At 40.9% G+C, this 102,344-nt stretch overlaps 3 protein-coding genes across 3 annotated transcripts; 1 reads left to right on the top strand and 2 right to left on the bottom strand.

The window, feature by feature from the left end:
* Window positions 1-2,241: 2,241 nt before the first annotated feature.
* LOC116489778 (ovostatin) lies at window positions 2,242-33,202 on the bottom strand. The gene is made up of 35 exons (XM_032188459.1): window positions 33,123-33,202; window positions 32,402-32,585; window positions 31,879-32,035; window positions 30,354-30,406; window positions 29,413-29,433; window positions 28,218-28,386; window positions 27,595-27,679; window positions 26,681-26,792; window positions 25,588-25,702; window positions 25,274-25,383; window positions 24,497-24,655; window positions 23,728-23,955; window positions 23,175-23,232; window positions 22,487-22,632; window positions 21,205-21,354; window positions 19,533-19,703; window positions 19,135-19,267; window positions 17,151-17,247; window positions 16,420-16,648; window positions 15,037-15,160; window positions 14,579-14,697; window positions 14,069-14,120; window positions 13,201-13,284; window positions 12,403-12,579; window positions 11,811-11,892; window positions 11,186-11,342; window positions 10,687-10,761; window positions 7,600-7,765; window positions 7,095-7,315; window positions 6,228-6,443; window positions 5,704-5,828; window positions 5,261-5,351; window positions 3,678-3,746; window positions 2,662-2,767; window positions 2,242-2,306 (listed from the first exon to the last, which is right to left on the bottom strand). Exons 1-35 carry the CDS (start codon window positions 33,185-33,187, stop codon window positions 2,242-2,244), a joined length of 4,371 nt encoding a protein of 1,456 aa, XP_032044350.1. The 5' UTR covers window positions 33,188-33,202.
* Window positions 33,203-47,555: 14,353 nt separating this feature from the next.
* On the bottom strand, window positions 47,556-77,137 carry LOC116489709 (ovostatin-like). The gene is made up of 35 exons (XM_032188332.1): window positions 77,082-77,137; window positions 76,347-76,530; window positions 75,468-75,624; window positions 74,519-74,571; window positions 73,620-73,640; window positions 72,598-72,766; window positions 71,283-71,367; window positions 70,467-70,584; window positions 69,627-69,747; window positions 69,298-69,407; window positions 68,519-68,677; window positions 67,522-67,749; window positions 67,250-67,307; window positions 65,872-66,017; window positions 65,255-65,404; window positions 64,228-64,398; window positions 63,522-63,651; window positions 62,051-62,138; window positions 61,097-61,325; window positions 60,387-60,513; window positions 59,438-59,559; window positions 58,766-58,817; window positions 58,392-58,475; window positions 57,206-57,382; window positions 56,819-56,900; window positions 55,804-55,960; window positions 55,266-55,340; window positions 53,802-53,967; window positions 52,965-53,185; window positions 52,302-52,517; window positions 52,038-52,162; window positions 51,655-51,745; window positions 50,005-50,076; window positions 48,620-48,722; window positions 47,556-47,608 (listed from the first exon to the last, which is right to left on the bottom strand). Exons 1-35 carry the CDS (start codon window positions 77,135-77,137, stop codon window positions 47,556-47,558), a joined length of 4,356 nt encoding a protein of 1,451 aa, XP_032044223.1.
* A 24,640-nt stretch (window positions 77,138-101,777) lies between these two features.
* Window positions 101,778-102,287, top strand: LOC116489648 (histone H2A-beta, sperm-like). The gene has a single exon (XM_032188200.1). It carries the CDS (start codon window positions 101,778-101,780, stop codon window positions 102,285-102,287), a length of 510 nt encoding a protein of 169 aa, XP_032044091.1.
* Window positions 102,288-102,344: the final 57 nt, after the last annotated feature.

The raw sequence follows: 102,344 nt of genomic DNA, 5'->3' as shown, positions 1-102,344 counted from the left end.
GTGAGGCTGGTGTGGCGGATGGTCAGCCCCCGGCAGCACAGCCCAGTAGCAGACCCAATATGACCCTACAAAACACCACAAATAAACCAGGCGGCCGGACCTGGTTTCCAGCCAGCCTTCTAGCCCACTTCCCAACCATCCACCAGCACCGAAGGTGATTTTTATTTCCGACACTGCGGCTCCTCGCTGCCCTGCGAAACCTGCTTCTTGCTGCGCGACCCAGTGGGGCCCCGAGGCCCCCTCATCGGGGCTTCCTGAAGCGCTCGGCGCCGCCATGGCGGGCTGGGGCCCGGCGAGGAGCACGGGCGCCGCCCGGCGGGCGAGGGCGGAGAGAGGCGGCCGCTGCCTCGCTCCGGCTGTGGCCCAAGCCCGGCGGCCCCCAGGTGTATTTTGCGTTGTTGCCATCTGTGCTGTGGCTCTGTCACGGTTCAGCCCATGAGCATTTATCCAGCCCTCCCGTGCGGAAAGCACCGCGGCTCCATGTGTAGCAGAGCTGGGCAGAGCTGAGTGGGCGATGAGGAGAGGTGCAGGGTGGCAGCGGGCTTGTGGCTTGTATCAGTCCAGGGCAACATGCTCGAGGCTCTCACCATTTCTCTTGGAAAAAGTCTTGGCCAGTCCGGTGGACTGGATGGCTTGGCAGGGTGAGATTTGGGACTAGGAGGAAGTAGCACAGTCACGGTCATTATCGCATGCTGCCTGGTGCATCTACAGCATAAGGAGGTACCTGCCATGCATGCATGTCCCGTGATGTGGGACCTGAAACCTGCCCCTTTCTTCACTCACTGTTCTACTTAGCGCAGTGCCAAGACACTCCATGATGTCTGTACATAAAACCTTACTTTTAAGTCAAAGGAGCAGAGGCAGCCCCTTAGTGGGGCTGGGGAAAAGTGTCAGGCTTCTCAATAGCCACGTGGAACAGGGACTAAACTTGACATGAGAGGCTGGGAGTGTCTGAACATGCTGCATGTTGCAGTAGTTACCAGTAGTTATCAGCTGCAGCTGATAACATAGGAGGCTGAATATCACATGCGGGACAGAGATGCTTCTTTCTTGTTCCTCTCCAGCCAGCCACCATAACATGTGGATTGTCATTAAACTGACTGTTCTCTGATACCGAAAGAAAGCCAATACCCAGTGTAAAAAGGAGGTTTATTGATGAAAAAGTATACATGATTATGATACAGATCTGAAGAGATATGCCATGAAGGGAAATAAAGAAACAGCCACTAGTACAAACAATATCACAGACTCCCACTGTGCTTAGACAGGTGAAAAGGCCCTTTCTGGGACTTAATGACAGAAGAAAATAGGGTGTTTGATCAATTGTTGAACATACATCATGATCCTGTAGGGGAAAAAAGAAAATAACCTTAATAAGAAAACAAAACAAAACAAACAAACAAACAAACACAAACAAAAAAAAAATCAAACAGCAGGTACGGGATATAAAATACACTTTCAGGATACTGAATAGGCAGCCCATTCTGTGTAAAGCAGATAAGAGCTAGACCAAGGACTGACAGCAAGCTCTGCCCATGCGCCAAGAGAATTTCAGCAGATAACAGCCAGCATAACTGCTACACTGAGCAGCACACAGACCTGGACCTACCCTACAGTAAGACAGCATTGTATATCTAACTAGTCAACACACCACCTCCATGGTTGATGTCATCTCAAATATTTTCCTCAGAATATTCATTAGCTGGCCAGGATGTGGTTTCTTAAGTCCATGTGAAACATCTTGCTTGTGCCCATGAAGCACAGGCTTTGGAGGGGAGGCTTTCAAGGGAGGCTGTAGGTAGAATATAGTTTGTTAAGCACTGTCACTTTTGAGAAGACTCTGAAGGTATTTTACAGTGTCTCTGTTTTTCTGCATTTTGGCTTTCACACTACAGAGAAGCTGAGGCCTTCTCTTGAACAGCACAGAGGTACCTATTTAAACTCCACAGAGCATGTAGCATGGGAGAGGATCTGGTCACTGTCTTTGGCTGCTTTCTGGGAAGCCTGCTAGTGGTTGAAGGCTCCTTTTCTGAAAGTATAGTTATCACTCTTCTCATATGGCCAATTCCTATGTTCATGTTGTTTTATACTTCACCTTCTCACTTTTCTTTTTACTAACTGTTCTCTCTTGTTTCCTTCCCCAGTGCTTCATCCTCATTGCCACCTTTTGTTGTCATTGTTCATTAATTAATTAATTAAATTATTTATTATTTTTTCCTGGCTTTTACTTACCTTTACTAATCAGTCATCCATTTCTGCAACAGCATCTTTGCAAGGTGACATATACTGAGCAACAGCATACTCTTCTGGAAAAAGAGGGAAAGAAATGTTTCCTGGAGACCACTTCTTGTTCATTTCCCTGGTGATGTATATACCCTACATATACTTAATTTGAAGATCCTTGAAGATTCTTGAAATTTCCTTTGTTCTGGGACATACATTTTCATACCTTTCCAGTCATGCCCACTTGTCACCTTGGACATCAGCCCAAGCTCGCTAAAGTGAGATGGATCTTTCCCCTGGCATTAGCTCCAATTCCTAATACAGTTCAGAGGAGTGTTAGTTCCATGAGGGTTGGTTCTCTGTCTCTTACACATGTAGTAATTTTGCTCTCCCTGTCCCTTCCCCACACTTCATGCTGGTTAAAATAAAAAGACCTACCTGTTTCATAGTAATCATAGATCTTCACAGGAGCTGGCTTTGGATGGGTCACTACAAAGTCCTGCTCAACTGAGAAAGTGATTTCTTTCTTTTTCTTTTGCAAGATCTGGGAACCGAAGGACAGGAATCACATAAGACTTTCTATTCATATAACAGTCTTGGAGCAGACAGGGGGATCTGATCAATGATGTATTCCAATCCCAATGATGCCCCACATACAGATACACATTACCTGCCTGCCAAGCTGAAGAAATATTTTCAGAGAGTTCAAAGTGAAACTGAAGAGATGTGTTTCCTATCCTGTTCGTATTACCTTATTTTGTAAGTTAAACACATTTTATTGCCTTCAGGCCAGAGAGTCTTAAAAACTCCCAAAGGATTGAGAGCTTAATTCTCCAGGATCTCCCAAAGGTCAGGACAATCAGGTCTGGTATTCTAATTCCTCCATTTCAGGTATTATGTGTCACCAAGAAACTGTGAACCAATATACACAACTGGGAGATTTAATTTTGTTGTTAGTCCTGCAGGGCTCCAAGCAAATGTACTTTTAATATGCAAATTCTGGTCCAGAGGTTAGATTACAAGTTAGGTTTGGGAATGAACTGGCATAAGAGAAGGAATGGAAAATTTTTCAGGAGAGATCAGGGTATTGTTCTGCATCCTGTTAGAAGGACTGAGTTGTACTAGGACCCTACCAAGGGAACATACACATAAAGGAACCACGTTACTGGAGTTTATCCACTACTTACTGAAAAGAGAATGATTTTTTGATTAATTTATTTATTTATTTATTTTGATTAATTTCTTTCTAGTTTCTAGTAGCTCAGGAGTCAGTTTGAAGCTGTTTGGGGTATAACATAGTTTGAGGAGCAAGCAGCTCAGTGAATAGAGGGCAAAGCTGATGGGGAAGGGAACATAATAATGCACTTTATAGAGTGTATCCTCTCTGTAGGTGTGTATATTACACAACACTTTTATCATTTGTGTAAATAAAATAGCCAGAATTTAGAACTTACATTTTCCAGATAAAGGAGAACATGATTTTTCTTGTATTCTACTTGCATCACTGTGTGGCCATCAACAAGCTTTAAAATAAGGAAATGGAGATAAACTGACATATTAATAAATCATTAAAAAACAAGTGCTATCTTAGAACCTACCACCCTGTGGCTTTGGGATTCATTCTGCTCATAGTCTGGTGTTAATGGCTGGCAGCTGACATTTTTAGAGTCCAAATTTTCCTGAATAGATAGGGGGGACCGAGCAAAAACTGGCACTTAACTTAGCAGAGTTTATGAGCACTTCCCAAGTTGGGATGCACTGCAGTTCTTTAAGGGAAAACTGCCTGCCTACATTGTCATATAGGTTTCCAATCTAGCCTGGTAGATTTCTGACTCTTTCCCTAATAGTAGTCTTAGTACTTCCCTACTTAGTACTTCCCTACTTAGCCAGCTCTGAGTTGCAGTTGCCAGCTTGTCCGGATTTAGCTGGAACCCTTCCTAATTTTTAAAGTGTGAAGGTCTGTGTTACATGCTCACAGCTCCTTGTAGGGCATTCCTCCACACAGCAATGAAGATGGTGCAGCCATACGGACACCTCACAGGTTTTCATAGAATCACAGGATCATTTAGAGTAGAAAAGATCTTTAAGATCATCAGATCCAACCATCAACCTAGCCCTATCAAGTCCACTGTTAAACCATGTCCCTAAGCACCACATTAACACATCTCTTAAATACCTCCAGGGATGGTGACTCCACCCCTTCCTTGAGCAGCCAGTTCCAATGCCTAACTGCACTTTCCATGAATAAATTCCTCCTGAGAGCCAATCTGAACCTTCCCTTGTGCAACTTGAGGCTGTTGCCTCATGTTCTATCACTTATCTGAGAGAAAAGACCAACATCTACCTCACTATAACCTCCTTTCAGGTTGTTATAGAGAGAAATGAGGTGTCCTCTCAGCCTTTTCTTTTCTAGACTAAACTTCCCCAATTCTCCCCGCCTCTCCTCCTAACTCTTGTTTTCTAGTCCCTTCACTAGCTCTTCTTTTCACACCCTCTAGCAAATCAATATCCTTCTTGTAGTGAGAGGCCCAAAACTGAACACAGTACTAGAGGTGCAGTCTCACCAGTGCTGAGCACAGAGGGACAATCCCTTCCCTAGCCCTGCTGGCCACACTATTTCTGACAGAAGCCAGGTTGGCACTGGTCTTCCTGGCCACCTGAGCACACTGCTGGCTCATGTTCAGACTAACATCCCCAGGTCTTTTGCTGATGCGTGACTTCCCAGACACTCTTACCCTAGTTTATCCCCCTCCGTGGGGTTCTTGTGACCCAAGTGTGGGACCCAGCAATTAACCTTGTTGAATTTCATGTGATTGGATGCAGCCCATTCATCTAGCCTATCCAGATCCTTCTGCAGAGCCTTCCTACCCTCAAACAGATCAATATTCCCACCCACTTTGATGCTATCTGAAAACCTTGCACTTTGTATGTGAATTCTTCTTAACCAAGCCTATGTTTTCATGCAGCTCCTGTTGTCACAACTGGATATCTCCTCTGTCCCTGGGATGACGCATTCAATCTTGTTCCTATAGTTTACCTTATCCAGAGAAGACTTAACAGGAACAAAGCCAGAGAGCATCTTCACATCAATAATGACCATGTTGGAGCTACTGCGCTTCCCTGTGTAACTGAAACAACAGAGTGCCCTGTCAGTCTGGACTGTGTTAAGGGAAGCAAATCTCACTTTCTGTTTCTGGCCTCATACAACTGGAGTGAATCACATGCACTTACTGACTGGCTTGTACGGGAGACAATGGGGAGGCCCCTGGTATGAAGGGGTCAAGTATGTACAAGCACCATATGTGCTAATACCAGGGGTATTACAAGGTCCTTTGGGATAAATCTTATAGGCTGATATCAACAACTCTCTCCAGCACAGATCAGCTCATGGTTTATGACTTTAAGCAAAACTGAATATACACAGCAGTCTGCTTGGCACGTCTTGTCAACAGTTCAGATGGTTTGTTGATAGTACGTTACCTGCTTATGAGGACAATATCAAATTTTGCTGGTTGATCCTGTGGGCAGGAAGCATTTGATGTCTGTGCTGAGAGAGAAAATCCAAAGGCCCCCTCAGGAAGGTGAATGTTGTATCTCAGTGCTGTCTGGAGGAGGAGAAAAAGTATTTTTCAAGGAGGCCAAGGGATTTTCTGTGAATTCTAAAAAAGAACATTGGACCTCGTGAAGTTTCCTGGGGACGTTGAAGATCCTTGATTATGTCAAAGATGGACTCATCAGACTTCTGCTCTTTAACAATAAAGGTGCTTGTACCCAGTCACCACCCAGAGAGAAACCAGTTGATGATCAGAAAAGACTCTTTTTTTTGCCATTCTGTGATCCCATCATGGGAGTCAGAGTATGGGACAAGGAAATGACTGTTTGAAGAGTTTAGGAAAATCAAATCATTAGGAAAAATAAAGAGAAATCAGATGGAGAGTCATCAGAAACATGGCTGTATGGCATGCAGAATGTGGGACACAATGAAGAGAAGGGCAGACACTTACTTGCATAAGTACACACCCGGTGCCATTCACTGTTAGGTTGTATTTCCCAGGGACCTCAGGAAGGGGAGTCTGTTGCAGCAGGAGCCTGTTCTCATTGTTGACAGTAAATACCTTCTCAAAAGGCTTTTCGGAAGTGATCTTGACTACATTTTGTGTAATAGAATTGTAGGTGGCCTCACCATAAGCAGCAAGGGCTTGAAGAGCAATGACTGTGTCCTAAAATAAAAGACAATTAGCTACACAGTGTGACTGATGCAGAGGAAATCAAAGTCATGGTTCCAATACAAATCAAAGTCACTTTGTCCTGTCTAAAAAATAACCTGAACTTGTGTATAATTTAATTAAAGTATAATTTTGTGTATAATTTCCCATATAGAAGGATCCAATTCATTCTGACATGTATGTTTCAGGGTGGAAGAAAACTCTCTTCTCATAATGAAGGTCTCAGAACATAAAATATAAGCACTAGAGCACACTTCTGAAGTTTTTCAGCAGGATATTTCAAGTGGAAAAGCATGTTTCCTAGGGAACTGCAGAGCACCCCTTGGTCATATAACAAAGACGACCTGAAAACCAAAGTTTTTTTTAGCCTTATTCTTGACATGAATATCTCTATTTGTTGCTAGTCAAATCATTCCTTCATGGATTTAACCTTTGTTAACCAAGTTAAAAAGAAGATAAAAAAAAAAAAGGAAAAGAAAAGAAAAAAGAATTTGTAACCCTCCATCAGAAACGCTTGGTCTCTGCATGTATGAGACAGCAATAGCAAGAGAGAAATAAGACTAGGTAGTCATAGCTCCACTGACAAAACTGAAATAGTGTCCCAGTTCCTAGGACTGCCTGGGGAGTGGAAGGGAATTTCTTCACCTGTGTGGAAGAGAAACCTCCATAGGGATTCTGTTGCCTGATGATCCACTGCACAATTCCTGAGGCCTGTGTGAGATCCTTTTGATTCCGGTTGGGTTTGTAGAGCAATGCCAACAGAACATAACTAGTGATCTCAACTTCAGCCGATGGGGCATGGTCAGGGAAGAAGGGGGATTTTTCAGATGGGGATCTCTGCTTCTGCTCCCAGTGCTTTGAACCATCTGAAGAAACAAAGAGAGGGTAAGGAGCGATGAGAATGGATTATGGGAGTCACTGCTCTATGCTGCCTCAGAGATGTAATATGAATATGTCCTCGTCTCTTTCTCATAGCTACTTACTATGGAGCAACAGATATGCTGTAAGTTTACTCCAAAATTATTTTGGGATGTCTGGTGGAAGATTTATGTGTCTATACTCTCGATATTGTCAAGGTTAGAACATATGCCATCAGTAAGATCTATTCCATCTTCCCGCCTCTCAAAATCTTGAAATGGCTGAAACTCACCAACTTCCTTTGCTGATTTCTGTAGCTCTCTAAGGAATGATTCACATATTTCTGCCTTGCCAGCTAAGCAGAAAGCATAGGCCATGAGTGCCTGCGTGTAAATGTCACTGATATTCTTCTCAGATGCAGTCTCCAGGCAATAAAAGGCATTTCGTATTACTGTGTACTTCAAAAACAAACAAACAAAAAAGCAAAAATGTAACATGGGTCTGAATTCTGAACAGTTGTCTTCACCCGATCGAATGTGTCTTTAAACCTATTCTTTATCCTGTCATAGCAACTAGAATAGGACTTGAGTTTGTATAGTGACTTTGGGAAAGAGAATCCAAAACCCCTTAAGGAGGGATTTCAGATGGAAACACCATACAAATAGAGCAGATTTTCAGTGTGTTCTTGAAGATGTAGGCGTATAAACAAAAGACTGCTCTGCTTCTTTCACACATAATTCCTTCCGCTTACCTTTATGCTAACAATTCACACTGCACTTGTCTGTTCAAGATTCTGTTGCCTTGAACAAACCCAGCATTTTGGGGTAGTCTATTCTTAGTGACTCTGCTGTAATTTTAATTTAATTCTGTGGTGTTGCACTAGGTTTACACCAAGTGAAAGAAGTTCACCATTGGACCCCATGTCCTCACTAATGTGTTCCTTAACCAGGAAGGTCCTCAAAAAGCACATGACAAACTGGAGACAAACTCATATATTGAAGTCTAACATCCCAGCTATACTCTTTTTTTTGTACTAGTCACTTTTTTAAAATGACAAATCTGCTTTTTATTCTCATGGACCTTCCTTTCCACAGAATCACAGAATGGCTGACATTGGAAGGGATCCCTGGAGATCATCTGGACCAATTCCCCCCTGCCAAGCAGGGTTACCTAGTGCATGTTGCACAGGATTGCATCCAGGTGGTTTTTGAATAATCTCTAAAGAAGGAGATTCCACAACCCCTCTGGGTAACCTGTTTTAGTGCTCTGTCACCCTTACAGTAAAGAAACATTTCCTCATATTTAGTTTGTTTCAGTTTGTGCCCATTGCCTATTGTCCTGTCACTGGGCACCACTGGAAAGAGTCCCGCTCCATCCTCTTGACACCCTCCCTTCAGATACATTGATAAAATCCCCTCTTAGTCTTCTCTTCTGCAAGCTAAACAGGCCCAGCTCTTTCAGCCTCTCCTCATTTGGGAGATGCTCCAGCCCCCTAATCATCTTTGTTGCCCTCTGCTGGACTCAATCCAGGAGCTCTATGTCGTTCTTGTACTGGGAAGCCCGGAACTGGACACAGTACTCCAGGTGACACCTCACCAGGGCTGAGTAGAGGGGCAGGATCACCTCCCTTGACCTTTTGGCAACACTCTTCCTAATGCACCACAGAATACCGTTGGACTTCTTGGCCACAAGGGCACCTTGCTGGCTCATGGTTAGCCTGTTGTCTACCAGGACTCCCTGGTCCTTGTCTGCAAGGCTGCTTTCATCAGTTCAGCTTCCCGCCAGTACTGGTGCATAGGGTTATTTCTCCCTACGACCCTGCATTTGCCGTTGTTGAACTTCATGAGGCTCCTCACCACCCAATGCTCCAGCCTATCCAGGTCACTCTGAATGGCAGCACAACCCTCTGGTGTATCAGCCACTCCTCCCAGTTTTGTGTCATCCACAAATTTTGCTCAGGGTGCACTCTGTTCCATCATCCAGGTTACTGATGAATAGGTCGAACAGGACTGGACCCAGTATGAACCCCTTGGGGACACCACTAGCTACAGGCCTCCAACTAGACTCAGAACTATGATCAGAACCCTCTGAGCTCTGCCATTCAGTGAGTTCTTAATTCACCTCATTGTCTATTAATCCATCCCACACTTCCTGAGCTTGGATGTTATGGGAGACAGTATGGGAGAAAGCCTAGCTGAAATCAAGGTAGACCACATCCACTGCTCTTCCCTTACCCACCCAGCTAGTCATTCCATCATAGAAGGCTATCAGATTGGTCAAGCATGATTTCCCCTTTGTGAACCCATGCTGACTACTCCTGATCACCTTCTTCTCCTCCATGTCCCCGGAAAAGACCTCTAGGATGAGTGATTCCATCACTTTTCCAGGGATGGAGGTGAGGCTGATTGGCTTGTAGTTTCCTAGGTCTTCCTTCTTGCCCTGTTTGAAGCCAGGGGTGACATGGGATTTCTTCCAGTCCTTGGGAACCCTTCCTGTTCTCCATGACCTTTCAAAGATGATAGAGAGTGGGCTAATAATAACATTCACCAGGTCCCTCAGCACTTGTGGGTGCATTTCATCTGGGCCCAAGGATTTGTGGGTGTCAATTTTGCCTTAGAGATCTCTGACCCAATTCTCTTTGATCTTTTTGTCTTGTCCTCCTTTTTCCAGACTTCCTCCCTTGTCTGTAGGTTTAGAGATTCCTGAGGGCTGGTCTTAGCAGCAAAGATTGAAGCAAAGAAGGCATTCAGCAATTTTGCCTATCCTTTGTCATGAGGGCACCCACCTTATTAAGCACCAGGCCCACATTTTCCTTAGTCTTCTTTCTGTTATTGATATATTTGAAAAAGCCCTTCTTGTTGTCCTCGGCATCCCTTGCCAGATTTAGCTTCATTTGGGCCTTGGCCTTGTCTCATCACTGCATCCTCTGACCATGTCCCTGTATTCTTCCCAAGTGGCCTTTTCCCAACATAGCTTTCAGTCCCATTTGTAGACTTCATAGATTTACTTGGAATACCTTCTTGACTAAGCCATGTTTAAGCCTAAGCCATGGTGTGTGGGCTACTGCCTGGCAAGTTTTTTTATCTGGTAGCTCAAAGGTGTCATTTAATATCCTAAGCTTCTCCAACAGAGATCTAATTCCACTGAGGTGTATAGAATTCCTGCTTGAAAACTAGTGGTTGAAGTGCAGTAGAGATGGGGATTTTTTCTATCACAGCAACTAGTTTGGATACATTCAGAGCAGGGTCATGTTCCCTGGGAGCTCTCTCTCTCCCTATCTCCATCTTTACTACCTGGACAATTTGTAGCAGACACAGAATCCAAGGTAACAAATGGGGACCAATTCCAGCTGAATACCAGTAGTGGAAAGCCTCCTTACCGAGATGGAGTGCCCAGCCTCTAGCATGGCAATGGTAATGTAGGCAGAAAGTGACAGCTCATCATCTACTCCTCCCTGAAAAGGACATGGAGAGAAGAACAATCATTGAATGGAATGAGTGAGAAACACACACACATCAGGAAAAGAACTTAAACTAAGAGAAACCCATTGCTTAAAAAAAAAAAAAAATTAAAAATTAAAAAAAAAATCTCAACAACAAACAACCAACAACAGCAAAACAAAAGCCTCAAAAACCCCAAAACAGTAATTCCCTCAAGGTTGCAATCCTGTAATCCTATCTTGGTTGTGCATGAAGTATAAAAGATAGTGTGAGGAAACTGACTGAACTGGAAATATTTCAGCAACTAAACCTAAGATGTGGAGAGAGAGCTCTTTGCAGAAGACAGGCATTTGGAGGAAAGTATTGTTTTTGGCAGGAACGGGAGAACATCTTTTTAATGATAACAGTGTAAATTTGACTAAAGTAATTCTGTACCACCTTCAAGACATTGTTGACGAGTGTCCCAACGCTTCGGAAGCAGCCATCTGGCTTCTGTTTGCTTGCCAGCCACATCAGGGTTTGAGCCTGGACATGGTCATCAATATAGATGAAGCGACTAGCTTGTGCAAACGATTTGTACACAAAGGCAGTGAGCCTGCAAGGGAACCATGAAGCTGTGAGCTGAGCTAGGAACAGAAAAAGTCATCCCTTCCACTCACGTTAGGCACAAGCCTGAATAATTACAGCCAACAAATTGGCGACTTGCTTTGTCCTTGTGTGCTCCCTTAGGAGAGGGTAGCAAAAAGAATAACATCTAGCTGGGACCCAGAGAGGAAGACCAGCACACTCTGGGTCTGGTCCTGGCTACAGAGCACTGCAGTGCATTGGGTTCCACAGGAGAGAGGAAGAGTGGGAATCAGAAAGGCAGCTGAGCCTTTAGTCAGCCTTCTGTCTGCATATACTCCCTGACAGGAGGTAGAGAACCATGTCTTTTAGTACTTACAGAGTCCCAGTCCTACCCAGCTCTGTACACCTGATTTAGCTAGCAAAGATAACATTTACCTACACCACGTGATTTTAATGCAAATTCATTTCTAAGTCATTTCTGCTTCAAATCACTCACCAGGTGTTCCCTTCTTTATCTCTGATGCCAAAGATGCTGTAGGACCCATCGGGATGTTTGTATGATAGCTGCTGCTGGTAGCCTGCAAGAACATGGAAGAAGGAACTGATACCTAAGTTAAAGACAAAACCTAATTTTGTTTTCTACCAGTTTTGTATGGAATCACAGTGGGAAAGCATGGAAAGGTGATATATATCTACCAAGCAAAGAGGGAGCCCTGAGGGAGCTTAAATGTAGGCATGGAACATCCTGTCCTGTAGAAACATGGAGTCACAGAATAGGTAGCTCTGTGTCAGTTTTGTGCTCCACCTAAATTGACAGGGTTAGGATAGATGCTGTGCCTGGGTTGAAGAGAAAAAAGGGATTAAAAGACAGACCTCAAAGTAAACATGACATCTGCATTTCAGTAAAACAGGATGAGGAAAGAAAAAAAAATAAATCAAAGAAAGCAAATGTCACAGCAGTCCCCTGGGTAACTGAGCTGTGCTACAGCATCAGTGCCATACAGCTTGGATAGCCATGCTACTGCTTCTGCTCACTGGACCTCAGTGGGGATTTTGGCACACACTGTAAAGGAAGCAAAAACGCTCACCGCTCACTAAGTATCCGATGGTCTTAGATTTGATTGTTTCACTCAGCTGTCTCGTCTTGTCCAGATAGTCCAGGACATAGATGTTGGGTGCAAACAGGACCATGTTCTGTTCCCCACAGCCAAACGGCATCTGGAGGAGCTGGTGCAGGTTCTGCATGGAAGTGCCCATAATGTCACCTGGGGAAGAGGTGTGTATGGGGATTAGCACAGTTCATGGACACTGAAATAAACAATAAATTTCATTCACTAGGGAGAGTCATGGAAAAACCTGGCTGGGTTTGTAAGCCTCTATGGTACTGAAGAACTTTCCAAAAAGCCTGAAGTTCCCAGTGCTTACTGGGTGATTTGTTCTGTTCTGCTTTGCAGTCAACAAAAAAATCCCTACACTGACTCTTTTTAGGCTAAGTTGCCCATGCCAGAAATACTGCCTATTTTAGTGCCACTTCAAGCTGATGTTCTTTATTAGAATTGAAAAGAAGAACTTCCCGGAAACTTCACTTTCTAGAGAAGGAGAGGTAAACAGCCCAGAGATGTTACATTGAACCACGTATTACAGAATTAACAACTGATGCTGAAAAGGAACGTTGACTATGTAAAGGTACCATAGGCCACATCTAAATAGCTACTTCAAGGAAAGATTTCTAGAATGAGCTAAGATTATCAGTATTACAAAGCCAATATATAGTGACTACAAAGCCAATATGTAGTCATGTAACCAAGCCCAAAGTTCCCAACAAATCTTTCATTTTGTAGTTTAAAATTTTCTTTCCTTATATGTTTTATTAATTTTTTATTTACCAACAACAGAAAAGGAAGCTCTGGCTGATCCTTCCACCACATTTGTAGGTAGGTCTAAAGCAACACCTTGAGTAATGACATCATCTGTGAAGAATAATATCAAGTACATTGTGGTCACTTGTGTAAGAGCATTAGTTATAGAAATGAAATGCTCAGGAGAAATTGCACAGTTCAAAATCATGCACAAGAGACAGCAGTAGATAGAAACTCGCTATTGATACGAAGAACATCAGGAGAGAAGGTAGCACAGCTAAACTAATCTAGTGAAAAACAGCCCAAATGGTGCAGTAGTTGTCATTGTTCAACAGAAATAAATTAAACGAGATAAGGCTGCTGTTCACAGACTATTTATTGTCTGTGAACTCTGGGGATTTCTTCAGTCTGTCACTGGGGAGTGACAGGGCTGCCCTTGTGCATCTTTTAGACAGCTTCCAGGAAACTTTGGAAACCATTTGCAGTCAGCACCAAGATGGGATGGAGGGATACATTAGTATTCCCTCTTCAATTCTCACTAGAAATGGAAAACTACAAGCTACAGTTATCCTTGGAATAGAAGACAGCAGCCAAACATGAGTGCATGCAGCCCAGAATAGATTTTGCACAGAAAGGTTTTCTCCCTTTGATACCTTTATAACAGCCTTCCTTCAGTATCTGTGCACTTTTGACTCCAGCACAGATACTACCTAAGTGACATGCACCAGATCACACATTAATTTTGTAGCAGGGAACTGAACTGTTAAGCACTCACACTGGCTGCCATTAGGCACCTCATGCAAAAGCAAGGGGACAGCGCCAATGAGCAGGAAAGAGCAGAAACTCCAGCCTTCCCTTCATTTCCTTTCAGGACAGCAGTATATAGAGCACTTACCATTTGTACAGATGAGGGAGTTTTGGGTCTCTTCCCTTCTGATTCCTTCAGGCTGGATGGTGATGGGGAAAACAGACACATGCAACAGATGAGAACAAAGCATGCAGAAGTAATGCAGTGACAGAAGGGCCACACCCAGACCCAGCCTTCTGCATCATAAAACGGCAGTATTAAAGGAATAGTTTACAGGTTCATACTTGATGTGGCTGCTGCTAAAGCGAAGTACCCATCAGAGAGTCCCTCTTTTTCAGTTTCTCCTCTGGAAGAGGAGGAAGATGTGCACTGACCAACCAATATCCAGTGATCCTCATGGAAGAGGACATAAGAAGGGAACAGACTTGGTCTTATATCAAAGAGCAGGACACTGTCCTAGCAAGACGAAGGTGGAGCCAAAACCGTAAGTTCTTTACCGAACCTGAAAAACTTGTACTTCTTTTTGGTACTTTTGCTGCATTTTCCTTTCCTCATGGAAGGGAGTACAGGGAAAAAAGTAAGAGCTGTCAGCAGTACCTCAACCAACAGTGTCCTGATCTGTGTGTCCCTGTAGCCAATACTGATGTTCCTGGGTGCTTCATCTCCACAATCTCCATCATCTTCGGTCTCTGCTGTAATTCTGAATGCTACTTGACCTTAAATAGTAGCAGAAAAGAGGGAAATTTGACCTCTCTCATAAAGAATTATGACTAAAGTAAGAAATTACATTTGATAATGACTGTCTATACAGTAGTAGAGTAAGTAGTGCAGCATAATGAATGCTCAGTCAATCTAGGTGAGACAAGGAAAATGAACAGATCTCTGAAAATTGCAATGATAAACAAACTGCAGTTCTGGATAGACTTTTTGATCCTCCTGAAATAGGGGTAGGCAGATTTCTCCAAGTGAAAAAAAAGAATAGGTCTTCAGGTGAGGCATAAATTGATTATTAGTAGTCTCAGGACAGAAAACCAGATAGATTCACAGGCGCTTACCAATTTCTTTGGGGGAAATATTCCAGGCATAGGTCTTTCTTTTTCTGGCACATACACATCCATCATCATCTGTGGAGATTAGTTTGGCCTGATAATCAAGGGAATCTGACAGCAAAACATTAATCTGAGAACAGAAAGAGGAATGTGATTGGATGAAGATTTTATACCATAGGCAAATGGTGCTTTATTGTTAGAGGGTGGTCAGATAATCTCTATTTATGTCCAGAATTAACAGTGTAGAAGAGATTTAATGCCCTGGATGCTGGTGTGTAGATGAATCATCTATCATATACAACCTTGACAGTGTTCTCTTTTGCTCCTCATGACATTCTCCATTGAGATTTTAAATATCCAACAAGTACTTGTGATTCCTGATCAGAATTTTGAGCTATGTTCAGTTGACCTGGTGCTAATGGTTTTGAACTAACTTGCAAAGAAAAATGCTGTCTAATATTTATGTTTTTGTTGTTGTAGGAATATCCAAAAAATGAGGTCAAGAGATGAAATCCTCAATAACAGATCATTCCTAAGATATGTCTTGATTTTTATTCCTTTTGTGGTGGTCTCCTTGTGAGACTGGAGGGCTAACTTTCAACATTCAAACTAAGTAAAAGAAATATAAACTCTGTACCTGCCTCTCTTTTAAGGATTCCAAATACAACATAAGAAAGAAGTCAAAAAAAAAAAAAAAAAAAAAAAAAAGCTGTTTTTCTTTCTTTAAGTATGTTTTAAACTGTTTGTAAGCTCTCTCAATACAGAGGTGCTGTGCACCTGTGGTCTGGAGGCATTTTACCAGAAAAGTGCAGAGTACTGAGAGTACAAGCACCCAGCATCTGAGAGCAGTACAGTCTCTAGTTGGACACATACTCTGTAGGGCATGTACTGGGACTTTGGTACTCCCTGTTTTGGTACTCTTGATAACTTCTGTCCCAGAGAAGGAGGGTTTCTCTGCTCTCCACTTCTTGCTTTTCCCACATACTTCTGTTTGGGAGGCACAAGCACTTTACTTCATCACACTTTCACACATATCCCTAGAGAAAAGACCCCAGTAAAGACATTGATGGATTGTGTGGCTGTGAAGTGTGAATGATCCTCCACAAAACACTTTTTTCTTTCCTGTTTAGACCTCTGGAGACAGTTGTTTGCATACCCGTCCTAGACACAGTTCACACAGATCTCCCTCTGCTTTGTAGTGGCATAGAAAGACAAATCCAGTCAGGACAATTTATCATCAGATAGATCGAGCAGTACATCGATCAAGAGCAGAGACAGATCCAGTCATCTACACCAATCTTTTTAATACCTTTTTTTTTTTTCCTTCCAAATTACAAAGTCTTTCTTGGAAATGGTGTAGGGACTAATAGTGTGGGCAGAAGTACACACCTTAATGCAGTGGTTGAGGTAGTTGAAGACATTGGCTTTAAGTAGGAAATCTTCTCCCCGGATGATAGAGTATGGCAAGGTCAAATCCACAAAGAAAGGTTGGAAGGCTGTCAGGGTGGCAGGCACAGACATACCAAATCCAGCCAACTCTTCCACACAGAAGGCACTGGCTTTCCATTCAGTTATGGTGTCAGGAATGGTGTATGAGACATTGGCTTTTCCAGTAGAGCTGATGGAAATGGAAAAAGAATGAGTCTGGATGGGGGAAGTTTCATATACCTTAGTTCCCATAGAGGCTCCACGTTTTCACAGTAACACTAGCTCTATTCTGTCTGTAGAAATCCCATATCTGAGTCCCCTCAGAATTTATCACCTAAATCTTTGGACATAAGTCCATTTGAAAATTCTTCTGCTCATCATTTACCTGACTTTGGAAAGAAAACTTAGAATTCTTTGCAGACCCATTTTGCAAAACCATGTTTTAAACAGATGTGTTCCTCTTCTTACAGAGTATGAGTCATGGTACACACATTGTGGGAATAGATGTTCTGGGGACATTTTATCATGGAAGTGGGGAGGGCAGGTGATCAGGTGATGACTGAAAAAGATAGTTCTTCCAGGCCAAATTGTGAGAAGAGGTGGCAATAAATTGCAGTCATGCAGAAGAACATCAGGGTACATATTCTGTAATCATTAAAAACAGGCAAAGAGAGAGAAGAAGCAATACTCACTTTACAAGGACTATATCCCAAATCCAAGTTTCAGGGAAGAATTCCCGAATAGTCTCAAGGATGAGTCTCTTCCCACGTTCTTCTCTAGCAACTTCAGCTGTTAAGAGATAATGGAAATTTCATCGAACCATAGAATATCCCAAGTTGGAAGGGACCCATAAGGATCACACACAAAATCACACAGAGTCATGTAGGTTGGAAGAGACCTCCAAGATCACCTAGTCCAACTTCTGACCTAACACTAACAAGTCCTCCACTAAACCATATCACTAAGCTCTACATCTAAACATTTTTTAAAGACCTCTGGGGATGGTCACTTAACCACTTCCCTAGGTAGCCCATTCCAATGCATAACAACCCTTTTCAGTAAAGTTTTTTTTCTTAATATCCAACCTAAATCTCCCTTGGTGCAACTTTAGCCCATTCCCCCTCATCCTATCACCGGGAACAAGGGAGAATAAACCAATCCCTGCCTTACTACAGCCTCCTTTAAGGTGCCTATAGAGAGCGATAAGGTCACCCCTGAGCCTCCTCTTCTCCAGGCTGAACAACCCCAGCTCCCTCAGCCACTCCTCGTAAGACTTGTTCTCCAGACCCCTTACTGCCTTCATAGCCCTTCTCTGGACATGCTCCAGGGCCTCCATGTCCTTCTTGTAGCGAGGGCCCCAAAACTGAACACAGTACTCAAGGTGTGGCTTCACCAGAGCCAAGTAAAGGGGGACAATCACCTCCCTGGTCCTGCTGGCCACACTGCTTCTTACACAAGCCAGGATGCTGTTGGCCTTCTTGTCCACCTGAGCACACTGCTGGCTCATATTCAGCTGACTATCAACCAATATACCCAGGTTCTTCCCTGCCAGGCAGCTTTCCAGCCACTCACCCCGCAGCCTGTAGCTCTGCTTGGGGTTGTTGTGCCCCAAGTGTAGGACCCGGCATTTGGCTTCATTGAACTTCATACAGTTGGCCTCAGCCCATCGGTCCAGGCTATCCAGATCTTCCAAGTCCAACTCCTGTCCAACTCCAAGTCCAACAGTCAAGTCCAACTCCTGGCACCACACAGGTCTACCCAAAAATTCTGATAATATGACTAAGAGCAGAGTCCAAACTCTACTTAAACTCCCATAGGCTTGGTGCCATGACTACATTCCTGGGGAGCCTGTTCCAGTGCACGACAACCCTCTCAGTGAAGAACCTCTTCCTGATATCCAGCCTGAACCCCCCCTATTTCAGCTTGACTCCATTCCCTCAGGTACTATCACTGATCACTACAGAGAATAGATCAGGGCCTGCCACGCCACTCCCCCTTGTGAGGAAGCTGCAGAGTGTGATGAGGTCTCCTCTCAGCCTCCTCTTCTCCAGGCTGAACAGGCCTAGTGACCTCAGCCACTCCTCATAAAATTTCATCAATCCTCATTCCAGAAAAGGGCAAGCTTTAATTTATGTGGACCAGTATGAAGGATAACTAGTGTTTACTCATTTATGTTTACCTGAGACTGTTGGTATTTCCATATAAGTGTCTCTCAATTTGGTATAAACTTACATCATTAAGCAAGAAAACATTTATTTAACTGCTCTTGGTCTCCATACATGAACATTAGACCTAGGACTAGGGCTTGGGACATTTGGCTTTTAGATATGTGTCCTGGCCACACTGTTGCACTCTTTCTTCAAAAACCTCTGTTCAGAAAGGAATCATTGTCAACAGCATCTCTTTTGTCTGGCACTCTCCCAATTGCCAACACTTCCTAGCATAGAACTGGACATGAATCAGAAGTGTAGACTGAAAGGCTGAAAGGTGTTTTTTTTTTTTTTTTTGGCCATTGGCCATCATCATAAGCTATTTCATTCTGTGCCAGACCAGGATTCAAATGACGAGTTCAGAAAGTTTGAACATCGCCAAATGAGATCTGGGAGTACTGTCCGTGTCTTTTCCACAGTTCATTTAAGCAGAAATATAAAACCTCTCTCCTGTTTCCTATATTACCTGATGATTTGACATGGTGTGTAGAAGCTGTGAATCCTGCATTCAAGAAATATGGCACAGGTCTTACAGTCTCGCTAGTACATACAACTGGTTGCCGAACCTTTGAGTTGGTAAAAAATTTCATGCCCATTTCCTGTGAAAGACATATTTTGGTGTCAGCCATAACAATACAGTAGATGAGGTTTATTGCATTCCTTCCTCTTTCCCATTACTGCCTTTGAATACTGACTTGTGTTCTGTACATGACAGAAAATCAGAGTACACCACAGTCAGTTGAGAATGGATGTCCATGCAGAGCATTTGTCATGCACGTGTTCTGCTAACAAACCATTAAAGCTGTAAAGCTACATAAGTGGAAGCTCACTTTAACAGATTTAAGTAATGTACAGGACATTTACCCTGAGGAACTGATATACATCTGGGCCTAATCCAGACATTACAGGTGTGTAATACAAGCCTTTGTGAAAGATGTTGTCAGATGAGACACAGGGGTCTTGGGGATCATCTTCTAGATTGAGCCCATTGAAGATATAGCCTTGCAGGTCTTGAAGGGGATGCAGACTGTATATCTATGAAGGAAGGAAACACAAAGGTCAATCCTCATTACATGGTCATGTACTGGCCATTGCCAGAGCAGAGATGCTGTCCTGTTTGAAGCAATGTTGTTTCCTGCATTAAAAGCTGCTGAATAGCCAGGCCTAGAAGGTGGTGATCAGTGGAGTCTAGTCTGAGGCTGGTAACTAATGGTGTACCCCAGAGGTCAATACTGGATCTGACCCTGTTTAATATCTTCATTAATAATCTGGATGATGGGACACAGCATACCCTCAACAAATTTGTTGATGATGCAAAACTGGGAGGAGTAGTGGATTTATTAGTGGCTCATGCTGTAATCCAGAGGGACTTCTACAGGTTGGAGAAATGAGCTGACAGGAACCTCATGAAGCTCAAAAATAAGAATTGCAAAGTCCTGCCCCTGGAGAGGAATAACCCCATGCATCAGTATATGCCTGGGGCCTATCAGCTGGAAAGCGGTGTTGCTTCTCTGCTTCTGCTTCTACCTGGGGTCCTGGTGCACAGGAGTCAACAATGTACCCTTGCAAGAAAGAAGGCCAGTGGTTTCCAACACATTAGGAGGAGTGTAGTTAGCCACTTGAGGGAGATGATTCTTCCCCTTTACTCAGCACTGGTGAGTCCACACCTGGAGAACTGTGTCTAGTTGTGGGCTCCCCAGTACAAGAGAGACATGGGGCTCCTGGAGCAAGTCCAACAAAACACTACAAAGATAAGTATCTTACATATAAGAAAAGTCTGAAAGAGCTAGGAATGTTCAGCCTGGAGAAGAGAAGGCTCAAGGGGGATCACATCAATGTACATAAATACCTGAATGGAGGGTGAAAAGAAGATAGAACCAGGCTCTCTTCAGCAGTGCCCAGTCAAAGGACAGGAGCCCATGGGCATAAAACAAAGCACAGGAACTTCCCTCTGAACACCAGGAAGCACTTCTTTACTGTGTGGGTGACTGAGCACCGGCACTGGTTGCCCAAAGAGGTTGTGGAGTTCACCTCCTTGGAGATATTCTAAAGTCATCTGTACATGGTAGTGGGCAACCTGTTCTAGGTGTCCCTCTGGGTGATTGCTGCTGAGAATCATGGAATAAGAATAATGGGATATCTATTTGGAGAGTAATCTGGGACTTTACCTTCCTTTTTGGGTTTTTACTCTTTATCAAGTCTCTTTTCTTGTCCTTGGCCATTCTGGGTATATATAGTACCCAGGATAGCACTGTTGCCCCTGTGTGGCCTGCCTGTTGACTTGTGATCATCTACTGAAGTTTCCCATGTGAGCATATGAGTCCTAGAGTCACTGGTTAAATCAAATCCCAGGTCCTTTACAGGACTTCTGACTGCCAAGAAACAAAGGCTGTGTATTACATATTATAGATGGTTCATGGCCAGCACATGCAAAAAGTGGTAGATGTTTAACACAGTCTCCAGTAGAGAGACATGTCAATGGAGAAGAAAACAGTGCTTCAGAGAAAGAGACAGTGCATTTGTTTGGATAGCTTACCATTTCTGCAGACAGTTCTGTCTCAGTCTTCAGGAGCAGCACACTCTGATCTACTGCCCTCACAGCACAGAAGGAGTTAGGAGCAGCTTCTATAACTAAGCTGACATTGGAAGCTGATTGCATTCGTTTTTCAGAGAATTGCATCTGGACCTAAAATTTATCAAACACATATTGGTATGGATAATCCCTACTACTCAAGGCTTCTCTAGATTTCTGTGAAAGGAGGATGAGAAAAAGAGTAAAAGCTCTTTTGTTAAAGCACAGCTGATCTGACCAGAGGGTGATGTCTGGTTTCCACTGCCTCTGTTGACCAGGCCTCAACTATAACGGGGTGTTAGGCAATAAGACTCCCACGTTATGGTAACTTAAATGAAGACTACCTTAACTGATTTAAAAAGAAGTGTGATTCTGTTGCTGCTATTGTCTAACCAAATCTGATTATGACACTGACTACGTGTAATAAGCACTACAATGAGCAAATCATATTTTTACTAGGTCCATGGGCTACCTTAGGAATTGCAGTACAGATCTGGTATGAATCCTGTCATAGAGAAATCTTTTTGATACTTGTGTTACATAAGAGGGGAAAAGTGTGTGTATGTGTTAGGGGGGGAGAGGGGAAGAGACTGTATCAGGTAAATGAAAACATTATCCTTAACACTGTTTGTTTTTTTTCTTCTGTTTTGTTTCACGATAGCGATCTTTTAGCTTTCAGAAACTGAACATGAGAAAAATCTTAAAAGTGAAATCTGAATTCAAAATGGCTAATCAATACGTTTCACCGGAAAAAAAAAAAAAAAAAAGGAAAAAAAAACACACATAACCTTAGACCCCAAGATTTTTATTTTTGCTTCCTTTTCTATATGTATTTAGTTGTTGTAAACATAAACTACATTTTTTCCACAGAAAAACTATAAAAAAATAGATTACGTTGTGAAGTGGGGTAAGACTAAAGTATGTTTGCTATGTTAAAGCATAGACTGTCAAAACGAAATAAGACACTAGTTTAGTGCTGGAGAAGTGGGTACAATATGGGAGTAGTGTGTTTCCAGAAAAGTAGTTTTTAATGTTAAAGCGGATTTGCCTTTTGGCAGTAAAGCCAGGAGGTGGTGGCAGGGGAAAGATATAAGAATAAAGAGAAAAAAGGAGAATAAAGAGAGAGATGCTGAGAGAAGTAGATGGAAACGAGAAGTAAAACTGGAAATTTGTTGCGAACGTGTGCATAAAGAATATGTATTTATCTGGCAACATGTAAGACTCGCTCTGTCTCGGTGTCTCTCACCTTGTTTTTGAAGCACTTCTCAACTGGAAATCGGACACTGTCTGCCACCAGCTCCTTGTCAGGATGTAAGGTGTATACTAGCAGCCAAAGGGCTGGAGCCATTTTCTCACTGACCTCAAGTGGGATGGTGAAAGTGCCATTTTGATCTGTTATTAGAGAGGAAGAGACAAATAAAGAAACATACCCAAAGGTGGCTGTACTACTGCTGTAGTAGCCATCATAGACAGACATGCATCAGGACCTGTCAGTGGAGCAACCTGTAGTCAAACAATAAACTGAAAAATCCTGGAGTGACAGGGAGTGGCCAGGAGGTGACATGTCAGGGCTTAAACCCAGATGCCCTCAGATTTATCGTCAGTTTGAACAGGTGACCAGATTCAGACAGCCTCCCCAAGACAGACTCTCTGCATTCCCTCCACTATCCTTTGGGGACATCTTTACAGGACACTATTTCTTGAATTATATCTGAAACTAGTTTCTTGACTAAATGATTTTATAGTGATCTTACTAGTAATGCACTTGTGCATGGGCATAGAGGAATACTAACAACTCAACAGCTGCTGGGTACCTCCAAGAAGTCTTGTCTTGGTCCCCAGTTAACCCCTCTTTTTTTTTTTTTTTTTTTTTTTTTTTTTTTTTTTTTTTTTTTTTTTTTTAATTGCAGAACCATGATGGCAACTTGACTCACCAGCTTGGATATTAACTTTAATTTCCCCTGTAAGGACAATCTTGCCTTTTGCCATGCCCTGTACAGAAAACAACAATACATTTATGGGTTGGTAGAGGTTGGAGGAAGAAAATGACAATCAAGTTCAATGTACATTGATATGGCAATTGAAGCATGTGCATTGGGATGGCTTCACATGCTTAAACATCAGCCATATGGCACTGCTGATGTTACTGGCAAGGAAGCAGCATAAAAAGGAAGGGAAAGGAGTAGGGCAGAGAATACCATGAAGAGTTTCTGGTAGAGAAGGGAAATTAACCATAGCCTAAGCCAATATGAAGGGGGATACTTGCTACAAAATTAAGTAGCACAACCAGAAATTATGGGTTATTTTGCCTGAGCAGGTACTTTTGCCAAGTCAGCTCAGTACTGTTTCTGTTCATGGATCATTGTGGTGGCTGGCTATCCAGAGTCTGGAAAAGCACTACCATAATTGCTGGGGGTAAAGCTTACTGCCCAAATAGTTGCCTAGTAAAGCTCTTTCGGTGAAACTCTGTAAGAAACCCACGCTCACCACATAGTAGAAGTTCATGATGTTGATATGTTCATATCCTTCTGTGTTCAATATGTAGTGCACAGTGATCATCCTTTTCTGCCCACAGCTCAGATCTTTCCACAAAGGCTCAATCCTCACAAAGCTGCTAGTCCAGGAGTAGAAGCGTTGGACAGAGAGAGATGCATCGGGGTACGAAGGCTCTATCCAGCCTTCAGAGTGGCACTGGTCACTGGTTTTGTATGTTGCCTGATTAGGAGAGGTAATGGGGAAGAAAAGTAAAACAAACATGACTCACTACGGAAAACATTATCATGTGCTCACATCAAAATGATTAGTTCACACAATGCACTATCTAAGAACATCTTAAGACAATCTGGGAAGGAAGAAATATCACACTGGTCTTGCAGCCTTGCAGCAAGCCATTGAATTGTAACAACTCAGGTATTTTCCTCACTTCTTTTATTTTTTGGGAGTTATTTTTTGAGAGTTTATTTTTGAGAGTTCTAGAATATTAAATAATACAAAAAATGGACATTTTTATTACCAGAATTCAAACCTCATCCAATCTTTTGGAGGTTCAGTTTGAGACTAGCCTTCTCCCTCTCCCTCTCCCTCTCCCTCTCCCTCTCCCTCTCCCTCTCCCTCTCCCTCTCCCTCTCCCTCTCCCTCTCCCTCTCCCTCTCCCTCTCCCTCTCCCTCTCCCTCTCCCTCTCCCTCTCTCACATCTTCCCCCTTCCTTTCTACCCCCCCTTAACCCCCCCCCCCCCCGCCCCCATTCTGTACTCACTTTCAGACTGATCTCAGGATCAAACATTTCGGATGTGTCAATGCTAAACTCAGAGATGCCATTAACATCAGTGGTGAAATTGTCTACATTCTTGTTATTGACAAATAGCTGAATGACCTCATTGGAAAGAGGGGAGTTGTCTTTGTCTACCAGCTTGATCTATAGGAGAAGAAAATACTAGACATGTTTATCTTGTTATCTTTCTCTGTGTAGATATGCATGTTTTTCATCCTTTCCTTTCAGTGCTGCTGGTAAGATGACCTTATCCTTTCCTCACTGAAAAAGGCTGAACTGAATGTAAGACAAAGAAAGATACATTTATACCTCCGCTTTAAATCACTGACAGAGTGATGTGGGATTTGTCAACAAACATAAAATCATGAAAAGGCTTTTTGAGACAGAAACTGTTTCCTGCATATTTCCTTGTATATTTGTTTTGTTTTACTCTGTCTTCCCTCATTGCCCAGTGTTATTTTTTTTTCTCATTTGTAATGGTCAGTTCTGAAGGGGGAAGCAGTGATTTGTATCAAACTGAAAACACAAGTTAGAAAAATACTAATTAATGGATTGTTTTGATGCAAAGTATTTCTGGCAGAAACAAACTCAGAATAAGTTTATACTCTTCAGTATTCGGAATTACTGATAAGGCACTCTATATGTAAAGAAAGAAGCGTGGGGAGAAAACAATCCCCCCAAAATAGTCCCCTAGTTTTTCCCGTCTTGGCAATCTTGTGATATCAGTCACCTTCACTACAAACTATCTGTGCCTTCACTTACCTGTCCAAAGTAGGGAATTCCTCTTCTGTAGTGGCGATCCATATTCTCAAACTGCAAACTGCTCATCACTCGAGTTATGGAAATAGACTGAGTAGCTGTAAGTTGCAGGCCTGTAAGACATGCCTGGAGTCAAGAGAAAATACACTTTGTCTTGTATATAGCTACATCAGAGGTAGCATTTACCTGGAAATTATTGCCATGCTTATAAAAATAGGAAGACATCCTTGTGCTCAGCAGACAGAGGTTGAATATCCTCTACTGTATTTTTCTAACCACACCACTGTTGCTGTTTCTGACTGTCTAAAAGGGATTACCTGTTCCTTTCTCTGTGACAATGGCTTTCACATCAAGATTCCTCATATAACCAATGCGATTTAGCTCAAAGATGTTGGAACTGAAAACATGGGAGAGGCAGCCATCAGTTTCCAGCTGGAAAGGGAAGAAAAATTATGTTACCAAGGATCACAGCTTACTAAGGATATTGGCAATATACAATGCCCTTCTTTGGTAGTATCTTTAAAAATTACTGAAGTTTCAGGCAGATGCTTCCTATGACACTGCCTAACACCCATGACCCAGGACAGCATGCAATGTTCCATCAAACTCCTGTTGAAATGTCCTGAGAGGTAACTGCCAGGCAGCAATGGGAGAGGAAAGGCACTCCTGTCAGTTTCTGCATGACAGGAGAGAAAAAACTCTCACAAAGAGTTGCTGCATCTTCCTCTCCTTGTCTGGCAGATCTTGACTCTGCCTGGGAGATTACTAATGCATGTGAAACCAACTGTGGATGCATCACATGATGTCTTTTCTTTACATTTTTAATTTTGAAATTCTTGGTCTACTGTTTTGGAAATACTGTGCTGCATAGTTTTGTATGAAGACAGCTCTGCTTAACTAGATGGGTATTCAACTGGTGAGACAAGTGAAAGTAAAGTTCTTGGGTCTATATACATGTATTTCCCACATCTGGGAAATACTTCTACCTGAAGAATGCCAGGCCTTCCACAGCAGAGTGAAAATGGGGAAAAATTGGTTACTGAATTCTATCAGATAAAATGAGTTCTCAGCAGTCAAGAGAAGAATTTTCCATAGCTTTCAAAAAGGAGTCTTTTCCCATTACTTTTGAATTGATCTATATAGAACTGATGGAGATACCACTACCTACACTTTTCAGGTGGGTCATAAAGAAAGAACATGTCAGTCCTTCTTCAGGCCTGGTGGAAAACCAGGACAATTAAGTGCCCAGAGTTTCTGGCTAGTGATCTAAGTGAATAGGTGAGTTCAATGAAGTGAAACATTGAAGAAAGAAAAAAAGAAATAAAATAAAGAAATGTTGTGAGCAGAGAGAGAAGCAGGAACATGGAGGAAAAGGCAAGCACAAAGAGGAATTATAATTATGCATCATACATCTTTTGTAAATGATTGACAAACTGGGCTTTTCTTGCATCTTCCATATGAATCAAAATCCCTGCACACGCTCAGCTGGACTTTCCCCTCAACAGGCTGGCCATAGGTGTACCTAGGGGAAGAAGAAAAATGTCAGTGAGAGGATGCTTGAAAAACTGGCTTAAGGAATTTATGCAGGAATAGACCCAGCTTGAGAAGGGATCTAGCAAGCCAGACACTAGGGTGATTTCACAATTTCTTTCTAACTTTCTTTCTGTTACAGAAAGATAATACAAATTGCAAGTTGAAATACTGATGAGTTTTATTTCACCCATGAACCAGAACCATACCATAAATGTCAAAATAAATACACCTATAAGGATGATGCCCAGACGTAACTGCCAACCAAATTATGACTGTTTTCTCCATTCTTCTTCTTAGAGAGAAGTCCTAGACTCACTGAGATCAAAGCAAAACTCCTCATAATTGTAAGGGGTTCAGGATTCCAACCAATAGTTATAAGTTACAAGTTCTTTGTATTAGAGTAAACAAGGTCTTTCCAAAGGACTAAGCTTAGTGGGAAAGTTAAAGACAGCTGAAACATTAAGACCCATGTTAGAATTTAACAGTGTTAAGCTGAACAAAGGCCCCCCTCCGAGGTGATTTGCTGGGAGAAGACACATCGTACTTTAAAAGGGGACTCCGTGAAATATTTGGTTAACCAACCAAACACCATTGAGAAGAGAATACTCATACAATAAAATGAGAGGAGAATACAAGTAAATGAAAACTCCAACCATCAAGTCAGCCCTGACCAACCTCTTCTGAAGCCCTATTTATTCTAGTCTGTTCTCTAAGTCCTTTCTCTTTCCCCAGTCTTTGGGAAGTTCTTGCTCTTCAGTATGTTTACTAATCGCTCTGCACCTGGTACTTACACTCCACAGACTTTCACTGTGAACTCTGAATCCATGACTGTAAGACTTTCTGGTGCAGTGACTATAACATCAAATTTTGGCAACACTAGAACAAAGAATAAAAAGACAAAGAAACCAACACTGTCATATTGTCTCTTCTGAGATGAAATTAGATATAACTTTAGTCACAGATGGAATGAAAGCTCAGCACTGGGGTGTCAAGATAGCCAAGAAATGGCCTGATCAATGAAGGTTCGTTTAAGCATTAATTCAAAGCTTTGATGAGAATGATGAAAATGACCATTCTGAATGATGAATTCTGTGATATCTAGAACTCTTGCAAAGCTATGGCCAGAAAGTTAGTGGACCTGCCTGGGAGAAGGTTAGCTCATCACAGTGGATTTTTCTATCAATTTATTGATTTATTATGCAGATTCTTTTCCCAGATGAATCTGTGCAAATTGGTTAATTTCTGTTGTCTTTTTACTTTTCTTCCCCCTCTATTTCTTAACGACAAATAAAATAATTGAAGTTACATTTGCCAGGAAGGTGTTTGAAGTATTAGCAATCATAAGGGTTGCCTGATAAGACTTATCTTTAATAATGTTTTCTACTCTGAATTAAAACCAGCAGGTGGCATTTACCATATTCCTCCACAAGGAAAGAATAATTTGTTCTATCTCCTGATTTCTTTTCTATGATAATTTTATAGTTCCCCAGGATAGGCTCTTCAGTTAGTGGGAATTCAATCTGGACAATATTCATCTCCGATGTCACATTTTGCCACTGAAAGATCCTGTTGTTCCATGGATCCTGAAGAAAAAAAGTATATAGATTCACAGTTTGTTTGCCTCAGAAATCTTTTGCAACTAGCATACAAAACCAGAAACAAAGAAGCATAGGGCAAGTTGCTCTTAATTCATTGAAGAAGCTGTTTAATGCAAATACTCATTGAGATAAATTGTACCTTGGTACTCCAGTTATTAATGTTGCTAGATTCTCATCTGATGATCTCAGATTTGGCTATCCTTTGCAATCCTAGGTATTAGTCTCAATGATCAGAGGAAGTTGCACTACACTGTTTTCCCCTGCTTCTTAGCATGTATTTTACTAGTTTTGTGTCAAGGGGGGAAAGAAAGAAAATCCCTTCTTCATGCTTCTCCTTCACCCTAGCTTAAACAAATCTTGCCCTTAATGACCCTTCCCCCCCCCCCCTTTTTTTTTTCTGCTGCCAGAAGGAGGAAGGGAACATTTCTTCTATACTGAAATGTCTTTTGCCTCTGACTGTATTTTATGCTAGTTAGGTTACAGAATACTAACTCGTGCAATTTCCTTGAACTCTTTACAACACAGACTGAAAAAAAATGCACACAAAATTCCAAATATTTATGATTCAACACAAACTAATATCACATGATTTCGCAGTGTAAGAAAATTTTGCAGGAATATTGTCTAGATGTGTTTTGTGATTAAAAACCACTGCAAAATGCAATGGAAGTGCCAGTATAGCTACTAATTTTACTCACTGCCTATATTTGTTCACAGTTTTGAGTTATGAAAAGATATACTCCAAAACAAGTTGAACAAACTGGACGTGGTGTAAGGGAGTCAAAGACAGGCATAGGAACAGTACAACTTTTATAACTGCTGAGATGAAAGTAGATATGTTTTCCATGTTAGTAAAGATTGAACAGCATCCTGGAATTTTATGGAGTTTCTGTTAATTTCTGCCAGTGTATTCATGAGCAGGATATGGCTTAACATAAACTAATATAAGCATATGTGCTCTAGATTTTTTGTTTGTAAGTGTGGTACATTACAAAGGGAAAAATCTCCTACCTGAATAGCGATCAAGGGGTACTGAAAAAGGAAAAAGAAAAAAAAAAAATGGGAGAAGAAATTAGATGTCTGAACAAACACAAATTATTTTTCTCCAGGATTGTGAGGACTGCCTAACTAATAAGAAGTATAATTCTAGATCTCATAATCAGTTTTCATAGCAATTCTGCATCAATAAGTAGATTACAACAAGGGACCGGATGAAATGATAATGTTGGGACAGGCTCTGATCATATTGGATTTAGGGGAAATCAGAAGCAGTTGATTATGCAGAGTTACAGTGGTGCATGTAAATCATGATTTGGGCTTCTTTGATCTTACATCTTCCCTCTGTTTATATAGCACCAGGTTTTTTGGTAACACTGTGCTGTCTTCTGCTTTACAACTACATGAAAAGAGGCCAGTAAAATCCCTCCATCTCTTGTGTTATGTACCATTAGCATGAAGACAGCTTACTGGCAATGAAAAAAAGTGTCACTGATGAAATAAACAGTCATGGTAAGTCTTTTCATTTCCTCTTTTTTAAAACGAGCAAAGTACCATAGGTGGTTGACTTGCCTATTTTTGCAAGCAACAATTGCTGAATGGTAATAGCAGGAGACTGTCAAGTGGGCTTTCTAGTCAGAGCTATAAATAATGTCTGCAGCACAAAGGCAGGGGGTTTTTAAAGCCTCTTTCCCAGCAGTAGCAAGAGGTCTTGTGTCAGGAGTGCAATCTGCTACAGACTTGTCCAGTTACATGTGACTGTAAGGTAAGGGTAGAACATATCACCTGCTTAGGAAATCTTGTTTACTTTTCGCATGTAGTCTCTGCAAAAACTCTTATTTATTTATTTATTTATTATTTTTTTTTTTTTCCCACAGCAAACTGTTTACTTAAAATCTGAGGGGAGTTTGTGTCCCAGTAATTTTAAATACAGGGAAATATTTCACATCACTCACCATCTCTTGAACAGGTTTAAAATTGAAATCCAGAGCAACAACACGAAACATCACTGGAAAGACATGGAACAAGGCATTAACGGTACTGGAGCTAATTTAGCTGAGCATGAGTTTTTGCTTTTATTAGCACTTCCAGTTTCATTGGATCTTCTAACAAACCCACTTGCACAGGATGTAAGTAATAAAATGCATCTGAAGATAAAAGAATGCTATGGGGACTTTGCTGAGTGCACTTTCCCCCAGCATTGTATTCTCACTCTTTCATGAAAGTTTGCTTAACCTCAGAGAAAGGGGATGGCTGCACTGCAGTGCAGGTCAGGTAGTCTCAACTGACTGCCATAATTCTTTCTGTGGCTGTCTGCGTGATGTAAGCAAATTTGTTCCTCTTCATTACCCAGTCTCTAAAGTGAGGTTTATTGCTTTGAACATATGAAAGCTCCTAATATTACTGCAACTCAGCAAAGTGTCAGTTTTTCCTAATGCAGTACAATCCTTGTTAGTTAAGTTTGTTCTCATCTTGTACACATTTTTAATTTTTTTTTTTTTTTACAAGAGCAGAACTGAAAGAATGACAATCACTACACAATAAAAAACAGAAACAAGCATGCTTCAAAAATGTCCTTACAAACCATTATTTTTTCATTCAATTTAACCTACTGCTTCCCCCCACCTCAGTGCCAAACAATCTGTCAAATAATCAGTCTGTGTTTGTGAGACGCCTTGGTGGAACCAAATTCTGATTGGTAAGCTTTCCTTTCTGCAATCTGTTAAGACAGAACTCATCCCCAATTAAAATATAGATGATCCAGTCTAACTGCTATGTTATTTGGCTTACCTCTGGAAAGAAATATTCTTTCAGTGTTTCCCACAATGTTGTTTTAGAAACCTTAAAACCTAGCAGTGAATTAAGAAATTGATGGGAATAAATAGGGCTTTGTGTATGTGGAGTTCTGCTCTACAGCAAGATGAGAAGTATGGATAGCTAAATAGCATAAATGTCTCAACTTTGCAGGAAAAAAATAAATTATATATATATATATATATATATGTATATAAAGTCCTAAGCTATGAGAACTGAGGGCAAATAACATGATCTTTTATTTAAAAAAAAAAAAATAAAAAATTGTATTTCATTTTTAAATCATGGTCTTGGTCTTTTGTCGGTCTTTGAAGCTGACTAGTATCACAGACTGTGGGAGCATTGTTTCAGCCAGCAATATAAATAGTGATCTTATCACTTCTTTCTACTTGCTTGGCTTGTTACCAGGAATGAAATGACAGCAGTAAAAGCTCCCCTCTTCTCTTAATTGAGGAAGGGACAAATAAAATGAATAGAGACTGTCTGACGGTAGTCTTCTGCCATCCTGAGGATGACTCTCTGAACTTCACAGCAAACACCCAGCATGGTTTTAACAGAAATTCTGAAGGTGTCCAGATTGTAACTCAGCCTGAGGAATACCCTTCATAAAAATTTTATCTGAAGAAATTGCATAAGGAAAATGCCATCAACTAAACAGATATTCACCACTCTGTCCTGGTTTGTAGATGGGTTTGTCTGTCTGCACAAAGACAAAGCTCTCTGCATTCCAAATCATCACTGACCGCCGCTCTTCCAGGTTAACTGTGGTGCCTTTGGCAGAGAAGGAAATGAAAGCCAGTGGGACAGAATTGACAGGAGGAATCTGTAAGGAAACAAGAAAACAAAGGGACGACGCTAGTCTCAAAGTCATTTGCTCCAGAACCTGTTGAACACCCATGGACTACCCATGGACTAGACTCCTAAAAAGAGAAACCCATCTCACTCCCATCATCTGAAATGTCTTTCTTGAACCTTTCACATTTCTTATGTCTATTAAAAATCTCTCCTTGTCTGTCACTACGTACCTTTTCTCCACTTCCTTTTTTTTTCTTCAACGTGTCTTATTTCTACTGCTTCTTGTTCCCTTCCTGCTCTTTCTTGACCCTCCCTACATTTCCTATAAGCCTCTGGCATCAGCCGTTCCAACAAGTTAACTTTTCCATTAGGACATAGACTAAAATTAATTTACCGTGAAGTTGAAGCACTGTAGATCATTGCTTGCCATCATGGTTTTCTCAAAAATAGTGGTGTTAACAGCACCATACTCAAGGATGACTCTAACAGATATCGTTTGATTGAGGTTGAGGAACTGTAGGCAAACCTGGCCTGGAGAGTCATTTTGGAGGACAGCAGGCACCATCAGAACATACTGCCTGTGAGATCCAACAGCACAGTGATCACATCATAGAGAATCGAGAAACAGCCTCAACAGGAAGAAACAAATGCAAAGAGTTTGTATTGTTCAATACCTGCTGGTTGGTTTGGAAAAAACATAAGACACTCTTGCTGGTGCCCCCCACTTCTGCCCTACAGCTCCCGACAAGTTCAGCCTTTGTTTCCCCACACAGCTCTGCCAGTGCTCCCTACTGTTACACTTTAGCCCATCACCTTACTCCTGGAATCATCTGCTTTTCTGCTTTTAGCAAAGTATATTGTTGCTACTACTGCTATTGTCCTTTCTGAACACAAACATCAACTTCTCTGGAATTTCTTCAACAGGTGGAAGGTCTGCTTGGTTTTTAATGAGAACCATTCATTTGATGTCCACACTCCAGGTTAACTTAGCTCTCCAGATATGAAAGATGAGTCATAACAGTATTTAATATTTACAGTAAAAGTAGTGGCATCAACTAGCACTGTCTTTAAAGCCTTACAATGAATACTATTAGTAATAATATGGTAGTTCTTACGGCTCAGGTTCCTTTCCAGCTGTTACATGCAGGAGGACAATAGCCAGAAGAAACTTCAACCACATTTTTCTCACTGGGAAACAGAAGAAAGAGATAAATTCTCTTCCCAAGAAGTAATGCGTTGCTTGCTACTTTAACAGTTCTGCAACATTCCTCACCAAGAGCTCCAGATGAAACGAGTTGGCCCTTCAACTCCTCTCTGGTTCCTTCCTTAGATGCTAGTGCCTTTATAATTGCAGTAAGGGGTGGAGATCCTAGTCTATCCTAATTCCTTCAAGAACCTCCCCTAGCCCTACTGCAAACTACACCACCAACCCACTGTCTCCAGATAGCAACACTTTGCTGCATTTCTCTGAATGTCTGCACAAAGTGTCCTTAGCAGTCTTGTTTTCAGGTGAGGGGCTTTTCTTCTTATGCTGATACTTGGAACAGAAAACAATGAAATGACCTAAAACAGAAGGAGCCTGTCAAACTACATTAATATTTGAGGGCTTATCCCTTCATTCTTGTAATTTACCTCCTGGATTCCCAGTCGGGGTGAAGTAGAATAGTTTTCTATGCTTTGACACCTGATTCTGTTTAAAATAATGTGTTGGCCTCTCTTTTCTCTTCCTTCTTAGATATTTTGAATATTGGTGAGATGGACTAATCTCTGTCCATTAAGCACTTTGCAGTATTGTTGAAGTCTGTTTTATTTCAGCCTGAAATTAGCCAGTTGGTAGATCCTCAGGATAGCATTTTTGAGTTTCTCAGGGTTCTAGTTTTTACACCTCTGTGGAAGCTACTTAGTTTTTGTTTGTTTGTTTGCTTGTTTTTGTTTTGTATGTATGTGTGTAATGTATTTTTGGTTGGTTGGTTGGTTGGTTTGGTTTGTTTTTAGGGGAAAAAAATCTACTTTCAGCCAAAGAGCCAAAGAGATTTTTTTTTTTTTTTTTTTTTTTTTTTTTTTTTTTTGGGGGATGAAGAAAAATTACCTTCCCATTCATATTGTACTATGTGTATGTGTACTGGGTCTGGCTAGGATAAATTTATGAAGCCAGCTTTCTTCACAAAGCAGTTTGTATAGTGCTGTGCTTTGCATATGTGGCTAATCAGTGTTGATAAAACAGTGTTTTGGCTGTTGGTGAACAGTGCTTGCACAGTGTCAAGGTTTTCTTTCTCTCCCAGAAAAAAAAAAAAAAAAAAGTCATTAGGCTGGGGGTGTGCAAGAAAGTGGGAGGAGACACAGCCAGGACCCAACTGACCAAAGCGACTTCGTGCTCAGCAGTAAAAGCTGGGTAAAGGAGGAGGAGGGGGAACATTTGTAGTTAAGTCACTTGTCTTCACAAGAAGCTGCTATGTGTACTGAGGCCCTGCTTCCCACCTAGTGGCTGGACATATGCCTGCCAATGGAAACTAGTGAATAGATTCCTCTTTTTTCTTTACTTCTATGTGAACATTTTTGCTTTTCTTATTAACTGTCTATCTGAATCAAATATTTTTATCTTCCTTCTGTTCTTCTCTCCATTCTTCAGGAGAGGGAAGTGAGCAAAAGGCAGGGTGGGTACTTGAATGTTGGAAGTGTCAACCCCCCACTACATATTAGCAGAATGGGTAAAATTTATTAAAGAGAGATATGGTTTCAAAGGCATCTTCAAAAAAGCATACTTTTCTCTGTTTTCCTGATAAACTCTGTGACTGCCTCTTCTTGTTTACTGCTAAAATGTGATGTAGGGAGTGGTAGGGTGTGCCACCCAGGACAGCTATGAAACTTTCTCCCTTTATGTCTGTAAATTTTCACAGAGCATCAAAAAATACAAAACTGAAACAGGGCAGCAGCAAATAGTGGTCACCCAGAGCTTTGTTTGTGGCATGCTATGGTTGCTTAGACCACAGACAACATTCTGATATTCTGCTCTGAAAGACAAGTTCCTTGTCCTAACAATTAAAGGGGATTACCTGTGTTAACAATTCAGAAGCTTCACTAAGATTTTTTTTTCTTTATTTTTTTTTTTCTGTAACAAGATACCCATACCATGAGCTGTCAAAAACAAACTCACTATCAAAGACTTGAACTAGAGTTGACATTGTAAAATAAGTAATGGCTTATATTGCATGTTCTTGCTCTTCCTGAATTTCTCAGGTAATTATGGTAATAAATTATTCACTCAGGTAATAAAATATTCACTTCAGAGAGGTCCATCTGATAATTATTGCAGTCATGTATTCCTGCACAGATAATTTTCTGAGGCTAATTTTGAAAGTGTAAACAAAAGATCAGGTGGGTTAGGTGACATTCAAATGTTGTATAGGTAGGATAGATTAGCTGTGAAAGTTTTAACTTCCTGTTATAATGAAGTTTGTTTTGCCCATTTATAGGTCGGATTGTGGCTTTGTTTAGAAAGTCCATGCGTATCTTCAAGAACTGGCACTAACCACAATGTCTTCTGTGCATATATGCCTTCTGAATGGTAACCAAATGTGGGACAGAAATCATCCATGCATCCTATGTCCAAACAATTCACTATGTTAGTTTAAATTTTCCACTAATCATAATGGAGAAGGTGATTATGAAATAAGCAAACAAGAAATCATAGAATCATAGAATGGCTTGAGTTGGAAGGGACTTTAAAGATCATCTAACTCCAACCCCTCTGCCATGGCAGGGATGCCACCCACTATGTCAGGTGGACCGAGGACCTATCTAGTCTGGTCTTCCTCCTAATGTCTAATCTAATTCTATCCTCTTTTAGTTTAAGACCATTCCCCCTTCTTCTGTCATTGTCTATCTGAGTAAAGCGTCCTTCTCCATCCTTTTTATAAGACCCCTTTAAGTACTGAAAGGCTGCAATGAGGTCTTCCCAGAGCCTTATCTTCTCCAGGCTGAACATCCCCAGCTCTCTCAGCCTTTCTTTGTAGGAGAGGTGCTCCAGCCCTCTGATCATCTTTGTGGCCCTCCTTTGGTCCTTCTCTAACAGCCCCACATCCTTCTTGTGCTGGGGGCCCTAGATCTGGACACAGCACTCCTGGTGGGGCCTCATAAGGTCAGAACAGAGGAGGACAATCACCTCCCTCAACCCGCTGGCCACTTCTCTGTTGATGCAGCCCAGGATGCAGTTGGCCTTCTGGGCTGCAAGTCCACACTGCTGGATCATGTCAAGCCTTTCATCTACCAGAACCCCCAAGAGATATGGTCACAGTGACTTCTGCATCAGGGAGTGACCTGACCTCAAATTTTACTCATTATTATTGCTCAGAGCCCTATGTTTTATTTATTTATTTTTCCCTGTGGGAGTCATGAAATGGCTCTTGGAAAATTCCAGTAGTCTCTGGAGTTCTGTGTTTTTTATTTTTATTTTTATTTTGCTGTATTTGTAGCTGCTCACATTTAATTTCATTATAGTACTTCTTTCTTTTGCAGTTTATTGTCATATTCCAATAATTCTTTGTATTTGACAGAAGTAATGTAGGAAAGGAGAGTGGCAGTTCTTTGGGAGTTTGCACAGTACAGCAGAGCAATGTTAAACTGGCTAGCTGAGCACTGCAGTAGTGAGGTAGTGGCATGACTTCTGGCAAAGCCTGTTTGAGGAGTTCCATGATTGCCTTGCTAGCAGCTGGCAGTCTGAAGCTGACTTGGATATGCCTACAAAATCTGTAACTGTTATTTTTGTGGTGTAGACACTGGCACTTTTCTTGTAAATCAGTTAATTGCTGCATTCACAGGAGGATCAACACAAAGAAACTTAGTCATTACAGCTACATGAATTAATTGAAAAGCACTGAAGCAATATGTGACTTTGACTATGCTTCCTATAAAACTTTCTGTAAGCAGATTAGGTTGTAACAATTTGTTTAGGATACTAAAGGTCGAAATGCTTGGTTTGGCCCAGGTGGTTGGGGAACAATGTTGAAACACGGTAACTGCTGGTAAAGTCCTGCTTGACCAATAGGGTCTCTAGTCAAGCATGCAAGATTTCCTTCTTTGTTCTAAGATACATGGGCCCTGGAAAAGTTCCCTACCAGCAAAGCTAGCCAAAAGAACAGTGAGCTCATTATAGGAAATGAGTGTATCACTGGAGGAATTGTCACAGCTAGCAGTGATTTTGATGAGTAATAGAATTTCATTCAACAAAATGTGGTAGAGGGAGGGCTGCTGAAATTCATTTCAGTGGTCTGTGATGTTTTCACTTCCAGAAGAGGCAGTGGTTTAAAAGGTGCTATGCGATAGTCAGCCAGTTGCAAGGATTCTGTTACACTCATGACTCATATGAGTGTTGATGGATCATCTAGAACCTATTTTCAAAACTGGCACCTTTATCTTCCTGTGTGATGAGGCCTAGGTGAGCAGACATAACCATGTGTGAGCTGAAGTAGTAAGACTGTCCTTAATATGCAGTTTTACTGGCAAACATGCCTGTCAAAGTTGGGTACAGTTGGAGTCTCACTACTGTCTCTGATCCTGCAAAAACCTGAATGGATAATGGTATATTAAAGAAATTATGTTTCCTACTTATACATAGCTTACCTTGCAGAGCTTAGGCTAAGCTACAGACATTGTAGTACAGCTCGGCTATCAAGTTAGTCTGTACTTGTTCATGAGGTACTTTACTGTTTTAGTGCTTTCCTTGGAAGGATGGGATTAATTAGATACATCAAGACAGGAACTTCTGACATGGACTTCCAAAAATATAGCTAGTTAATTGATATTCTCTGGTGAGACAATGAGCTGACTGCATGCTCCCTCCTTAAACATCCCATGCTAACACTCCTCAGCTCATAGTTGGTACTGAGAGGCTTTCTTGTTTACCAAATGCTGTGACACAAGCTGCACATGATGTTGCTGTGTACTTTGCTCTCCTGGCTAGCAAGGCACCTGAAGCTAAAAGCCCTCTTTAGCACGCTGACGTGTGCCAAACACATTCTCTGACTTTTCAGCTCGTCAGGAAAATTGTGACTCCTTGTTTCTGCTTTACAGATACACATAACTCTCCTGTCTCCTGAGCCCTAAGTTTTGCCCTCTGTAAGTAGAAGCATTTGCTTTAAGTTTAAGTGACAACTACTAACAGTCCCACATAGAAAGAATTAGCTGTCTGAGGCTTTCAAATTGCCATAACTTTTCTCTGCTCGCAAGACTGGGCTTCCTTCTTCTCTGGAATTATTTGAGAGGGGAGATCTAGGAGTTTTGTTTCCCCTTGGGATGTCATCCAACAGAGTGTGAAGCCTAAAAAGGTTTTATGGACATAATTCTACCCCTAAGTTTCTTTCATGGAGTTGTGGCTGCTCTTGACACAATAGCTCTCAAACATCCCTCTGAACAGCAACTTGGGCTGTGAGGAGGGAATGGTGGAGGAGTAATGCCTTTACGTATTTTACATGTCCCCTACAATTCTGTGATTTTGCGATTCTATGATAACACCAAATGTCTGAGACTACAGTCCCTTTATGATACATAGGAGCCACTTTGAACATTTGCTGTTGACCAATACCTAGTTCCAAATTAATTTTGTTTATTGAAAACAACAAAAAACAAACAAACAAACAAACAAAACAAAACAAAACAAACAAACAAAAAAACCTTTCCACTATGATATAATAGAAATTGAGCTTGTTCCAGATACGTTATGGGAGGCATGCAATTCAGAGCCTGCAGCTTTCTCTCCCTTTATCTGTTATTATTATCTATTTGGCAGCACAACAATACTCTTGTGTTACCCAATATAATTGCACTACTTCAAGGATTTCCCCCAGGGAGAGCCTGTGTTTGTGCCTTACACCCCTGACCTTATGCCTGAGAAGTGTTCTGTACTCATTCCTCAAACAGAAAGGCTATTTCTGCTTCCTCTCCAGTGCTAATGTATTCTGCAGCTATACATTGAACTGTTTAGCACTGCACAGAACATATAGGAGGATGTTGTCTTGAAAAAGTGCTGTCATTCCTAATTATCTTCTATTATATTTCCAAGCATTTGAGGCTTCCAAGTAGGCTGAGGGGAAACAAGTCAGCTTCAGGCAAACAGTGAGTCAGAGAAAGCCCCTGCTGCTTAGTTTTCCCTTTTAAAGAGCTAGGTGTTTTTTAAGGCTACTACCTAATAAAACACTAGTGCCAGGCAAAAAACATCTGCTGGAGAGCTGGAGAGCCCTGAGTGGACATCAGCAAGTGACTGAAGAGTCACGTCCATGTGTAAAGTCATCCCTTGTTGCTAGCTTGAGGAGAGCACAGTCACTTTGCTTTCACATGAATTGTATAGAAATTCTGCCAAGTGGCAAAGGCATGGGAGTTCTCGCTTCTGAGGAAAGCTTCCAGAGTCTCTACTATCACCTTTGCTCTGGCTTTCAATAATTTCTTTTTCCTGAACTACATAGTGATAGGCTTATAGTTCTTCAACCTATTTTGTGAGCTCACCACTGACACTGGCAGCACTTTATATTTGAAGAATCATCCGCAAAAGAAATGGGAGTGTGGTTAGGACTAGTATGTTTAAATAGATCTGGAAAACATTCAGTTTTGGGCCTCAAGAGTGCTCATTCACTGTATTTTTTCCAGCATTTCTTTTACTGTTCATTTTAATTTTTATTCAAATATGTACTCTTGTTACTGGAGCTCTAATGCTTTGAAACCCATCTTCCGATCCTATAATTAAATTGCTTATTTATTAATCTCCTGTTCTAAATATCAATGTCCAGGAAGCTGCCATTGAAAAACTAATTCCTGAGTCACCCACAAATCTATTTCAGATAAGGCCAGAAGTTTCTTTTTTTATTTTTATTTTATTTTATTTTACTTTATTTTATTTTATTTTATTTTATTTTATTTTATTTTATTTTATTTTTAATTTTATTTTACTATTAATTTTGGAGCTCATTTTCAAAAAAACATGCAGTTTTTGGTAAAGCTTCAGGTATTTGCACGTTTGCCAATTTCAGCTCCAAATACATTCTTAGAACCTCAACCAAAAAAGGAGTGGACTACTGCACCGGTTCCACCTGCAGAGTAAGTAAGAGCAGAGTGATTTTTCACCTGAGCTCTCTGCAGTGAAGGTGCAAAGCCAGGCTTTGGCTTAATGAGGTATTCATTATTTACTGGGATGTACTAGAGAAGACATTCACAACTGGGAAAAGTAAGCATCAAGACTGTTTGAGTGAGTATTAAAGATGTTCCTAGTTTTTCAATAGCACAGAAAATGTTAAAAAATCTAGAACCTGAAGTGTTTCTTAGAATACCACATTTTAATATTACTCATTAGTGATACCTGTGCCAAACAATGCACTCTGCCTTTCAGTGAGTTGATTGAATGATCTATGTGACCAAAGACACTTGCTCAACAGACACCACAGAGGGAAATGATATCCCTCAAGCTTTCTCTTTATTATAATATGAGGGATGTTTGGACGTAGAAAACTCTACCTTCTGGACACTATTCAGGCATAAATTGGCCTGCTGTAGAAGTGATATTGCTAAATACAACCACAAAAAGAACAATCCTTCAGAAAAGCCTTAGAACAGTCCCTCCTGAGCACAAATAAGAGCACAAACCAAAACTCTCAGCCTTTTCTGTTGGGGGGAATCAAGATTTTTGAAGCTATCTAGGGTGGAAGTGCTTTGTTTCCAGTAAAAACATGGAAAACATGGTTCTTTTTTTTTTTTTTTTTTTTTTTTTTCATGAAATAGTAAATTGTTGACAGTTTTTCTGAAGTGAATTGCTAATTTTGAGCAATTAAGGAAAATAAAAGCTCCCCAGGCCTCAGAAAATATAAAAGAGGATTTTTTTTTCTCATAATCTTTAATATGTAGGGTCAGTCCTTTTCCTAAGTGTCTTCTGCACTTATCTTAGCTATACTTAGGCTTTAAGTTTTAAAAAAGTATAAAGAATTAAAAAATAAGCTTCAAATTGATGACTGCTAAAGATAAGCAAGCTACATTCTTCTGACACAGCTAGTTTCTGTAAGCTGTAACTCAATGACATTATCCTACAGCTATTCAAGTATAAAATGAGGATAGACTCATGAGTGTAATGAGTATAGCAGCTCCCTCCAGAATTTGATCACTAGCAAGACACTGAACCCAATGCATTTTTCCTTTGGCCTTTCAGGAGTTAAACCCTTTTGTCTGAGTTTTACATCTAACATGACTTTTTTTCATTGTTGTCTCGTGAGTTTTTTATGCTTGTTGACACTTGGTTTGGTTGAATATGAATGCTTGGAGGGGATTCAGTGACTTAGCATTGTTCTTGTTACACTCCTACTGTTTCTATATCAAACAAAGAGAGATGTCATGGACTAGCATGATCTAAGAGGTGATCCTGTAAACAGTGGTAATAGTGAAAGCATACATTCCCCTAGCTTTCCTATTTAGTCTGGGAAGACTAAGTGAAACTTAGGAAAGAGACACAGAGGACTAAAACTAAATGAAATGATTTGGCGTAATCCTTGATTATTTCTTAGATGTACATCTCCTACTTCTGATCATTTGGAAAGGTCTGGAATGAATTGTCAAAACTATTCAGAAAAGGTTCATTTCAACCATTTAAGTAACAAGGTCATCACTCTGTTCAGATGTTAGGTGCATTTCAAAAAAAGTGCTTCATGATATGTAGTCAGTCTGGGACACAAGTTACAGATAGCAGACTTGCTAAGTAATTCTGTTTAATTCTAGACTTTTCCTGGTGTGATGAGGTTAAATGGACCATTTTTTGTCTCTTCCAGGAATATTTTCTCTAGGACAAAACCAGTCCAAGCCTTACTTTGACAAGTGAAATAAAAACAAATTATGGAACAGACACATAAAAATTCTCTAGTAAAGCCATGCAAGCTGGAGATCTAAAGTTGCCATAGGATGTAAAATGGATGTACAGTTAAATGAGTAGTTCAGGCTTCTTTCCAGAAGCAAGGTCCACACAAGAAGACACTATATAAGCACATACAAAAATTTTCCTCTCCCAATAAAAACCCAGAGTACAAAGCAGATATTAGTTCAGTGGTTTTATTCAGTGGTTCCCATTGTGAAGGTAGTGAAGAGAAAGCTAATATCTTCAACAGTCAATTGTTCCACTGACACCAGAGGAAAGAGAAAAAAGTCTGTGGATTTGGTCTAAAATTAAATAACAGCCTGGTGTTATTCAAAGAAGATACAGCAATACTGAAGGCTGTGAAGGCTACCTAGAAGGAACACACAGATCTTCCTTTGAAATACTGAAGAAGAGTTATCTGTCCCTTCTTCATTCTTGTTTCCCTCCCTAGTTCTCTGGCCAATTAGCCTCTGATCAGGGACTCCTTGCTGATATAATTCAGCTGGCTTTCTCAAATAAAGGCAGAGAGAATGTGACAAGAAGGAAGCAATAAGTTAAAGGAAAGAAAAAATTACAGCTTAATTGTTGGAGACGCCTCTCAATGTGAAACACTGCTAGTAATGTTGCATATGTTTGTTCTGAGTGACAATAGGCAGGGCTAATATATTGACCATGAGCTCAGCAAAGTCTCCAGCACTGATCAAAACTTTATAGAAGGTGACTGAGCTGAAGGATTCACCTGAATAGTTACTGAGTCAGAGACATAAAGTCAGATTTCCTCTGTATTTGCTCTGTATCTTTTTCTGTTCTTTCAAGTAATATTTTTGTAAGTTCTGTCTACAGGAAAGCATTCTGCTTTAGTAAGGAGATACCAGGAGCTAGGTGGCTTAGCCATGTGAGAAGATATGGAACTCATATGGAAAAATATTTTAGTGGACAACTGACTAACTGCAAGATGACATGCTTGTTACTGTCATAGTTTTCTATGCAGCATCTAATTTTTTGCATTATTTAAGAATCAAGACTTTATTACGGAGCTCATAAATCAATTTAAAATTAAATTTCTTAGGTAGTGAAATATGGGGAGAAAGAACCAAACAACATAACATAGAGACAGACAAGTTTCCCAAATTTTCTGTGTGAGCTAGGGGATTGTATAGATATATCAGTGAGTCAGGTGAAACAGCCCCAACGCACTATTTTTTACTTCATGACAAACAAATAAAATTAAAATTTCAAATAATTGAGACAGTGGGATATAGTTTAACTTGTCAGACTTATATTACATTTGAGTGAACTCCCAAGTTCCTTCATCAGCAACTTCACATGATGCAAGCTCCGTGAGAAACAGTCTTTAGGTCGCTAGATGTACTGGAGGTAAAACAGGAAAGTTATAGATGTAAAAGGTTATAAAATGCAGATTTTGCTAGATACCATTGACATTGTCACAGCCACTCCCTCTCAGCCTAGTGTTTTGGTAATTTGTAACAAAATTTAAATGCTGTGCTTTAGAAATAAGCTGCATTTCATATCAGTTTCCATCTGACCAGTCTTGCAGTTGACCATTCATTGGAATGGCATTAAACAAAGGCCTTTGTTTTACAGCAGATTGAGTGTACACAGCTGAAGAAAGTGGTTTGAACTAGCCTGATTTACCACTCTTTAAGCTCACACAATCTCTGCTGACAGGGATGGGAGAGTGAGGAGGAGCCTGGGGTCACTAAAAAGGCAACTTGGCACCATAATGTCCTCAGAGTCATAGCTGATTCCTTAGCAAGTGGCCATCTGTAACAAATACAAAAACATTGTTTTGTGTGACTTTTTAGGTCAGATATTGTGCTCAGGGGGAAGTTTCTTATGGGGATAGAAATACCGGGGACAGGACTTTTGGGTTTTGAGCAGAACTAGAAGAAGTTAAAGCCAACCACCTCACAAAATCTTTTTCTCAAAAGGTTATTCATTTTTTTCAAAATGTGTAGAAGCTCTCGACATTCACATTGCATGGCATTCATTTGGAATTGCCAGAGAACTATTTATTCCTGTCCTTCAATAAAGCAGCACCTAAATTCAACCCAAAGGAATGATCCCCATCCCCTTTTCTGTCTTTTCTCAGGAGAGTATCCAAAAATATGACATGACGTGCTTGTAAATATTCTTCGTTACAAGGGCCCCTTCAGACTTATCTGTATGCACTGTGTTTCCACATGAAAAGCTGCCAAATTCTGGGCACTTTCAAATGTCAGGAGGTATATTTGGAAAGTTGAAAATAAAGTCAGAGCATGGATTCAGGTTTTTGTGGATGTCAAGGCACTTATCCCACATCAGCCTGCATTTAAATTCACAAAAATATTGTGTCACTTTAGGGTCCTGTGCCCAAACCTTCCGCTGTTTAGAACAACTGTCCAGCTGGTTTCCAAGTTTTCCCAGGTCCTGATGTTGCCGAATTACTCTGAATTCTACTTTTTTTTTTTTTTTTTTTTTTCCCTAGGCTGTGTTGCCACTCCACACTGAGCAGAAGAGAGGGGAGAGTCACCTCCCTTGACCTGCAGAACATGCTTCTTTTGATGCCGCTCAAGATACAGTTGGCTTTCTGGGCTGCAAGTACACATTGCCAGCTCATGTCAAGCTTCTCGTTGACCCAGACCCCCAAGTCCTTCTCATTAGGGCTATTCTCAATCCATTCTCTGCCCAGCCTGTATTTGTGCTTGGGATTGCCCCGATGCAGGTGCAGGCCTTGCACTTGGCCTTGTTGAACTTCATGAAGTTCACATGGGCCTACCTCTCAAACCTGTCAGTGTCCCTTTGGATGACATCCTTTCCTTTAGTAAATTGTTTGGAACCAACATTATTGAAGCCCAGACCTGTCTCCTGTAGAAAAATAATGAAAGTAACGAGGTAAAATGGGAAGACTGCAGACTAGAAAGTGGCATCTTTGGTTGCAACACAGGTGTGATGTTTCCTTGCAACCTTCCTTCTAAAGAAATGCAGTCCTCGTACAAAGATCTGAGACCTGATAAACTCTTAGCAAAATAATGGAATAACTGTGGTTGGAGTTCAGGAAGAAAAAGACGTTTTTTTCTTTGGAAGGAGCGGGCCACTCAGGAGGACTATAAAAATGTTATGAGGTTGTGCAGGGAGAAAGTTAGAAGGGCCAAAGCCTAACCGGAGCTCAATCTGTCTACTGCTGTTAAAGACAATTTAAAAAGTTTTTATAAATACATAAACAAGAAAAGGAAGACTAAGGAGAATCTCCATCCTTTAATGGATTTTGGGGGAAAACATAGTGACAAGAGATGAGGAAAAGGCTGAGGTACTTAATGCCTTCTTTGCCTCAATCTTTAGCAGCAAGACTGATTGTTCTCCGGGTATTCAGCCTCCTGATCTGGTAGATAGGGGCAGGGAACAGAAAGAAGCTCTTACAATCCATGAGGAAAGGCTTAGTGACCTGCTACTCCACTTAGACATACACAAGTCTGTGAGGTCAGATTGGATCCACTTGAGGGTACTTAGGGAGCTGGTGGAAGTGCTCTCCAAGCTACTTTACATTATTTATGAGCAGTCCTGGTATCAAGGGAGGTCCCAGTCAACTGTCAGCTAGTAAATGTGATGCCCATCTACAAGAAGGACTGGAATGAGGATCTGGAAAACTACAGGCCTTCCAGTCTACCTTTGGTGCTGAGGAAGGTTATGGATCAGATTATCTTGAGTGACATCACAGAGTACCTACAGGGCAACAAGGGGATCAGGCACAGTCAGCATGTATTTATCAAAGGCATGTCCTGCTTGATGAACCTGATCTCCTTCTACAATAAGGTGATGCACTCAGTGGATGGGGGAAAGGCTGTGGATATGGTCTACCTAGACTTCAGTAAGGCTTTTGACACCTTTTACCACAGCATTCTCCTGAAGAAGCCAGCTGCTCAAGTCTTGGATGGGTGTATGATTTGTTGGGTTAAAAGCTGGCAGGGTGGCCTGGCCCAGAGAGTCATGGTGAATGGAGTTATATCCAGCTGGAGGTCAGTCACTAGAGGTGTCCCCCAGGTCTCAGTACTGGGGCCAGTTCTCTTCAATATCTTTAGCAATGAACTGAATGAGGGAATTGAGTGCACCCTCTGTACGTCTGCAGATGACACCAAGTTAGGTGCAAGCACTGATTTGCTCCAGGGTAGGAGTGCTCTAGCACAACAACCCCATGCAACACTACAGGTAGGGGAAAGAGTGGTTGGAAAGCTGCTCGCTGGAAAGGGACCTGGGGGTATTGGTCAATTCTGGTTGAATGTAGGCCAGCAGTGTGCTCAGGTGGCCAAAAAGGCCAACGGCATCCTGGCTTGTATCAGAAACAGTGTGGCCAGCAGGACTAGGGAAATGATTGTCCCTCTGTACTTGGCTCTGGTGAGGCCACACCTCAAGTACTGTGTTCAGTTTTGGGCCCCTCACTACAAGAAGGACATTGAGGTGCTGGAGTGTGTCCAAAGAAGGGCAATGAAACTGGTGAAGGGTCTAGAGAACAAGCCTTATGAGGAGCAGCTGAGGGAGTTGGGTTCTTTTAGCCTGGAGAAAAGGAGGCTCAGGGGAGACCTTATTGCACTCCACAGTTACCTTAAAGGAACTGATAGTGAGGTGGGGATCAGTCTCTTCTCCCAAGCACCAAGTGACAGGACAAGAGGAAATGGGGAGGTATAGGTTGGATATTAGGAAAAATTTCTGTACTAAAAGAGTACAGAAGACCATCTGATTATGTTTAAGATCATCTAATAATATGAAAGATCATCTAATTCCACCTCCCTTCCCCCTACCCACCATAGGCAGGGACACCTTCCACTAGATCAGGTTGCCCAAGGCCTCATCCAGCCTGGCCTTGAACACCTCCAGGGATGGGGCATCCACAGCTTCTCTGGGCAACCTGTTCCAGTGCCTCACCACCCTTTGAGTGAAGATGTCGTTGATGTCAGTAAGTCATTGTCACTGACTGACTATGAATTATATGAATCATTTAGTTTATGAAGAACCTTACAGTCCCCATTTATGGCAAGAAGTGGAGATTGAGACTATCAATCAGAAGGTTTTATTCCAAAGAACAGTAAAAAATGAGATGTTAATCTGGAGAGAATCCCTCTTTCCAAGTGGAAGTAAAAATTGCATAAAGTTGTCTTCCTGTGACTAGAAGTCTAACATCTGTAAACAACATTCTCCAAGCTCTGTCATGGAAAAATGTGAGAATCAATGTCATTTCTTCAGAGTTTTCCTTCAGGATAAATGGAAAGACCAAAACAAATCAAAATCTACAGAAGCAGCAACAGATTATTCTCCTAATTTTAGGTTTCTTAAGAGGAATCGGTGGCCAAAAATACATGTTTCAGGAGTTTACTTTTACATAAAGCTACCATTGAAATATATGACGAGTTTCCAAAAAGATGGGTGGTTGCACAGTTATCTCCCTTATTAGGAAAACCACTTTATTTGCAGTTTCTGATCCTCACTGACCCAAAACATTTTTAAAGCCTGGGCCAGAATGTGTCATTTTAATTGATGTCACACTGGGATTTATTCTTCTATACACTTTTCATTGCCCTCCCCATAAACAACCAAGTCTCTTATCCTCTTCTTCCCCTACAAATGCTTGTTTTATACCTTCTGACCCATTACTTCTTCTGGCACGTATCTGATTTCAGTTGGAAGATGCAGAGCAGGGTGTTTGGTATTCTGCAAGGGCATATTCATCTGGAAAGGAAAAAAGAAAGATGACAGTTGTATGAGAGTAAGAAATCATTCAGACCCCAGTCCCTGTGCATAAGATTAACACATTATGCTGAATTGGAAAACATCTTATAAATTTTGCTGTGGTCTTTCAGTTGTCAAGGCATTCAGTTGCAGGTCTGCACAGTCAGTGCCTAATGCACTCCTCTGACAGTGTTTGTGAGGACATGTCATTACTGTTATGACATGGGATGTGGATCGGGTAGTAGAACAGGCACTCCAGGGAGAATTCTCTGGATACTGCTGCTATTCTGCTGAGATAGTTCCCAAAGGTTATACCATTAGGTTATACTTGAGAAAAGCTTCTGAGAACCTGAGGCACAGTTTTGATAACAAAACTGCCACAATTGGGTAATGCCTGATATATTTGTAGTTCCTTGAGGACATATCTAGAAAGGTGGTCAGGCTCTTAATATTCTAATTACATGCTTAAGCTTCTGTTGAGTTCAGCAGTACTGACATTCCTACTTAAGTATTTGAATTCCAGTATAGACTAGTTTTTTGACCACAGCTTACGGTGGCCATGTAAAGTAAAAATATGAGACAAGCTAGATTAGTGAAGTCATGAATGCTGTTGTCTTTGGGTTGCTGATTTTAACCATCATGTCCAAACTGGGGAAAGAAAGTGGAACTTTTTGTATGTAATTTGCAGGAAAGCAACTCATGACACATCACTTTCTAACCTGCTGTATGTTTAAATGAAGCAAGAAATGAAAAGATGGGGACATCTGCTGTCTATGTTTCTGAAAACCCTTTGCAGTCTGGTAAGAGAAAGCAGAAAAATTGCTAGCTTGCTTCTCTAACAAAGAGAAATAAAAGCAGCAGAAACATGAAGAGAAGCTTGCACAGAGACAGTAAGGGAAAATCCACTGTCCCACCCAGCAAATGCTGAGATAAACATTTTTTAATTATTATTTTTTATTTTATTTTATTTTATTTTTTTGGTGTGCGTGTGTGTCTGCTGAGGTCACCTACCTGTTTCATAGTAATCATAAATATGTACTGCTGCTGGTTTGATATTTGACACAGGCAGGCTTTGCTCCACACTGAAGGAGAAGCTGATTGCTTTCTGGGAGAGCTGGAATTGGCAAGACAAAAAGATGAGGACTTTTTCTTTACATGTCTAGTCCTGAGGCTAAGGTTGAGTAGATGCATCTGGGCCAGACTAGATGACAAAGTACCATTCTACACTTCTCTCCAGATTGTAATCTTTAAATCAAATCAGACAATTGTTTAAATGTTGTTGCTAAACATGTTTTGTTGCTAAATATGTTTTGTTGCTAAACCTGTGAGCTATTTTCCTTCTTTCTTTTCATACTTCCATTGCCTATAATACAACCATTCTGTGATTACTGAAGCTTTCAGCACATCACCATTCTTCCTCTCACTAAAAGGTAGATATTTTATTTCCTTGCTTTTTTCCAGCTAAAACCACCTTCCTATGAACCTTCCCCCCCCCCTTTTTTTTCCCTCTAATCACATTGAATTCAAGGCTCCCAACCCCCCCTATTATTTTGTTCCTCAATCCATACTCTTGTAGCCAGACCCAAACTTTCCTCCTTACTCCTCTTCTTCATCTTCAAGCTTTCTGCTGTATGTCTGGGACTGTGACCCTGCTTTCCTCTCCATTTATTCTTGTTTTTATCTTGCTGATCTCTTCATAGGAATGGAGCCATGGACAGGGGTTCTGTAGAGCTTTCTGCAATACTGGTGCCCTGCTGTGTAAACCTTTCCATCTCAACATCTCAGGCTCTCTGTGAATCCAGAATACTGCCTCCGATCTTCCTTACTAGATCCTTGCAGACCAACTGATAACAATTATTGTATAAAAGGTAGATATAATTAATTTTGCTTCCTCCCTCCTTCCCCTTTCGGTATTTTAAGATACCTTGTGTTTTGATTTTCTTCCTTCTCCCTCACTCCCTTTGTTAATGTCACTGATGTGGGAGGAGCACTCTTTTCATACACACCTCTCTCTAAAAGGGAGGGGATGATATTGACTTCATATGATACACTTTCAGCTTTCATCAAATGACGAAAAGTGTCACTTAGCGGCTCAGGAATATTATGTTGACCATGATTTTTTGCAATATGGAATGCAACTTTGCTATGTTTGCAAAATGTTATTCAATCACATAGCATTCTTCATGTATTAAAAGTAGTAACAAAGCTCTTCACAGTACACTACAACTATTGTATTTCTAGGTAACTTACTTACTGGAGGTTGGACAGGGTAAAGTCCCTTTAATTCTTTAAGGTTTGTATTCTTAATCTGCTTTTGATGTGATTTTTCTTTTTCTCTGGGAGCCTATTTTAAACTTCCATTTTAACAAAACCCAAAAGAAACTTCCCAAACTTACCTTCTGAAGGTAAAAGAAGATGTGGTTGTTCTTGATGTCTACGCGATCCACAACAGAATCTTGGTACTGAAGCTATGAATAAGGCAAGTGATACCAATTTTAACGTAAGAGGTTTGTCAAGGAGACTTACAAATAGCTATACGCTAGCAAAATGTTTAAAGTGGTTGCTGTGCTCCTGTTGTGCCACCGTGACATCTAGTGGCCAAAATAAAAAATGCAAAAAGTTGGGTGTTTTCATACAATGGCAAGCTGAATGAAAATTATCCTGGTTTTACTGGTCAGGTTTGGTGTGTGTGTCTCCTTATCAGCTTAAGTATAGTGTCATTTCAACGAGAATTTACAATCACACGATCATTTATGCAGGTTGAACTAACTTGCTTTCTGTAGTATATTTTTTAAAAATATTACAATAGAGCCAAAAAGTTTTAGAAAACTACATGAACAAAATTATTTTACTATTAAAAAATAAAATAAAATATAATGTTAAAACAAGCTATTTTTGCCAAATGGATGCAATGAGTGGGATGTCAATAATGTCATCATCATGGGGTTTCATCTTCCAAAGAAAAGTTATGAATGTCTTACAGTTCTAGACAAAAAGAAAATCAAAAAATCATGCCTGAATGATACGTGCTTTTAGATGCACCAAGCTGTGAGAAGATTCTAAAATAAATTGCATTGTTCTTTTTGTTTACTCGGAGTTTAAGTTTCATGATTGCTAGTGTATATCAAAATGGAATAACAGGAATAACAAGTTATGTGGATTGGCAGCCAAGTATTGAAGCAGCCACAAGTCTGGGCTAAATACTGAAGAGACCAGAGGATCTGACTTGGAGGGACCAGAAAGTCTGGGTCTGTTACTGGAGACACTAATAAGGTCTTGGGGTCACATACTGGATAGGCCAGCAGTCTGGGCTAGCTAGCAGAGAGACTTATTTGTGTGTGTTTGTGTCTGTATGTGTCTACATGAGGCAACTGGGAAAACATACCAGTCCAGCTATATTATTGACTACGTACCTAAGGTCTATGTATTGGAGGTACCCACCATGCATATGTGTAGGTGCAAGAGGTCTCAGTCCCAGACACTGGAGTGGCTGGAGTGGCCCTGAAGGTGTCCAAGTGCCAGTATAAGGCAGTGTGTGGCAGACCAAGGAACCAGGGGCAGCTACTGGTCAGACTGAGTGTCTGAGGCCAGCTACCAGGGGATATTCCACATTATGTTAATGCATATATACCTATATCACTTCCAGAAATGAGCTTTCATCCTAATCAGACAGAAAGAGGAAAAGGATAAGGCCACCTGTGCTATATGTGCCTTTTCTGTCTCGTTTGATCTGTGTGGCCAGTCATTTATAGCTGTGTAGGTGTATTGTGTGCATGTGTGCCTATTGGGAACACATGCTTAGCCTTACTTGCTGACTGGACTTGGAGAATGCAGTCTCACCTTTTTTGAGCTACTGAATTTGGCAGATCCTAACAGATTTGTCTTCAGCAGATGAACAGCTGCAAATTTGACAGAGTATGTGACAGAAGACTGTGACCAGGGACTTTGTAGAATCCCCATTGGTCCACAATTTGCTAATCAGTGACTATTTTTGCCAACCTCCTCTATTTTCAAGGTTTACCATTCACTTTGCTCCCATTCTTTACCTTTTTCAGGGAAGATCTATCGGGAACAAAACCTGAGAGCATTTTCACATCAATAATAGCCATGTTGGAGACGTGGCGGTTCCCTGTGTAACTGAAATGAGAAAACTTCTATTAATATCCAAATGAAGAGGAGACTGGTGAATGAAATTTTCAGCTCTAACTCACAAACAACTCAGATAATCTCTAAACTGGATGGCTCTGATATTCCACTGGTTTACAGCAAGTGAGAGAAATTTAGTAGTGAAGGATGAGAGAGTTAGGATATTGTCCCGTTTGTCTTCCTGCAGGCGCACAATGACAGTTAACTGCCTGTACTTAAATCCTCCCTTGGGTATTTTACCAAACTGAGAATGCAAGAAGGTAGATCAAAAAGAGGAAGTTACCTGGCAGAGATGACAAGGTCAAACTTTGGTGGGAAGTTGTTTGTGCAGGATACATTGGCCGTCTGTACAGAGAGAGAAAATCCTGCAACTTGGTTTGGCAGATGCACGTTGTATCTCAAGGTTGTCTAAAAGAGATGGAAAGCATGAGATGGTCATAGATCTACAGATTTTGGTGGCTTTGACATGAGGTATAGAAGGAAATGAGGTAAAGAGGACCCCTGCTTAGTTCTCACCAGGGTTGTGGTGAGTCTCCAGCTTGCTTACCTGCAGATAGACACAGCCATTGCCATTCACATCCATGCTGTAATTCCCTGGAACAGTGGGTAAGGAAGCCTGCTGCAGTAAGAAGCGGTTCTTGTCATTCACCTGGAAGGCCTTACTGGGGAACTGCATGAAGCTGACCTTGACTGTGTTATGGCTTTCCTTAGTGAAGGTCAGGTATCCATACTTTGCTAAAGCTTGGAGAGCAACAACAGTGTCCTGAAAAGAACAATACAATCCCTAATTAGACAGATACACAGCTGTGAAATAGAGCATGAAATTAGCAAAATTGCCATTTTCCATTGTCAGTGATCAGTCATAAAAGGAGGAGGCCTTTGTAAAGAGCTAAGGAGAGAAGCTACAAGTTCTGGGTTAATGGGATTGAATTATCTCAGAAACTCTGGTATACATGTAATGCTCTGTCAACAGTTACCCTTATCTTCTGCTAACTTGAAAATTGGGTAAATTCCCATTTACTGAAACTCAAAAATGTATGAAGCTGCCTACGAAGACCATAATGTGCCCTACCAAGGGGACTTATATGAGCACCATTTATCAAATATTATTCAAACAAATATGTGATGAAGAAACATCATACTTTTGAGATCCAGCTTGCAGGCTGGACTGTTCCCAGAATCTATTCTTTTTACCACACCCATTTGTCACCTGGCTGGATGAGAAGCCTCCATATGGGTTCTGTTGTTTGACAAGCCAGTACACGATGCGAGAAATGTATGATAAGTCATCTGGAGTGAGTTCAGCTTTGTTGAGCAATGCCAGCAGCACATAGCTGGTCATTTCAATCTCAGCAGAAGGGGCACGGGAATAGAAGATGGGGTAATGTTCTGCTGGTGGCTTATTTTCTCTCTGCCAGTGAACTGAACTACCTGAAATGAGAAAAGCAGGATGTAAAAAGCATGAAAATGTTACTTGCTGATTAATTCACTGCAGAATCACATGGGAGATACGCATACAATTCCCCACCTTCCTTTACCTAAGAGTTTTTTTTTTTTCAGCCTATAATGTTCTGAGTTGTATGAGTTTTAGTTTAAGTACAGAAAAGAACACAGGAAGGGATGGGAAAGGAATTAATAAAGCGAAGCTGTACAAGTCAAAGTGGGGGATGAAGTGGAGGCAGTGCAGCAGTAGGATGCCAATATGGTCATGGAGTGGAGCACATGACACAGTAAAGGGAAGACTGGATTTGTCCAGCCTGTAGAAGAGGAGGCTATGTGCAGTCTTCCACTGCCTTGGACCGGAGTCTTCCTGACATCAATTACCACCTAGATTATTTCATAATTCTAAGAACACCAGGCCACAGCTCAATCTTTTGTGAGGCCAAAAGACATGAAGAGAGATCATAGAGGTAAACTCAGTAGCATAGCTGACAGGAAATAAGAAGGGAGCAACATGAATGAGAATACTGTACCTCAGAATAATTGCATCATAACAAAGGCCTTCCCATCAGCTGTATTGCCTGCATCAAGGCCATACTTCACTTACCATCTCTGGTAGCTCTTTTATCCAACTTCTCAAGGAAAAATTTGGATTTTTCCTCTTTGTCAGCTAAGCCATAAACATAGGCAAAGAGGGCCTGGTTATACAGGTTGTGGATCCCATTGCTAAATGCAGTCTCCAAACAGTTCATGCCACTCTGAACCACAGGATGCTAGTAATACAAAATATAGTAGGGTTGTCAGGTTTCTCGGGTTTGTGTCTCGACATCTCTTTAAAGATCTTCATCACTTCTTAAGCTGCCATCACTGACACCTCATGCTAAGATGTATGCAATCCATTACATGTTTAAAGGCCTGCAGCGTGTGTTCTATAAAATGTGGTCTTTCAGCAGTGTTGCCTTCTTTCTGCATTTATTTAGAGGCAGCATGACTAACAGAGCATGGTTTCTTTTCCTGACTTGTGTGATGATCTTATGCAGGTGAATCCTTTGACTCTTGGTTGCTCCATTTATAAAACAGAGAATATTTTTAAAGAGTCATGTAAAGTATATTGATCACTCACAATGAAGTACATTCTCTCAGATGAATGTTATTACTCATTGCTAGCTTTAGCTATCAAGAAAACTCTTCACCCTTTTAGCCTTACAGAGTCTCTCTATGAGCACTGCTTCAGCTCAGATATCACCACCACACTGTTAACTGTAGTCTGACTGCAGCCTTACTTTATAGGGGTGACACCAGGCTTCAGAGATTCTCACAGACATTGGGAACTAAGTCCACAAGACTGAATCATCCTGTAAAATGTTTTTATCCTGTCTATCTTAGATACAGAAATGATGCCTCATCTCGCAGCATCTAGTCTTGTAAAACTTAGTGTGCTTAGAATACAGTTGTCAGACTGGGAACAATTCTCTTCTTCCTTATTTTACGGAAGAACAAAGATTTGGGCCAGGTTCTCGAGGATATACAGGAGGCGTATTACAGAGAACAAAACTCGGTTCTCATTCCCCCAAACCTATTAAGTATTCCAGCCAGCTAAGTATTTCAAAAATCTCATCATTTCCTTCCAGTGTTAACAATCACACAGGAATATAGAAACATAACTTGGATATAAAGGCACAGAGAAAGTTGTAGGACTGGAGGTTTGGATAGCTTGGACTTTGGACTGGACAAATTCAGAGAGAATTCTAGACTGGACTCTGGATGGAGTGGGCAAATTCAGTCCAGATTTTATACCTACATAGACTGTGATTGTTTAACACGGTTGGATTCCTCGGGGATTTTACACCTTCAGATGAACTTATACAAACTAGATAAATAACTAATCTATAATACACATCAAATGCTTCTGGCAGCTGCAGAGTTCTGTAGACAGATTTCCTGAGCTGACCATACTGTCCTGGAATCAATATCTAAGACATAAAAAATATGGATGGGAGGATTATGACTTGCACATTATTTCGTATATGGCTGACCAGGCTAATAAAAGATAACAACATAAAATATCTACCTCAACAGAGTGTCCAGCCTCCAGCAATGCTGCCACAACATACGCTGTGAGCGAGTATTCACCTTCTTTTCCACCCTGAAGAAAACACAAGCAAAATTAGGTCAGTACAGCTATCCTAGAAAGAAATGAAATATGAATTCATTCATGGTCTAGATAATAGAGTAGAGACCAGAAGCAACTTCTGTCTCCCTGTGTGCACAAGAACAAGAAAAATAAAGATCACTCAGGATAAAGCCAAAATTGTAATTTTTTGCTGTCTTTTTTCTTTTACATGTCTTCAATAAAGCACATTATAGCCTTGAGCTAAATGCAGTGGTGGAAAATAAAAGCTGAGACTTCTAGCTTAGAAAGTTCTATTTGTTTCTACCTAATAATCAATAGAAGACATAACAATCTTGCCCAGCTTATACACGAGCAACACTAGAGAACGGTACTAGGAAGAGTACGGGTGTGATAATAAATTTGGGTCTGGCAGAAATAATATAAATCAATCCCAGTGGCAGGACTGGAAGTTTCAGAATATACTGAACTCAGTTACCTTCAAAGCATTGTTGAAATGTGACCCAACATTTTCAAAGCAGCCATCTGATTTCTGTTTGCTTGCCAGCCAGATCAAAGTTTGTGACTGGACATTGTTGTCGATGTAGATGTATCGTTTGGCTTGTGCAAATGACTTGTACACAAAGGCAGTGAGCCTGCAGGTGAGCCAGAAACAGAAAGCAAATAGTTGTGAACAAGATAAAGAATGCTTACCAGCAATTGGATATGCATTGAAGCAAACATAGAATGAACTCCATAATGTTTGTGGTAAAAGAAACGAGTACTTTATAAATTTTAAATAAATTGTTAAAATCCTGATATTACAAACTTCTCTATTACTGTGCTAAAGCCATTCCTTCAGAGCAGGGGTAAAGCATAGACACATCTTGATGACTGATGATAGTAATTTCTTATCATAACTAATGGAACTATGAAATAATCTGTGTGGGAAGGAACTTCTGTAAGTCTGCAGTCCCACCATCTGCTTAAACTAAGGCCAACTTCAAAGCTTGGTCAGGTTGCTCAGTGTCTTGTCTAGTCCAGGGATCCAGGGATGGAGATTTCCACACCCACCCTAGGCACCTGGTTGAGTGTTGCACCCTTCTCATGGGAAAGACTTTTTTTCATTCTGTCCAGTTTTCCCTGTCGTAAATTTTGTATGGAAAAACTCTTTTCCTTACTCTGTGTACCTCTGATAAGAGTCCAACTCTGTCTTTTCTATAGATCTTCTGGTCTAGGTAGTGGAGGGCTGCACCTAGTTTATCCATTAGACTCCTCTTCTAGAGGCTGAACAAATCTAGTTCCTTGTATCTCCTCGAACATTATGTGTTCCAGTCAATAATCATCTTATAATTGTTCTGTTGCATTCTCTCCAGTTTATTAGTATCTCACTTACTGGGTGATCAAATTAATTGAGCTATGTCCATTTAGACGATTAAAAATAAGAACCATTTAAAATTTTGAACTTGTTTCAAAGATTCTGAGCTAAGGAAATAGAAAGTGTCACCACTTACCACACACTCCCTTCCCCATCTCGTGTCCCAAAGGAGCTGTAGGATCCATCCCGGTGTTTGTATGATAGCTGCTTTTGGTAGCCTAAAAGTACAATAAAGAAGACATTTTCTTATCACAGAAAAGGACTAGTCCTGCTGTTTATTCAACTGAAGCAGTAAGACTTTGGTATTTAATATTAAGTACTACATGTCTGGTGAATAATATCAGCCATTAGGATTTCTAGCTACTTTTGCTCCTGAGAGTACCAACTGCTTCTTTGGGGTGCTGTCATTGACTGCTTATGTGCAGTACATGTGGTGCTAGAATTCGGAGATCTGTGTTCACTGTCTAGAGTTCAGTGCGTACTATCACAATGATCACAATGGAAGAATGTGAAAGGCTCTCACCTGTAATTAAATAACCAGTACCCTTGGCTCTAATCTCTTCAGTCAGCTGCCCAGTTTTATTCAGATAATCAAGGGCATAGATGTTGGGTGTGAACAAGGCCATGTTCTGTTCTCCACAGCCATACGGCATATGAAGGAGGTTTTCCATATTCCTCAGAGCTGTGCCCAAGATGTCTCCTGAAGAATGAAAGGTATAAGGAGTCCAGTTCAGTTCAAATTTTTATTTTCTTACACATTTTTTTACATTGTTTCATTCTACATTATTATGAGCTCATTATTATGATACTCTATATGACCAATACATAGTAAGCACAGTAACCAAAGACACAGCTTAGAAGAAAGACCGAAGTACCCCCATATTGATTTTGATTTTTGGTGCTGAATGCCTGCAAAACTGCAAATTTGGGAAGGAACCAATCACTGGAATGATTGATGCTGACTGGTATGTTTTCTGAGAATTAGCTGTGAATGTTTAGAAGGGTTAGAATACCCTGGCCTTTACAATGTGCTTCCCATTTGGTGGGTACATATGAAAATGAGGTTTGGGGGTATATTGCTGATGGGCTACAGAGGCTGTATTCCACAGTCCCAGCACACCACACACTGACCCAGACATGCAAAACAATTACTTTTAGAAAGCAATCTGAGTTCAGAACCTCATTGAGGAGAACTGTTGGTCTTAATAATGACTTTAAGGTTCACAGAGCTGATTGGGATGTATAAGTCTCATTCTATGGGTATTTATAAACTGACAATTGTTTTTCATTATGCAAAAGTATAAATTTGAATTGTGCTGTCAGCATCTCTCTGAAGTCTTCTTTCCAAGAAATAAAAATGTGTTGGTTTTGTTTTTTCAAGAAGTCTGCTGTAGCTTAATTTTCAGCTGAATCAACTGTTTTACTACACATATACATACACATACTACACTATATGCTAATGCGATATCACCTGGAATGTAATATATTGTAATAATCTGACTGCTTTTTTCTATCCTCTTTTGATACAATATGAGATAATTCTGAGCAACTTCTGTCTTTGGCATTTTGGAAAGTAGAAAACATTTTCTCTAAATCCAGATGAAGTATCTCCTCAACTTTAGTTTTGCATGTGTATACATGGTGGCTCTGGGTTCATCATAAGGGAAAAAATGCTTTACTTTTAATTTTAGTCTAGATACTAAACTTACCGATGACAGAGAAATAAGCTCTGGCTGATCCCTCCACCAGGTTTCTTGGCAGGTTGAGAGACACTGGTTCTGAAACTGTTTTGCCTGACAAGAAAATATAGCTAAGAATTGTTGAAAACATCTTCCTTCCCCCGATCTTTACTTTCTATGCATTACTACAGTTATTATTTGCTGTCTTGGTAAAGAAACCACTGCAAAGCCCATACCCAATGAGTCTAAGGTATCTCTGAAAACTCTGAATTGTAAGCCCAGCTCCTTAACCCTGAGACCATCCCTCCTCCCCTGGGAAGATCTCTGTTTTCATAGGAGAAAATTAAGAAGGCAGTGAGGTATTTCCATCAGTTCCTTCGAATGAATGAATAAATTTGCCTTACCTTTTGTGCAAACTAGGGAGCTCTGAGTCAATTCTTTTTTGATACCTTCAGGCTGTTTGATTGCAGAGAAGTTGTCAGAGAGAGAAAAAAAGTTCAAAATGTCACTATGAAATCAGGAACAATTAAGCAGTGTATAGCATTACATGGAAGTGGCTATCCAGAGAATGCACCCTCCTGTACCCTGTCCTGCCATCTCCACTGCAATATCTCTTGAGCCGTGGCTTACTCTGTTTCTTAAACCACAAACTGTGCTGAGCACCATCCTTCTTAGAAAACAGTTATAAAATAGACAGTTCCAGCCTCTGAGAAGGACTTGAGGACAGTCATGTGCCTGCTGCTTTATGATGCTCAAGGTAAATCCCATTCCTTTCATATCTGTCCTCTCCTCCCTGGTATTACAGTCACAGGTGAAAGGCACATACAGGTAAGGAATTAAATGTCCCTTATGGCTACAGCTCTGCTGACATTCAAGGAGTGTCAGGACATGTATGCTCTTGGATGCCATGGATCATTGTGAATTCCACTCTCGGATTCATAAGGAGACGCCCTACTGCACATAGCTCTATCTGTCAGCTGTCTTGCCTCCTCACACTAGTTAACTGCTTCTAACCCACAGCCATAGGCACTGAATTTTCCAAAAAGAATTAACCCCTTGTAAATTTTTTACTGTACCTCAACTTGTAATATTTGAATCAGGGTGTCCCTGCGAATTGTCCTCTCTTCTGAAGACGTGTTCTTTCCGGCATCCGTAGTATCCAGTTTGGCCTCAGCAGTAATTGTGAATTTCACCTCACCTGGAGAGCCAGCCACCAGCCCAAGAATAAAAGTTATTTTCATCATCTCCAGTTACACCTGGCTTTCACTGCCTCCTCCTAGTCTGACTGACAGCTGATAAATGTATTCAGTCTGAAGGCAATGTAAACAAATTTCATTAAAACTCCACATCTGTCCACTATTGGCAAGGAGTACTTTCCTAGGGACATAGTACAAGGGATGAAATAGGGATGGATCCTGGCTAAACAAATGACAGTACTCGCTATCAGTTTTCACCATCTTTTAAAGAAAAGTCCTATCTGTAGTTCATTTTGAGAAGAATCTTTGCTAATTTAAGGTTTTGTTTGTTTGTTTTGTACTTCAGCTTTTGAGGCACTAACATATATAAACTTATAAACTACTATGATTGCTTTTTTTTAAAAGACAATGTTGACTTCAAGGCAGTGTAAATAGACACTACTGTTAAACTGTAAAGGACCAATATCCTCTGCCTATTGAGAAACCACTACAAAATTATTAGCAAATTTTATTCTTATTGAATACAGCTCATTAGGTGTAAAACTGTAAACTGAAGGATCATAGGCACATGAAACCCTGCCAGTATTTCATACATAACGACGCAAGTGAACAGTTCTTCCTAAAGTAGACAGGAAATGAACAACTCACTGCTTTTTCAGTGCATATAAGAGAACTTTAGCAGAGGTCCAATATTAAATTTTTGACACAACTAATGGAGTTGTCCAAAAACGTTTGCCTGTGGATTATTGATGCTTCATTAAAGAGTCAGAGCAACAAAGGTAGAAAGATAAAATAAGGATAAATCAGGGTAACCAAAAGACAACCTTACCAAGACTGAGGGGGCTAACAGCCCAAATATAGGTTTTTCTTTCATTGGCACACACCCTTGCTGTGTTTCCCTCTGGTGAAAGGACTTCTGCCTTGTAGTCACTCGACTCTGCCAGTATGGCACTGACCTGAGAAACAGAGAGAAAGAGCAAGAAGATTACAAATGAAGTAGACTGTCCCTAAAATTAAGCTGCAGGTCACAGGAGATGGTTACTTGCTGGAGAAGCTATTTGTCATCTGATTCTGAAGGATGGTTCTGGGAAATAGGGATGGCACTTTTCTCTAAGGAGGTAGCAAGCCTCTTTCTTTTCCGCCCACTGTTAATGGCTGTTTTTACAGAAGTGTGCCGAGGTGTCTGTGCTTGTTTTATCAGTCAGGCCTTCTTATGACTAACTGCTACATACTACATACTCTGTATGTATTGTTTTGTACTGCACAGTACCCATACCGTCTGCTCAAGTTCCTTCCTCAAGAGCAAAAATTACTGAATTGTGTAGGGATAAGGAGCAAACTTCTGTGGACTAGTTGGCCTTTTCTGATGAATCAAGAATGGATACTGGCAGAGAGGGTGAAAGAGTAATGTGTCAAGCTATGGCATAAGTTAAACACTTATTTCTGTATTTCTAATGTGTTATGCAGGATACAGAAGCAATGTTAGGAACTCTGGGAAACAGGCAAACCGTATCAGAATTGAAAGGAGACTTGATGTACCTGGATGCATTTGTCGAGGTAATTGAAGATGTTGGCTATTAAATTAAATTTTTCTCCCCGAATGACAGAGTATGGCAAGGTGAGATCCACAAAGAATGGTTGGAATGCTGTGAGTGAAACAGGTGAGGAGATGCCAAAGCCAACATCGTTCTGCAAACAGAAAGCACTGGCTTTCCATTCTGTGATAGTGTCAGGGATGGTGTAAAAGACATTAGCCTGTCCACGGGAACTGAGGAAAACAAGAAAAACAGATTAAGAAGTTATCTTTGGCACTTTCAAGGAAAGTTACAGAATAGGCCCCTGGCTGAGTTAGTACTTCTGTTTTCATTTCAGTTTTTATGAGATATCTCTCCATATTTTAAAAGATATAAAGTTGGAGGTAAAGATGAAGGTGTTGGTGAGCTAAGTTTTAAAAACACTTGGAAGAGTACTTGTTTTTTTAAATTTAGAAATATCATTTGTAAATGTTGAACATACTGGAAAAAAAAAAAAAAAAGAAAAAAAATTAGAATGGATGCATAGTTAAGACAGAGATATTCTCTTTGCAGAAGCTATTATAACCTGGAAAGAAACAAAAACAAAACAAAACAAACAACAACAACAAAAAAAACAACTGAGTTTTCTGCTGGTGGAAATAAAAAATATAATGAACAATAACAAGTTTTCCTCCTGTTTTTGTCTAAATAAATTCTCTTATTTTATTCTTAGCCCTTATTCTTTCTCCTCATCAGAATAATAGTAGCAGAGAAAAGAGCAGATATGAGTCACGGTTCAAGGAAGCTTGATACTGTAAACAAGACTGGGATGTCAAAGATCTGTGAGCACAATGAGAAAAGGAGACTCATATCTACAAAGTAGACATACATTCCATTGATTCTTCCCAAAATTAATTTGAGCAAGATGCAGCAACTCAAAAATCCACAAAAGGTAAGAAATGAAGGTAAAAATACTCACTCAGTATGAATCAGATCCCAAATCCATGTCTCAGGGAAGTATTTCCGAACAGTGTTAACAAGGCTATTACCAGTAATCCTTGACTCATCTAGGAAGATTGTATATGGTTAAGTATACTATTAGAGAGGTCAGGCCAGAACAAAGAATTAAATGAGATCTAAACTGCAATCAAATATGCGTGAGACCATAAATGAACACTAAGTATTCCATTGGAGCATTTTTCCATTTTTTTCCCATAAGAAAAATGAAAACTCTAACAAATATAGGGCATAAGAAGGAACATTTTTTTTACCTATTTTGTCTTCCCAAGGGAAAATACTGGAAAATGTAGATATTTCACAAGGCACTTCACCTTTTTTCACATCGAAAGGTCTCATCATCTAGTTACAAAGGCATTTCTTTGTCCTCTATCACTAGCTCTCTACAATTTGCAAATGTCAACACAGGCCAGAATTTCACCAAAGTATATACAGCTTTACAAACCTCCCTTAGAACTCGATCATTTTACCCTGTCCAGACAACTAAAATAGAGCTGAATATCCACTCAACTGGAAAACTACTTTGATTCAGATGACCAAATTACATGACTGAGATTAAAAACCTAAGACCATGGTTCTGTGGACTTGGACAAGATGTTAAACAATGTAGCATGGAAGTGTTTCCAATTTCCTCAGACTTGTCAGTTATATCATGGAAATGATAGCACTTTGCTATTTTGCTGAAATTAGAATCATAGAATCACAGAATCATAGAAAAAAAATAGGTTGGGAGGAACTTCTGGAGTTTTCCAGTCCAATCTCCTTGAAGCAGGACAAACTTCAAAGTCAGCTCATGTTGCTCAAGGGTCTTGTCCAGCTCCATTTTGAAAACCTACAGGGATGGAAATCCCAAAACCTGGAGAACCTCTTCCAGTGCAGCATGGCTCTTATGCAGAAGAACTTCTTCCTAGTGTTGAACAGTAATTTCCCTTGTGGTAACCTATGACGATTACTTTTGCTCTTTTGCTGTAAAAACTTAACTAGGAGGGAAAATAGCCATACCATTTGCTGATCTATAAAGTGCTTTTGAGACTATTTGCTAAGTATGCTAAATGTTGTGTGAATTCTTAACATTGGGAATTTGCATTATTTTTCTGCATTGGCATTTCCTTTTATTTAAAAGGAATATATATATATATATAAATATTTAATTGTGAGTTAGTGAAAAAAAATAAAAAAAACTTGAAAAACTGATATCAATTTATGAAAGCAGCATCCCAATATTCTCTGTCTTTCCCATATTCACCTTGTACCTAAGTGAAAGAGAAGTGACTTCACTTCTGTGAGGACTGTCAGCAAGAGATAACAAGAGGCAAACTGTGAAACAGAGACCTATTTCCAAAACTCAGCATGCTATCTTGTATTTTCTACATGCAGCAATTTTGAAGACTAGGCACACTGGGAATGGAGACACATCATGAACTTTCTTTTACCTGCGCCATAGGCACCACCAGTGACACCATGTTCTAAATACACATGGTCATCTCCTCGATTTGTCATGTCTTCGTTGCACAGAACTGGCTTCCGCAGCACAGAGTTGGTGAAAACCTTCAGGCCCATATCCTGAATGTAAACAAATCAATTAATTTTGTCACTCAGTGCATGTACTAGTTATTATGCTATGCTATGTTATACTATGCCATGTTTCCCATCTGAGTTATCATCCCTCATCTTTCTTCTCCCTCCTCACATGCCAGCCTTTCAACCTTGAATGTCACAGGTCACTCTTCTCTCCTACATCTATGTCATTTCTATGATGCAGACACCTGGTGTTCTGTGAAGTGCAGTATTGACAGAGGTTCATTGCAACCGGACAAGGAAAGTCATGGAGACATCCATGGAAACCAGTGGCCTGCATAATGGACTTGGATCCTTACTAGGACTGTTGAGGTCATGAGCCAAGGTCATTGTCCTGTTTAGGAAATGTGTACTGAAACATGGGCAGGATTCCAGTGAACATGTCTAATAGTGATTCTCAGTCTTCCTGAGTAAGATGTAGGGTTGAGAAGGCAGAAATTGTGTGACTGGAGGCTTAAGGTAGTTCCAAGGATCAGAACCGCCGCCTGAGAAAGTTTAATTCTAATGTGCACGAATTCTTCTGGACTACTTCTCACTTAAAGAGCCACATAGAGCACATACCCTGAAAATCTTGTAGGCATCACCATCACGACTGACATTAACAGGTTCATAGTACAAGCCATCAAAAAAGGTGGTTTTGACTGGGGTGCACTCCTGGATTTTGTCATCTTGCAGGTTGAGTCCATTGTAGTAATAGCCATGTAAATCACTCAAACGAAGCCGGTAGTACACCTGGGAGGTGAGAACAACAGATGTAAAAACAAGGAAAGGTCCCAGGCAGGTGCAAAGTTCTGCTTCACCAAAGCCCTTGGCTTTGGTGAGCCAGCTCTAAGACACAGTGATACAGTATAAGGGCTCTGCCTGTTATACCATGAAAAACTTTCATGAGTGCAGACTGAAAGTGTAGTAAGTCCAGTGAAAACTATGTGACAGGATTTACAAAGCAGTCCATTCTAAAGCATCCTCATGGTGCAGCATGTATCCACTCTCTCACTTCAAGGCAAAACTGCCTCTGAAAGCATGAAATGAGCAGGATCTCTATAGTTTTTCAAAAGTATGGGACTTTCTTTCTTTCTTTCCCTTCCTTCCTTCCTTCCTTCCTTCCTTCCTTCCTTCCTTCCTTCCTTCCTTCCTTCCTTCCTTCCTTCCTTCCTTCCTTCCTTCCTTCCTTCCTTCCTTCCTTCCTTCCTTCCTTCCTTCCTTCCTTCCTCCCTCCCTCCCTCCCTCTCTCCCTCCCTCCCTTCCTTCCTCCCTCCCTTCCTTCCTTTCTCCCTTCCTTCCTTCCTTCCTCCCTCCCTTCCTTCCTTCCATCCTTCCTTTCTCCCTTTCTTCCTTTCTCTCCTTCTCTCTTTCTTTCGGCATACTGTTAAAATGTATAATGCTGCTGTGCATTCCAAAATTAAGTATTCCACTACCAGCTTTGAAGGGCACAACTGCTATTATTTTATTTATTTTTTCAATCACTGAGGTGCCTGTTTATATAGGAAAAAGAAAAATGCAGTCAGCAACAGAGAGAGAGGTGGGCATTGGAATTGTCATTCTGGATGTCCCTAGATCAAAACATAACAACCTGGGGGATGTGGCTTACGCTCTCAGCAGATAATTGTCGCTCAGGCTGAAGAAGAAAGACACTCTGATCAACAGCTCTCAGAGCACAGTAGGAGTTGGCAGCAGCTTCAAGGTGGAGACTGATGTTAGAGCCTGGGAGACCCTGCTTCTCAGAGAATTTGAGCCGGAGCTGGAAAAGAATAAGTCAGACAAACAAATAGAAATTAGGAGAATTATCTTGGCACATGCATCTAAATCTTCCCTTTCACCAGCATGCATTCTATTCTCTGTTCTCTGTGGGGCAAAGCTCCTGCTGTTAGACAGCCCTTCTGAATCTCTGTTCACTGAAAATTCCTAGTCACTGTAATTCCCTAGTCATCTCTTCCTCCCCACTCCATTGAGAACTTAGTCTGAGTTTGAGTATATGTGTCAATTCCAGGGACAGCTTCTCAAGTTACGAGGCACGTCTGTACCTTTTCCGTTCCTAAATGCCATCCTGAGTGCAGAGTTCATAATGAAGTCATTCCCTAACTCTTCCCTCAGGAAACAAACAAACAAGCAAACAAACAAACAAACAAAAAACCACAAACAAACAAACAACAACAACAACAAAAAACCACCAGGTGTAGCCCTCAATAAGAAAGCAAAGTTTTTCACCTTGTTCTTGAAGCATATATCACTGTGTATCCAGGAGCTGTCAGCCACTATCTCCCCGTGAGGATGCACTGTGTAGAGCAACAGTCTAGCACTGGGGGCAAGCTTCTCACTGACGGTCAATGTAATGGAGAATGTACCTCTGGGAACTGTGGAAGAAGCATGGAACAGGGGAAGAGAGGCCAACAAAAGAGATTAGACATGGTCTCAGCTTTGGTGGAAGGACTACATATTTGTTCATAACCTACCTACACCTGCAACTTTTAAAACAGGGATGCTGGATACTGAGAGATTGATCTTTCAGTGGCTGAGGAAAAACTCCTATCAGCAAAATGCCAGATACAAACTAGACAATGCTATGAGCAAGATACTTTGCAAAGAGGGTTCTGAGCTCGGTATAAGCTAGACAGCAAAATCTGTGCATGATTCTACAAAAAGAGCAAAACTTTGCCTTTGGATCTCAAACCTAGAACCTCCTATATCAGACGAGATAGACCAGTTATATAGACCAGCTAAAAGAACATTCTTTAACACCAAGAACTATGAAGTTCTTGTCAATATGGATCACAGCTACTAGAGCAGGGACTAAGCTTTCAAATATATTTTGGTGAGTTACACATTATTGCATACCTTACTATTGGTTAGCCACCAATAATATGGGAAAACCACATGGCTTCAAGCTGATTTAATGAAGGGAGAACCATGTGACAGGGCTGCCTCTCTGTAAACTGTGGTGAAATACATACTGTGCAGCCATAGTGCCTGAGTACCCGGAGAAAGACCAAAGATGACAAATACTAAACTACAGGTCCTATATGTGGAGTTAGGCTTACTTAACACACCTACTGAAGACTGGAAATGGACCTGGTTCTGCAAGAAAATATGTTTTTAACAAAGAAAAAAATTGAGTTCTATTTGTTGCATTTGCAGGATTAAATTCTTCTCATTCATTGGAGATTTCCAAAACTTCAATGAATTCCAAGCAGTTAATTGCTAAATATCCCTCTCAAAGGGGACACCCATTCTTTAAACTTCAGAATTTTTTAATATTTAATTGGTGAAGGCTTGGATGTCACAGAGTAACTGAAATTGTAAATATTCTTTGAAATAAAGAGATAAAGAAATAAAACAGAAAAGGTTACATTCCTCCTGTTTTCATCTTTCAACTTACAAGATCAATTTGATTATTATATGGAGTATTAGTTAGAATCTGCATCAAAAGTGAATGATACTGTAAGTGGTGAAATGTGATGAAGTTTAAGAACAAGCATCTGATTTAGCTGTAGTTTTCTGCTTTCATCTCATCTTACATAACTTACTAATGCTCTGCTACTAGGAATGATGCTTTGAAGTAACAGCAGTAATGCAGCCTAGAACTTACCATGAGAGATGCTGACTTGCTTTTGGCCATTGAGAACAATTTTTCCTTTTGCCGTCACCTAAGCATAGAAAAATGTATGAGATGGAATCAAAAGCACCTCCTACCTTCCCCCACAAAATCATTGGCATTGAGTGGTATTCTGAGAAGCTTTAGGGGCTATCAAGTCAAGCTGTGATTTATAGCCACTGGCTGACCTGGAGATTTCTGCCTTGTATAGTGTTCAAGAGAAGGTGGAAGAAAAGAGGCATTGTGGGAACTGAGGTAGCACTTACCACATAGTAGAAGTTTGTGTGGTTGGCATTTCTATACCCTTTTCTGTTCAGGACATAGTGAACGTTGATCTTTCTCTGCTGGCCACAGCTTAGTTTCTCCTCCACTGGCTCAATTCTCACAAAGCTGTTGGTCCGTGAGTAGAAGCGACGGACAAAGAACAAAGCTTGGGGTTCATTGTCATTTCTCCACATCAAGAAGTCTGCACAGTCATCTGGTGCCTGTGTAGCCTATGATGCAGAAGAGGTATACATGAGGAATCAACAAAGTGGAAAATAATAAATTGGCAGGTGAGACAAAGGCATCTTTCCTTTAAAATAACCTGTTGGGAAATTGATTTTGTGGGGTTGTTTAAACTAAGAGCAAGAGCTGGTGTGAAAAATTTGTGTTCCTTGAGTCCACAGTGGAAGCATTTCTGGATACCTCAATATATCCACACATCCATGGCACATTGCAGGAGGAATGGTAATCCAGATTCTTGATGGACTGGAACAGGTTGTTAGGACTTAATGTTGAGTTGGAATGGCTTTGGTCTCAAACACCATGCTGATTCTCACCTCATCCCATCACAACAGAAAAAAGGCATGAGAACATGAGAAGACCATGTTGTGGTAATGGGCATGGGCATCTGACAGCAGAAATGCAGGGAAGAAGGTGGGTGTGCTGCCAAGCTGGGTGGGGAAGGCAGGGCAGGCTGTGAAGAAGGTCCTCTAGTCCACAGAATAAAAAGAAGGAAGATGGCAACACAAAGGGCTTCTAAGCTGAGGAAAAAGTAGGGAGGTGATGAAGATCACTGCAGACAAAACGCTCCTGAGGTGCAGTCTGCTGCTTCTCAGGAATTAACATTTTCTCATACTAGTTTTGCACAAGTTGTAGGTGTTGGTGGACTGAGTGCCTGCTTTCCCCACCTGAAACAATTTGCCAGCACCCGCTGTTTGCTTCTAATTCGTCTCTCTGATGAAGTATTTTTTCAGGAATTAGACTGGGGCTCATACTTACTCTCAGCTTAAAACTGGGATCAAAGAAGTCAGACGTGTTGATGGAAAAGGCAGCAATGCCATTCTTGTCAGTGGTGTAGTTGGCATGGTATTCTCCATTGACCTCCAGCACGACTATCCTATTGGCAAGAGGCTTGTCTTCCATATTTGTCACACTGATCTGAACACAAAAAATACACAAAGGATTTGGGTTAAAAAAAAAAAAAAAAGTGAGAAATTTTCTGCTCACCAGAGGATAATAACTTAAACACTAAGGACTTTTTCAGGGAGTATAATTCAGTAAGCTTCTGGACATCCATATGCAACCTTTCTTCTGCAGTGCATATAAGGACAATGCTAAATAGCTCATCCTTATTTCTGTGCCTGGGTTTATCCTGAATGTGCAGGTTGGGAAGAATTTGGATGTTCTCTAGCACTTGTACTGCTATAAGTAAACATCCGCATGACTGTGTGATGCAATGTAGGGTAAATTTTGCCTTCAGTTAGGCACTGCTGTTGCTGCGGTAGTTTCTTGCAGACCTGTCTTCACCACATATGACCTTTCACTTACACATCTCTCAGGCATTCTCTAATTATGGCTGAGGGCATTATCAATACAATTTTCTTATTTTTTCTAGGAACATCTAATATAATGTCAGAACTATGCAGCAATCATTGCTATGCAACATTATCAAGGGAAGCTATCAGTACATACTAAAAGGGCAGACATAAACAGGGCAACATAGAAATCATGCTGGACCTGAGGGAGTTCTTTCTAAATGTATCTTCTCAGCTACTCACCTCACCAAAGTAAGGAATTCCCCTTTTGTAATACAGATCCATATTCCTGAACATCACTCTGTCATTTTCTTGGTTAACTGCAACATAGTCATAGTCTTTTATCTGGATACCTGTAAGACACACCCAGTATAAAGGGGAGAAAACAGAAATGGGCAGGAAACAGTTTCTTTTGAAAGTTATATGGAGAAGTGGTGTTCTGGAGGAAGAGCTACACATAAAATGGTGATTGTTCACCATTTGATGCACAGATTGGGATCCAGGAGATTCCTCTCAAAAAGTATTACCCTTTAGACTTACTCAACTACTTCTCAACCTTCACTTAGTGTTACCTGTCCCATTTTCAGTGACGATGGTTTCTACATTGAGCCTGGCATACATCCTGGCATAGCTGCGGTAGAGCTGGAAAGTTTTGGTGGAGATGACAGTGCTGAGACAACCATCCTTCCCAAGCTGAAAAAAGCACAAATAGAAAAGGCCATTGTTCTCAAGGTTTGGAAAACTGCTCCTCAACCTATATTATCAGGTCTCTGAAGAGCTTCATGCCTCTGCTCACATTTCCTTCAGCTTTTACTTTTTACTCACTCCCCTTCTACCTTACACTTCTTACCCTCCAGCTCCCCACCATTTCATGGAGAATCTTCTCTCCTCCCTCCCCCTCATCCTCTCTGCACTCACATCCCTTCTCAAACCCACCTTGTATGATGCTTGAGCTCTATTATAAGAGCTTCTTTAAAGCACTTTGAACCTGATCTAGTTGAGAAATTAATCATCAGTTTAACAATGTGTCCTCAAAGACTCCCAGCAGAGGTCTGCTGATTATCCCCAGTAAGAACACAGATTATTTTAGGAATAATCACAAATTCATAGTTTTATAAGTTTCCATCCCTCCAATTGACTCTTAAGTGTCAGAACTTAAATTTCTAATGAAGAATTATTTCCTTTCTCCCCCTTTCTTGAAGGGGAACAGCAAAAGCCAGCCTCCTTATGAGGTCATTGGCAAAAACTACCTTTGTGGTCTTTCAGCATTGCCTGTAAGATACTGAGACAAAAATATGCCTCTGGGATTATCTCTCTGGTGTTCCCCAGGAAATGAATGGGGCCTTCATACACTGTGTTACATGCTGAGTAGTAAAGTTCAACAGAAAGAAAGCCTTAGGCCTGTATCATACCAGTCCGGTGACAGCTTCACAGGTTGGTTTCTGGCTTTGCTTACATCGTGGGCTATAAAAACGCTCCTGACACACATTGATTCTTGCATTCCCCTGCACTGGTTGGCCATAAGTGTACCTAAGAGAGGAGAAGAAGCAAGAATCCAATTATGTCAAATTAGCATGAAACCTGCAAATACTGTGGGGAGTTGCAGGCTCTAAATCCCTCAGAAGCGCCCAGAGCACAGTCAGAAGAGCAGCTAGGAATTAGGACCAGTTAGCCCTACCTGAATTCCCTTCAAATATTTTTAGGCAGTCTTTGGCATCTTATTTAAAAAGCCCACTTTATGATTGATTTGGTGCAGCCATTCTTTAAGGCCTGCAGCTGGAAAGGGATGTTGGACTCAGGTTTGGGATATTATTCCCTCCTGCTTGTTTTTCCTCATTATTGCCTTACACAAAGCAGGACGTATTGCAGTCCTTGGTGCTCAGGCTTATGCCACTCTGTCTTTTGGCAATGTTACAACCAGAAATCCTATTGATAGTCTGTCCTCCTGTACTATTTCTCTCCTCTGTACTATAAAATCAACAGCTATTGAGCATGTACCATTTGACACCTTCAGACTGTTGAACACACACAAATCCTCCCAGTTCTAATTCTTCTATGGAGCAGAGTGGAGTTATCATCATGTTTCATGCCATGGAAGCCAGAGCTAAAGGAATTCCTACAGTCCATACATGAATCAGCAGCAGGCTTCTTGTTTCACAGCATGTCACACCTTCCTCTTTCCCATGTTTCTTGTTCACAGATATGTTATTCTCAGCTTTAATACTTACGAGGCGCAAACATTCACCCTGATTTCTTCATCAAAGAAGGAGATCCTTCTAGGCACACTAGTTGTCACTTCAAACTTCGGCAGCACTGGGAAAGCAAGGTGAATATGATTGATCAGCAGTAGCATGCCATAAGCAGGTGTGTATGAGGAAGACGGTAAAAAACAGTAGTTGGCAAAAGCATTTTCACCAACATGGGAGAGAGAAGTCTACCTAGGATTTCACTGTAAAATATTATTGGACAATAAATTTAACTTAAGCAGTAAGATGAATAACTTTTAAATGCAATAATAATCATCATAATAATGATAATAGCCACAGTAGAAACTATGATAAATCACTTTAGTTGGGTGTGCATTTTCTTCAAGGGAAATGTGGGAGTAATACTGATGTCTAAATATAGTTAAGCCCTGTAGAGCAGAAGATACTATGCAATCCAGCCCTACTGAAGGAGAAAGGTCACTGATTAAGTGAAACAGTAAAATAAAACAGGTCCCACTCCTTTGTCACACCCCATTTTCAGCCTATCCTTTATTCCAGGTCACCAGCAATAACAAAAACACAGCTGGAACAGGCCTTTTTTTCACACACCTGTACACAGGAGACTGACAGGTATGAAAGAAATCTGGTGGGTGAGCAGGAAAGGTGTTACACTGCCATAAAAAAAAAAAAAAAAAAAAAAAAAAAAAAAAAAAAAAGGAAGAGAAAAAGAAAAAAAGAAAAAAGAAAAAAGAAAAAGAACAAAAGGCTGGGAGTTGTCTAAGCCTTCTCTAGGCATTATTAGGGAAAACCTGCCACAACCTATAAGATGAAAAAGTTGTGAAATTAAAATGAATTGGGTTACTCCCCTGTAAGGGGATCACTATGAATGCTTTGGCACCTCCACTGCTCATTATTTTCCACCTTGCACTTCCACTGGTTATCCAGCGTCTCCCAGTAATGACCTGGTAACCATCATCTACTGTCTGATAGAAAACCTCCTCAGATTTCTGCTGCATATGTTATCCTAGTGCTCTTCATACAATGATGACCTCCACAAAACAGGACAGGAATGAGTCAGGTCTCATTAATTTTGCCTCTGAACAAATGAAGAATGTAACACCTCAGTGATAGGACATGGATCTTAATTCATGAAAAATGTTGTCTCTTTCAGCATTTCTTTTTTAATTTTTGCCTTCACTTGCTCCACCCAGCTCTCTCCATGTGTTTCTTTCTTAGACATAAACATTTCAAAGATCTTAAAGTCTTTACTAAAACCTCCCATCTGACTTGGACAGAGCCAGCCTCTGATGCAGTGAAGTTCACAGTACTTGCTTACCATATTCCTCCACTGTGAAGAAGTGGTACTCTTTATCCCCTGACTTCTTCTCCACAACGATGTGGTAGGACCCCAGGATTGGCTCCTGGATTAATGGGAAGGAAAGCTGGACAATGCCATGTGTAGATGTTACGTCCAACCACTGCAGGATCTGGTTTTGCTCTGGGTCCTGGAGAGTGGGATAAAAAGAAAAATGAAAACCTTTGTCACCCTCTTTTTTGTCTTCTTTAAGTTTTGTACCCAGGCATGCTGGCTTAGTGCATTACTGTATGAATGGGAGTTTGGGCTGATGATGTGTGTTCTGATTTACCATTAGTTTTCCAGATCTCTTTGCGCATTAAACAAGCCTAAGTTTTTTAGAAAATGATTGTTAAAATTACTTGAGAAGGAACCACTTGCAACCTCTACAGCAGTGTGTAATTATTTTCTATCCAATGTAATAAAGTGCATGGGAAAATGTGAAAACTACGTCTTCCTTCATCTAAAGATATTAAGTCTTGCTGACCTAAATCAATGCTGACTTCCAAAGATTCTGGGAGAAAACTTTCAGTTTCAAAGTTGTATTAAAACAGTTTTAATAGAGGTGGAAAGAAGACCCACATCTTCTGACTTACAAAAATTTGACACATTTGACATCTGTGATTCTTAAATATAATACATCTCTATTAAGAATGAATTATCTGAGCTTTATTTACAATTCTGGTAAATATTCTTGCATAGTATTAGATATGAACCTTTTTCACACAAGCATTTGAAAATGCACTACTTGTATACTAGAGCTGATATTATCTAGGAACACTTTTCTGTGAGCCTTCTTCCATAATCTGTGTATGACAAGTTTCCTAAATCGTGATGGAAATAGATTTCATTTGTTTTGGATACTTGGTACTCACAGAAGGGCTAGTGAGGAGTATGCATTTGAAATGGCAAAAGAGAAAGCCATGTTTTAGGAATGCTGAAGCATTGGAAAGGCTGTGGCCTTTCCAAGGAAATTTGCACTTTAATGATGTGGTGTCTCTTACCTCAATGAAGATTCGTGGATACTGGAGGAGAAAAAAAAAAAAAAAAGAAAAGAAAAGAAAAAAATGATCAAAACTTCAAGAAATTAACTGTGGAGCTTGAAAAATACTAGGCTATAAAGAACACTGTGAACTCCTTTCTCTGAATACAGAAGACTGTGTCAGGGAAATGATCTGAAATTCATGTCTGTAATTTAAGAGATAATTCTAGGGAGACAACTTGTTTATGAATTTATATTTTCTACAGAAGCATCCAATCTCTTTCTACAGATCTGGGACAGGTGAAGTGAAGTTGTTGCAGGAAGCACGGCCGAAAGCATGACAAACACCAGTAGAGTCAGATCATGCTCCATTTTATTGCCTGAATAGCCTAACTTTTATTGTGAACTTAACAGGGGTGGACAGTGTTTCACACAAGATTATTGGTCAAAAGCACTCAGACAAACAACTACAAGAAAACAACCCCACCTGCAAGAAAACAACCCCCTTGCGATTAGCAGTCACATAGACCTTGTCCTTGAAGCCAGCTACTGGTAACAATATTTTTGTGAATTCCTCAATTGGGCGATGTGGGAACACTGTCATGGGAACTTCTCATAGTTGCCCTGGTAGCTTGGTTTGCTCAGCTGCAGCAAGCCATGGGATTTTTGCTGTTTCAAAAAATCCCTCAACATGGAGTGACTACAAAATCTGAGCACTGTGAGAGATTTCCAGGAGTGCTTTCAGAAACTTTGCCCTCTATAAAGGCAGGAAAGAGATGAGGTGTCAACTAACAGAAGTTCTCCCAAAATAGCAGGAGGCCTGTTCCAGTCCCTTCTTATTCAATATACAAATGAGAGAGTCTATTTGAAAGGGTACCCCACGAGAGAGCTTGAAAAATCTTGACTATCACTCTTACTTACCATCTCCTGAACAGGTCTGAACTGGCTATCCAAACTGACCACACGAAACATCACTGAAAAATATATAGGACAAAAAAATATTATTTACTTTAGCAGTGGTAAATTACTTTCAATGTATAACTGAAACAAAATTTGTTCAGGCTTTTAGGAGGAACTAATAAGTACTTGGAAATTAGAGAACTAGAAAGCATTTTCTTATCCTAGCCAGTGAAAAACAAAACAGAACAAAACAAAACACTTATCAGCTGAAATGTCTTTAATACTGACCATCCAGGACTAAACTAACTTATAAAGTGAATACAAATATCCTACATTATCATCAGTTGTTCTTGAAGGATTCAGTTCTTTGGAGTGTTTCCTAAGAAACTACCTATACAAAACACTTCAATGAAACAATCAAAATGAAGGAAGACGGTATCTTTATTCTGATTTTAAACCCTGCAGCACTGTAACTTGCTTAAACAAAAGATACAAGTAACTATAACACAGACAGTAGTCATTTAACTATGGTAATTAAACCAGCTCTAAGAATTAGATTAGCAGTTAACTATAAAGAACTGTTGACAGGAAACGACATGCTCAAATAATTTTTATATGAATTTTAATTCCAAGCTTAACCTATTATTTTCTGTATTTTTTCAGGATGCTCTTTACATGATTGATCTCAGTAAATCTGGCAGAACTCAAAATTATGTAAATGAAATTAACTCAGAAAAGACACATGAACCCTATTTGTTTCTTGCAATTCTATGAAATGGTTCTGTTTTTCACTGACTTTTGATGTGCCCAAAGTCAGATGTCAATTACACACTATCTGATGACAATTATACACTATACACTGCCTTCGTATTCTGCAGTCTTTTCCTCCACAAGAGAAGTCCTTGTCATTCTTGACCCACCCTTGCACTTATTTTCCCAGGTCACTATCTGACTCAAACTCCCAAGCCACCTTTTTGCCCTGGTTTGTAGATGGGTTTGTCCGTCTGGATGAAAAGTGTGTTATCCACATTCTCGATTGCCACTGATCTTCTTTCAGCTAAGTGAACTGTGGAGCCTTTGGCAGAGAAAGAAATGAATGCCAAGGGGTCAGAACCAGCAGGAGGAACCTGGAGAGAAACAAAACCCCAGAAGAAAAGTGTTAAATGAGGCATGTTGAAGTGCGCTGATGCTTTGGATTCTTGAGTAAGATACTGACTGTGAAGTGAATCATTAATAGCTTGTGCTAAGTCATGAGAAACCCCACATTTACCAGTGACATAGTCTCTGGTAAACTATGCTGTGGAAATCTCTGTCACCATGTAGCAAGGTTTTAAGCTATGCCCTATCCTAAGCATTTGCTCATCTCATGTAGCTACGTGCCTATAGGCAAGCTTCCTAGCTGTACAGCTCAGTTCTGATGTGTTTCTCCTGCTGCATTCTGGAAGACATAATCTTGGGTCTTGTTTGTCATATTTGTCCTGATCTTGCAGAGTCATAGAAAAGGGAATGAGCATTTCCCTTCTGGATTCTCCAGTGACTTGACAATTCTCCCTTAGCAATTATGACAGTTCCATAGGACGTATGCACCTGGGATGGCAATTAAAAGCGTTTTTCTATTCACTCTATGAATGGAGATGAAAAGCCTTTCTCCAGCTCTCCTCTACAGCCCAGATATCTTTTTTTTTTTTTTCTTCTGTCTTTATTGTCAGCTTTTCCAACAGTTTATTATTATTTTTTGTCATATTGTATGCCTGCACTTTTCACCTTTATGCTCTCACTGACAAAGACAGTGGCACTGAAATATTTCCAGCTTCTACACCCTCTTTAGTAGTCTCAAAAGATAAAATACCTTGAACTCGCAGCACTTGAAGAAATCATTCTTTGTTACAAACTCCTCAAAGAGAGTTGTCTGGATGTTGTTGTATTCCAGGACAACGCTCAGGGACAAAGGCTCGCTGAGGCTGTGGAACTGCACACAGGCGGTCTGTGGAGAGTCGCTCCTCACTACTGTTGGTACCAGCAGCACATACTGACTGCAAGAAGGCAAGACCAGTTCAGAGAGTTCAGTCATAGAGGAAAACAATAGCAAACAGGACAGGAAAACACCACAGAAATGCTATACATGTGAAAGAAATAATGCATGACAGAGCTGATGATTTAGGTCTTCAATGCAATATGAATCACAATCTTTTCTTGGTAATTGGATCCATTCCCTCCTTTCCCTCCACCTCGATTTTTGCTTACTCATATTGTCTCTATTGCTATTTTCACTTGCTTAAGTCAGAATGTATGATATTCAAAGATCAAAATTAAAATAATAATTAAAACAAAAATTAAAACCAACAGTGTATCTGAGAAAGCTAAACACTTCACAGTGCTTTCCTTTAGCACTTTTGAGAAGGGTTAAATCCCTTTCTCAAATGATGTACTTTTGAAAACTGTGACTGAAATCTTTGATTTTCATAAAGCCATAGACACTGACAGTGGTGTATAAGCCCTCATAGCATAGCAAGTGTAGCAATAACAATAACAATAATAACAACAGGATTACTGTTCAGCATAGCTCCTTGGAACCAGACATTACCTGCCCAGTAGGACACTCTCACTCTGTACTGCCAATATGTACCTCTTCCTGATCATTAGTATTACTTGCTAAGCTAGTCTTTAATGTCCTCTCAATGCACTTCAGATTTTACCTACTCCGGTTCTAGGTTTCTGTCACTCAAATCAGATTTTTGCAGCAGATTTATGATGGAGAACATCATTCCAAACCATACTTCATTGCTATCTACTTCAATTTCAAACTTATTTCAGAATCTAGGTTACATTACTTATTGATGTTCCATGATAAATTAACTAGAAGAAAAAAAAATGAAATATTGTATCATAAAATCACATAAGGTATTATCTCTTACGGTTCAGAAGACACTGTGGTGATCCAACTCAAGCAGAAAATACTGAGAAGTATCCTTGACCACATCTCTGTCCTTGAGGAAGAAAGAAGAGAGACTGATCTCAAGTGGACAGCCTGTCTTCTGGCTTTTAAACTGGCCTGGGATGGTGCTCCTCCTTCACAGCTTCAGTCATATTCTAACAAAAAAATATCTACATAAAATTTGCATAGGTTCATCTTCCTCTCACCTGTATGTTCTCACACTCTTAGAATTCTCAAACAACAGATTAGGAAAGCTCTCATACTTCACATAGCTTTGTAAGCTAGCCAGACCGGTTCCTGCCAATCTGTTTTATTGAAGCTTAGCTCTGTGATTAACGTCATTGTGTGAAGGTTGCTTAATGTTTCAACTTGTTAATTTTTGCCATTGCTAAAGTATTTCCTTGTTCTGTGAAGATTTTTCCCTAGGAACATCTCACCAAACAGAAGTAATCATAACTCAGGGCTATTGTATGCCTACATAGGGATCTGGGCAGCAAAAATACAACATTCAGTACAACACAGAAGGAAACTCCTGTTCCTAATCTGTCTCTGTTACTGCACTCAGTACTATTCAGGAATGGTGTTGGCTAAATGTCTACCATTGTCTACCTGTCAGTGGACAGGACAAGTATATCTCTAGGGAAAGGAATTTTATAACCTTATTTTATTTGTTCATTCATCTCTCTGTCAGTCATTTTTTTCTTCCACTCCTGCTCCCCTCATCATAGAACTTTTAAGCCTGTTGGTGAATTTTAAGCAAATCTGACCAAGAAGGAGAAGTTTTAGAATAATCAAGCTATATATATATATAATCATAAAATAATTTTGATTGAAAAAGACCTTCTGATGTTGTCTCGTCCAATATTTCATTTTAAGTAAGGCTAACTTCAAAGCTTATCCAGTCAAGTTTTGAGTATCTCCAGGGATGAAGAGTCCACATCATCTGCTCCCATGCTTAACCATACATTGTTGTGAAAATATATTTTCTATAGAGATATATAGATAGATAGATATAATATATATTTTTTTCTATATATTTTTTCTATATATTTTTTTCTTTAAATCAGAATTTCTGTTACTGTATTTTGTGTCTTGTCCTTTCACTATGCACCTCTGAGAAGATGTCTTCTCTATAATTCCACTTTACATAGTGGAAGACTGCAATTATATTCCCTTTTTGTTTCTCCAGGCTGAGTAAAACAGACTGTCTCAGTTTCTTTCTTTGTTCCAGACACTAACCATCCAAATTACCTTCCACTGGACTCCCTTCAGTCTACTAATGTTGTTTTTGTACTTGGGAGCAAAATCTGAAAACAGAACTCCACCTGTGGTCTCACAGTTGCTGAGTGGAGGGGAAGAGAGAATTTCCACGATGTGTTAGCTACACTCTTGCTAATATATCCTGAACATAGAAAACTAAATAATCTGTGTTGGTAGGGGACTGCATTCACACTCTTCTGTATGAAAAGAAAATCCAAACCAACCAACCAAAAAAACAAAAAACAAACAAACAAAAAAAACACAACCAACAACAAAGTATCTAATCAACATGTGTGTAACTGCAGCCTACCCTAGGCAGTTTCTCCACATTTTCCTCTTCTTCTTCCTCTTCTTTAGCCAAATAAGTGATAAAAGGGGAGAGAGAGCTGAGTATACTGTAGGAATAATTAGGGACACAGAAGAGAGCTAGGGGCAATGAAATAAAGGTTAGGCAGTACAGGGTGGGCCTGCAATTATCTAAGGGTTGTAAGAAGGAAATGAGGACTATTACAGTGATGTGGTACAAATGGATGTAGAACTGCTGAAAGCCTATCAATTTTATTTCTCATGATATAATACATGCTTACTAATGACTCAGCCATACAGGGGTTATTATTTCTGTCAGCACAGGCAATACTCTAAACTACTCCTGTCTAACCAGCTCCTCTTTCCCAGAAGCTTTCTGATGACCAAGTTAGGACACAAACAGAAGTGCCTAAGGTGCTGCTGGAGCTACTGTCTATTCCCAGTGAGTTCCTAGCAAGAAACATTGCACAAAGCTTCCCCGAATGTCCTGTCACTAATGTGACAATTCTGCATGGCAGGTGGGTGATGTGCAAACAGGGCAGAAACATTGTGAGGAAAGCAGCTGCATTGTTTGCAATCAGGGCAGAAGGCAGATAAGTGTGTTGGAGATGTGTTTGCATTTGTAGCTTTGAAATACCTCAGATCCCATGTATTACTTCTAGCAGTCCACGGCTCCTAAGCAATAGACAAAGAAGAATTAAAGAAGGAGAAGGAAATGGCAATCAATTCCTAGGCTTAGGTGCAAATCGTTCCAGAACATCACCTTTTATTTAAGTGCAGCAAGCCTCTAGAGTTCTTGGCAGTAAATGAATAGACTTTAAAAAAGGAAAAGATAAGGCACTTGAAAATCTGAAATTTTATGACTTTATGTTTGGTTCAATTAAAGGGCACCTGCTTCTCTGGAAGTTTGACATTGAATTCATTACATTAGTTAAGTTACTGATCCCAGAAGACCACATATTCCAACAGCGGAGAATTCAAACTCTCAGTCAGTATAAATCTGAAGTCATGCCTGTTTTCTGTTGTGTCAGAGAAAATACAGCTAGGATAGAGTTAACTTTTCTCCTAGTAGCTGGTATGGTGCTGTGTTTGGGGTTTAGGATGAGAAGAGTGCTGATAACACACTGATGCTTTAATTGTTGCAGAGCAGTGCTTACACCAAGCCAAGGACTTTTCAGCTTCTCCCTCTGTCCTGCCAGCGGGCAGGCTGGGGGTGCAGCAGGAGCTGGGAGGGGACAGACCCAGGACAGCTGACCCCAACTGGCCAAAGGGGTATTCCGTACCATAAAGCGTCATGCTGGACAATTAATATGGGGGCCTGACCAGGGTGGGAGACCTGGCTGCTCAGGGATAGGCTGGGCATCAGTCAGCGGGTGGTGAGCAATTTCATTGTGCACCACTTGTTTCATACAAATTATTAGTAGTACTATTATTATTATTATTATCATTTCTGTCCTAATAAATTGTCTTTATCTCAATCCACAAATTTTCACTTCTTTCCAATTCTCTCCCCCACCCAGAGAGGGAGGTGGGAGGGTGAGTGAACAGCTGGCTGTGTGGTGCTTAGCTGCTGGCCAGGTTAAATCACAACACAGTGAACATATGTTCAGTGGAAGAATGAAAGGCTTCCAGCAGTTCAATAGGAATGAAATAGGAATGGCTTTCAGCAGTGAAGTCTTGGATTTTCCAAAAGAATGAGTAATACGTAATTACTGGCTTCTCTTTGGCAGTTCCACTTTACATTTGCATAACAGTCAAGAACTGGGAGTACTTTCTAAGTTGTGACTTAACCTGAGATGAAGGACAAACAATCCAACCTACACTGCATTATCTCTTCTTCTTCTCCTCCTCCCCCTCCCCCTCCCCCTCCTCCTCCTCTTCCTTCTCCTCCTTCTCTTCCTCCTTCTCCTTTTTCTCCTCTTCCTCCTCCTCCTTCTTCTTCTTTAAAAATTTGCCTCATTTTTGTCTCTAAAAGAGATATATCAGGAGTCAGAGCCCCAGCTTCCATATCACTTGTGCAAATACCTTCATCAAAGGTTCCAGACAGTTTGCTAGCTTTCTAAAGGAATTCTGTTGTAATCTGAGAGATGCTTTCCCATGACACATTTATCAAACCCATTCTGACAAAATATTTTGTTTTAAAAAGCCAAGATGTCTCTTAATAGTGTATATATCTCAGAGATTAGTTGTTTTAGATGAATTTACCTTCATTGCCTTCCACTCTTCCAAAGCCTATCCTTATCTGCAAGGTTTTAGGCTATCAGCTGATGTCAATATGTTTGCCAGCAGCAGGCAGTGTGTACTGCTATTGATATAGTATGCCGCATCATTTCATGTTGAATGATGGAACATTTTCTGATATTGGATGTTTTCTGTAGTAACAAAGATCAAGTAACATTAAGCATGGTAACACCTATATATGGAAAAGTAAACAGAACACTGTTCAACTCCTACAAGATCTTTGTTATAGGCTGTTAGTAAATATATCAGCATGCTGTCAACGTATGTTTTACAACCTCATATGGAACAAAACACTTGAAATACCATTGATTTTTCTTATCTATAAAATTTAACATATAAGGATGTCTCAAAAAAAGCCTGCTGTGTCCAAAACATGAAAAAAAGAGGACATTAAAGTAGCAAGGCAGGCCAAGAGAGAGTTTATAAAAGAGTAACAAAACCATTCAAAACTAATAATAAATCTTTCTTCACAAACAATGGGAATAGGGAGAATTCTTTTGCCAGAGAATCCACAGAGACTCATGACAAAAAGGATAGAAGATAAGGTCAAGAAGAGTGCAAGAGCAGTGCAATTACTGTTACTCACTATTGTTTTAGTTAATCTAACATGTGTTAAATATAACTGCATTTAAAGAAACTATTTTATATAAAAAATCAATTTTTCAAATAATAGCCAACAATCTATGGACAATGTAATTCTGATGCTTTAGTTACATCACTGCCATTCTGAATTAGCTCAAAATCTTCAAACAAAAGCATACTGATTTAACTTAAGGCTTTGTTATTACAGACTTTTGCCATAAAGACCCATGAACATGTATTTCACTTGATCACAGAGGACAAAAAAAAAAAAACATTTTGAAGGGTAAAAACCAAACCAAACCAAACTAAACCAACCAACCAACCAAAATAAGGAAAGGAACAAACAACAAACAAAACAAAACAAAACAAACAAAAAACTTCCTTCAACAGAAAAGTTTTCCAGTCTTTATTATATCCCTTGTTCTTTTACTCAAATTGTTTTTTGTTTTAGCTGGAGATAGATGAAAAAAAGGCAAAGAGTAATTGAGGTAAAATAAAGAAACAGACTTCAGACTTTCCTTTTTGAAAAAACAGCATCTCAGATTTTGCATTCTATTATAAAGAAAATGTGTTAGAATCACTTCCTCCAGGTTCAGATTTTAAATAACCTACCACTCTCTGTGGTAAAGGAGTTAATTTGGGGTCTATATTTAATTTTTCAAAGAGAACAGTAAGTCTGCCCCTACGCTAGCCCATTCAGCAATCACCCATTTCATGAGATATTCTTGTGTTCACTCTCCTGGAAACCTGCAAACTCTGTAAGTCAAAAGAATATTTTGCAATCACAGGAGAGCAGAGCTTGACACCTGAAAAAATTGCTGCTTTGAGATCACAGAATCACACAGAATCACAGAATTTCTAGGTTGGAAGAGACCTCAAGATCATCGAGTCCAACCTCTGACCTAACGCTAACAATCCCCACTAAACCATATCCCTAAGCTGATGATCCTTGGTAACAGAGGTTTCACAAGGTATGCTCAGTTTAAAGTTGTAGCTGAGCCATGAGCCAGAGCAGACCCTCACTCTGTACCATCAGCTAGAATCAAGTCAGAACAGACACCAGAGAGCAACAGTTTCCCGGCTCTTTGGTCCAATGGATCACTACCAAGTGAACTACCACATGCAGGTAAACAGGCATCTTGATCATGAAACTGTTAATTGAAAACATTACAAAGACTATATTACAAAGCACATATATATATGTATATATTGCAAAGACTATATGACATCATGGATACGCTAAGAACTAGTTAATAAGTCTTATGAGATGCCAGTGGTTCAGGCAAATCACTAGTTTTAATAAAAGATACTATTTAAAGTGATGACTTCCCACTTTGTATTTTAAGACCTGCTTTTCCCAGTCTTTTGAGTAATGCGTGAGTAATGGCTACAGCACGCTTCTCAACTCTCAGACTTCCATTTAGTACAAGACATTTTTTCAAGCATGTTATTTCCTGTAACAAAGGCTTAGAGGCTGCTGAAAATGTCTTCCTGATGGTATGACCTAACTGTAGTTTGCCACATGTACATCCCGTGGTACCCACTGTAACTTTGTAAAGGGTAACACTAAGCAAGCTAACCTGTAAGTGACCAGAAACTAGAAAATACTTCAAGAGCAAATCTTCAGGCAGCAAAAACAAGGCTTTTGCATCTGCCTAAAGAGCTTGTCACTCTTGCAAGGATCAGGGAACAATGATTACCCAGCTCAAATTATTTTGTCCACCTCACTTTTTCTAAACAATGGGATCACCCTGCACTCATCTTCTTGAAGAACCTTCATTTTGCAGGAGAAACACCTTAAATACTACAAAGCCCCAAGAGGGTTTTACCACCTTTCTACACCTGTATACTCTCACACATCACCTCTGCCACAGGTGTGTATCATGTGGTCATGATCTGCTCTTTCACCAAAATCTCATTTTCTGTGTATGTGGATATTTTCTGCACTATCAGATCACCTGGCTCCCATGTCCTACTTCCTGGTTTGTCCACCTTAGATGGTATCAGTTCACCTCAGTGAACCATTATGGAATGAACCAACCAGTTCTGTAGATAATTCATTGCAGGTACCAGTACTTGAGTCATGAGGGGTTGGACCCATCGACATTAGGTCTGCTTTTTGTTTTGCCAGTAGGCTTTGTACTTGCAGTCACCTTCACATGCCTCCATTAGACATGTCAGGACATATAACACATAGACCCGTGGATTGCAGCAAAGTCCTCATGTTATTTCTGCATTTACAGAAAAGAAGTGGCCTAAGACTGTGCAATACAGACACCAATTTGTTCTAGAGCCCTGAGTTGGTGGACATAGGGCATTTATCATCAGATGGTTTGATCAGAGAGCCCTCCCTAAGGAAGATGCATTTAGCAGTGGAGATACTGTCTCCGTTGTCTCCTTTTGACTGTCCATTAGTTACAGCAGGAAATACGAGTGCAGGACATGTTATATTGAGGAAGGTCACTTTCCTCTGGTGAAGTGGAGGCAATCTATTTACATCTCTTAGTGGAGTTGCTCTTTCCTATTGGTGACTTGAAAATCTGTAGCTCATACTGAGTAATTTGAGCCCTACAGATCTGCTTGTGGGGTAGTAACCACCAGCAGCCGATTAAAAATTACCTCGGTGTGAGCTGCTTAGATAACACACAAGCTCCAAAATGCAATACAGGTCATGCTATTTTCATTGTCTAAAAGAAAATATTCAGCCTATAGTATAAAAGAAAGTGAAGCATGGTACAGACAAGGGTTGTGATCTTAATCACAATGCATCAGAAATAAAATGCGTCAGAAATAAAATGTGAAACACATTTCCATGTTTTAACTACCAGATTTTTCTTTCTCAATTAGCTTGTGGATAGGACCTGATGTTTGAGGAGCACTGGGTTGCATCACAGCTGATCAGACGCAAAAACAAAAACTTGATTAATAGCTGCCTTCACTCAGTGACAAAAGGAGCTCAACACCAAAACTCATCTGATGTCGAAAGCTGGATATTTTCACTGTTATGAGGACAAGAAGCTACTTCTGACAATGAGATCTCAAACCAAATGACAGAAATATATCAAAAGCATTTTTTTTAATTCCAAAGTTATTTTCGGAATTTCATCTATCTTTAAATAGCATATCCAAGCCATGGAAATCATTGCCTATCTTTTTTAAGTGACTTGATAATATTTTGGATTTCACGAGAGTGGTAAATTGAAGGAAACAAAAGTTAACTAGTCTTCATGTAAGTAAACTGTCTAGATGAAGTGAAGGCAATCTTTGTTTTCTAGGCACATCTGTTCTTTGCTCCTTCTGTACAGAAGCTTAAAACAGGTACTCTTTCCTAAGCTATTAATGATCAAAATTATATCCACATTGTCGTGGAGAACAGTTCTTGGATTTATCCAGAGAAAATTAAGAGGAGAATTCCTTTCAGAGAGTTTGGAAACTGAAACATCAACATGAAATCATTATAACAATCAGAATATTGTGTTTTAAGATGAACAGCAGGAAAGGGATATTGTTAGTTTATGTGACAAAAAGCTCCTCTGCACATCCATAAAGAAGCAGATAGAAACAATGGCAGATGGAGGAACCCAAATAATACTGTATCCCAGCTAACCTTTGGCCCATCAGCTCTTTAAGGGCCCATCTCCAGTGGTACAATGGCATCTGGGAACCCAAATTAAGGACTCAGAAGAATGAACACCCTTCCTGGGCCCCTCCCAGGGCTGTCTCAGCCCCCATGTTCCAGGTGTGAAACCCATCACTAGGCAGACTGAGTATCCAAGCCCAGCTGCTGGAGGTACCTTCTGTATATGCTTATGTGCTTCCCACCAGTGGACCTCTATCTGGCTCAGCCAGAGAGGGAAGCAGGATTGAGGCTGTTGATACTGTTTGTGTTCTTGTGAGTGCTCCATGTGTCTGTGTAGATCTGTGTGGCAGCCATGTGTATATATATACATGTATGTATATATGTATATGTGGTGTATGTGTGTTTGTGTGTGTAATGGGAATAACATGCTCAGCCTCACTACTGGCTGCACCTGAGAGCAAGGAGCTGCAACAACTTCACCTCTGTTGGGCTTCCAGATTCTGCCCTCCCTAAGAGAGATCTTTTGAAATGTATCCAATAAGAGATATGTTAAAATACTGAAACACAACATAAAGCTCTGTATCCTGATTAAGGAAAGACACTTCATAAAAGAAAATGTCAAAGACATGAAATACCTGTCTTAGGAACTGCTAAGGGTAGTGACATTTGTACAGAACTCAATTAAGATTAACAAATTCATCCAAGACAGCAGGAAAAATAGAAATGGAGTAGTAATGTGTCTGTGTGCTGCTGTGGCTATATAAACAGAAGGTGGGAGTCCGCATTTCAGTTTTTACTGCAGTACATATGATACATTGTCTACTGCACAAAGCATGTTTCAGAGTGTTAATAATGTGGTCTCTGCAAAATATAGTACATTGAAAGACAAGCTATTGTGAGTTTGTGACAAAAAGAGCATGTTACATGAAATCCACTTCTGTATAAACTTGAACTTTCCTAACAGGAACGGAAGATGGACCAGTGTTCCAGTATCTCTCTGCTCATCCATATAAATATAAGGACCTTATTAACACTCCTAGCCATTGAAAGTAAATGTTTAGGGACACTGACAACTGAAAGAAAATCTGAAGATCCCTAGAACTGAGTTGTGTCACCTTCCAGTCTGCAACAGTATGCCTAGGGACTGGTGCTGCTGTGGAAAAAGCTACTGAATTCAGACTGCTAAGATGAGACTCAGACAGTAAAAGGATATCCTGCATCTGAAGGAATAAGCCCTTACCACCACAGTAACACCGATCACTACATGGTTTCCCCAAACTAAAATGAATGCCATCCTCACTATGCATATAATCATTATAATCCTGGATTACACTGTTGTGTTGTAGCCATCTGCCCTTTGTTCTTCAGGCTGCAGAGAAGTAAAAATCGTAGTTCCTGAGTGAACACAAGAACTAGTCCTGCTGCATAAGTCAGGACTGCCCTGGACAGAGAGGAATGAGACCCTCCAACCACAGACTAAAGCTACAGTGGTGCTGCTGCAGCCATAGGATCTTTCCCTGTGGCTCTTAGACAACAGTGCCAAAATACCCTTACAATATGTACAGAGTGGCATCATTATAAACCATGATTACAGTTTTCATAATCTGGGAATGATTACTCAGTAATTAAGGAGCTATCACACACAGCTCTCTGGATGACATGCTTGCAACTGCCAGGAATTGGGAGTGGTGAGCACAGGCGTGGCATGAAGTGCATGGATGAGCAAACAGGAGGCAAAGGGAAACTAAATGGAAAGCTGACACTGGATAGATGCTCCTGTGTCAAACAGAGCAAGGCAAATACTGACAAATGCTGAAGACAAATGCTGAAGAGGCAGATGGGGAAGACTGCTAAGGAGAGAGAGGAGATGAACCAGCAGCAAGTTGGTGGGGATGACTGTAGACATATCTCTGTCAGCAGGCTAGAGTTGGGCAGTGGGCGACCAACATCTCAGGGACTCCAGGAGCTGCCTGAAGACTTGCTCTGCAAGGCTATGACACCTGCAACCTCCTTGCATCATGCTAATGGAGAAGCTCTGGCTTTCCAGGCAGCAGGCAAAGCTTTCAACCAGAAGAGGGGAGAAGATTATGCAGTATGAGCCATAGCAGTATGTGGAGTCAATAGCCTCAGTAATTCATCTACTTCTCTTCTGTATTGCCCCAGAAGGGAGCTGTTGGGCTGTGGGGAACCCCTAGCTTTGCAGTGCTGTCCCTCCCAGTGGCTGAGGAGAGCTGAGGAGACAAATCCCAGTGGAGCATCCCATGGAGTTCATGGAAAAAATGGCCAGGCCACGCACCCCCAGACCCTGGGCTGGACTGTCATGACTGCTACAGAGGGGAAGTGCCCAGCCCTGGACTGGCAGGGAGGGATGTGCTGGGAACAGGGCTGGGGACAGCACAGTCTGGGAGTATTCTGTACTCTGCATGTTCTGGTCCTTTGCACTGCTGACAAGACAGGGCTGTCGGGAGCTGGCATGTTCCCGAGCTGCACCCTGCCCATTGCCACCCTGCCAGGCCCTGGTGGGATGAGCTGAGAGGCTCAGTCAGAAGCAGGAAGCAGCTGTCATGGTGGGGCACCAGCATCCTGGGACTTGTAAGGTGACTGAGGGTGGCAAGGTAACTGCAGAGAGACAAGGAGGATGTTTGCAGCATCAGCATCAATCCATGGAATGGAAGCATCTCACTGCAACTTCAGGTGTGTTGCCCTGCCACAAGGAGATTTAAAATAGCTTTTGTGCCTCCACTAACCAAACCATAATGACAACCCAAAGGTGCTGCCAGTGAGGTTACAATACACCTTTCTTACACAAGTGGGCAAGTAGCATATTGTACCTCACAGGAAAATGCTCTGTAAACTCCCAAAAATGGGTACTGAAGAAAAAAGTAAGTAAAATTTATTATCTGTGTTAAGGAATGTAAAAAGCACTTCAGTGAAAAGCCTGAGAACCAAGCAGACCAAAACTTCCAAAGCTGTGAGTGGAGTAGGAAGCATCAGCTCTCAGATCATTTACAATTTTTTCTTGCTGTTGGTGTACCTTTTAGTAAATCTTTCTGGCAGCATATTCAGACTCTCACAAGACCTCCTTTATGTCACCTACTCTTAGAGAAGGGCAGCTGATTGTTAATTCATAATCCTGCACTAAAATGTGTTGGCAGGCTAAAAGCATGCCATTAATAAGAAAACAAAAACAAAAATTAAAAGTGGAGACTAGTCTATACTGCAGTCTACTGAAATTAATAATCTGCAGTTGAGTTAGGAAATTAGTGTTTCCATGTGTGCATTTTTTCCTGAAGCCTAGCTCTGCACTCTTGGGCATCCTTAAAAGGACACTTGGTTCCTTCTGGGTCACAATGGTTTCCCTGCTTTCACCTTCCACAAGTAGAGATTGTTCCAAGTGAATGAGTTTTTTCAGGCCTTTGCTGATTCAGAATTCACATCAGATTATTTACTTATTTATTTATTTATTTAACATTTAATATCTTGAAAAGACCTTGAATTTTAGATTTTGTCTCTTGCAAATGGTCTCCCTCTCTTGCTGAGTTAGCACAGTGGTGTTTCTCAGATGAGATGGAATAATGCAGCCTTTGCCAAGCCAGCTCTGAATTTTTTATTGAATGTTGAATTTGCAACTTGATATGAACTGCAAGTGTTCCTCTATGCAGTTGAATTGCAGTGGGATGTGCTACTCCTCTGGAGGAGTGAGCAGTAAAGTGAACTATATCAAAATGTACCTTTTGGTCCCATGGAAGGGCAGATATAAGAAGTTGACCAGTTAGTTTCTCTCGAGATTTATAGCACAGCCTTTCTTACTAGCAGTGTTTTGAGGGAAGATAGTGAATTCTCTTTCCAACTTAGTAGCTTCCTGTAGTCTGTAAGAAATGTTGACTTCTTTGTTTTGGACAGCTTGGATTCTGATGTGCTGTCTTGTGGCTGATTCAAAGCATATTTTAATTAAAAGCTACTTCTGTAATCTGTTTAACATGCAAATATGGTTTTAGAGGGACTTAATGAAACTGAGTTGTGTTCTAGAGTCCAGCCTCTTCAGCCTGCTGGAAAAGGGAAACTTGCATGTCAGTTAGTTGAGCTCTGATGTTTAAACACCAGCTGTAAGAGTATGTCCAAGTCACTGTACCTGTTTTCAACACATAGCACTACTTGACAATTAGTTGACATGTGGAGTTGAATGAAGTCACAGTCTCTACGAACTAGAGAGTAACTGTAACAAGGTTATGGTAACTGCAACATGCTGAAAGCAATGACACTTCTCAAATACCTGGCTCATTTATTAAATGTCAGGTTTTCAAATCTCCCTCATGTTTCAAATTTTAATTAAAGTAACCAGTTATCTAAAACTGTCAGTGTTTTATCAGTAAATGAAAGAAATGTGTTCTGTATGCTGCCTGTATCTGCTGAATGTAAATCTGCTATGTCTGATTCAATCTCTATGGCACTGACTTTAGATTTGTTCCTTTCTGAATTTTGCATAATTGCAATATTGTCTTCTTTGAAATGATTTCACAGTGACAAAACTGCTCATCTGACATCTTTTTGTCACTGTCTTAAAGTACTAGCATCCAACAAGGGAGGCTGTTCCACTCTGCTACACCTTGACTTTGGGGAGGATACAGATCAACACCTGAGTGATGCTTACTGTCCCGGGCTTGCAGTCTGAGCTGCACTTGTATTTACACGAGTCAAAAGGAGCGTAGCTGAGGATATCTGATTCTTCAGTGCACATAGATGATCCAGCATTCAGCTACTATCTCTGCATCAGCATGACCTGTAGGGGCAGGATGTGACTCCAGTAGTTTTGTTATATCATATGCTTTTATTCCTTCTGAAAACATGTACTATATTAAATCAGACTTTGAAGACGTCAATCTCCTATTTTCTTTAAAAGGGGGATGTAGTATTTACAATGGAGTCCCACCTTTCCCATAAGTTTGTGAAAATGTAGGTAAAATACCTGCAGCGGGCCAGCAGATGAGCATTATCATCTTAATTTCTTTCTTGGTGTAACAGTTTCCTTGCTGCAAAAAGCTAGGTGGACATTGCCATTATATGTTCTGTTCTGCCCTCTTGGCTGTCTAGAAAGTTTATGGTGAGGTTTGGAAACAAGTCTCAAATTGGAGAGATGTTCTGGAGAAATGGAGAAATGTTCTGTGTGACCTAACCCATCATTGCACAGAGAATCTCTAAACTGCTGGAGATCGCTGCCACCAGGATGAAGTACCCAACTGATTGTTTTGCAGTTGTCTCCCTACAGATGTGTGTTTGGTAATGTTGAGACAGTAACCATTTCTTTTTCCTTGTGTAGTCCCTTTGTATGACAGAGAAACAGTTTGAGCTGAATTACAGAAGAATATTCTTGCAGTGATTTTTTTTTTTTTTTTTTTTTTTTTTTTTTTTTTTGCAGAGTTTCACAGTGATTTGATACCACCTGCAGTCTTGATATCAGTGATAGACAGGGATTATGTTTATTCTTGGATAACAAGTGGTCATGTTGGAAACCTGCCTGAGTATGGGAAGGTTTTTCTCTCCCTTGAAGATAGAATTCTGTTATCCTGATTTCAACATGGACAAGAGAGACTTTGTTCCACCTTACCCAAGAGGGTCAAATGCTGGGTGAGACAGACCTGTTTTTCCACACTGGCATTGAAATTCAACTCTCAACTCAAGCTTCCTCTGTTCTTCTGACAAGGCAGGTTTCGAAGAGAATTGTCTATTAATACTCCTCTTATCCTAGTGTATCCTAGGTATTTCACAGCTGGGGGACACTGAAAGACTCTTTGGTTTAGAATAATTGCTGACATCCAGGAAGTGGAATAACAGCATGTATGTACAAGGCTCAAATATATGATACCTCTTGTGCTGGTATATTTCGATCCTAGAGATACTGCCTCCTCCCTGAGTGACTGATGGAACTGAATCACAACATGATTTAAAGTTAGGAGCTACGTTTTTTGAAAACTTTGCATTTCAATTAGCTCTTTAGTTTCTCAATCATGATGAACGTAGGCTGTTGTTCAGAAAACATTATTGAGTCAGATTCATCTCTTTCAGACAGGAATTAAAGTGTTAGATGCAGACTGATATTTCTGTGAGTCCTGTTGGTCTGATGTGCTCATTAGCAACATTACAGTACATCCTAAATATTTGCACATTCAAATACTGTTCTTAAAATAGCATCTATTTATGCATCAAACTGAGGGAGAGAGCAGAAATAGAGGTACCAAACCCTTCTATTTCCCTGGACCTAGTCTCCACAATGTGATTAATTAAAAGACCCGTATTTTGTATAAAATTTCAGTGTAAGAAGTTTCAGTTGTTATCTTGGCCTATAGCACAAATTGGCATCAGTTTCTGGGAAAAAAATGGCAAAAAATGACTGGAGGAGGAAAGACATAATAAAATTGAAAAGGTGAGGGACTGTCTGTTACAGGTAGAGATAAATGCCAAGAAACCTCTGTTTTCTTTGCTCTTCTTTCAGGATAAAAAGATTATACTGATGGACAGAGACTGCTGTTTTTACCCCAGGGCCAAGAACAATAACAAGACTCACAGAAACAGTGTGTGCCAGGTGCTTTTTGAGATCAGACTAACTGGGATTATTGTCACTGATGCTAAGTGGATGGAAATATTCATTTATATTGACTATCATTATTGACTTTTTCTCTTCCTCTTCTGCTCTAATACAAAAGGAAAATATTATTTTCCAACTTTCCCATGCTCTGGGTATTTTTCCTATTTGAACAGCATGCCATTCATCTAAAGAAGTAAGTAAACATGTGTGGCAATAATCAGTTGCTAGATTCAGAAAACTTTCAGAAAGGAACTCTGTAAGTGAAAAGGGTTCCTTTGAAAAGGTAGTTGGGCTCCTCAGTCATTTCAGTACTCCAGAAACTGCTGCCTTTCATATCTGGCTTTCTGAATGCAATTGTGAAAAAGTCTTGGCAGGGGACATGCATGTACTGCTCCCATGTGAAGCAGCTGTTCTCAGGACAAGTTGAGGCAGAACTAGGCTTGTCCTGCCTGGATTGCTCCAGGCCTCTCTTGGCAGTCAAACACTGAGCATTGCTAATGATGTAGGCTGGGTTTGCAGTCTCAGCTGAACTCAAAGAAGTAAAGGTATTAGAATCACAGAATCACAGAATTTCTAGGTTGGAAGAGACCTCAAGATCATCAAGTCCAACCTCTGACCTAACACTAACAGTTCCCACTAAACCATATCCCTAAACTAAGGGCACTTGGGTGCTGCAGATAAATCAAATATGCCAGTCTTATCATATTAGTGGGGGACGAATGATTTGGTAAGATGACCAAGTTACACTGTGCCTGAATTTCAGAGGCAGGTTCTGGACTTTAATGCTGTTCTTCTGACTTTCTGCAGAAAAAGGGTCACATTTTTGCATGGTTCGAGTAGGAATGTGCATATACATGCATGATCAACTAGAATTAGCTGGAATCACTGTTTTAAATAATAATAATAATTTTAAAAAATAGTAGAGATCAAATGCTTACAGTTTTTAACCTTGTTTTCAGTGGAGAAGAAAGTTTATTTAGATTTGATGCAGAATTCCATTTCTACTGCAAGCGTTCAAGCCACTGTGCCCATGTATGTGCAAAGGTGTGAGTTTTCTTAGTTTTCATGGAGACAGTGCAAACCTCCAAAAGATGAATGAATATTCTTATTTTAATCCTCAAATACTCCATGTTTTCTGAATTCTTCAATAAGGTGGTTCCATTTACAATTCAGAGCTCTGCCGTAGGACTGTCCTGCATATATACTAGGCATAGATATTCTCAGTACAGAAACAGAAGGCAAAGACTTATAGAAAACAGGTAGCTTTGGAAGGAAGTAAAAGAGAAATCAGCTCAAAGGAAATGAGGCTTTATTATTCCTTGAGTGGTCTGACCATTTTTCTTGAAAATCTGAATCCATACTTCCAAATGTGTATCCAGCTTTATTGAAGGCTTGAATTTGATCTTTATAATTGCACCCTGCTCTTTCGTGAGTGCTCGTTTCAGCCATGATTGAATATTGCTGCTGTGTCCCAAATGTAACTCTTCAGTCACATTGATGTGGCCCTCAAAAATCAAAGTATTTCTGTCGAAATGACACCTTGGGAATCAAGTTATGTGGAGTAACTTCTGACATGAGCATTGTGACCAGAACTGACCTGCTGACCTTCTACTGTGTATTTGCATGTATGTGCACATGAATTTGCATATGATCACGCAGTTAGCCAGGTGGAGTGATATGGGATGAAATGAAATCTTGTAGCTTAGTTCTAGGTTCAATCAGTTCAGCAATACAGCATGCAATTAATTTTGTAGTTTTGTGAATGTTTGTAGAGGCACACAAGATGTTGTGGTTTAACCCCAGCAGGCAGATAAGTACCTCACAGCTGCTCTCTCCCTCTCTCCATGGCAGGATGGAGTTAAAAGTGAGAGAACTCACAGGCTTAGATTAAGATGGTTTATTAGGTGAAGTAAAATCTGTGTGTGCAAATGAAAACAAGGTATTCATTCACTGCTTCCCATTGTCAGGCAGATTTTCAGTCACTTTCAGAAAAGCAGGGCATATCACATGTGAGGGTTTATTGGGAAGATAAACAACAACACTCTGAACATGCCTTCCTTTCCTCCCTCTTTCCACCAGCTTTTATTGCTGAGCACAACATCGTATGATATGGGATGTCTCTTTGGTCAGTCTGGGTCAGCTGCCCTGACTGTGTCCCCTCGCAGCTCCTTGTGCACTCCCAGCCTCCTTGCTGGCAGGGCAGCATCAGTAGAAAAGTCTTTGAATCTCTGTAAGTACTCTATGCAACAACTAAAAACATTGGTGTATTATCATCACTATTTTCATCAAAAATACAAAACAGAATTATGCGAGCCTCTACAAAGACAATTAACTCTTTCAGACAAAGCCATGACACAAGGGTAAGCAGCAACTGCTTTTAGTAATTTAAACTGGCCGTGGGATGGCAGCTTTCTGGTGTTAGTCTACAGATGAAATTTGGTTATCAAGTACCTTATATATGTGTCCATTTTCTAGCTTCTTACTATTGGGCTATGTAGCAAAGAGATTTTTTCCAGCACAGGCTACTCAGTGTCAACATCCACCTGTTTTGAAGAAGTCTGCTAAATGGAGTATCCTGGAGTACCAATACAGATTACAGAGCTGTGGAAGCAGCAGTTAGGGACTCAGGAGTACAGGCAGTTTTTTCATCAGTCCTCCTGGTTAAAGAAAAATTATTTGAAAGGGCCAGTCAAATCTGGCAAATCAACAGATGGTTACAGGGCTGGTGCCACAGACAGGGGTTCAGCTACGTAGACCAAGGGACACACTTTGAGAAACCTGGTCTGCTGGGGGCTAATGGGATCCATCCATCAGAAAAGGGGAAGAGCATCTTTGGTCATTGGCTTGCCAAACTGGTCAAGAGGGCTTTAAACTAAAGTTGCTGGAGGAGTGGAACCTCAATCCATACCATTCCTGCCAGTTTGATGCCAGTGTCAGTGACAAAGGGGTCAAAGTAAGCTGGTTAATATCCAAGGATAACCTCCTCCAAGCTCAGGAGAAAAGCATCCCCAAAAAAGATGAAGTCAGGCAAAAATGCCAGGAGTCATTCATGGATCAACAAAGAAATCCTGGACAAACTCAGGCAGAAAAAGGAGGCCTACAAAGGGTAGAAGCAAGGACAGATAGCCTGGAAGAATACAGAGAAATCATCTGAGCAACCTAGGATGAGGTTAGGAAAGCTAATGTCAAGAGCAAGAAGAAGGGGTTCTATAGGTACATCGGTGATAAAAGGAAGACTAGGGAAACTGTGGGCCCTTGCCTGAAGGAAATGGGAAAGCTGATTTCCTGGGATATGGAGAAGGTACTCAATGGCATTTTTGCTTCACTGGCAAGAGTTCAGCTCAAGTTACAGAAGGCAAAGGAGGGACTGGGAGAATGAAGAACCACCCACCATAGGAGAAGATCAGGTTTGAAAACATCTAAGGAATGTGAAAGTCCATGGGACCTGATGAGATGCATTTATGGACCCTGAGGGAACTGACAAATGAAATTGTTAAGCCACTGTCCATCATATTTGAGAAGTCTTTGTAGTCTGATGAAGTTCCCTCTGTCTGGAATAGGGGAAACATAACCCCCATTTTTAAAAATAGAAGAAGGAAGACCTGGTGAAGTATAGACTGGTCAGTCTCTCCACTGTGTCCAGCAAAGTCATGGAGCAGATCCTCCTGGAAACTGTTAAGGCACATGGAAGACCAAGAAGTAATAGGTGAAAGCCAAAGTGGTTTCACTAAGGTCAAAACATGCCTGAGAAAACTGGTGGCCATCTAGGACGGGTTTACTGCACTGGTGGATAATGAAAGAACAACTGATGTCATCTACCTGGACTTCTGCAAAGAATTTGACACTGTCCCACATTATATCCTTGTCTCTAAATTGGAGCAATGTGAATTTGACCATTCAGTGGGTAAGGAGTTGGCAGAATGGTCACACTCAAAGAATTGTGGTCAATGGCTCAATGTCCGAGTGGAAACCAATGACAAGTGACATACCTCAGTGGTCAGTACTGGAACTAGCACTGTTTGACATCTTTGTCAGTGACATGGACTGAAGGACTGAATGCACCCTCAGCAAGTTTGCTAATAACACCAAGCTGTGTGGAGCTGTCAACATGCTGGAGGGAAGGGATGCCTTCCAGAGGGACCTTGACATACTTGAGAGGTGAGCCTTTGTGAACCTCATAAAGTTCAACAAGGCCAAGTGCGAGGTCCTGCAAACCTTAGAGACCTTACAGTGGTCTTCCTGTACATCAAGGAGGCCTACAAGATAGCTAGACCAGGCCTCTTTAACAGGAAGTATAGTGATAGGACAATGAGTAATGGCTTTAAAATGAGAAGGTAGATTTAGATTAGACATTCAGAAGAAATTCCTTACTCTGAGGGTGGTGGGCACAGGTTGCCCAGAGGAGATACAGATGTTCCATCCCTGGAGGTGTTCAAGGCCAGGTTGGATGGGGCTTTGAGCAACCTGATTTAGTGGAAGGTGTCCCTGCCTATGGCAGGGTAGGGAGGGTGGGGTGTTGGAAGGAACTAGATGATCTTAAACATCCCTTCCAAGAAAAATCATTCTATGATTCTATGATAAATCTAACAACCAATTTCAGGCAACCTGACATTTTTTTGGTACAATATCCACAAGCCTGTTGCAGGATCTACATTTTGCACACAGAACTATAATGCACAATTACCTGCTCAACTATGTGTTTAGGAGGAAGACAACATGCAGTCTGAGGCTGTGTTTTCTCTCAGGCAGAAGACATTACTGAAAGCAACAGTGAAATACACAATATTATCTGTTGTCCTTCCATTTCTTTTTCCACATTGGAATAAACAAAGGAATTTATTCTCCTATAGTTTATAATGCTTTGCAGTACCTTTAAGGCTGGGTCTTGTACTATGTTTGCACAGAAGTTTATTGCATAATAAAATAAACATTTGCTTTTAAGATACAAGCCCTGTTATTTATTTGGATTTCCTTGATGTAATATCTTTCTGAGCTTTTGTGGTGTATGGCACGGAGGCACAGAAAGTTGAAGTTAGTTGAAATTAGGTAAAATGAAGGAAGTGAAGATGGATTGTTTAAAGTTCTTCTTCCAGAGAAGAATGCATTTTAATTTATAAAGGTGCATATTGGTGAGTAGGTTTTTAAAATGAAAACACATGTAGTGGTGTAGGATACAGCAGAACAATCAAAGAAAACAGAAGAAAATTATGGGGTAGAAGCACTGCTCTAAAACTTTATGCTATGCTCCTTGTTCTCTAGATACCAAAAAAAAAATAAAATACCTGTTGTAGGTAAGCTCAATGTGACTCCTTCTGAAAGTGGGAGGTGATTCCTATTTTAAGCAAAACTAACATAAATTATGCTCATTCTGCCATAGATTTCACTCTCTCATTCTCTCATACTTGCAAGTGCAAAGATATATATGCGTCCAAGTATTCTGGAAAGGAACAGTAGTGCCACAGGTGAGACGTACCTCAACATGCCTTCAGAGCTTCTTTTTGATTGGCAATAACTATTAATCTTTATTAACTGAATTTTAGTTGTGCCATTTATATCTTCCACAAGTAGAGATTTCCTGAGATGTATGCATGACTATTCTCTCTTGCCCTTTGAAACTATAAGGAAAAATTACTCAGTCTCAGCATCCTGTATTTTCCTACCTGAGGATTTTATGGCTGCAAGACTGTTTCTCTTCTCTTTCTCACTGTATTTTTATGACATTAAGTTACTGGCCTGGAATTCTGGGTATTTGAATGATAACATTCTGCAACAATTAATTTATTCCTTGTTCTAACTCTTTATTAAGATGCCACTACATAAAAATTTCTAATCAAATACCATTTATACCAAACTTATTATTTCCGTTACAAGGCTCTGCAGTTTAATGTAGTATTTACCTCAGAAAAATACATAGTGCAAACATGAATAGATTTTCATTGCTATGGAAGCCAACTGTAAGGTATGCTGAGAACAAATGTGATCCAAGAAACCAATATTTACCAGAAAATGCACTTTCTCTGACATAGAAATTAAACCAGTAGGATTTTATACTTAAAACCACCACCCAATACTCAACTGTTCTTAATTATTTTAAAATTACACTATAGTATAAGTATTCTAAGTAAATTTAGGGTGAAGTTTTTTTACTAGAATGTTATCAATCAGAACCTGAATGCAGTATGAAATCTCATTTGATGACTTTAAACTGATGTACATTCATCCGTATATAGTCAGTGTAAAATTCTCATTTCAATAAGAGCAAGACAGTTTTAAACATGAAATAGATGTCTAGAAGTTGTCGTTGGGTAAAGATGGAATTTAGGGCTCTCATTTACCCTAGTCATACAGATCTGTGCAGTTGTTTGTGCTTAAAATGGATCAACAATGTCATGAATCTCATAGCCACACATTAAGACTCCTTCGTATGCGGGTGAAACCTTCATAGAAAGAGCAAGGCAGCAAGGCAAGAAAATCCTGAAATGCAGTCTGTGTTGCTTCATGGTGTGGTCTCCATGCAAGGGTGCAGGGAGTTCCGACATCGTAGAAGTGTCATTGTATGCAGGTGTTCCTGGGAAGAGTGCAGGGAGTAGTAAACCTTAACACTGTAAAAGCTCTCTCGAAGGCTTTATTGTTGGGAAAACGCTAAAACACTGAGGTAACTGGCAGGCAGAAATTGGCTCGGAGTTTGAGTGTAGAAGCCAGTAGATTTGAGGTCAGAGCGTTATTGTTCCTAGAATCACTGTAGTTCCCAGAATTTCCTTCACAGGGTGAAGGAGAAGGAATTGGACTTTTAAGATAAGAATTTTGTTTTACCATGTGTCCTACCTATAATTGCCTGTAGGACAGAGATCAATAAAGTTTTCTGGTTTAGGACGACGAAAACAATGGGCATCTCTGCAGTGAACAGAGCATCCCTGGATGCTCTCAGTGTCACCTGCTGCCATCTTCTGGTCGTCGTGTCGCAACCAGCGCACAGCGGTTCGCGTGGGACAAGGTTTTCCCCCGAGCTGCAACCGTGAGCAATGCCATCCACTTCCTATTTCAGAACACCCTTAATGCTCTCTGCCTTTCTTGGAGGGCTCTGCATGCAGAGTTTTAAGCGGGTGTTTTTTTGTGTGTTTTTTTGTTTGTTTGTTTTGTTTTGTTTTCTTTTTTCATGTTTTATTTATTTATTTATTTATTTATTTATTTTCGTTTCCCTTCCATTATGATTAGTAAAGCCTTAACCCCCATGACCCAGAGTGGAAGGGGGTTCATTTTTCCAGAGCAGATGGTCAGGCCCCAGCTCTCTTATATGGAGAAGCAGCACTGTCTTCCTACTGCCTCCCAATTCTGCTTTGTACTTACTCTGAAGCTACTTTTTGACAAACAAGTGTGCTCAGTACCGTGAAAGCTGGGACAAAAGCGCAGTTTCAGAACTTTATCTTCACAACAGCAAGATACTCGCTATGACCTTAACAGACAAGAGACCTTGATGGCAATTCAAGAACAGCATTTTGATGTCTGCTGTTGCATATGAAAACTCCTACAGTATTGAGTCTTTTACCCGGGCTGTTTGACTTGTGGGACCTTGGGAATCCTGACTATTAATTTTAAACATAGACCTCTATTTTTCAATATGCTAAAGATATCCAGGAAAACCAAGTCCAAGGGATATGTAAAATACTGCCACCCAAACATTTCTTATGCTAAGCGGTTCCTATGGTTCAAGAGAAGACCATGTAGTCAGAGACCTCCTCCATTCATGGAGCCCTTGCGAGCAGCGATGCCGTAAAAGCAGCATGCTTCATAGATACCAATTTGGATCCGTGACTGCTTACAGAGATGGAGGCTTTAAAAATCACATGGCATTGATGCTATGAACTCAGGGAGACTGGAAATCAACAAGGATTTGCTATTAATACCAGTAGACAAATATAAAATTGATCACATTCCTGCCAGTGGTACAGGTATCTGAAAACACTCTGTTTCTGAAGTGACCTCATGCATGAAGGAGAGTTGAATTCCTGTCATCCCAGAGAGTGGTTCTAAAACTCCACAACTACAGCAAATACAATAGTCTCAGAACACAAACAAACAAACAAAAAATAAAACAACAAAAAAAGGCAAAGCTCTGGGTCTGTGAGATATTGCTTCCCTTCTAAGCAGCATGGTTTAACTCCTCCACACCTCTGCTAGCGGTGACCTGGAGGGAAGGAAAGCAACTCCAGCTGCCACCCTTCTTTGGCAGGCACTGCCTCTGCACTTCATCAGGCTGCCACTGGTAAAGCTATCCTGAAATTCTAGGATTTGTGTGACAGCAAATAGTTGATAAATTAACAACAGCGGGGAAACAGGATTGGTTGGGATTTGCTTTAATTGGCATCTCTCTGGATACTTAGAGACATGAAGTTTCTTCAACTAGGGAAGAGTTGGAAGTGTGAAGCCCGCTTTGGGCAATGTGAGCAGGGAGAGGACCTACAAAGAGCTTAAATGACACCTTGGTATGAGTTTCTTAGTTTAATAAAAATGAAAATAATAACAATAGCATCAACCACAACAGCAACAACAAGTGTCATCTGGAAATCTCCCTGTACTGCTACAAAAAGCCAAGGAGGCTGAACTTACAGAAATCACAAAGAAAGGTCTCTGAAACTTTTCAGTCTTGAAGGAAGGCACTTGAAGAGACCTTGGGATTCACATCCAGGCGGAGCATGTTGCCTGCATTGCCTCTGGAGTGAAGTTCAGCAGGCACAGCACCCTCTGCCAGCAATATCATGCAGGTGTTCTCGAGATGTTCTCGAGACATTGCTCCCTCACAGCCCTGCCCACATGAACCTGTCCCAGGCAGCCACACCCCAGGGACCTGTTTCTTGCTTAGCCACAGCAGGCGTCGGGCTGGGATTGGCATTCCTTCCGTCTGGGTCACTTTCCACCTTGACCTGCCCAACTGCCCAACAGGGAAGGAGAGGGAAGGGGAAGAGAACGAGGAAACGGAAGATGCAAGAAAAGTACATGGAAGGCTAGGGAAAATGAGGGCTTTGGTTGGAAGGTAAGGCCGAGAGCACTGGGACTGTTCAGCCTGGAGGAGGTGCAGCGAGGTCACCCTGAGAGGTTGTAGAGTCTCCAGCTGCGGAGCTCTTCCAAACCCAACTGGACCCCGGCCAGGGCAAGCTGCTGTAGCTGACCCCGCTCGAGCAGAGGGTGGTCTGATTGGGGTCGGAAGGCTCCTTGTGACTGCAGAAGCCCTGTGCTATGGCCCCGTGATCCTGAGACATGGGGAGAGCCGAGGGGAGGGAGGTTGTCTCCCCTGGAGTGGAATTGTGGGTTTGGGCTGGAGGCGGGAGGCAGCCTCTGACGCAGAGAGGTCACAGGGCAGGGCCAGGCCGGAGAGCAGGGAGGAGGCTCATCCTGGCAAGGCCAGGTGTGGGGACAGCCTCTGCCATGGCAATGGAGGAGCAGGAGCAGGGTGGTCCCTGAGCCCCCTGCTGGGTGAGGTCACAGGCAGGGGGGTGAGGTCACAGGGGGACTCCTGCCTGCTGGTCCCCTCCAGGGGATAAAGGACCAGAGCTTGCGCAGGAGAGAGCCTGGTGCGGAGCCCATCTCCAGAGGGGTGGGCGCTGGGCAGTGCACGTGGGGGCACCCTGCTACACGCAGTGCTCGGACAGGCTGGGCACAGGCACGGGCAGGGCCTGCGGTCGGAAAGCAACCGCCAGGGCCAACAAGGACAGCGAGAGCAGGGGCAAGGCAGTCAGGACGCAGGGAGATCCTCCCGCGCAGCCTGGAGACGCCTCGGGATTGAGCCGCGAGCAGCATGTCCGAAGCAGAGGAGGTCTGCGTGGTGCCTGAGCAGGAGCGGGAGCCTGAAGCAACGTGCTCTGGGGGCCCCCCCACAGGCCGGGGAGCAAAGGCCAAGAAGAGCCGCTCTTCCCGCTCCTCCCGGGCTGGGCTGCTCTTCCCTGTGAGCCGCATCGACAGGCAGCTGCGCAGAGGCCGGTTCGCCGAGCGCCTTGGAGCCAGGGCCCCCGTCTTTCTGGCTGCTGTGCTGCAGTGGGTGACGCACAAGACCATGGACATGGCTGGGAAGATTTCCAAGAGGAGCAACCAACATCGCATTTCCCCGGGCCACTTGCAGATGGCTGTGCGGAACAGCTCTGCGCTCAAGCAGCTCCTGCTAGGCAAGCCCAGGCACCACAGCAGGGCTGTCCCCCAAAGCCAGCGCGTGGCCGCACCCTCCAGAAAGAGGAAGGCCAAGGATAGGAGGAGAAGGCGCAGGCAACGGGCTGCACCTGCCCGTGCCACCGCTGCTGTCGCTGCCAAGTGAAAACAGAAATTCCTGCCCCAGAGCAGCATGGCCACTTGCCCGTCTCTTGCCAAATCC

The sequence above is a fragment of the Aythya fuligula genome, chromosome 1, assembly GCF_009819795.1.
Source record: "Aythya fuligula isolate bAytFul2 chromosome 1, bAytFul2.pri, whole genome shotgun sequence".
In the NCBI taxonomy this organism is placed as follows: Eukaryota; Metazoa; Chordata; class Aves; order Anseriformes; family Anatidae; genus Aythya; species Aythya fuligula.
The sequence above is the reverse complement of the archived record's forward strand: the minus strand, read 5'-3'. Positions and strand labels throughout refer to the sequence as shown.

Excerpts from the sequence above, each read along its gene's own strand:
- LOC116489778 (XM_032188459.1), bottom strand. The coding sequence starts at position 33,187 with ATGTGGTTGAAGTTTCTTCTGGCTATTGTCCTCCTGCATGTAACAGCT. Across the intron at positions 32,036-32,401 it reads TACAGTGCTTCAACTTCACG|ATTCCTCCTGTCAATTCTGT; the intron begins GTAAATTAATTT and ends GTTTCCTTACAG. Across the intron at positions 13,285-14,068 it reads CTCCCTCATCTGTACAAATG|ATGATGTCATTACTCAAGGT; the intron begins GTAAGTGCTCTA and ends TATTCTTCACAG.
- LOC116489709 (XM_032188332.1), bottom strand. The coding sequence starts at position 77,137 with ATGATCAGGAAGAGGTACATATTGGCAGTACAGAGTGAGAGTGTCCTA. Across the intron at positions 55,961-56,818 it reads GATGGGGAAGGGAGTGTGTG|GCTCACTGCCTTTGTGTACA; the intron begins GTAAGTGGTGAC and ends GCTCACCTGCAG. Across the intron at positions 53,186-53,801 it reads TAAAAGAGCTACCAGAGATG|GTAGTTCAGTTCACTGGCAG; the intron begins GTAAGTGAAGTA and ends TTCTCATTTCAG.
- LOC116489648 (XM_032188200.1), top strand. The coding sequence starts at position 101,778 with ATGTCCGAAGCAGAGGAGGTCTGCGTGGTGCCTGAGCAGGAGCGGGAG.